The sequence below is a fragment of the Aythya fuligula genome, chromosome Z (genome assembly GCF_009819795.1).
Source record: "Aythya fuligula isolate bAytFul2 chromosome Z, bAytFul2.pri, whole genome shotgun sequence".
NCBI lineage: Eukaryota > Metazoa > Chordata > Aves > Anseriformes > Anatidae > Aythya > Aythya fuligula.
In genome coordinates, this window is record NC_045593.1 from 73061222 (window position 1) to 73205400 (window position 144179).

General features: G+C 40.4%; 1 protein-coding gene across 17 annotated transcripts; it reads left to right on the forward strand.

The window, feature by feature from the left end:
- Positions 1-16355: 16355 nt before the first annotated feature.
- ELAVL2 (ELAV like RNA binding protein 2) lies at positions 16356-108481 on the forward strand. 17 transcript variants are annotated; one of them, XM_032205350.1, is made up of 10 exons: positions 16356-16367; positions 18286-18345; positions 24141-24246; positions 57010-57100; positions 59555-59795; positions 79291-79394; positions 98711-98864; positions 101514-101739; positions 105272-105310; positions 105773-108481. In XM_032205350.1, exons 4-10 carry the CDS (start codon positions 57029-57031, stop codon positions 106101-106103), a joined length of 1167 nt encoding a protein of 388 aa, XP_032061241.1. In that variant the 5' UTR covers positions 16356-16367; positions 18286-18345; positions 24141-24246; positions 57010-57028; the 3' UTR covers positions 106104-108481. The 17 variants fall into 17 exon arrangements, with proteins under 17 accessions (XP_032061241.1, XP_032061248.1, XP_032061243.1 ...); XM_032205349.1 differs by lacking the exon at positions 16356-16367 and adding an exon at positions 17928-17952; XM_032205352.1 differs by lacking the exon at positions 18286-18345 and having other exon boundaries at positions 16358-16367.
- The last annotated feature ends 35698 nt before the right edge of the window (positions 108482-144179 follow it).

The following is a 144179-nucleotide window of genomic DNA, read 5'->3' on the forward strand; positions in this document are numbered from 1 at the left end:
AAATAGAGTGCCAGAGGCCAGAGATGGCAGAAGATACTGGGGGCTCTGAAGAGTGGCTGGAACCACTTCTGGAGGACAAAATATAAAATAGGTTGACAGCAGTGTTACAAGGCATGTGCTTGTCTGGCCTCTCTGCAAGAAACAAGAAATCAGTGAGTGCAGACACATGACAGGAGGAAAGAGGTTAGAGCTGACACGTGGGCAGAGACTAAAGACAATAAATAGGCATATGGTATATATTTTGTTCATGGATTCACTCCTCATATCTGTCAGGCCTAGTTTAGAATGAGCTGGAATAACCAGAAGGTTTTTCCAGAATTTGTTTCAGTCATAAGTTTCAGTTTAATTCCATTTTAACAACATTAACAGGGAAATTTTGCAGTGAATATAAGTGTCAGAGAGAAACAGTCCCTGAGAGTTGCACAAAATGTTGCTATAACTAGCAATTTATGATCACTGACATAAGCAGCAGTAACAGGGAACAGGGGTTTCCCGACACCTAGAAATATGCTACCAGTTATCTAGTTCATCTAATTAGTATAAAAAGTCACATGTTCACATTTCTGCAGGTCTTCTAATGTTTTCCTTACCTTACAAATGTAAATAGTTTTATTTCTACCTGTCCTCTGAAGTAAGGCTCTTGTAGTTTACTGGAAGAAGTCTGACCATATGTGTTGCCATTTGTCTTCCATTGCTTGCTTTACACTGGCAATCAGTGTAGTGTTTTAGCATAAATCACAGCTTACGACTCAAGGGGACTTGTAAAAAAAAAAAAAAAAAAAAAAAAGTACCATCAACAGTTTCTTCTTCAAAGACAGACTGCAGCAGCTGTCTGAAAAGCTGGTTCTTTCATCAAAGAATGCAAGAGTCTTTCACAGCTTCAGTCTCCTGCATGTTGTGTTTATGCCAAGTAGATGACCAGGAAAACAGAACAAAACAAAACAAAACAGCAATAAAAAGTAGCAATTCACAAAGAGATTAGGGTGGATTTCTGTTTCTTAAATTTAAATACCTAGATAAGAGCAGAGGTTAAACTTGGCCAACCATCAGAAGCCCCTCCATCAATCATAGAAGTAAAACTGTCAACTCATGCCTTCCTAGCTTATATAGAATGTCACCAAATTTTAACCTTTGCTCTGCAAACAGAGAAGAAAATTGCAGGGCCTACAGACTGGAGGAAAAATAAAATTAATTAATTAATTAAAAAGTCTGCTTCAAACAGAGAGGATGGAACAGAGACATCCACCAGCTGCAGTTCTGTGGGTGCAGCCTGGGGAATTGGGCACTCTCCTGCAGACCTCTTAGGCCCCATAGTCACCAGTAGTAGGCTCAGCAGAGAGGAAGACCAAGAAAGAAATCCCAGAGCAAAGGCAGCATCAGGAACACACCTTGCTCAGTTCCAAGGAGCACTTCCTGCTCAGTTTTGGCTCAAGCTAGCATGTACTAAGCTATTTGGTTCCCCGCCACACTCCCCCCCCACCCTCCCCAGGCCAAGAGGAAGGGTCTTGGTCTCTGTCACGAGGTTTTGCATCAGGTTTTGCAGTAGCCATATGGCTGCATGGTAGCAGGAGTGCTTTTCCTTTTGAAAACTAACTCTGTTATGATGGGAACATCATTTGCTTCCTCCAAAGGCCTGATACTGCATCCACCTTCTTCATTTCCCTCATTTCAAGAAACATTCCTCACTTTGCCTGCAACACGCTGCACTTTCCTCCCTCCTGAGCCCCACCAAGGTAGAAGTGACTCGGCAGCACCCTTCTGGTCACGGACAATGGAACCGCTTGCTGAAAAAAGAATTGCAGTGCTGAGATCAGCCTAATCTGTAGGGAGAGTAAAGAATAGGTGGCTGATGATAAGAGCAGCTAATGTACTAGTTTGTCAGAGCTATCGCCTCCTTTTCATTCATTTCAAGGAAAGATTGATCGTGTCCCTTCTGCTGGAAAAATCAGAGCTCTACCTAGAGCAACAGGGGTCAGGAAATCCTGAGATGTGACTCCTGTCTCGAAGTCTTATTTCACTTTTCTTTGCTTTCCATCCTCTCTCATCTGATATGAATTTGTACTAAATCAACTTCTAAGTGTATTTAGGACTCATTTTTTTCCATTTCTGGGAATGCAAATTTGTATCTGGAAAATATCATACACTTAACAAGGAAGGCAACAGGAGGTGGCTTTAGGAAAGAAGGCAATAGAAAGAGATTTGTTTTATTATTAATTCTTTTTATAAACAGTTTATTAAACAAACTGCTATATTTTGTTCTAAGCATATTATCTTTCTCAGGCAGCTTAGTTGCATATCTGCTGCCTAAACTATTCAAGATGTGTTTCTGCACTGTTGAGTTTATGGCATAATAATGTGCATTCTGCCATATCACTTTTAAATCAAAGTCTTTGTAGACCCTGCATTTCCACACTGGCAAATGGTGCTTTATAGTCCTCATTGCAAACTAGCCATGCTATACACCTTTAGCCACAAAGTATTTGTGAATTCTACAGCTGAAGAAGTATTCATGCATCTTCTGTAATCACTTGCTTACGTTACGTTCTTGTTACATTACCATTCAGAATAAACATCTTAAGCCAAATTAGTGTGGAAGGTATACAAGACATGAGCAAAATTACTATTAAAAGAAAACTGTGCAAAAGTAGAAAGTCTAGTAATGAATTGCAAAACATAATTTACTATATTAGGAGTACTTCATTAAAATGGAAAACAAATATAGTTTTGGCTTCCTTTTTATTAGTCTACAGGTTTTTTTTTATTATTTATGTTAGATACCTGACCTTAACTCTACATTTTTTGCATCCTTGTGATTGCCTTGTTTAATTTAGAACTGCAATTTGGAGGGTTAGAAAATATTCTTATAGAACTAGTAAACACTAATAAATTAACCATTTTTACATAATACATAAAAATGTTATAAAAATGAGGAATATAATGTTTCAGTGCTTACAATTATGCATGTAAACTGATGTGATATGTTGTAGAGAAGGGATGCTTTAGAAAACACGGTATCTCTATTCTCGAGTATTTTTTTTCAAAGTTGTAAATTTACAAAAAAAAAAAGAAAACAAAAACATGTAAAATGCAAATCTAGTATAAATAATGGTAATAAAACCATTGCAAGAAAAAACAAAAGGCTTAACTGAAAAATACCAGAACAATAGGAATTAAGCAATATAAGACTAAGAAAGATTTTTCTTTACTCTAAAAGCTAGAGTAAGAAAAGTAAGAACAAAAAGAGATGTTTCATGGTACAAAATTTCAGAATAATTTATTAAAATGTCTGTTGCTACTCAAATAATTCCAAAAAAGTCTTTATTACAATTTACATTAAGGCATTTGACTTATGATTACTAAAAGAGGTCCTACAAAAAACAGTAATATATTATTTCTCATATTTCATATTGAAACTGCAAAATGAAGGAGCTGGAGTTTTTGGTGTACATTGCTATTCCATTTGAGAACAGCTCCTACATAGAGTAAAAAAAATCATTTCCTGCAAAATGATATATGCATAGACTTAAATGATACAAGTTCTTGGCAGTTAAAGAGATGAGAAGTGTTCTGCACTTTTGACTTAGCACGCTGTAAATATTTCCATTGATCTCCATGAGATTACCTTAACAAGGAGAGTTAAATATGTGCTGATGTTTCAGCAGTGCAATGGCTCTACAACAGTGCAATGGCTCTCCTAAACATTATCCAAATAGAAATGACAAAAGTCTTTTTCCACAGCAACAGTGCAAAACTTAGAAGTAAGCAATAAATAAAACATTCCATCCCTGGTACTATGCAAAGATTTTCTGGATTTGTATGTTTATTATTAAGGATAAATAGAAAATAATAAAATCATGAAGTTCTCTCATTTGTGTTCAAGGTATTTTGTCTACTCAAGATAATACTTGGATATGGTTGAATCAGCACTTTACATTGTGGAGTCGGGGGTGGAATAGATGTGAGGGAAAGTCAAGAGAATGATGTAAAGACTAACTTAGGTTGTGTTATTAAAATAAACAAACAAACAAAAATCTCTTTCTCTCCATATTGTCAAGAACCAGGAATGACATAACCCTGTGGATTGATTAGAGATGTTAGAATACATCTCCAAAGAGTAGAGCTTCATCAACTATTCTCATGTGCTCTGGAAATGGAAGAAATGCTGACCTTCCTCTCGCTCTTGATTAGCCTGAGGATGACGTTCCCAGGAAAAAAAATGGTTCTGAGGAATGAAAAAGATCTGAATTCAGCTTACACTTCTCCACCTCTCCAATGTAAATCTCTCCCACCCCAGGCTTAATTAGGTAACAACTCTTTTATTTTTATTTTTATTTTTTAAATTTGTTATTTTCCTCCTTACATTCTCAGACAGTCTCTAGTCCTTGCTGATTTCTCTCTCAGGTGAAGTCTCTCTCAACTGAAATAACTTCAGGCTAAAATGCCTTCTTCACACATTGCTAATAAACCTGCTTCATCCAAATATGCCTTTAAATATTGATCTACTTAAGATGCACACTCTATTGAAGCTCTGGTGATTCTACACAAGTACAAGCTAAAAATAGTTCACCTCTCTTTGTTAGTCTTCCATGTCAGACATGGAAAACCCAATTATTACAAATAGAAAATGATGCAGAACAAGTGACTGTGGAACATCACATTACACAATGCATTTGCGTGACATAAAATGCTCATTTGCATAGCTGTTGCATAGTAGGCTTTTCAGATCTAAGCCACCAAGTCAAAATAGGAGAATCCAGCAAAGTATTATCCTGTTTGAACATGCTAAAGTAAAAGAGGAATTTGAATACATAGAAGAAATACTGGGAGAACTAACAAGATCCCATCTGAAGGCAAATAGGTAGCACACATCTGTGTGATTAAAAGTCAGAGAATGGATATAACTTTCACAATTAATTATTATACTCTTGTTCTGAATGCTCCATGACAGGAATAGGGATATTATACAAGGATTAAGGAGGAAGTTTAGCCAAGAAATATTAAATAATTACTTACAGAGTAACCTAGTATTTATCTTTTGTCTTTCTGCAGCAGCTCAGAGCACTGATGAGGTGCCAGCTGGAATAAATACATCTAGTATAGATTTTGTCAATTTTGAGATTTGTGATGTAGGATAAAAAGAGGAAAAGGGCTGTGAATGGAAATATTAAATAAGCTTTTTTACATGATTTTTAGTAATTGTGTCTTAGGTATGTTTCTTGCTTTCATCTTCTTTCACAAACATGGATCTCATCTCATGTCTTGGGGAACATGCTTTCAGAATTTAAAAGGCACTATCCAGTTATCCAAAAAGGTTAATTCTATCTGTTTATTCACTGTCAACACAGCCATTATAGTTAATGGTAACTTAAGGCAGGCAGGTCTTAGGGGTGGAACACAGATTTGTGTATCAAGAAAGATATTTTACATCTACTTGAAACGTGATGTGAATTCACTTTCTGATTTGTGTTAAATATCACATGACTTACATCAGTTTTAGGTCTCATAATGTATCTCATATTTCATGTGAAGGATGTAGCAAATGACTCATCCATGGCTGTGGAAATATTTGGAAAGAAAACTGAGCAGAGGTTCCGCACTATGAAGACAGTTCTGCAGAAAACCCATTTCCATCATTAGGACCTATTTCTAGACCATTAGAATTGAATCTGTGCCATCTAAAATGCAATTTTTTTCCCTCTCATAGAGACTGAATTGCATAGGCATGTACATTTATGCTACTGATCCAGTAGTTTCAGCTCTAAGTTTTCATTAGTAAGTTAATATGTCACAACTTCTAAGTGCCAAATGGGAATTATGAAAAAGTGCATGACATTTCAGAATGCAGATAGTCTGCAGCTAGTAGGCATGTCTCAAGTTTGGACCAAGAAATCATTAAAAATCAACAGTTGAATACTGTAAGGCACTTCGAAGATAGAAGTGCAGGAGATCAAAAAACACAATGAGTCTTTGAATTCATCTAGACGAAATGTTAGAATGCAAATAGCTTTTTTCATTGGACTTGTATTTGTTTAGTTTCAGTGCTTGACAAAGAGGATAATTGTGTAGAGAATTTGTTTAGTACTTTACAGCTTTTCTATTTTTTTCCTATTAAGAAAGAAAAAAAAATAAAAGTGTCATTTATAAACCCAGTAATTTTGGTGGTGGGGAACAGTGTAGACCCCTAAGGAGCTTCAGGAGCTTCTGTCCTAGCTCTCTGAGGAACTTTGAACCTCAGCAACATACAGAAGCAACATGGTCCAGCACTTAACTGCCCTTACAAAATGTTTCCCAGTTGTTAATCTGAAGTTTATGTGTTGTGGATTAAGCCATTTCCTTCTTTTTTTTTTTTTTTTTTTTTCAAATCGTGTTGTAAAGAAAGACTCTTTGAACATTACCTGCCAATTGTGAAACTCCCCAAAACAATTTCATATATGCTATGCCATTATTTCTATCTGTAAAAAAAAATTGCTCCTAAAATGTCTGCATAGGTTATGTTTTCTGAAATCTTTACTTTTAAACACCATTTTGAAGTCTCTCTACAACTTTCTTAAACATGGGTTGGTTTGGTTTTGGGCTCTTCAATGCCCAAGAGGAAATGTATTCATGTATGTCTTCTCAGTTCACACTCTCCTTCATACATCTCAGTATGGGTTTTTTTATTTTTTGTTTTTTTTTCCAGCAGCATATTCCTTTGACTCTTTCAGTGTGGTAGGGTAGTATCATGCGTCCTCTTCTTCAGTACTGATGTTATTCTTTATTTATTTATTTATTTTCATATTGCTTATATTTCCTAAAAATCACAGTGACTTGCTTATCTTTATCTTGCTGCTAAATCTCTCAGTTTTGAAAACAGCATTTTATACTCAGCACTTACCTGCCAAATGTTTATAACCCTTCTGTCTCCTGCAGTCCACCATTTTCATATGCAAGCAATGTGTTTCATCTTCCAAAACATGGACAGAAGTACTAGCTTTGCCTTAAAAAGACACACTCCGGTAAAACTTATTTGATATGTCCGTTCATTTTGTCAATGAACTACAATTAAAAATCTTCCAGATATACTTCTGTATACTTCTTTTTATTGTAGTTTAACTAGCACTCTTTCCTCATTATCCCATGAGAATGTAGTGGAGATTGGCAACACAATATTTTTACAAATCAACATATACTACTTCTCTGCCTTATGCAATATGCCATGCATGTAGGAGCAAATAGGTTTTGCCTGACAATTTGTTCCTGGCAGATCTGTGTTGACTCTTCCTTATTGCTATAATTTTAGGGGCTTCTTTTGAATTAATAAGCAGTGTGTTTTGGCATGTTGACATACATCTGAATGGTGTACTTTTTCTGAATCTGCATTTAGGAAAGGAAACAGTACCTTTGAATCCATTCTGAGGTGTGTGTATATATATATATTAGCTAATGAACAGATATACAGAAAAATTTTCAGCAATGAGTAAATATCCATGTTATCATCAGAATAATTGGCTGTAATTTTATCACATATTTTATTCCAATAAATCATATTACAGCTCTGTACGTTACTGTTAGTTGGAATAACCTTTTAGATATTTGCAGCTACATGATCATTTACGATCTGGTTTCTGCTGATGACTCATCTCCAGCAGAATCAAAGTATCAGAGAGCTGTGCATAGTACTTCTGATGCGAGAAACAGAGTTGTATAAGCAGAAGAAACAAAACCTCCAGCATTTTAAGAAAAGAAAACTAGGCCAGCACCAGTGAAAAAAAATTAAGTCATCCACAAGTGAGTAACTCTGACATTAAAGAGAAGAAATAATGGTTATTTAGATTATTTTCAGCCTGATCCTTAGAAGTAAAATCTTGATAATCAGTGTAAGTAAGATAAGGGAAATGCTTTTTGGAAGTGAGATTGTATCTTCATAGTTAATATTTGCAATGAGTAATCAGCAAAGCCTAATTCTACTGCCTTTGAATATTCAGCCACTGTCTGATAAACTAAACTGATCATTATATATATATATATATAATATATATAAAATATATATATAATTTATATGTATATATTATATAAAACTGAAGTGTAATGAACTGGGTGAAATTATGTTACAGGCAGGAAGAAGTATATTTGGAAAAGAAGACCTTTAACATAATGCTGAGAAAAAGCATTTTTAATATCCCTTCTCCAGTATGTGTAGCTACTCATCCACTCCTCACCACTCAGCCATTAGAGTAGGTGTGTGTTAAAAAAAGATGAACTCTGTTTGAAGGAGGAGAAAAATATGTTACTTTCATACACCTTCAAAACCTTTACCCATACATGTTAGAACAGAACACTGTGTGCAGCTCGGATGAAATATAATTGGCAGCTGTTTTCTTATTATCTTAACTAAAAATAATAATAATAATAATAATAATAAAAAAAAGTCAAGCTGATATTTTAAATTATGTGGAATATATTTAAGGATTGCTCTACAAGGCAAAAAACAAACAAACAAAAAACTATCTTCTGTGCATGCAATCAAGTTATGATTGATTGATCAAGAACATGATCTGATGACATACTGTCCCCATTTATGGGGACTTTTTCAATAAAATAATGGCAGCAACAGCCTCTACTTTACTCCACTACGCTGTCAACAGGAAATATGGTGGCAGACTAAAAAAGCTATATTTGTGTAATATATGCTCTTCCCTTGAGAAATGAAAACAAATACATGCTTCTGAAAAAGTAAAATCTATCTTTTAAGCCAATATTCCTGTAACTTTAATACCATGACAGGACATACTAATTATAGCAACTTTATAACTGTACATCTCTTTGCTGGAGAAACTTGTTGTTATGGTGGAAGTCTAATCTAACTGAATTAACAGCATTTCAGATGATTCACTGGAGAACTTAAAAAAAAAAAAACAAAAAACAAAAAAAAAATAATTTTTTTTAATAACAAACAACTTTGAAAATATTGATTACATTTTTGCTTTTGATTGTCTCATTTACATGAGGTTTATTTCTCCTTGTGTCTACACAGCGCGTCACAGACAGGGATGGTTTCAGGCCCTGGATACATGACCCCAAATATTAGCAGCAGCAAGGATAAATTGTAGAGTTCTCTCTCTGAATTGTCACTTTCGTTAAAGCACTTACCTACTTGTGAAGTACTGAAATGCATCTGAAGAACTATAAAAAAAATAAAAATGTTTTTAGCTTTCACAACAGAAACTAATAGTCATATATTAAAACTGCAGAGTCCACTGTATGAGTTTGACCTTGCCCATACCTGCCTTCTGCTCTCTCTCAGTCATCTTGAAGTTTTGATCTCTGCTACACTGTTAGAAAGGCCCCTGAATTTTAGGGACAGGCGAAGAAGTGTTACCAGCAAACTGCAAGTGTCAAAGATGCCTTTCTTCCCACCCTGACTGGGTTCTGCCTTTCCCCTTGACTCTGGGAAAGCTTTCGATCTTAAAACATGAAAGACATGAGTCATCTCCTGGGTCTTTATTACTCCTCTTCCTCTTCTTCCTTGATAGCTCCCTGTGTCAGACATGTTTAATTGACAGGCTAAGGCCAAATGTATGTGGTTAGATTATCAGGAGGATAGAGCTGGTCTCACCTCTTTGCCCTCCATTTAACAAGTCTGAGTGATGAGCCTTAATGTCTCTGTTGAGGTTTCAAGTTCCTCTTGGCATAAGTATCCAGCAACTTGTCTTTTGTTAAGAAATAAAGCTTACCTTGTCTTATATTATTACCCAAAGAAGATGGATAGTTAGCTCTAATGGCCAAAATTAGATAACATAATGGCTTATAAACCCATATGGTTACTCTGGCTCTTTAGGAATCAGTCACAAGGAGTAAAGTGAATGTAGCTATCCTTCCTTTACAAAACAGTGCTGGCTGACCTCGGGCTACATGCTCCATCTATGTTCCTTTAAATTGCATTTTCCACAAAGCTTTCTTCAGAAAAACAGATCAAAGGTAAACTAAACTCAGTCTAAAATAAGTATTTCTGCTGAATCAAGGCGGAGCTACACTATTCTAATTTGCTGCCGTTAGTCAATCAAAACACACAGTTTGAAACCAGATTTTCTGCTCCTATAAAATATCTCAGCATGCACTTTGGCTTACGTTTTGTCAAGCAAATAAGTCTAAAGGTCATTATGTATCCTTTTTACATCAGCAATGAGTTTCTGTGGTTATTTATCTGTGCGCAAAAACACATGTTTTTATTGCCTTTTACAGAACTGAGCTTATGTGCTTTATTGCGAGCTTGACTGTTTATTAAAAATCACAGTGCAGTTCCTTCTCCTGCAGAGGAAATGGAGAGTTGAAAATAACTACTCCAGCTTCAGCATGGAAGTTTTTTTCCTCTGGACAGTTTGTTCTGTGAGTCACAGATGTGTCACAACTGTGAAACAGATGATGATCCCACCCCAGCTCAGGTACTGCTAGGACAGTGATTAGGGATGGGGGTGTTAAGGTGTTTTTATTAAAGCAGCACCCAGTAAGAGAAACCTATTTCTCTTTGCTGAAAACATCCTAATGACAGTTTACTTCAGTGGATTATCAGCAGCATGCTGGCTGTGCCACCTGAATTTCAATTTCTTAATTTACAGCACAGATAAAATAGAATGGAGCTGGATCTCTGCTGCTCTCTACACTGGGCTGGTCTTATCAAGCGTGAAGTTTGGCGCATTGCAAACCTATTCAAGTGATTATCTGCTGAGGACCTCTTGAGCCATCTCCATCTCTGCAGTGTGCTGATAAGACAGCTGTTTCTGTAGCTGCAGTGTCTCTCTGGGCCTCGGTCGTCTTTCAGTGCAAACTACAGCTTTGTCACTGTGCCATGATGCTGTCACTTTCTCTGTTGTGCAAGCGTTTGATCCAAGCACAAAAGAGGTCGATGGAAGCGATTGACTGGCAGTCGACACAGTCTTATTATTTTACAATTAAATGTGCATTACACATCACTGAAAATACAAATCCTCAAAAAAAAAAAAAAAAAAAAAAAAAAAGTGTCTAAGCTGTGGTGCAGCAGAAACCTACCTCTTGCCTAGTCACAGTAGGAAACAAGCAACAATACAGTAATTTTGTTAAAAAAAAAAAAAAAAAAAAAAAAAAAACACCTTCTTTTGGGTATTATACTTGTCTGAATCAAGGTTCCACAATTGCCTGTAGAAATCCCTGTAGGTGTGATTACTTTGTGTGCAACTGAGTTTTAGGGTACCTTTTAAGTTTTGATCTAAAAAAGTTATGCATTCCCCCCCCCCCCCCCCCCCCCCCGCATCCTTGCATATGAATGCTAGGTTCCTTTTGAAAAATAGGCTTTATTAATATTCAGACATTGCTGCATAGCAGGGAAGGATAAAGCAGTGCCAGTTGCAGAGTTCACCCAGTGGCCCTATCATATCTTTTGGCCAGAGATAGGATTGGGGAAAAGAGAAAGAAAAGAAAAAGAAAGAGAAAATGAAAGAAAAAGAGAGAAGCAGAGAAGAAGAAGAAGCAGAAGAAGAAGAAGAAGCAGAAGAAGAAGCAGAAGAAAGAAGAAGAAGAAGGAGAAGAAGAAGAAGAAGAAGAAGAAGAAGAAGAAGAAGAAGAAGAAGAAGAAGAAGAAGAAGAAGAAGAAGAAGAAGAAGAAGAAGAAGACAAAGAAGAAAAAGAAAAAGAATATAGAAAAAAAAAAAAACAACTGATGGGGGGGGGGGGAATTCCCAAACCTCCACGGAAGCACAGTCTCCAGGCGACCATTTGGTCTTTACAGAGGGACCAAGCCCACAGCAGCAGTACCTTTCCGGGGGGGCGAGGCACACATGGGGACTGTCGGGGGCAGGATGCTCGGGGGGGGCCACCCGGGGCCAAGCCGGGCCGGGCCGCACCGTCGGGGCGCGCCGCTGTCCGTGGTGCTGATGGGGCCGCGGTGCTGACCCCTCCCGGCTGCCTTCTTCTCTTTCCTTATCCTCTTTGTTTTCCTTCCTCTTTTTTTTTTTTTCCTTTTTTTTTTTTTTTTCTTCTCTCTCTCTTCCCCCCCCCCCCCCCCCCCCCCCCCTTTATTTATTTATTTTTCCCTGCCTGCCGCTTCCCGCAGCGCGCTGCAGCTGCCGCTCTCCTCACCTCCCAGCCCCGGCCCGGGGGGGCTCAACACACCCGAGCAAACAGCACGGGAGATGTGAATGTGCAGCTCTCCCGTGTGCGAGGAGCGTTTCATAAGCAGCACGCGTCCTAGCTTCGGGCGATGCCCAGTCAGCCAGCTAACGTGGGTCGTAAGCATTTCTTTCCAAGGCGTGTTAAGCAAGGGGCAACTTACTCTGAAACAATAAATAAATAAATAAATAAAAATGTGTCCCCTGGGAGAGGCGAGAGTTTCGCTTTCCTTCTGCTGCCGCTGCCGACATCAAAGGACTCTGAAAAGGCATGAAGGAGGGGAATGGCCAGTGACAAGGGAATTCACTCTTTTCTAACTAATTTCGCCTTAGCACTCTATACCCACAAACGTGAGTGCGTTGTCGGTACAGGTATTATGCCTCGAAAGAAAATGCAGATTTTTTTTTTTGCATTTGCACTAAAAGCTGGTCACTAATTACAGACGGAGAATTGTTCCCTTTCTGGGGAGGAGTGAGAGATGCAGTCGGATCCTTGAGAACCAGACCCGACAGCGAAGCTGCTGAGAGTGGAGTCCTTTAATTTCCTGAAAGTTCAGAACAAAACCCCCACACTTCTGGCTTCGCTTTTGGCTTACTCATTGAACCAAGTTTCTTTAGTTCTGAGAACGGCTGCTTGTTTCTATGATTATTTATTTATTTATTGGGAAAAGGGGAGGGGGGGGGGGGGGGGGGGGGGGGAGGAGGAGGAGGGAAGAGGATGGAGGACGAGGGGGTGGCAATCAGTGAACTACTTAGAAATTCCAGAGGGTCTTTTTTCTTCTTTTTTTTTCCCCTTTTCCTTTTTCTTTTCTTTTCTTTTTTTTTCCCCTTTTTCCTTCTTTTCTTTTCTTTTCTTTTCTTTTCTTTTCTTTTCTTTTCTTTTCTTTTCTTTTCTTTTCTTTTCTTTTCTTTTCTTTTCCCTTTATTTCCTTTCTTTTTCTCCTTCTTTCCTTCTCTCCTTCTTTCTTTCTTTCTTTCTTTCTTTCTTTCTTTCTTTCTTTCTTTCTTTCTTTCTTTCTTTCTTTCTTTCTTTCTTTCTTTCTCTCTCTCTCTCTCTCTCTCTCTCTCTCTCTTTCTCTCTTTCTCTCTTTCTCTCTTTCTCTCTCTCTTTCTCTCTTTCTCTCTTTCTTTCTCTCTTTCCCTCTCTTCTCAAACAATGCTGACTTTCTGCTAAGGCACTCAGCCATTTGCTTAGACCCGCTCAGCACTGGACTGAACCAGGTGGGAAAGCATCCGGTACTTAAAGCCAGTAACGACAGCTCAGTGCACTAGTGTTACAGATGTTTTCCCCCTGGTCTCTAACCCATGCCTCAAAATTCGGCCTAGAAGAGACAAATGCGACAAATGCTTTTTTTTTTTTTTTTTTTTTTTTGGAAGATGTGCACAAGATCTGTGACATACGCACCCCCAGCATAAAGCACAGGGGCGAGCCCGTCGCTAATCGCGGTTATCACTGCATCAAAGGGTAAGCGCCGCCATAATTAGAAACAAATCAGCGCCAGGCACAAACCACCTACACCCGGGGGCACCTTCCCGAGCCCCGACACGGGCTGCTGGGGGCGCATCTCACGGTGCGTGGGGAGGGAAAAGGAGGGGACGGGACCCCCCGGACCCTCCCCAGCAGGGGAGATCCCCCCTTTTCCTCCGCCCCAAGGCCGGTCGGTTCTGCAGGAGGAAAATAGGAGCGGGCCCGGTGTAACATTCAGCTGCTGTCACAGGGGTGGTGTGCGAGGGTTGCGGGGGGCACAAGATACGCGAACATTTTTCCTTTTCCCTTTCGGTGTGTAAATCACTCATAACCACTCAAGGACGCTCCCAAGGAGCACCACTTGATGGCTCGGTTTGGAGTCGCATGCTCCTGTCTGCTGCACGGGGATGCCAGAACCTTCTGAATGTGCACCTCGCCTTTTCTGTCCCGGGAAAAAGCAACCCACGTCCAGGAAACCTTACGGGTCCTGGAGAGGAATGACGAGCAAGTGCAGTGAAGGGCGCGGGGTGTGAGGGATGGAGGGCAGGTGCCCGAGCGCCACGCGGAGCTGTTTCCTTCCGTGCAGCAGGGATCTCTCTGCGAGCACAACTTCTGTGCGGGAGCCGTAGGAAGCACGTAACGAGCAAAAGGCAGATTTTTTTTTTTTTTTTCTCCTTCCTTCCTGTCTCCTTTCCTTCCTCTTTCCTTTTTCCTCTCGTTCTTCCCTTCCCTTCTTTCCCTTCCCTGCCCCCATCCCTCCCTCCATCCTTTCCACCCTAAAGGTTTGTTTCCACAAATCGCCCTCCATGCCAAGCCCCGGGCGGGCAAATCTCAGCAGCAGCCCCGGGGCCGCGACGGAAACTTCGCGGGCGGGCAGGAGGGACGGCACCGGGGGAAGGGGGCCGGGACGGGGACACGGACAGGGGCAGGGACAGGGGCAGGGATATAGGGGCAGGGGCAGGGGTGGGGATGGGGATGGAGATAGGGATGGAGGTAGGGACGGGGATAGGGACGGGGATAGGGATAGGGATAGGGATAGGGATAGGGATAGGGATAGGGATAGGGATAGGGATAGGGATAGGGATAGGGACGGGGATAGGGATAGGGACGGGGATAGGGGTAGGGATAGGGATAGGGATAGGGATAGGGATAGGGATAGGGATAGGGATAGGGATAGGGATAGGGATAGGGATAGGGACGGGGATAGGGATAGGGACGGGGATAGGGATAGGGACGGGGATAGGGGTAGGGGAAGGTGAAAAAGGAAAAGGGAAAAGGAAAGGACAATGAATAGGGATAGTGATTGGGATAAGGGAAGGGATAGAGAAAAGGATAAGCAAAGGGGAAAGGGTGAGGAAAGGGGAAAGGGAAAAGGGGGAGGGGAAAGGGGAAAGGGATAGGGATATGGATTGGGATAGGGATAGGGATAGGGATAGGGATAGGGATAGGGATAGGGATAGGGATAGGGATAGGGATAGGGATAGGGATAGGGATAGGGATGGGGATGGGGATGGGGATGGGGATAGGAACAGGGATAGGGGAAAGGGGAAAGGGGAACAGGGAAAAGGGGAAAGAGAAAAGGGAAAAGGGAAAGGGAACGGGAAAGGAAAAGTGATAGAGATGTGGATACAGACAGAGCTGTGGGTAGCGATACGGACACGGATGGCTGTATGGATACGGACAGGGACAGGGACAGGGACAGGGACAGGGACAGGGACAGGGACAGGGACAGGGACATCTCCCCCCCCCCCACCGCGCCCCCTCCCCTCCCCTCCCCTCCCTAACGCAGCCCAACGCCCCCCCCCACACTCCCTCCTCCCAGCGGAGTGGCGTGCCGCGCGGCCAATCGCGCTCCTCCCCTTCCCCGGGGGGCGGGCCCAGCCGGCGGGGCCAATGGCATCGCGCCGTGCGCCGGCACGCGCGGCTTGTGGGACCGGGGGGGGCGGCGGCGGCGGTGGGAGAAGAAGCGGGAGCGCGCGCGCGCGCGCGCGCGGGTGCCCCCCCCCCCCCACCACCACCTCTCGGTGCGCGCCGCCGTGCGCGGGCACGCGAACCGCACGCAGCCCCGTGTCGGCGGCGGGCAGGGAGCCGGGCGGCGGGGCTGCTATAAAGCCGCGGGGCGGGCACGGCTCGGCTCGGCACGGCACGGCACGGCTCGGCTCGGCCCCCCGCCGCCCCGCCATGCAGCAGCGGAGCCCGGCCGGCAGCCGCTAGGAAGGGGAGCGGCGGGCAGGGAGGGGGGAAGGAAGGAAGGAAGGAAGGAAGGAAGGAAGGAAAAGAAGGAAGGAGCCCGGCTCCGCCGAGCGCCCTCGGCTCTTTGTTCCCGCAGCTCTCCATCCCTCCATCCCTCCCTCCCTCCCTCCATTCCCTCCCCCTTCTCCTTTTTTTTTTTTTTTTTTTTCTTTTTTTTTTTTTTTTTTTTGTGTGTGTTGTTCCGTCGGGTCGCGGAAGGAGGATCGTCCTGTCACTCGCGCTCCGTTTCAGTTCTCTCTCCCCTCTCCTTTTTTTTTTTTTTTTATTTTTTTTTTTATTTTTAATTTTTACATTTTTTTTTTCCCCAGTGTCGGACTGTTGGGGGAGGGAGGGAGAGGATTGTTTTGATTTTTTTTTTTATTCTTTTTTTTTTTTTTTTCCTGCATCCTTTCAGAACTACCCGCAATTTATCTCTTGCGTGTTGTTCTCCAGAGAACCGCCTCTTTACCGGGAGAACCGCACCGTTACTTTTTTTTTTTTTTTCCCTATTCTTTTTTTTTTTTTTTTTTAAAGCAGAGAACAGGAAGGTAAGTTGTGGCTCCATTCTTTCCGTCACCCCGTGCGTGCCGCGGGCACCCCCGAGGTGCGCTGCGCGCACCCCCCCTCTCCTCCCTCCCCCCCCCCCAACCCTTGCACGCCTCCCGCTCGCGATTCCGAGCACACGCGGGACGGGGCCGCGCGGGGAGGTGTGCGCGCACCCCGACGGCTCCAAAACTTACCCCCCCCCCCCCCCTCCCTCCTCCTCCCCGTACCCCCTGTCGGGCTCCGCGCCGGGAGCATCCGAAGGGACGGACCCACGCGGCGCGGGCGCCGGGAGGCGGATCGCTTTGAGGAGATAAACCTGCTTTTGGGGATTAGCCGGGATAAGACCCCCCCCCCCCCCCCCCCACACACACACACACACACACTCACACATAATCACACACACACCCTCCGCCTAATTGCATTAACCGCGGACCCGGAGCGCGCAGCGCCCGCGGGTGCGCAGAGAAAGCGGCGAGCCCTCGGAGGGGAGATATCGCCGACCGTCGGGGGACAGAGGGAGGGAGGGAGGGAGGGATGGATGGACGGGGGGAGAGGGGGGTACGGTGCCCCCCCCAGCCGGTGGTGAGCCCGCTGCGGGCGGGGGGCGCGCCCCTTTGTTCGGCGGCGCTGCGCGCAGGCTGCAGGCGGGGCTGTGCGCGCACTTTGCGCGCCGGCGGAGCCCCCCCGCTCCCGTCCTTCGCCCTCCCGGGGCGGCGGGGATCCCTCTCCGCTGAGCTCGGGGAAGTTTGCAGCCGCCGGAGCCCCCCGGACGGGGCGTCCCGGCCTCGGGATCCCCCCCACCACCACCTCTCGCCCTCCGCTCCCCCGACGGCGCGGTGCGGGCAGGGGGAGGCGGCGGCGGGCAGGCGCTGTCCCCGCGGCTCCCGTGCGCTCCCGGTGGGGACCAGACCCGATCGCTGCCATTGTTGCTTAATTTATGCCCGGCACGTCGCTCCGTGCCCACCTATTTCCCATATGAAAAGAATTAATAGGGGAGCTGCGCAGCCGGGGCACGCGGATCGCGGGACGTGCTCGCCCGGCGTTCCCGAGGACCGGTTGGCGGAACCGGGCTCCGCGGCTAATTAACAAATTCTTGTTAATTTCGGGGAAGGGATTTCCACGACGAAGCAGCCGGGGAGGGAGTGGAGGGGGACACGGGGACGCAGCCGGGGCCGGGGCTTTCCCCGAGGGGGCGGCCGGCGGCGCTCGGTGGGCACCTTTCCCCGGGGGGGCACCGTGCCCTGCCGTCGGACCCCGGCTGCGAACGGGCACGGCCGCTGCCCCCCGGTGCCCCCCGCAGCCTCGCTGTGCCCGCAGGTGCCCGGGGTCCGCCCCCTCCGGAGCGAGGGGGGAACGTGCCCGGGGCTGGGCGGGGGTCTCCGGCCGGTGCCGGGGGCGCGGCCCCGTGGTCGCGGGGCTCCTTGAGTGGCCGCCGGCGGTGTCACTCAGGCGGGGGCGGGCGGTGGGAGCCTTTATCAGCCCGGCACCGCCCGGCTCGCTCTCCTTTCGGCGGGGTGGTTCTGGCCGGGAGGGTGGGAGGGAGGGTGGGGGCGGCGGCACCGGCACCGGCACCTCCAAAGCCAGCGGGTGAGGGGGGCGCCGCGCAGACACTCACCCCCCCCCTCCTCCCCCCCCCAAAAAAAAGCCCCCTCGGGGGGTCGTCGTCGGCAGCATCCGCGCCCTGCGGGACCGGCCGTCGGGGAATTGGGGGTGGGGTGGGGGGGAGGCGATAGGAATGGGGAGGAGGCCGTCGGGGAATTGGGGGGGGGGGGGGGGGGGAATATCGGTTTTGGGGAGGGAGGAGGGGCCGAAAGGGGGGGGGGGGGCTCGAGGGGGCGGGTGGTCGCAGCGGGTGTTGTTGGAGGGGAGGGTAAAAGCGAGGAGCGTGCGGAGGCTTTTCATCCTGCCCTGTCGTCGTAGGTAACCTGTGGCTTTTCGGCAGTGTTGGAGCGCTGCACTTGGCAACTTGCAAACTCCAAGGTATTTTGCAGCGTGGCGTCGACAGCGGCGGACCGCTGCGGGCGGTGTCCGTCTGTCCGTCCGTCTCTCCCTCGTTCACCCCCCCACCCCTCCCCGCCTCCTCCTAGACGGGCTCCGTCGGGTTTTGTGAGACCATGCTGATTTTTTTTTTTTTTATTTCATTATTTTATTTTATTATTTTTTTTTTTTTTGAATGCCTTCTCTTCTCTCCCCCTCCTCCCCCCGCCTCCCACGTGGTGCTAATTGGCCGGGTTTGGCACCTGCTCTCCTGGCAGGGCATTGTGGAGCAACCCCCTTTGTCTCGCCCGCAGCGTCTCCCGGTGACTTTTCTCCCACCCTCGGCACTGAGCGCCGCTCCCATGCAGCCCGTGCCGGGCAGGGAAGCACCCTTGGGTGCTGGGGAGGGGGCTCTGTGGGTCGCCCTGCCCTTCCTTGGGTGCTGCAGCATGCCCGTGTCGCCCCCAAGAGCCCCTCGACGGGTGCCACCCGCGTTGGTGCACGGCGGGTTTGGTGCGGGTGTAGCACGTTTGGGCGAGGGATGGAAATTTGATCTTATTTCTCTTGGTGTGGGGGGAAAAGTGGTGGTCGTAGCTGGGTGTGATTGAGTCCAGAGTGCAAAAAATGTGTTAAAATGTTCGTGGGGCTTTGGGAGACAACTTTGGTGCAGCGATTTAGCAGCTGTATAGGACTTGAGTGTCTGCTTATCTTAACAAGTGACATTTGCTGAAGTAGCAGTACCACATGAATTGAGTGGTTTGCAGCGTGTATGTGCTTCTCTTAAAGGTAAGGGGTTCCAGGCTTTTATACTGAAAAGCAGCCAGTTTGATGCCCTTTGACTTTGTCTATCTCTGCCTGGATGGTGAATGTTAAATTACGCTGGCAGAGTTGATAAAATACCCCAGTAAATGGGAGTGTGTTCCGCTGGGCAGCGGACAGCGGGCTGTTACCTAGGGCTTCAGTTCTGCGTTCTTCCTTTCAACGCTGTGCATTCTGCATCTAGAAGTGGTATTTGTTCGGTTCTAGTCCTGCCTTCCTTCCCTCACCTTTTGGAAAAGCTGTGCTGGGGGTGATGGCTGAAGCATGGACTTTGAATCTGCCTTATTGTGCTCATAAGTCATTTTCTTTGCAAATGCAGAATTGGTAGTTGTGCGTACTGCTTTAAGAAGGGATGAGATTTAATTGGAAAAGAAGGGATGAGATGTAATAGGAAATGTAGATGTTTGGAGTCTTCACAGTGAAATAGTGAGAGCATTTGTAACTGTAGGCACACACAAATGACCTTGAAACCGCTGAGGAATTTTACTGTACTTCCTAAGATTTGGCAAAGCGTAGCGTTAGTGCCACTTCGAAATGCCGTATGGCTCTACCTGAACTAATGTTTTTTCTCAGAAATAGAGGTATTAATTTTGTGTGTTTTTATTCTGGTGGAGTGGTTTATCCTTTCTGTATGCAGTGGAGACTAATTGCTTTAGTCTTAGCATCTGAAGCCTCTTCAATACAGTCATATTTGCATAAATCTCTTCTTTTTTATTGGCTTAGTTATGCTAATACGAGATTTCTGCGTGTAAATTTATTTTAACTTTCCCATAGTAAGGTGAACATAAATTGTCATTCGTTTCCCTGGCTTGTTTTAAATGCTGTTCTGCTGTGAAAGGTGTTGGTCCTTTCATTAGTGTTTTTTTTTTTTGTTGTTATTCATATATTTTTTGCCTCTTTATGAATCTTGCACTGCTGCTCTTGAGCTGAGGTATCCAGGTGTAGTGAGTTTAAATTGTTCTGAGCAGCTGTTAACTTGATTTGGAGTATATGCTCTTAAAAAAGAGGGCAAAAATCTTTTGCATTATTTCACAGGTTTCTGGGTGGCTGCGTACTGACTACACTAAAGCCCCAGACTCAATCCAATTAAACCCTTTGTAAAGCTAAGCTAGATTTTTGGGAGGGACAGAGCTAAGCTATCTTTATTTAGGGACTAAGTAGGAAATAGATGACATATGATCTAGCATTGTCTTTTTTAAAAAGCGCAACGAATACTTCAGCTTTTTGTGTTCCTTAAAATAAGTCAATGCCATTGGAGAGGTGGACTTTGCAGGTAAAAATAGTACAAGGATGCAAGCATAAGCTCCTTCCCAGTAGCAGCAATGTTGAAATGCTGCTTTGATAGGTAAAACCCTTGCAGTCCTGCAGCGTAATGACTTCTGATTATATTTGTTGCCACTGAGGTTCTTCATAGCAATAAAACAGAATGCTACCTAATGGATAAATTCAATTTGTGATGAATATACATTTCAATCCTGCTTTAAAGCCATCTTTGCTTTTGCTCTAATGCTTTTCTAATAGATGCTGGTATCAACAGAGGGCAGTGAATGCTACCAGCTACTGCTAGGAGTTTAAAAGTGAGAGAACATTGCCTTTGTGCACAGAGCTTTCTTGTCCTGACAGCCCCCAAATCAATTGAAAAAATCACAATGCTATCCAGCAGGATTAGCTGACGGTGCTTTGGGTTTTGACGTCTGTAGTTCCAATTCTGAAGGAAGCAACTGCATGCTTTTTGATCTCTTGTCTGTGTAAATCTACCTAATTTCACTTACTCAGGAGGATTAGTCTGGAGAAGCTGCTATAACAGCGCTAGAATTCATAGCTTTTAGCTACTACAACCTGTGGGCCAGATCAAGATGTTTTGTTGTCTAATCCTTGTTGAAATTTAAAAGCCATCCTAAGTTTCTGATGGCAAAATAACGTGGAGAGGCAGGCTTCTTTACTGATTACTGCTGAAGATCGAGAAAGTAACAACGCGGAGCGAGCTGCTTTTGCCCGTTATGTATTGCTGTTGATTTGTAGGGACACCTGGCATCTAATATTTTGCCACTGAGCAACTAGCTATTGTGCTAAACTTGACAGAGACTTCAGTTAGAAAACACCTAATTGCTGGTTTTCTCTGCATTTGGGAGTTCTTGCTGTTCAGCCCAGACTTCTTGACACACAGCTTTGCAAAAAGTGTATGTTGGAAAGGTGACCTCGGTGAAACACTTGGCTTTAGTAGCCTGTGTTCTGTAGAGAGTGGCTCTTCAGTTCTGAAATTGTGAAATAGTTACTAAATGCTAATTAAAGAAATCTTAAGAAATGCATGTTTTTTTGAACTTACTTTGAAATTCTAAAAGTGCATCAAGTTTTCAAGTAGCTTGTATTCCAAATCTGATTTTGCTGGCAAAACATCTGGAGTTGTAGCAGCTGTAACTATATAAAAGCAGGAATTGTGATGGGAACATCTTTCTTCAGTACAATTGAAAACACAATTGGGAACGAGAGTAAGCTCTCCAGATGGAGTTTACAATGTGCTGCACTGTTTTCTGTTCTGTTTGAGCCACTGTGCTTTGTGGTACTCCAGCAGTTAAGCAACAGGGGTTTTCACTTGCTCTGATAGTCATAGTAAGCCTGGACATATGGGCGTTTGGAAAAAGCTGTAACTTCCTATTAGGAAGTCTGGAAGAGTACAAGGAGTTTGAGTGGCTCTGCAATGCTTTGCAGTTGTGAGTGCACCGGCCTGGGATCGGTGAGAATCGTTCTAGATCGTTCTGGGCTTCGCTTTGTGGAGTGTTTTCTGACACCAATTCTTCATTCCCTTGTTCAGCCCTGATACTGCTGGTCAGCAGAAACTGCACAAACAGATGTGTATACCAGATGAACTGTTCAGATGTTGCAATAAGGACTGAGCATATTGGTTTGCTGTTTTTAGAGGAAAAACAAAAAAAACTAGGTACTATACTACAGTTGCAGTAGTTGACCAAATGACTCGAGCTAGAAAATAATACAGTGGGCTCTCAAAGGGCTCTAGGAGCTTTCTCTGATCTTCATCTGAGCGTGGAGTAGATCTAGATGAGTTTATGCACTGGACAGTTACTCAATTGCTGGAACATAAAATACATCAGTGCAATTTCTTAACTACTTAATACCTGAGTACTGGTGAAATAGGGCAACTTAAATGTTTGAATGCTTTACAAAGCACTCGAAATAAAGGTAGGAAAGGCTGTTCAATGTATTCATTGATGCATTTACCGAGCAGCCTTTCTGTAGGTCCATGCTAGGTACATTTGCTTTCAGACTACTCAGGATGAGTTTGTTTAACCAAATACTACTACAGATTGATCTAAAGAAGATTTATGTATAGGTATGGAATGGAGCTGCCTTTTTGTGATCAGGCTACTTGTGCTCTTCCGTAGTTTTAATCTTAATGACAGCAATTAAATTAGCAGGATTTATTTTACAGTATGGATGAACAAAGTTAACATTTACTTGAATTTCATGGAAATTTGTAGGTAAATGCCTCATTCTAACTTACAAGGGGTGAGAGGAGGAGATCCAGCTATGGAAAGGGAAAAGTAATGCAGATATGACTTTTCTGCTGGTAGCAGTTTTTCACGTCTCTCATAATATTTTCAGTAGTAGTATTGCATATTTTTTTTCAAAAGTAGAATTGTGGTCAGGTGGAACACTTGGAGTCTACTTTCCTGTGTGTTCTCTTCAGTTTCTTGTGTTGAGTTATGTCGATTCACTGAAGATTTTTGCTATATGAGGAGGAGGCAGGACAGAGGTAAGCTGTAACCTCTCTGTGATTTCCAGTGGGCTGAATTGCCAGGATGAGATAGTGGTACCAGTGAGTTTTGCAGATATTCAAGCTGTACCTGCATGCTACTGTGCTTTAAAGTGTGAAAGAGGCCTCCTGCCTTGTCCTTATCTTCAAGGAGAGCAGTGGATATAGTCTAACATTAATATTTGTGGGATCTAAATTAAGTTTGCTAGGAAGAAAAAAGTGGTTTTGTGAGTCTTGAAGCAAAAGCTGTCATTTTGAGATTTAGTCAGTCAACACAAAATGCACACAAGTTACAGAGGGCTGTGGGGTTTTGTTCCTATGTAACAACATGAGAAGCTCAGTAGTGCCTTAATGTAGATAAAAATCAGTTGTGGATTTCATGGTGATGTCTGACATTGCTTTTTGTTAATATTGGAGCTATGAAGTGCCTTCATGAAATAATTCTGTTTTAGGCTTGCTCAAGCAAAAATGTAAAGTGAGAAATGAAATACAGGCAGCCAGAAAAAGGACAAGGATTTGTCCGTGTTTAAACTGGGCCTCGTGAATTTGGCATCTTTTGTTCTGTGCTTGTGTCGTGCCTCTCCACTTTCAGTACTGACGCAGAACACTCACTCCTTCACTTATCTGTGCTTAACCTCGATATTTTGAGGGTATCTGAGAATGGTTTCTTGCGCTTAGTCTTCTCCCGTATGTGCTGCAGAAACATCTACGCCTGGTCTAAAGCAGTGCAGAAGGCTGGATGTCTAAACAGCTTTTAACTGCTCATGAAAACAGTGGGGCAGGAACAGAGGCACTCGTTCAGCTACAAGAAGTGTTTCCTGCAGCACTGCTCCAGGTGACTCAGAGGTGCATGTAAGGGGGGGAAGGACGAGAAGGTCCCCTGGAAATCTGGTCTAGAAGGGGGGGTTCTCTGGTGGGGAACCTGTGTCTGTGAGGGGGAGTAGGTATTGTGGCTGTCGCGGCAGAAGAAAAAACTATTAACAGGTATTTGTGCTTCTGAATGACTGCTTTTTGCATATATGTGCATAGCAATTGCACTTAAATAGGGAATAAATGGGTAATGCACTGCTAGTGGCAAGTACACCTTCACGATATTCTTCTGTTTTTGTAATGGAGTCCTCGTTTCTGTGCCGTCCATTTTGTTTGTCCTCTTCAAATGGCAAAAAACTAATGCTGGGACCTCTTTTTTTTTTTATTCATCCATTAGCATTAAATTTCATACGTACCTATCAGATTTCAACGCAGAGCAAGATTTTGGGGTTTGCTTTCTCCTTCTGTCTACTACTCATCTCCAACCAGCAAACCTTTACAAGGTAAAGGTAAGAAGTAAATGCTATTCCTTGCACATCACAGTTGATTTAGGAAAGGTGTTTAAATATTTTCCATATTAACATCCAAATACCTGCTGTAATTATAATTAAGGATATTATTTTTATTTCTAGTAGCATGCTCAGAAATCTTGTCAGACTTCCTACTGTGATTCTATCTACCCAATATGCATTAGAAGCTGTTTTCTGTCTGTTTTCAAAAGAGGGACAACTAAAGTCATAACTCTAAAACACCATATGCTTTTCATAACAAACTATGCATATACTGCAAGCACTCAGTAGTAAAGAAGTGAGTTTATTAATAAATTCAACTTCTGTTTTGATGTGTTTTGGGTTTAGTTATATTCCAAAATTGAGTTCCTGACAAAACTACTATTCCTAATCTGGCCAGAGCACCCATTCCAAAAGGGACTGGAAAATTGCTGACAAAGTGAACTGCATGAAGTGAGGAAGACTTTAGAAGCTGCTTTTGCATTCAGATAGTTAAACTGTGAAACTTGGCATAGCAATAGCACTTGCCTTGGACTGCGTCCATGGTTGAGAAGTTGGTAGGCAAGATGAGAATTGCAGCCTCATTAACCAACTCAGTAGCTGATTTTTTTCTGTAACAGTTGAGCAAACTGAAAGAAAATTAAATGGAGTCATGCTTGTCTTTTGATAAAGGCTATTTTTGACAGGAAAGTGCTTCTTTTAGTGAAAATTCCTCTGAACCAGTGCAATTTAATGATATAAAACTAGTCATCCTGGTAGAGACGAGGCTTTTTTGGATGCAGCTGTGATGGCCAAGGTTATCTTCTATGCTGATTTATAACTGAGTTTAGGGTTGCCTTTTTTTTTCCACATGGAAGGTTTCTTGCACAGTTAAATGTGTATGAAACAGTTGACTGCTTCCATGTTAAGAGGTATAACACAGACTATGCATACAAAGTCTCTCTGAAGGTTTATTTTTTTTGTTTAAGATGAGTAACAGGAGAAATGTAGATTCTGTTACTAATTGTTGGGCTTGATAACTTTAGAACTAAATGTTAAAGAGTAGATAGTGCAGGCAAAGTTTCTGTAGCAAAAGTACAAATTGTTTTTCCTCTTCTGTAAATGATATTTTTTTTGCCTTTACAAATAGCACATGTAACCAGGTGCAGTAAGGGTTACGTGTATTGAACCATGTTTGTGTGTAGGGAAACAAGGGATGTCAATGTTCCTGAAGAAATGCTAAGTTGCATCGCCAGTCTTTGGTGTGTATTGCACGGAATGAGCAAATGCACCAAACTTCCTGTTGAAAGTAACATATGAGAATGAAGTGAGATGAGTTACATAGGAACCTTTTCCTTTTTCTTGACTCGAATCTGAAACTTCACAGTTGATTTAACTTGCATTTCTACATATCAGTCTTGCATAACCATGATATATTCTGCCAGAGGGCCCAAAATTAGGGACTTAATTTAATTGGCTATTTCTAGTGGCTGCTCAAATGTTGTATAGATTCTTTAGAAAGGGCAGGCTGGGGGGGAGGCAGGGAGGTGTTGTTACCAGCTTTGTCAATGACCAGCTGGAGCGCATATGGCCCTAACAGGGGACGGATGAGGAGCTGACAGCTTATAGGTTAGGCTTAAAGAGGGAACAGGGTTAGATGACATTATAGTGGGGGGGCTGCTACAGGTCTTCTGACTAGGGGAGTAGAAGAGAGTAGAAGAGGTCCTCCACAGATGGATGGGAGGAGCCTCATGTTTGCAGCCTTATGGGGGATTTCAGCTACCTGGATATCTGTTAGGACAACACAGCAGGGCATAAGCAGTTCCTGGAATGTGTTGATGATAACATCCTTCTCCAAGCAATAGAGAAGCCAGTGCAGAGACTCACTCTACTGGACCTCAGTCTTACCAACAAGGAAGGGTTTGATTGGGAATGTGAAGGTCAAAGGCAGTCTTGGCTGTAGTGACCATGAAATGGATGAGTTCAAGATCCTTAGGGAAGCAGAGATGGTGATAAACAAGCTCATGGCCCTGGGCTTCAGGGAGGTAGGCTTTGGCCTTTTTGGTATCTGCTTAGTAGCATGCTGTAGGATAAGGTCCTGGAGGGAAGAGAAGCTAACATTCTTCAGTATTCAAGGATTACCTACTCCAACCTCAGGAGCAGAGCATCCCAGCAAAGAGGAAGTCCACCAAAAACTCCAGAAGGCCTGCATGGATATACAAAAAGTTCCTGGCCAAACTCAAACATAAAAGGAAACCCAAAGTGGGTGGAAGCAAAGGCAGGTAACCTGGGAGGAATACAGACACAATGGCAGAGCATCCAGGGATGACATTAGGAAAGCTAAATTGGAAATGGAATTGAATCTGCCCGGGGATGTCAAAGACAACAACATAGTCGCAAAGTCTTTGATGTACTCATCAATGACAGAGGAAGACTAGGGAAAATGTGAGCTCATTACAGAATGAAACAGAGGACTTGGTTACACAGGATAGTGAAAAGGCAGAAGTACTGAATCCCTTCTTTGCCTCAGCGTTACAAGCAAGAACAGCCCTATGGAACTGCAGGTCTCAGAAACCAGGGGAAGATTGGAGCAAGGAAAATGCAGCCATGGTGAGAGCATAAAGTCAGGGAATACTAAGCAAACTGAGCATAAATAAGTCCATAGGCTCTGATAAGGTGCCCTTTTGAATGCTGAGGGAGCTGATAGTCATCATTTTAAGGGCACTTGCAGTAATCTTTCTTTGGTCATGGCAGCTAGAAGAAGTGCTTGAAGACTGGAGAAATGTAAATATCTCTTTCTTAAAGATGGGCAAGGAGCAGAACCTAGGGAACAACAGGCTGGTCAGCCTCATCTCAGTCCCTGGGAATGTCATGGGACAGCTAATCCTAGAAAACATTTTCTAAGCAGGTGAAGGGCAAGAAGATCATCAACAGTAGCCAGTGTGGATTCACCAAGGGGAAGTCAAATTTGGCCATCTTGCTTTTACAATGAAATGACCAGCGTGGTGGATGAGGAAAGAGCAATGGATATTGCCTTCCTTGTCTTCCTTGCCTTCAGTAACTGGAGTACCTTTGCTGTGAGGAAAGGCTGAGAGCTGCTTGTGCCCTTTCTGGGGTTTGGACCAGGTGATCTACAGAAGTGTCTTCCAATTTAACCATACTGTGACTCCACAATACCTCTTCATATCTTTGTTACCAGAAAAGGCTGGGTTGCTTTCATTTGTGTACATCTGAAAAATCTGGCTGTTAGACTGTTAGGAAGAGCTGTAGTCATGTAATTTCAATCACATTTTTAGTCCAAATTAAGATAAGCGAGTAAATTTCCATCAAACTGCAGTATAGGTATGCAGGTCTTGTCTTTGAGCTACCTAAATGCACATAAACTGCATGATGTAGATATCTAACACTACAGGGAAAGCTTTGAACACTTAAAATGTAGGTGTACATGCTTGTAACATGTGCATGGATGAAAGGGTTTCTTCATCCTAAATGGAAAAACACGTTGTTTAACAGGATTAAATGGGAATAGGAGCTTGAAATCATTGAAAAAAATAAGTGTTTGAAGTATTATAAATACAGGAAAGAGGTAAAGAGGCCTTTCATTTTGAAATGCAAGATGAGTAGCTTGAGCTATGTCTGTAACTGAGGTTTTTAAAGTCCTGTAAAGCTGATCTTGAGATACCTGTTAAGGCATGTCTGATTCCGTCTACTTTGCAATACTGTTGAAAACTACAGAGACAGTGAGTCCTTGGCTTCATGGTGTGCCCTTCCTTCTGCTTTTTCTTTCCTGACTTCAGGAAGATCACATTACTCACCTAGTTAAAACTTTGGTCGGAATCAGTGACAGTCTACAAATGTCATCCTTGGTAGTATCGTTATGCTCAAATTAAGCCTTTAAAACATTTGCTTTGAGGGCTGTAGCACTTGATGTTCTACTCATACAGAGATTCTTCATTGCTTTGGCTTGAAGATGGATTGGCGAACATTGAAGATTTTTTCTTAAACCCTCATGGTAGTTTTTTATAGATCTTAAGTTAAATTTCCTGGCCAAACTTATTTTCTACACCATGAACCAAAAAAGTACCAGGCCTCTGTGTATTGAGTTTAAAAAAAAAAAAAAAAAACGTTCCTTGAGGAGCCATTTCCCATAGGTGGCTTCTCTGTGCCAAGCTACCCTAGCTGGTGGTATTGAGCCTTTCTTGCTGTTACCAGCTGTAACCTCAAAAATGAATGCTTTATGTCTGGACCAATGGGAGAGAACTAAACATAGAGAATGCTATTCTGAAAGCAGAGGGACCTCTGTATTAAGCATGCTATATAAATTTGAGTATGAAGGGGACAGATTACTTCCTTAATCTTCTACAGGGATTTCTTTTTTTAAAAAAAAAAAAAAAGTTTTTTCTTCCCTCCTGAAGCAAAACAAGCCCCCATACTGCTTCAGCTGAAGCACGACAGGTGAATTTTCTTTAGGTGAAGTGGGGTGCTGCTTCCCTTTTGATCACCTGGTGTCAGCTCCCATGGAGACGAGGGAAGCTGCTGTCTTGCAAAGAGCTCAGGACCATGTACCTGCCATGGTCAATGGTAGATGCTGTTGGTAGAGGTTCCAGTCAGGCCAGTCTGTGCAGCCTGCCTGATGCCCTGGGGCTTCAGGAGGCAGGGAGGGGAAAACCCCATGCTGGGGGCTGTGAATCTCATTTCCCCTGAGAGAATGAAAGCAAATCAGCCTGTTTTGGTCACAGTGTTACGGATTTCAGGGAAGGAACCGAAGTAGCCTGAGAAAGAGCTTTGTGCAGACTAAAGCTGTGTGTCAGTGGAGGGCTTATTGTGGTGGTAGGCATTAGGTGGGGTGCATCACCCCAGGGAACTGCTTTTGTAGCTCTGTTTCGGTTGAGCAGCTTTGTCTAAAGCCTGACGCTTCTATCTGTTGCTGTAGTCCTGCTGGACTCCCTGGATTTTGTAAGAATTGCGGTGAACAAGAAAACTTGAAATAAGACTTTGAGGAGGGTTACTTCCTTTTCTTCCACCTAGGAGCTTATAGTTTGGGTAATGCTAATCTGTGTCTGGATTTTGGACGTGAGCTGTCTGCCTTTCTTCACTGTGGCAACACAGCGTTGGCTCCTGATGGCAGACTTTGTGCAACTGGGCCACAGGCTGAACAGTGGGGGAGGAGGTTGGGGTTGCCCTGTGGTGGACACAGCTGCTTCCAGCCAGATCCATAGTGGCCTCAACACAGGACACAGCTGGGCCCATCAGGCTGGTTGTGGTGCTTCTGAAAACATTTGAGAGGCAAAATGATGTGCTGGTGGAGAGGAATGAGGAGAAAAGTGAGAGAAATAGCTCTGAGTACAGAGGTTGGAGTAGGAGGAGCTGCTCAGGGCCTGGAGCAGACGTTTTCTGGGGAAACCACAGTGAAGCAGGCATTTCCTTGAGGTCCATGAAGAAGACTGTGGTGGAGCAGATATCCATGCGGTATCTGATGGAGGACCATGCTGGAACAGATGGACGTGCTATAGCCTGTGGAGGACCTCATGCTTGAGCTGGTGGATGTTTCCTGAAAGAGTTGCAGAACATGGAGAGCTTATGCTGGAGCACAAGAAACGTGTAATGGAGAAGCGACTGTAATTACCATCCTACTTGTCCCATGGTGGGGGAAATTAGGAACAGAGTGAAGTTGAACCTGGAAGATGTGGGTAGGGTGAGAGGGAGATACTGTTTTGTTTTTTATTTTTGTTGTTGTGGTGGTGGTTTAGCTTAACCGGCAGATAAGTACCACACAGCCGCTTGCTCATATTCCTTCCTCCCTCTCTGGGATGAGGGATGAGGATTAGAAAGAAATGAAAACCTGTGGGTTGAGATAAAGACAGTTTATTAGGACAGAAAAGAAAGGAAAATAATGATAATAGTATTACTACTGTGTACAAACAAGTGATGTACAATGCAGTTGCTCACCACCTGCTGACTGATGCCCAACTTATCCCCAGACAGCCAGTACACCCTACACTAGCCAGCTCCCCCGTATTAATTGCTCAGTGTGATGTCAGATGGTATGAAATACCCCTTTGGCCAGTTTGGGTCAGCTGTCCTGTTTCTGTCCCCTCCCAATTCCTGCTGCACCTGCAGCTTGCATGCTAGCAGGACAGTGTGAGAAGCTGAAAAGCCCTTGGCTTGGTGTAAGTACTGCTCTGCAACAATTTAAAACACCAGTGTGTTACCACCATTATTCATCCTAAATCCCAAACGCAGCAGCATACTAGCTACTAGGAGGAAAACTAACTCCATCCTAGTGGAAACAAGGACATTTTTTACTAAATCTATTTTAATTGGCAGTAGATGAATGTTCCTCAATTCAAGGAACTTAGCTTCCATATTCAGTTCTGTTTGCCTGTGAGGTGTGGCTTCTCCAAACTGTCTCCTAGTTAACAAGGAATAACCAGGCTTTAAAGTGACCCATGGATGTGCATCTAGTGATTTACTAGGGATTTACTGTACTTTAGCTTATGCTTGCAGGAAGGGATATTTGCTGTGTAAGTATTGTAGGTCCCTGGGCAGGATATCTGCTTGATGCTGTGTGAGTACCTGACCTGATAACAAATTTGTCTTCATTCATACTGGCACCTGAAGCTTGTAAATGTCAGTAGAACAGATTCCTGACAGCCACAGATCCTGTCCTTCTCAAGAGGGAGTAAGAGGTTGGAGACTTTCTACGTTTTGGAAGGGAATAGTTCCAAGGCATATGACTGGCTACATTCTTTTATTTGTTAAACAAAGAAATCAGCTGTCAAAGTTGGTTCTGTTAACAAGTTGCCTAGACCACAGACAATTACTGTGGCTTGTGTTCACTACCACGATTAAAGATCTGCAGTCATCCGTCCCCGAAAGTGACAGACCTTTAAATGGTCTCTCTCTGGTAGGTCTTTGTCCCTTCTTTCGAGCATGTGAAAGGTGTGAGAGATTGTTGTGGGGGTTAGGGTGGTGCACTCAGCTGCGTATTAATTGCAACTTCATTTTGCAGGTCAGAGAGGAGAGGCTGCTGTATAATATTTGACAGATCAGGGAGGGCTCCTTGTGACTGAAGCAAAGCAAGTCTTGCTTTTCTTAAAAGACTGCAGTAAGGATGACCTGGGGAGTCTCACTCTAGTCCCTGAGTAAATCATCCTGTAAGTTGTTGAAGTAATTTCTGTGCGAATTAAGGAGAAGGTGATTGAAGTAGCCAAGATTGATTTACCAAGGGTAAGTTGTAGTGGAATGCTTCTTGGAAAGAAAGTTTGTGGATGAAGAGAGGTGTTATCTACCTTAAGTCTAACACGACTGCGGTCTCCTGCAGGATTTTTATGATAGCTTCAGGATGTGGAGCTCTAGAGGGAGGGCCAGGTAGATAGGAAAATTGGTGGGACTTCAGAGCTTGAAAGTTAGTGGTTAATACTTCATGATACTTAATGATTTTTCTAGAGGTTTGTTACAAGTCCTGTGGAGTCGGTGGCATCTATTGTATTTAGTGTTCTCGTCATTGACCTAGAGGAGGGGAGAAAACTTGCCCTTAACAGGTTTGCAGACAACACCAACTGAGGGATGTGGTTGATACTCTCAGGGGGCATGGCTAAAGTCCAGAGAACCTGGGACTGGTGAGAGGAAGGGACTAAGGAAGACCCTGTGCAATTTAGGCAGGTTCAAAGTGTACCCCTGCCCAGGGCAAGCAGAGCCCCAGTGCAGTGCTGCTGGGGCTGGGGACAGCTCTGGAGCAATGGCCTTGCGCAGCAAATGAGCAAGGCCAGAGAGACTGGAGAGAAGGGAAAGCTTTTACCCTGCAAGGATGGTAGGGCTTTATCTGACAGAGACAGTGTCATCTACCTCCATGGAGAGTCTCTGTAATCACAGAAATTAGGATATCCTGAGCCAGAAGGGATCTGTGAGAATTGAGACTTAAACCATGTAAAACCTGAAAATTCTGCTAATCTGAAAGACTGATCTATCTGCCTGTGCCTGTTAAATGTGTTTACTAGAGGTATGAACTAAGGTATGGCAGAGTCCTTTGGTTTACTTCCAATAAAGCAATTCTGTTTCAAAACAAAACAACAAAAAAAAAACCACCACATGCTTTCTTAGCACAGTTGAAAGATCTTTGGGGTAAGTTAATGATTTGCTGTATCTGATTAAAAAAAAAAAAAAAAAAACAAAAACTAGAAGAGAGGCTGTGGTAGGTAGGTACCACAGTCAGATTCTGCTTTGTCATCTGTGCTCTTTAAGATATCACTGTTTTGGAAGACGTTCTGTAGCTTTTGGTCTCAGTTGACATAAGCTTAGTGTAGAGGATCTGACAACGCCAAGCTAAAATATTTTAAAAACCAAAGATGCCAGCACAATGCGAGCCTATTGTCTGTTCTTATATGAAGTGCCTTTCAAAGTGAAATTCAGTCCCTGATGCTGTTTAACAGTAGTATTACTACTTTAACAGGTTCCCTGTGTTCTCTCCTTCAGGCTACAGGTATTGAGGATACCAATTAGCAAGTATTGTTGTGTACTGTGTGGGCAGCAGTCTTTCTGAATCCACTTTACACTTGACCTATATTGTTGAGCTTTACTGCAAGCTTTTTCCACAAATAGTAATAGAGTCAAATATTTTCTGAGGGACTGGATGGTGTAGTTGGTTTGAGAGGAGAATTTAGTTCTCTTCCTTGACCTAATCAAAAAGTAAATACTGTGATCTGTCTGAACTTGTTTTCATGGTGGGGATCAGCTTAGAGGCAAACAGGCTCCGTATTTAGAATTAGTCTTCAGAGCCCTGTTAAAGCTAAAATGTGATGCACCTCCGCATGAACTGCTCTTGAGAGCAATAGCTGGCAGAAACCTTTTGTTTTTTCTGGAAATCCCTGTGGGTGGTTTGGGGCCAAGGGTTAGGAGTGTGTTGGTGCTGCTTTCTGGGTAAGAAGTGGAAAAGGTACTGGCCAACACTGACCCTGTTTGTGCCAACTGGAAGCTGTTCGGAGCTGTTACTTGTGTATCGGTTTTAGTGTCCTTTGGCGTTTTTTCCTGGGAATGTTAATACTGGTTCAGATGGCAAATGAGGCTTGGGGCGTACTTTGGGGAAAATGTTTGAGCTCTGGCTAGCTTCAGGCTCTTTCAGAGGTGGGCTGTAGTGTCCTGTGGACCAGGGTATATGGACAATATCCATCTTTGTGTTTAGAGCTCGCTTCAGTGCACTAAGAGTAAGTGGTGTGGTCAGTTGGGTTGGAGGACTGAAGGTGGCTGTAGTGATCAGGCTAAACCTGTTCATGTGACAACTCAGTGTAAGTCTGGTTTGTTTTGTGTTATATCAAACTTAAATATCCCAGTTCTTCCACAGGCAACTTCTGCTTCATTTCCTGCGTTGTAGTGCTCCCTGACTTCTAATTCAACAAGTGGAGCTCATTTTGGTATTGTAAAGTTAAGTGGTAACTTAAACAGGGGAGGCAAACAGCTAGCTGCTCTTTTATGCTTTCATGCAATAGAGAGACTTCTGTGTAGAAAACAATAATTAAAGAAAAAAGCTGTCTATAGCCATTTACAGTAACACTGCTGGCATATTCTGCTTCCAGTTACAAACTGGTGATGCTGTGGAAGAGGCATAACGCTTATAATTTAACAGTATGTGGCCAAACTCTTCACAGCATGTATGTATATCAGTGCTATCCTGCTCTCTGTTTTTCTGTTATATAATACTGGGTGATCTCAGGAGGATTAGGATGCAGAGGTGTAGTGAAAAACTCTTGGCATGAAAGGCACTGGTGGGAGCAGGGGGAGGGATAGTAAGTATCTGAGCCAGAGACAATACCTCAAATATTTTAACGAAATAGTTGTCCTTGGTCCATGTTTATTGCACTTTGCTGCAAAAAGAAATCCGTAACTTGCGATGTGATGTGGACAATTTATAGCCAGAGGGACTTGGAGGTAATGTTGATGGTTGGTCATGATGACCCTGAAGGTCTTTTCTAGCCTACATGATTCAGTGGTTCCTAACTTTTTTAGGATTTGGAGGTAGGAAGTAGTGAAATGCATGTTTAAGCAACTTTTCCCATTTTCTTCTACGGGATAAGCAAAGGTAGTCATGAAAACTACTCTTGGGAACTACCCATTGTGGTGTTGAAGTGTCATTTCTTGTCATGAGCTTGAGCGTAACTAGAATGTATAGAACTAGAACATCAGTTTTACTTGATGCCGTCTAAGATGAGGGGGTTAGTGATTGTCTCATTGTCTCTGCCTACCTGATTCACACTTTTCCCAGAAGAAGCCATGTACTTGCTCAGAACTTCAATCCTGAGAGAAGTTTCAACCTGCTGGAGTTGAGTGAGGTAGACAGAAGAGGCGGTGTGGGGCTAGGAAGGGTCAGGTCCAGCCATGCAGCCCAAATGTTGGAGTAACAATGTGGGGAGCCGTGTTCTGTCAAGCTGCTGAATCTCATCATCTGAACTGGTATGGAGGAAATTTGAGAAGCCTGGAAAGAGACTGGTAAAATAGAGAGGGGAAAAAATCTCCAGCTGTAATAGTTGGATGGAACTTTTGGCCATCCTTGGTTAATACTTGTTCTATGAGTAGACATTCACAGGTTGTTCTGGCACAGTACATTCTCTGTAGTACCTAGGCAAGACCTGCAAACTCATACTTCCCAAGTGATGTCAAGAAGGAATCATATAAAAGGAACGCTTGATCACCTCCTTCTAAAGATGTCTGCCTGGATTTTATACCTTTTCAGACCAGGAGTTGTAGCAATCATTCAATTTATGAATAAAAAACAGCCTCTCTTCAAGGTCAGGTTCTGGAGTGAACCGAGGTGGTGTCATTGGTTTACTTACAGGAGTGGCATTTGGAATACATCTCTTATGGGTGAGCAATCTGCATGGCTCTCCCTCTAAGAGCACACTTCACAATAGATATCTGCAGTGTGTTTCCCTTGAACTGCTTTGCTCTTCCTTGATCAGGAAGTACTTATGACTTATTGTGCTGTGTGGGTGTATCCAGAGCATAGCTTCTTGCTGGCTAATCAACATTTTTCTGCTTTTTTTTTTTTTTTTTTTTTTTTGCATCACAAAACTAATCTTGCTCAAGCTAAATTTAACCACCCTTAAAACCTACAGCATAACTACTGCGTATCAGTAAAACACCCCAGGAGATGGTGTATGAACTCAGACCTGTGCTTGTTTTGTTACCTCCTTGATCCTTTACGCCATTAATATTTGGATAGGGGAGAGATTCTGTAATGTACAAACTGTAAGTGACATGGCTTCAAGCATCTTCCACTTCATTTTGCAAAAAGTAATACATAACCTTCCATGAAGTTGTGTATCTTTCATGTAACAGTGTCTGATTTAGAGAAGGTGAGTGGACACTGAGAGGACTTCAGGGCAGCCATGTTCATTGTGGGGCTTACTGCCAATGAGCGAACAACTCAGATTGCAGTTTTTTTATTTTCAGTCCATTAAAAACAAGATACTGTCTCTCATGCCTATGTTATCTTAGAAGATAGCTGTTTGACACTTAATTTCATGTCAATCTTACGCTAAATTATGTAAGACAAGTCAAGAAGTAAAATGTGCACTGGTGCTGGAGTTCCTGCTTGCCTGATGCTCTGTGCAGAGTTCCTAGAAGCAGGAGTGCCCACCTGTGAATAATTGTGGCTGGTTCTGGCAGATGTCTCTAATGGCAGCTTTCTCCCTCAGCACTTGCAAAGACACTGATAAGAAAAAGGGCCACTGGTTATGCAGTACCAGGATTGTTAATGAGTTTAATGTTTCTGCTCAGCTTTTAATTGGTCCTTGTGCATTGTGAGTATGGCATTTGAAAACCCTATTCTACATGAGAGGGGGAGAAGATAATCAGAGTTTAGAACCTGGCACCTTATCTGTGGTAAAGTAGAGGTGCTGCTTTTGTTCTTGGGTGTCTAACTTCCTTCTCCATTGCCTCTTCTTTCAGCCTAGCTTGTGCAGAACAGTCGTGTTTGTCTTGGTGAAATTCAGTTGTTTCTAGTTACAGTTTATTAAGGCAGGCTCTTAGGGGTTGGAGGAAGCATTTGTTGAAAGGTTGACTGTAGATGCTAAGGTGGAGGTGATTCGATGGCTACCTTTAGTGTGACTGAACTGTTGCTGAGTCACTTTGTCCTCCAGCATTTTGAAATTGCGTTGAAGTTTCTCATTGTGGCACCCCTGGATGTCAGGACGGAGGGTGATGAGAGGAAAGCAAAAACCGCTATCACCAGTGAACTGAAGTTGGAGGTGCTTGGTTGCTGCAGCGCTGCAAGGGATGCTGTGCCAGAAGAACAGCAGAAGAACCTGAGTGTGCTCAGTCTTGCAAGTGCTCTGAGTTATTTCACAGAACCACAGAATGGTTTGGGTTGGAAGGAGCCTTCCTTAGAGCTCATCTCGTTACAAACCCCCTGCCATGGGCTGGGACACCTTCCACCAGACCAGTTTGCTCAAAGCCCCATCCACCTTGGCCTTGTATTTCAGTATGACACAGCTGTAAAATTTAGTTCTTTCAGGAGATGGCATCTGAGAATGGGTGGTAAAGAATTTTGTAGGCGATATTTGATTGTTTAGAGGAATAAAAAAAAAATCACTGATAACCAGAACAGTGAACTTGTACAATGGATCAAGCAACAGTTGCTGTTCAAGGCAATTTCCTTCTGCTTCAATTCATTCCCAAGTGTGTGTTTTCCTTTTTACAGCTTGTGTACAACTGTTCCTTAACATTGAAGAATTCTTTTCTGAAGCCTCTGTAAAGGCATGACACATTTTGTCTGTCTCTATTTAATAAGGAAGCTGTCACAAACAGCCTCGAGGAGGTAGATAGTGCATTAGAAATGTCGGAGCAGAATTTTGGAGATGAAGCTTCTGATATATCAAATTGGCGTATCTTTTTTTTCAAAATTTTGAAGGATAAGGCTTTTTTTCAAACTTCCTTGCTAAGAAAGTTTGTTAATCTGTTAACTTGTTGAACAAAGTGGCTTCCCTAGAAGGTATGGGTAGTATTATCAGGACTACTGAAAGAAACATTGTTTTGATGTGGGTTTTTTATTTCTGTATGTATGCTGGAAACAGTGGCAGAACTCTAAACTAAGAAAGTGGTGCTTACTGGACAAAACGGACTGTCCTCCTGAGCTGAGTTTGGATGCTTCAATGTAAAAAACAAAACCCAAAAACTTTCTGGAGTCTCATGTGAATTATTTCACCATTTATGACTGCTAACTGAGCAAAAAAATATTTCTTTTGCTTTACTATTGGTACCATCTGTAAGGGACAATGTAAAGGTGTTATCATAGGACGTGTGGCTGCCATATTCTTCCCCAACATTTGTGTGTATTATAACACAGTCCAACCCCAGCTTTAAGCAGGGTCATCTGTCCAGGACCAAGTCCAGGTTGCGTTTTTGAATTTTTCTTGCTCTGCCTACAAAAACGCTCTGTGATCTGTCAGTGCTTGGTGATGTTCGCTGTGGCGGAAAGGTTTTATGTTTAAAGAGAGCTTCCTGTATTTAAGTTTGCCTGTTACCTCTTTTTCTGCCACTGAAGGGTCTGGCTCAGTCTTCACTCTTTCTCTGCATCTGGTATTTGTACTGGTCTTACTGGTAAAGACCAAGATGAAGAAGACAGTTGAGTACCTCACCCTTTTCCATCTCTGTTGTCAGCAAGTTCCATGCCCCATGGAGCAGCAGGCCCATGCTTTCTACAGTCTTCCTCCTTTGTCTTTCCAAATCTGTCTTAAGTTGGCCCAAGTCTTCAGCAATTTTTTCTGAGTTGAATTGCCTTCTGCAGTTTTTAAAGTATGTGCTGTGTAATAGGCCTACTTGTTGGCACCTTAAAAAAAAAAAAAAAAAAAAAAGACCCAAAAGTTCAATGTTTTTTTCTTTTCTCTTTATTAGGATATAAGTGCTTAATTGTTAAGAGCTTCTCTTTACTGGTTACTTCCAACTCTGCTTTACGCTTACTGACATCAACAGAGTTGAGAAGTAGAGATGTCCAAACCAAGTTGTTTTGACTGACTTACTGAGAAGTTACTGTGCTTCCCATCTTTCCTAAGAGCGATTAATAATCCTGTGTTTAAAGATACTTCCAAACTACTGTCCCAAATTGTATCTTGAGACTGTGTGCCTGAAAATACCCATGATGTAACTCTCAGTGCTGGTTTATCTTTTGTTTTCTCTGCAGAATTTGAGGCTATAATTGGAGACTGGCCATGCTATAGCGTGCATGATTGTTTTTTGAAATTAATACTTTATTCATAATTACTTTCCATACAGTGAGTTGCATAAGAGGAAAGAATTACTTACTGGAGATCTGGTTTTCAGTAGGTCCTATATGTATGTTAATCAGCCAAGTCCTTGTTTCGAGGTTTCACCTCAAAGAATGACTCTGGTAAAAGGTCTAGATGATATTTTAACGTTGTCAAAACCCCAGTAGAGTAGCAGTCTAATACAGGTCTTGAGTTTACTTCCCTTTCTTAATATTTGTGGGAGGAACCTTCCACTCTATAAGCAATAGTTTATGCTGATGTTGCCTGAAAAATACCTCTGGTTTTGCAAGAGAGGGGTAAAGTACAGTATTGAACATGCATATCTAATAAGCTGGTGATTGAAAACAACTGATGGCTGAGTAAATTTGTACAAAGCTTGTCAACTTTGAGTCTGTAGAAACTATTGCTGTATCTCACAATGGACTCTTGTTGCAGCTATCTCTGAACTCCTTCTGCAAACTGAGTGTGGATTGGGGGTAGGAGATCTTTCATTTGCACAGCACTTCACAAACTCCTTAGAGGAAGCCCTGTGTCCTATGTGGTTGGGCTTTACTGCTAACACGTAATCCTCAAACTTTTATCTCCACATGGGACTTCTGGGATTCTAGCACAACCTGAAATTGCAGTAGTCACCTCTTAGAATAGCTAAAAGGCTGTGTTTTTTTTGGTAAGCTTGTGTTTTTGTTGAGAACTATGGAATAAATCTTCATTTATAATGTTACAATGGTCCTTGGAAAGTAATTGTTTAGTGGCATTTACCTTTTCTGGTTTTTGCTATTGTTTTTGGTTTGCATCCAGGCTACTACATTCTAGTTTTCCATGCCCATGAACTGAGTTATGAACAAAACCCATAGATTTTAAAGGCAAGGATCACTTGCTTGTTAGAAAAATAATCCTAGTTTTCTGTCCAAATCTCTTAACATTAATCACGCTCTCAAGTATTGCCTCGTCCTAATTTCAATGCTGATTCCTAACGGAGGAAAAGTAATGGCATTATTACTATATAGTAACTATATTACTATATAGTTACACAAGTAATGGCACTGGAATTAAAGCATTATAGCTTGGTAAATTTCTGAGCTTAGCAAGAAGGTTTTGCAGTACTTTTCAATGTCATGACTGTAGAGGAGCTCTCCTTTTGCTCCGATAAGCATTGACAAGATCTGGGGGATAGAATGGTACAGCGTGCCGAAGACACGATGGTTGGAGTTAATCACTTTAGCTCTGCAGAGACTTAGTAGGGAATGACATAGATCCTGGACAGCTCTTTTGTATGAGAAAAATCCCAGGAGTTTAAAAAACAAAACAAATGCATGGCTTCAATGCTCCTAGTGGACCAAAGCTTCTGAAGTGGAGTTGCTGTTTGTAAAGTTTAAGCACGAGTGAAGTAACTTGGACAGCAGGTCTTGGCCTCTTTTGGCCTGAGGGGTGGTTTGTGACACAAAGCCCCCATGCTTTTACTTTGACTCAGGTAGCTTCTTTTAACCAGACAAAACAGCAGGTGCTAGAAGATGGGCTGAACCTGTCTATAGAGGTATTTCTGAATAAGTCTACAGACTTACAGCTTCAGGATGGTAACCACAGTCGTCAGGTTCATTAATTTCTCTAATTCATCAGAAAAGCAGGCCTAGTGAGCACATCCAGACTTGCACGAATCTTTCTCTTAAGTCTTGAGCTCACAGGAGAACCAGCCATCTGTTTTAGGTTGTGTATAGCTGTCAGTGTTTAAATAACTTCGTTCTGTGCCAAAACTTTGCGTCTTGTGTACCAGTTGGGCTGAGCTTGGTGCAAAGAATAGAAAATGGATTTAAAAGCACTTTGGCAATCTGTACGAACATGAAGTGTTATGAGCTGAGGAAAAGTTACTATTTTGCACCTCATGTCCATTAACACTTCTAATAAGCTCAAGAATCATTCATTATGTGAGATTTCCTGGTTGTGAGACAGTGCTACCCCTGTATGACAGATTGTGCTGAGGAGGAAGGTAAGGGTTTAACTCAGTGAGTTAATGTATTGAAAGAGATTCAGCATAAACAAATGTAAATGGCAGTGGGGGCACTCTAAAAACTGATTTGGTAAAAGGGCTTGGGTGGGGTGGTATTTTAGGAAAAGCGAGGCCTGGTGAAATATGCTGGTACAGCCTGGCACACTTTCATTTCTGCTTTGACATAAAGTTTCTATTCAGAAGCCAGTTAACCAGCACATGGCGTGCTGGTTAAGTCAAAACTTGTTGTTGAGTTCATGAAATTCAGGAAGAAGCAGGTAATCTTAAAACACTTACCTTAAAAGTCAGAATAAAGGTAGGGTCTGAGCTTGGTTATTTATAAATGTCAGTCATCTAATGAAAGCAAGTGTTTTTTAAAGTGTGATTTTCCTGAAAGCATGCTCAAGGAAGCTTTTAGAAGGGTCTTACCTGATCATTTCCCTACTAGAGTTGGGTGGCGTAGTTGGTACTGGTACATAAAGATTAAGAGAAGACTGCTTTAAAAAACAGCCCCCTGTTGCACAGGTTTATAGGGGCAGTGCCAGGATGCAAGTGGTTTGCCTTGAACACTAATTAGATTTGAGACAAACCAATGACTGTCGTAATTGTCAGTAACTTCTGATACCCCAGAATGGCTGCTGTTTATCACTGTCAGACTTGGGACTTCTCGTTTCTGTGCAAATACTGTATGGCCTGGGCTTCTGTTACACAACTTCAGGTGTGAAGAAAGCTGCCTTTGGGGTGGGGTTAGAAGCGCAGGTGTAACTTGTTTTCTCAAACCAACAATTGCTGAAGAGGGAACTGTAGGGTTGTTGGGTGCTCCATCTGATTGTGCTCTGAGCACTAGTTAACCATAGAGTTGTTTTGTTTTTTTCATTGTTTGTCTTTGTTTACTGCTCATAAAGATGTTAGGGGTTGTTGCGAAGCTGTGAGATTTAGCACAGTGCCCTCAGGTACAAATGGATCCTTTGTGTGGTATCAGTGATGAAGCACTATTACAGCTTTTCAGAGGTGGAATGAAATAAGAGGTTGAGTGAGGGTCTTTACAAATTCAAACATGATCTCGTGGGTAATAGTATTTAGGGCTTGCATCAGCTGAAATCAGCTATCTCTGTATTCTGATCATCTTTTAAGGGAATAATTTGTAAGTATATCATTGGCAATGTCATTTACTTTCTCTTGATTTAGGTCTTTCAGAGTTTTGGTTCTTCGTGAGTGCATTGGAACAGAAAATAGTCCAGCTCTTAGAGCAGGTACTATAAGAATAGTGTATATAGTACTTTACAGAACTGAACTTCAACTTCAGAAAACCTTTAGGAAACAAGAGATGTTATTGCTGGAGCAGTTGCAGAAGTTGAAACATGGTGGTTGGTGTTGACAAAACAAGGCTTGCAGGTCTTCTTTGGTCTTCAGTTTTCCCTTAGAGGATTTTGTTTGGAGCCTTATTGTGAACCCTTCTCTAATTATTCAAATTCAATTAATGCATTTGGTTTGGTTGTTTAATTCTGCTTTTTGCAGGTGACTATACGTTTGATGGACATTGGAATTAAGCATTCTCAATGCTTAATATTAGTAACAGGATAAAGTTATTACTATGGTAAGTTTGGGAAGTCCCACAAAGCCCTCTAACTGGAGGAGTAGTGTTGTCTAAAATTGGTGTAGAATTTTGTGACTGGATGGAAGCATGCTTTATCTGGGAGCAGTGATACGATGGTCCTCCCAGGACTGCCAGTAGTACTATTGTATTTCTAAAAGCCATTTCCTAGAAGCTGTTCAGACTCATCTCAGGAGGCTGTAAAGATCGATAACTGATTTAAAAAAAAAAAAAAAAAAAGTAAATGAAATATTCAAATACACAAATCCTGGAAGTAGAAGATTGTAATTGAGGGCTCTCATAGTCCTTGAGCTCACTGGCGGCATTTTGACATTATCCTGTAAAAAGCTAAACCAAATTAGTACGTCAGTTTTGACTTGGAATATCTTCCTATTTTCCCTTGGAAGCTTCTACTTGTAAATGTGATGAATACAGGGCAGAGTATGGAGTTTCCAGTATAGTTTAGAAAAATGAGGGGCACCTGGTTTTTAGTTAGGAAAACGTGTTTTCATACAAGATATAACTGAATAAATTGTATATTCTGGTGGTGGTGGGTTTTTTTTGAGCCTCAGCACACTTTGCTCATGTGGCAGAATAACCTGCTCTTATTCTACCTTTCTGCATTGGCAGGAAACTCTATTTGTATATCCACCAGCACTTGGGTGGCAAATTTAGGAAACACCTGTGCAAGTGCTGAATTAATTCTCCCTGGGAACTTGACCCATGCTCTGTTACTGCTCTACAGTCTTGCAGAGCACCAGTGTTAGGGATTGCAGCTTTGTGGGGTGAAGGAGTTCGTCTTATGGAGGTGGTAGGCAAAGAGCATTTTATTCCATAATATGCTGCTGGGATCATGTGCTGCTGAATCACTTGCAAAGGCTTAATTGAAAACCAGAAGAAGCAAGGATTCCCAGGAGCAGATCAGCCAGGGGTGAGCAGAATCCGCCAGGTCAGTTTACATGGTTGCAATGTGTTCTGGGTCAAGCAATGCCATTGTAATACACTTGCGAAAGAGTTGATGCCACTTTTTCCCACTTGCTTGTCGAGTGGGCTCTCTCAGCCAGCTGAATCACTTCTGCTGCTTACTCCTTTCTGAGGTCTGTTGAAAGATTCATGCTGCTTCTTCTCTGCCACCTGTCTTCAGTAACTGCAGAACTCCACCCCCAGAGTCATACCTCTTCTCAGTGCTTCAGAGAAGAGTCTTCCTAATAATGTTAGTCTCTGTAGCTAATCCTTTTACCATAGTGGATTCAGTAGAAAAATATTACAATTTGTACTTTGCATAAGCAAATTAGAATGTAACAGACTGGTGTGACAGCTGGGAGACTGCACCACTTACTGTTTTTTTTTTTTTTTTTTTTTTAAATATTGGAACTAAGGGTGGCTTTTTCCCCTCTATCATTTTATAGTAGTTTCTGCATTGCTGTTCAAGGATGGTTTCTCAGACAGCAATGTTTTTGATGGCTCTGGGAACCTGGGACCTATGTGTGTGTGGAAATGCTCTTTGCTGTAGGGTAGCTATGAGAAGACATTCCACCAAACAGGCCATGATAGCATTGTAGAATATCCTGAGTTGGAAGGGATCATTGAGTCCAACCCCTGTTTCCACACACGATAACACAGGAATCTGACCCAGATGTATGACAGTGCTGTCCAGATGATTCTCGATCTCTGGCAGCTTGGTGCCGTGACCACTGCCCTGGGCAGCCTGTCCCAGCGCCCAACCCCCTCTGGGTGCAGACCCTTTCCCTAACCCCCAGCCTGACCCTCCCCTGTCCCAGCTCCATGCCGTCCCCTCGGGTCCTGTCGCTGTCCCCAGAGAGCAGAGCTCAGCGCCTGCCCCTCCGCTCCCCTCGTGAGGGAGCTGGAGGCCAGCCATGAGGCCTTCCCTCAGCCTGCTCTGCTCTGGGCTGAGCAAACCAAGGGACCTCAGCTGCTCCTCATAAGTCTTGCCCTCAAGACTTTTCAGCATCTTAGTTGACCTCCTATGAATGCTCACTAATGGTTTTACATCCTTCTTGTACTGTGCCCAAAACTGCCCACAGAACTCAGATTTTTGGTGATATTTTTGATGTTCTTGTTGAATAGAACATAGATGTTTTCTTTTTTCTTTTCTTTTCTTTTCTTTTCTTTTTTTTTTTTTTTTTTTGCTTTGTGGAAATCAAAAGGGAATGGAAGTTAAAGAGAACAATGTTAGGGGAAATAGTCTTTCTAATTTTAGGCTGTAGTGCTTTGGTTAGTCAGCCTGCTTCTGAAGTACATTGTTGTCTCTTCAGCTGAAGGACTGAAGGTGCTGCTGCTGATGTGTTACAGCTTGGTGTGGTTGATCTACCTCATCTTCGGCTTACTTGACTTTCTTCTGAAGGGTTTACTTAAGGATACTGACTTCATCAGTGAAAGGAAGTATGCAATTAAGTGAAAAGCTTGAAGCATTCTATAGCACAAACAACAAGGGGTTTGTTGTTAGGCTTCCTGGAACAAAATGCTTTTTTCGCCTCCCCCCTTCTTTTCATGTCTCCTCAGAGTGGATCTGTGAATTGTTCCATGCCTTAAATGCTACTGCAAAACAGGGAATGCAGATGTCAAGAATAAATCATCTTAGTCTACAATCCAAGCTTAGTCTTGAGCTTAGTCACAGATTTAGAGTGTACCGTACACTCAGGTTCTTTCAAGTCTTGTACACAGTTCTGTGTGGGAATCCCTAATTGATTTTCCTGTAGATTACTGGGTTCTTAACCAGCACTTCTCAAAGTTGCATCAAGACTGTTACTTTCAGATTGCCCATGATCTCCTGTTGGAAAGATAATCATGATAGTCCTGCAGGCAGCTTCACCAGATTCCAGTGTGGCTGATCACAAATCCCTGTGTTGAAGTCTCTGTATAAGTTACCCTCATGGGACAGAGGACTGCTGTTTTTCATTGCATAAAGCAGGTGAGTACTTGAGGGACCGAGAGATAGATATGCTCTGCAGCAGCAGTGAACATACCAGGCAGTGTACCCCATCTGATACTCCTGTGGTGATGTATACAAGAGATAATCAAGCATGGCAGTGTTGTCTTGCTGCTCTTGCATGCTTAGCTACTCTTCAGAGATGGTTCAGTACCTGATGCTGAGGACAGCCAGCTGGTAACTGGAAAATGTTCAGCTCATGATCTCTGGGCTGTGTTGCCTGCATTGTAGTGGTAAGCTTTTTGTGGTTCATTAGGTACAACTGCAGTAAATTAGAACCAGCCTAAATACGACTCAGCTGATCTGCTTTGGATGCTCCAAGTATTCTTGTCAAAAAGTACAGGCTTACATTTTCCTTTGAGTTGGGTACTTGCAGGGAAGCCTTGCAAGCTATGGAAGCTGAGTGTACTTTGAAGGAGAAGTACAGTTTTTGAATCTGAGCTCTGTTAGTTCTAAAAATGATCCCAACTTGCCTTTCCTTTATGCAAAGGATAAAAATCAGCTGAGGAGCTGGTAGTTTGGAGACACCCATGTGATTTCTCTAACCTCTGATACTTAACAGGCTAAAAATAGCTACCATATGGAATGTCTTTTTTGTGAGGACAGTCTCTGCTACTTGAGAAACTTTGTGTTTGAGCACTTTCTGTACCTAAACATTTTTAGCTATTTCATCAGCTAGATAAAATCCTCATACAGATTTGAGAGCTGCTGTCATTGTCTGCAGATCTAGGAGGAAAGGAAGTTTCCTTGGAACTTAGTAAGGGGCTGATATGGTGGCATTCTGTTTTTGATCTTCTTTTCTGCTGCTCTAGATTTCAGTTAAAAAACAAAAATTCAAAAAAAAAAAAAAAAAAAAGACCCTTTTCTTAAGCCAGTGAAAAATGTAAAGTTTTAATCTTAATTCTTGACTTGTGTTTGTTCCAAGCTTCTGTTACAGTTGTTTAAGCTTTTAGCAACTTACTGAGAACTTACTTCTGAATAATTGTCACTGAAACAATATTCCTGACAGACTATACTAAATTTAGTTGTTTTTGCTGCTTTAGGAACTTGCCACTTCACAAACTGCAGAAAGAAGTAAGAGAATTTGATAATTACATATGCTGAGTCCATTCTCCAGTAAACTGTTTGTATGCAAACAGTATAATCTTTAAAGAGCAGTTGCATGCTTCTTTGGACTGTGAAGAAGGCAAAATCTAAGCTTACTACATCTTGTGTCATGCAAGTTTGTACTAGTACGTGTAACTTAGTTGGTATTTTTCTGTTGGCAGCTTGTGGTATGTGTGGGACAGCAGGAGACAACAGTTACTGGTCTACTTTTTGCAAGTTAGAAATCATTTTTGTACTGCAAGCTTTTTTGGTCATCAGTCAAGTGATGCTTGATGAAAGGTCTTCAGTGCCAGGGTGCTGTTTTTCATGTTCTGCTTGCGCGGTGTCCTGTTTTCGTCTTCCTTTTGTGTGTGTATGTCTCGATGGCATGGATTTTCTCTAAAGTGACTTTGTTAGCACTTCTTTCGTGGTTTGTGCCTTTAACTTTTCCAGCCTTACCCTGCATTGGTTTTCTTAAGTCTTTGCAATAACAGGCTCTATAGCATTAGTATGGTTAAATGACCTGCTGTCATGACTCTCAAACCACTGTCCTGTTAATATTTTTTCTCAGTAAATTGACTACCTTACAGCTGCAGATGGAGCTACTGCTAACCCTAGGCACTCTTGTCCTCGCTTGGGTGTGCTCTCTCCTTGGAGTAAAACAGGTGTAAAACTTTTGCATTAACACTATACATCTGCAGGTCTTTGAGCCCAGGTGCTGTCTTGCAGAGCTGACTTAAAGGTAACTTGTAGTACCTGCATGTGTTATACAGTATTTAAATAGGATTTGCAATAAAAGAGCTTTAAATTCCCTTTTCCTTATTGCTGTTGCTAGTAAGCACAGTTGATCTTTTTCTACTGTTTTTTTTCACCCCAAAATGTCACAAAGCAAAGAGTAAACTTTGTAAGGCTGAAGGTTCAGTGTTGACTGAAAGGTGTAATACAGAATTGTGTGACATTCCTGCAGAGTGAAAGAAAGAAATGACCTTTCTGTTTGACTTCAGAATTAGCTTAAAAATAACTTAATCCTGCTGCTGTTCTTTAATGTTCTGCCTACTTAATGGGACAGTGACATACAGTTTTGATCTTTCAGACAGATGTGTGGGTTACTGATATTGGGGCTTCGGGATCTAGAGATGCTGGTCTGTATGTTATGAAATAGGTGCAAGATAGTTCCAGTAAATTTTGACTCTTTGATACTGAATGATACTACTTCAAAGAAAAATGCTTTCCTAGAAGTAGCTACTTATATTCAGTGTGAAAATGAAAAATCCTGGCTTTCTGGCAGTGAGACAATACAACACTTTGTGTTGGCTGACTCCTTTCAGATTTTGTCCATCCTGACCTCAGAGTATTTAAGTTCACTTCCAAATGTGAATGCTAATATTTTGTCTGTTTTTTGTTTTGTTTTGTCTGTGCTGGTTATGCTATCCTTCTAAAAACTCACATTTAAAACATAGCAGATCTTAAAGTGTGGAATAGAAGGGTTTTCTTCCAGACATGCCTTCTTTTTGAGCTACACCATGCTGATACCTAATGAAACAGCCTTTTTCAACTTGGAGCTGCTACTTATTTATTGAAGAATCTGTTCTAACACAGTCTGGATGGCACTGTTTTGAAACTGGGATCTGTGTTTTCCCCTGTAGCGTAAATGCCTTTTTAAGCTGTTTTGAGACTCCTGTGTCATGGAAGGTGTGATCATACAGGACAGTATGAGGACCCACATCTGATATCTGCAAGACCTTTAATACTGACAATATCTTATGTTAAGACTCTTCCATGGCACTGTCTCATTTGGTCTGCTGTGAGCAAGTCTCCAGTGCTTAGTTCCCATGTTTTTTTTTTTCCTGCTGTAGTAAAACACATTCTTGACTTAGTGATGGTGAGGTGTATCTGTAGGCACCACCAGATTCAGTATAAACCAGTGACATCTTTTTGCAAGGTATAAGTGCTAGGAGGGAAGACACATGCTATTTCAAAACAGTCATTACTAGTAACTTACTGATGCCCTTGCTTTTCAAGGTGTTCAGTTCCTCCGGCCCCATACCTTCCCTGAGGTATAATCACCCTGTGGAAGTGGACTTGATGCTACTTTGAAAGTACTTCATTATGAAACAGAGCAAAGCTTCCAAATTCAGGTTCCTGTCTCTATGTCAGAAGAATGTAACACCATAAGTCCACCGTGGGATTTGAGGTACTCAGCACTTGAGAAAACTCAGTCTTTGGGTGCTGTTGCAAATAATGTGGTTTGAAAGGTCTGCAATCAAAGGTGGTAGAGATGAACAAGGTCTTAACTCCCTCATTTCAAACATGGGTGCCGGGTGAAAGCAGCTGCTCACCCTTGCCTCAGAGTCAGTGCATGGCTTCAGTGAAATACCAAGTAAAAACATGTAGGTTATCCCTTGCAAGAAACAAGGTCAGATCGTGTTAGCATTATATCTTCCACCTGTGGATGTTCCTAAAGTAAGTCTGTTTTCTGTTTTATGTCTCATTTCTCTGGCCAGGCTCATTTTTATCCTGTAGAATGTGTTGTTAACAGAGGGGTTTTTGATGGGGCATAGAGAACTTCATAGCACTTGATGTGCATTCACAAAGGCAGTAAAGTATAGGAATTCAGGGCTGTGCACTATTAGATTGACCTTGCTCTTGCTTTCATGTTGTCCTGTACTTCTTACCAACTTTTTGATCAATTCTTTTGCTTTTCCTTCAATATTAAAGTTTGAAGATGTGCGCAGGAGAATTACATGCATTGGGAAGGATACATTTAAGCATACTTGGGAGATCAGCAGTGTTGCATGTCCACGATGGCTGTTTCTTTAGTTACTGATTTAGGTGTATAATTAATGTTACTATGAAATGGGGTATTGCTTCTGGCTTTTGACACAGAGAAACTTCCTAATACAGCTAAGTCAGCCTTTCAAAACTCATTAGAAAATGAACGAACCTAGAATTTGCAGTTATGTGTAGATTTCATAATTTGTATATAGAATTTTTAGTGGGTTGGACATAGATAAGAGAAATGTCTATTGCATAACTATATCAGATGGAAGTTCTAATAAGCTTGAATATAACATCTAAGGGACTGCATGAAATCATACAGCATAAGAATAAAAAAGCAACGTGCAGGTTAGCCTGTAAGGAGCAAGGGCATCTTCAGTCAGTTTTGTACCATTTAGTTTCATGGAAATTGAAGTACTGGAAAACACTAGAGATGGAAGATAAATTAGATATGACTCAATGAGCAAAAGGTTAAGAGAAAGAGCTGAAGTGCGTGGAAGCCACATGGCCCCAGAAATGTAATATTTTCTGGTCAGAATAAGATAATATCTGTATTAACGATGATTTATCTAATTCTTAGACTTAACAAAGGGTTCTGGCATCTTGACTGCGCTTCTGTTTTTGAATTTCTGTTTGCATAGCAATTCACATCCTTGGAGGTCAAATCTGCAGACTTGAGTCAGCACAGAAATCATACTCTAAGTGCAAGATTATTTTAAAATAGGAAAATTACTATCTCTGCATTTAGTGTTGGATTATACAAATAAAAAAAAAGTGCATAAGTCATCACAGTGCAGCATATGGATCTGTCATGTTATATCTGTGTTGCATTATTCATTACTTGATATATCTGGATTAAGAAATGAAGTTTTCTTCATCTGCTACTGTGGAAGTGCTGCATTCATGGGACTGCAGTGATTCCCTACTCCTGGTGGAGCAGGCAGGGTGGAGTGGGTGTCACAGCTGTGTTTAAGCTTGTTGTTCTTAAAGTTTTTCTTAAAAGTTTTGGTTTGAGCAGTGTCCCTTTTGCTTTGATTCTGCCCCCATGCCCATTTGGAGGGGGTGTGGAGAGTAGAATTCCCCCCCAAACACACACACACACACACACGATCTGGGGGAATTGTGCAGCTCTAGTCAAATTGTGCCATATCTCTATTTTTAGGTCTTCTACCACTGAGGAATACCAGGGATTTAATATAAAAAAAAATTGCAGCAGCTAAAAGAAATGCATTGAAGTGGTCAGCCCTTGTGTAGGGGTGTAGCAGCAAAGCACAAAGCAAGGCTGGTTTTCTTTTCCTTTCACCTTTAGGGTGAATTTTAAAGGAGAAAACCTGGCATTTTTAGCTTTCAGGTTTAGATAGGACAGTCTTTATTCCTTAACTTGCTTCTCCCATGTTACGGTTCTGAAGGAGGAAATGTTTTTTGTTCAGCCTCTTGAAATTTTCAGTATAGGAGTCAGAAGTCAGCAAAGCTACACCTCCTGCAGCTTCACCTTTTAGTTTCAATTTAAGCCATTATCCTAGCCCTAGCCATCCTGAGGTTTTTGTGGACAAAAGCAACTTGCTTCTGTGTGTGTGTAAAGGTGCGTGCTGCATTTTGGTGTGAATGCCTCTCCACACTGCACACACGTGCTCGGTACCAGTTTCAGAGCCGAGAGGTGGGGGCAGTATCATGGCTCTGTCAAGTCCCTGCTAATCAAAGCCAGCAAAAGCATCCTACTGCTCATGCTTTCTGCTGCTGGCCCAGCCTGCTGTTGTGAAAAAGTGAAAGGGTGCTGGAGTTTCCCTAATGCTTTCTGGCCCTCTTGCACTGCTGGAGATGGGAAGGGTGAGGGACAAAACCTTCTGCCACGATCTCCTTCAGGGAGGGGAACGGGAGGTTACTTGAGGGCCATCTGCCACTCTATATAGATGCATGACTTCCTTGTCAGAAAAGAAGCTCTTCCCCAGGTTTTTAACTTTTTTTTCAATTCGACTGTTTCCTGAGCCACCGTTGCTTTTTCCTGGCTATTGGTAAAACTAAGTAGCTTTTTTGGGTGAAACCTCAGCTATTGGAATTGCCAGTGAGGCATGAACTTTAAACTGAAGTGAGTGAGTTTCATAGCCCAAACCAAAGGGTAAAGTAAATGCTCAGAAACTGTATTTGGGCATCTCAGCCAGTTCAGGTGGAGCAGTAACTGTTTGTCTAAAACCAGATGATGACTTTGAAAACCCTTCAGGATATCAGGGTGATGTTATCTATGTCCTTGAAGAGCCCAGGTTGTCTTATTTGGCCCCACTGAGTCTTGGGTTTCTCTTTTTGTACTCACAGCAGGCTCAAGAGGACTGCAGCTGTTTGTGTAAGGCTGAAGGGACATGTCTGCAGTAAGAGACTGCTCAAGTTTTAACTTACTTAAACTTACTTAGTTTAACTTGATCTTACTTAGAATGCATGTGCATGTGACAGGGTTGCTTTGCCTCAGTGCTTTGCTACAGGCTGGGAGCAGCACATTAGACTGAGAAAGCATGGGCCAATGGCTAAATGAGCAAGAGCAAAATCACCTCTGTAGTTAGCACGGTATTGTGGGTGGTGGTGTACAGTTGAAAGGTCTGAGTGTATCCTCTGCTTAAGTAAGTATTATTTAAAGCATTGATCAAGCCTGATACTCTGCCCAGCTTGTTGGAGATTTCTGGTCTGTTCCAGGACTGAATGTCCGTCCTGTGTAATCTGTTGATAATTTTGGTGGAACTCAGGCTCACATCCACAATATTGGTTTTGCTCAGACAAAACCAACTTGACATTTAGCTAAGGTTCTGAATCTAATAAATGTAACTGTTTGTCCTCGGTTGGCCTGAACTTTCTTTAAAGGAAAGAGCAGTGAAAAGTACAGTTATATGTTGGTCTCTTTCATCCTGCATGTCAGCTAATGTTGAGGCTTTCTTGCTTTGGGAATAAATAGTTCTGTTGTTAGAAATGGCTGTGTCTCTAGATTGACCTGAATAATTCGGAATGTATAGTTTTACTTCCTTAGTCTCGCTTGAACTGATCACTAAACAGAGTGCAGGTGTTAGAGAAAAGTGTTAGTGCTGATATTTCTAGTGTGACTTCTTAGGTATTTCTGTGCTGCACACCTCTTCAACAGCAGTTAATCAATAACTGCAGTCAGACAGAGCTCTTGCGTGGTCTCCAGATCAGCCTCTCCTCAAGCAGTGTGTTCACCTTCTTGTACTTGTGCTGCTTTTTTAGAGCTGCTTACAAATCTGTTGTTCTGGCTTCTTTCTTCGTGCAGTAGCTGCATTAACGTGGTGACATTGTTTAGAGCAGCTGGTAGGTTCTTGGGGTTATACAGATTACTGACTTTCCGAAAGTATTGCTTCACATGTGGAGACACTCCTCGAGTTCAGGTATACGTTTTTAGCGATCCCCATAATCTTTGACCTTCCATGGATGACTTGACCTTTCTTTTTATGTTGTTTTAGTGCTGTTACCAGAGCTGCCACCCTGTTTCCTGGTAGCAGACCTTGTGCCTGTGTTGATGGCAGTGTCTTGTTCAACCATCCAGAATTGTTCACTTGCTTTCTCATTGCCTACCTGCAACGGGCAAACCTATCCAGCTGCTTCTTTGTTGCTGCCAAAAGCTTCTGCAGATGAGTTTCGTCAGCACCAGTCAGAAAGATGAATTAAAATCCTCTTGCTTATGTATCATATGCCTTTTTTATATCCATCCTGGACCTTTGATCACCTTCTCACCTTGCACTTGCTCAGGCCAAGGTGTAGAAGTGTTGAGTAGCACTACTTTTTCAGCTGTGTGTACCAGAGCCAATGTGGAAAGGTTTCTCTTCAAATCCAGTCATCGTAGAGAGGGTACATGGTTATTTTTTTATTGTTATGTAGTGACTACTCTCCTTTCTGGTCTTACAGTTGCCCGTGTTTACATTAATAACTTAAATTACTTTGAAAACTTTGAGAGTGCCTTATTATCAGAAGCTAATTCCAAGTTTTCTTTGAGCTTCTGGGGGCTTTGATTAATATTGTATCAAAAGTTCTTGGTAACATGCATAAATCAGAAGGTTCTCTACTGGCTGTTTTCTCTTGTGCTGAGTGAGTATTCTGTTGGAGTAGTTCACTGATCTTGTTTGTGCTACAAATTTTTTAATAGTATAATGGAAGAAATAACACAGAAGTAAACAGACGTGTGAGTGGGAAGGGTTGCTAATGGAGAAATGCTGGTCTGTGGTGTTTTAAAATAAGTTAAACCGCAGACAAAGTTAGGATTGTTTAGCCTGCCTGTGCAGACTCGCCAAGCACAATCTGTGCTGTTACTTCTGGACATCAGAGAAATTATCAAGCTCTCCTTGATAACTACCCTTCCTGCTGGGAAACTTGAAAGCGTTGGTGGTGTCTTGTTCTGAAAAGCAAGGTTGTTGCCTGAAGAGCTGCCCTCTGGCCTGCATGTGCCTTCATCCATAAAGTTTGGGGTGTTCTAGCAGCCTATGCGATAGCTCTTGGCATATGCTGAATTCAGCAGCCTGCATTGTCTCTCTTTATACAGCTTTTGTGAGTGTCCGTGAATGAATGATGAGTCTTCATGCAGCCTCATAAAGGATATTTGAATACTCAAAAAAAAAAAAAAAAAAAAAGCTTGTCAAATTAATACTCCAGTAAAGATTAAAAAAAAAAAAAAAAAAAAAAAAAAAAAAAAGCAGTTAAGATGAAGCACTCATAATTTCAGTTCTTCATTGTACAAATAACAGTGCAATTAAATATTTTTGGAAGCACGTTTTTGAGTTCTGTTTTTAAAGTAAAATTCAGCTTGTCTGATATGTCAGGGCTTATTGACTTTCACTAAGCCCTCAAATAATGATTTTTTTTCCTTTTTGTTGAAGTTTTTGAGCAATATTCCTTGCAGACAAACCACTTAGGCTTGCTAAATAACTGTCATTACTGTTGTGCGTTGAAGTAGGAGGAGTAAAACCTTTGTAAAGGAGACCAAAGATTTTTTAAAAAGACAATTTTATTACAAGCTGAGACTAAAATTCTGGTGTAGACTTTCAGACCTTTGTATTTGGAAGGCATAAAGGACATTGTTCTCATCTATGGGCTTTGCTCATTCTGCCACTTGGCATTATGAACGCAAAATCCTTTTAAGTATTATGTATTATGACATCTGCTTATCTGTAATCACCTTTATGTAGTAATATGATTTAGAAGTATACAGCTTAATCAGCGGAGGCATCTGTGCAGTGATTTTGATGTGTCTATAAGCGGAATTAACTTCTGTATGTAAAATGCATGTGAAATGTTTTTCCCCCTCAGTGAGAGGAGGTGAAAAGATCTGAATACAAGCAGGTAGGAGAGGGTCTCAGCCAAAAGCCCTAAATGCTTCTCTCTCCAGTGTATCTGGAGTGATAACAGGAGTCTGAATGCTTTGGTTTTGTCACCTCATCAGCTGTTCAAATGCTCATGCCCAGCAGGAAATGGTAGCTGAGGCTGAATCCTGGAAATACTGAAACGATGCTGCATACCAAAATACCTATTTTTCAGGGAAAATGAGTAGCAGCCCACTAAATATTATATTGCTGGTCTTTGTCTTGCTAGCTTTGCTTTATTTTCTAAAGCACTCCCGTTGACATAATTGTAACTGTTCTATGGGAAGCAGGACTAATCACTTTGAAGCATATGGCTTTTTAATTCCTGATGTTTGGAATTAAAAAAAAAAAAAAAAAAAAAAAAAAAAAAAAAAAAAAAAAAAAAAAAACACCTTTGCCATGCAAACTGTTTTCATGACTCACTTGAACTGGAGCTAATTAGAAACCAGGATTCTGTTAATACCACAGACAGCTTTTAAGGCTGCTTAGATTTAAAATTGTAACTGGCTTCATAAATTAAAAGCAGATTTATTCAAAGATAGATGGCTTCAATATGCTGTATGTTAACAAAGGGAACCAGTTACTGTTTTCCAAACTCAGCAATGTTGGTTCCTCTTCTGGGGACCACAGACATAGCAAAATTCCCGTTCCAACTTCACTGCAAGGTGATCTTGGATTTTTTCAACAAAGTCTTGTTTCCTGAGGTTACAGGCTTTGTCAGGTTTAAATGCAGTGATTGCTGAGCTATTGCAGTAATCTGAAGAGCATTCTCTCTACAAGCCTAACACTGTCAAACTGTTTTGGTCTTTCCACAATACCAATGATTTTCCAGTAGGTCAATGTTTTAGCTTTCTTGGGAATTATTCACAGTTCAGATTTTGTCAGAATGCTACAACTTTAATCGTAAAGTGCAGTGCTAGGTTGGAAATAGCTTTTTTTAAAGTCTTGTTTTTTGGCATAACTAGCTATATCACATAATTTTCATGTCAAGTGGAAGTATAAAGTAAAGGGTAAGAACTCTTTTTCCATATTAGGTATAAAAAAAAATGTAATTTAAAAAGTAACAAAAACGGTGAAAGGATTGGTGGAATGGGACTTGTTTTTTGAGATGTGATGGTGGTAGTTAGAGGGGTACATTGCTGTGTCCTGTGGAGCACTTCAGTGAAGGCAGGAGTGTTATGGAAACGAAGCGCTTCAAACGAGAGGGGTTTTTTGGGGAAGTGCTGGGATGTGGTGTGAGCTCACTGCAGTCTCTGGTGAGTGCAGTGTAAGTTCACCCAGGTAAGCTCTCCTGGAGGAGCTTTCTGTCTGCAGCCCATGGCTTGCAGGGTGAAAATACTCTGCCAGGTCATGCAGGCTTGCTGGGAGGCACGGAGACACAAGCATCTTACACACATCTCTACAGTCTGTAGGAAAGCAGTCTCTGATATTAAAATATCAGACTGATATTTTAATGCAGCTTCCATAATAAAACTTGTCTGGACTTAGCAGAAGTCACTTGAGATTTTTTTTCCAATAGTAAGAGCTGTGTCAAGCATGGTTGCCTGTGTACAGTGAAGTGCTTCAGAAGTTGTTGGAATTGTTTTTGGTTTCAGACCATAGAGAATGTCTTGCAGCCCATACCAAAGCCTCAGTGTTTTGCATGAGAAGATGAGATTGAAGGTCTTGATATCAACCTAAATCAGGAATGGAGTCCTGATGTCAAGCCATTTAACCTAAAGACAGGCTTTGGTAGCAAGCTGCGATGAAGACAAACTTACACTGTTCGAAATGGCAGCGGTTGTTTTGAGAAATGTGTTTATAAACCCTGGCTGCAGCAATCTTCCAAAATCTGAGTTTTTTAATCAAGTTAAATTTACTGTTTAGATTTCTCATCTGCTAACCAGAGGCAAGAAGTCTCTTGGATTTATACCAGTCTCAAACTGTGGCAACAGTCTTCCTGTTCTTGCCAGTGTTGTGGTTATATTTAACATCTGGACTAGTTGTAATCAGCTGCAAATGGCCCATTAGCAGCTTTTTTGTTATCCTCTTAGCACTGTTCAGTTCAAATCTAACTGGGTTTGCAACAATCCTTCATTTTAAAAAAAAAAAAAAAGGCGAAGTACAACAATGTGCTTGGACATGAAAATGCCATTATGAAGAACTACCTCACTGATATGTTTCCCCCCTTCTCCTTGAGATATCCTTGACTCCGCTGCCACTTGCACGTCCACTGGTACTCTTAAATAGGGCTGTTGCAGGGAAACTTTCTGAAGGCCTTCTCTGCAAAATTTTAACTTACTAAATTTTTAATCTAGGATTTTAGTAATGGACTTAATCGTTGCAAAGTAGTTTCTTCTGTTTGTGGGCTGGGAAAAGCATTTAAGGTGAGCTATTTTTCAGTGGTGCATGGTCATCTTACATGCTAATGGAAAATTGATTTACTGCATTTCCTCTTTCCTCTTCTTTCCATCTTGAGGATTTAAAAAAATAAAAATGCTGCGGTGTAGTCCTTTTAGATATGGTGTGGTTCTTGTGGTAGTTCTCAGGGTAGATGCAGAGGTAATAGATTTTGCTATCTTTTAAATTATCTCTTAAAAATAAACATCCTAATTCACGTAAGAAAAATAATTTTGGAACTAAATTTGGAAAGATTAGATTGGAATTGCCTCAAATTCAATTAAGCCCCACTGCGTGGATGTGCTGGGAATATAAATGCAATTACTGTAAATTTGTACAAACTGATTTGTTGCGTTATCTTGCTAATCTAACATACAGTACTTTTTGTGTCCATATTGCAGACGGCAACTCCAAACTAACATGGCAGTCAGACTGTGTGATGTGGCTTCTCTGCTTAGAAGTGGTTCGTGGGCAGCAGAGCCTTGGACTGGGGTCTGTGGGATTTTTATTAAATTATGTAGGCTACTTTTTTTTACATGTTAATAGTGCTGAGGCCATACCAAACTCTAATCTCCCATTTGGAACACTAACTCTCTTCTGTTTCGTTACAGGCTGCAGGTTGTTTCCCTACTCTGTCAGGGCCTAGAGCACACTAGTGTACCATGACAGCTTTTCTATTATATGGTGATCTCCTGTAGAAATTATACTGCAGAGCTTGCCTTTCTTCCAATGTCAATTAGATTTTAGTGATAATTCAAAATACCCAGTGGATAACTGAAGAGTAGTATTGCACTAAAATTGTTTTGGTATGGTCTGAATACTAAATTGCAGTAACTTTAAAAAAAACCTGTATACTGTGTATTTGATTACTATTTTTTTAAAGTATATTTATAAGTCTTATTCTAAGAAATTGTTTTTAAACTGTAAATTTATCTCAAACTATCTTTCAGGGTAGAAAATATTTAGTAACTGCTGAAGACGTGGCATGTGTTTTATGAACAGTTGTATTCAACCTATCAATGGAGTATGCATTATTTGTAAAACATATTAGTATCGCTTTATCCAGAGCAGATGGTTCTATAGCTGGGAAATGCTGTAATTTCAGCACACACAGGCTACTGCAGCTGTTCACTTGAATGTTGGCTTAAGATAGGATTCTTGCCACCTGAACATGAAAATAAATGTGCAATTAAGTGAGGATTGTCTGTCCTTGCTAAATCCTTCTAATTTTGGTCAATGCAGACTTAAAATTTGATAAAGGGGGGAAAAAAAATCAATTGTACAGAGCTTCAGTCAGAGCACAGCTTTTGTGGCTACCAGCTCTGCCAGATATGCTGGTATTCTAAAGAGTAATTTATCTTAATTGGTATCATCTATTTTCCCATCTTTTCAGCAGACTTGTTTCCTCACAGTGCCAGGAGCAGGTTGCCCCCTTGAAGTTTGTCACAAGGGAGTGAAAATGTTGGTGACCCAGTGGTGGCTCCTCTGACAAAAAAACAGATCACATTTTTGTATAAGACACTTAATATATACATCTTCCTTTTCTTGCTTTGTGCTGAAGTAACCTCTTGGAAAATACTTCTGTATACAAAACATGGAAGTGTCTTCCCAGGAATGTCTGAACTCGTTTCAGATGCTGTAACCTCCCTTTCATGTGTTTAGGAAATTCAGATTTGAACTCACTGAGTACAGTTGGCCGAATCACTTGTTCATGTATGTAGTGATTGGATATGCTGCTTTGAACAGGGGAGTAAGGACAGATAACCCCCAGGGGTCTTTTCCAGCCTGATGATTCCTGTGGTTTTGTAGCAGGTTTTCTTGCTTGAGATCTCCTTCTAGAAATCAGATCTCGTTCTAGAAATCTTAGTATGAGGTTGGATTTCAGTGATTACTGGATTTTTATTTAAACTTCTTGATGAGTCTTGCTTCTGGAGTAAATGATCTGTTAGTGGCTAACATACGTAGAATTTTCTGGTGAGGTTTGTTCTATACAGCTGGTCTCCTACAGCATAGGCTACCCAAGCCTTGCATGTTAGACTGCCATTAAAAAAAGACTGTTTAACAGCTGTTAGCATTCATTGGCTGCCAGTGATGGCAGAGAGCCTTTGAACATCTGGGTAGCGTGTGGGCAAGTACTGACTCTTCTCCACAGATGATTGCTGCTACGTTTGCAAATCATACAGTCAGTTACTTTTGGGTGAAACACGTTTCTGGAGTAGTGATCGCTCACTTCTTTTGTCTAACAGAGTGAGTTAAAGAATCAAATTTAACAGTTTTCAGGGTGCAGAGGAAGGAGGAGGTGATTAACAGAAATTGGCAGTTTAATCAAATAAAAAACATTTAGAAACTGATTGCCAGCCTGTGGTAGCAGAAGGTTGACCTAGAGGTTATCAAGGAAGAGTTTGTTTCCCATTCCAGCACATCCATTTACATCTCTAAACATCTCTTTTTAAATTACTATTCTTGCTTTCCAGTACTATCAGAGACAGGGTCAAGATACAATTAACACCCACCTGTCTTGAAAATAACCAAAAAAGGCAAATACTTGAAAAACTGCACTTCACATTTCAGTTGTCACTTAAGTTAATAGTACTGATTACCATTGCAACAGTCCAATTGTGCTTGGTAATTTCTGTACTAGAAAGGCTGTGATGCCCTGAGTGAAGGGGATGTGGGGGAGGATAGAAACTGAGTTATGGCTCTTGATTTCACTGAAATAAGCCATAGAAGATTTTAGTGATGACTTGATTTGCCTGTAGGTTCTTAAAATGTTTCCTTGATTAACAGTTAAAAATCACTCAGTATTGTTTTTGCATGTAGAAGCACTATCTGGCCCTGGCAAATACCACTTGTGCATAGTGACAATTCTTTTAGATTCTAATCTGGACTCTCCATAACAGAGGGTGAATTACGAATTTTGATGTTTCTTGCTTTCTATATTTTTAGCAGGTAATCGCTGCCATGGAAACACAGCTGTCTAATGGACCAACTTGCAATAACACAGCCCATGGTTCAACCACCATAAACAATTGCTCATCACCAGTTGATTCTGGACACACAGAAGACAGCAAGACCAATTTAATAGTCAACTACCTTCCACAGAACATGACGCAAGAGGAGCTGAAGAGTCTGTTTGGCAGTATTGGTGAGATTGAGTCCTGCAAGCTTGTCAGGGACAAAATAACAGGTATGTGCATTTGGGGATTTTCTGCATCTTTTCACTTTCCTGGCATCTGAGCTGTCACACGGTGGTTTTTTAGTTCTCTTAAACTCTGGAATAAACTCAGAAGAAACCACTGCAGATGTTGCTAGTCAGAAGGAACTTTTGTCAATCATTGTCTAGATTCCACACCAAAAAGTTGTATACTTACATTTCATCCAGTTCTGTGTATGGGTACTGTAAATGTGGTCAGGATGCTTAATTCTTCTGAGCTTTTGAGTCTTTGAAAAGATTTAGATACAGAAAAGCAGATAACTATACAAGGCTTACTTAAGATTTTATTGAACTCCAGTGGAGCTGTGACTTTGTTAGCCTGGCTAATACAAAACTTCGTGTTTTTTTTTTTTTTTTTTTTATAGGATTCAGGGAGTTAATCTGGTACCTTGTGAAGAAGGGTGGACTAATTTTATTTAGCTTTGTGGGTAAAGCAGATTTTGCATTGCAGCACTTCTGCATTTCTTTAGGATGCACACTTGAATTGATTTGTGCTGTCAGAGTGGAAGTATGAGCCTGCAGAGTGATGTTTTCTGTTAGCACTCTATTTTAGCAACAGCTGGTGCATAGAGCGCATGTATTTAGACCAGTTGTTTAACTTTGAAAGAGCTACCAGATGGATGCCTGCACTCTAAAAGCCAAATGAAAGGATGATTGGCAAGGTTCAGTTTGTCTCATTTCCATTTGTCAACTCTGAGCTCTGTCAGACTAAAAAACATGGTACAGTTTATGTTGACATTTCATTATTTTTATTCAGAAATATTGACTTGGAACTCTATTGCCTGCCTTCTTTTTTTTTTTTTTTTTTTTAAGTTGCCAAATACCTAGCTTTAGAGAGCATATCATAAGCTCTCGGCTGCAGCTGTTGAATGTACTGGTTAGCTTGTGTTTCAAACTACTCTTGGAGGCTACATATTCTTCATGGCTTAAGGGATGGAAGCCAATACTTTACCACTGAAAAGTAGTGCAGAACATGGTCATTTTAATAAATAAACTTTCTTATGACTGTGTTCCTAGGGCTGCAATAGTTGGACATGAGAAGAGACAAGCTTTAGCCTGATACAGGTTGTATGGGAGGCTTCAGCCTTTTCTACACATATTGATGTTGATGCCTTGGATGTGTTGGAGAGATGTTCCCCAGAGGCATACATGAATAGTGGAGGCTGAGGCCTAAAAACCTTCAGGCAGTTCTGGCACCAACATCAAACTTCTCTGGCATGCAGTACATGCTTTTTTCTCTTGTCCTGATAACGTATTTTCTGTACTAGCATGGCAAAAAAGTTCTAACAGCTTTTCCTATGTTGGTGCAGGTGGGAAGGGTGATGTTTAAGCAGGAATCCAGCAACAAAAAACTGAGGGGAGTTTTTCCAGTGGTTTTTTTTTTTTTTTTTTTTTTCAACTGCATCTGCCAAGGGTGAGCAGATTGGGCTGCATTAGGGTTTTCTCTTAAATTTGTCTAGCCTGATAAAGAGGCAGCAGTGAGACTGACTTTAGCCACAGGCATCACCTTTGAATATCTCAAAATACTTTTATTGCCAGTGCTCATTCCAAAGGTCTGCTGCTAGCATGCAATAAGTAGAAAATATTGATATGACACTTGTGTTACTTCTGAATAGTTCCGTTTGCTTTTTGAGAATGTTTTTTTGTAATCATTCTCTGCACTCTATAGGCAGTGCTTGTGGCAGTGAGTTTTACTTGTGTGTGGTGTGAGGGTGACTGATTACACCTAAGGGGATGTTCTTGGCATTGGTTACTCATGGTTGTAGGTTTTGGCTCCTGTTCTTACCCATAGACAGTTTAGCTAAATACAATTCTGTGCCACAACGTGGATTCTCAAGCCTTACTTTCTTGAGCCTCTTGCAGTTCAGCTCTGTATAGTATCAGTTAGCTCTATGGCTTGCTTTAGTTTCTACTTCATAAGATACCTAAAGAGAAGGAGAAATAAATAGGCTCAGGCCTAGAGACATAATGCTGTATTTCTGATTCTGAGACTATACTACATACAGTTTATATTTGTTAATTTGAAAGCAAATCTCCCCCAAACTAGGTAATCCTTCCTGAAAAGGATGACTTTTAAAAGACTGCCAGAGTGGATCCATCTGTCTTGGTGAATTCACTAGGCTGTACTTTTCTGACTATTCATTTCAGATAACATTTGTTGACAATTTACTCTTTCCATAGGGACCATGCAGTGGCACAAAATAGGTCAAGCTAAGAGGTTGCTCAAAGCCCAACACTGCTTCTTTCTTACTGAGTAGCCTGCTTTTTGTGCCTTTGCGTTAAGGTTGTTTTACCTCTCGGTGGATCATAGTGACCAGCACTCCAGATGTCTTGCTCTGAGACATTAGGTAGTAAAAGGGTTAAATCTGAGATTCCATGCTCCAGCATAGTGTTCGGTAGCTTTGGCTACTGAAACCACTGCTTTTAGACCTTTTGGGTTGACTTTGCTACCAAACCTTACAGTGATCTGTTCCCGTAACTGTGAGGAACACCAGAAGTGCTTGGGGATGCCAAAGAAATTAGGCTGGGCTGATGCCATGCATTGCAGCCTTCATCTGAAGGCTGGTTGATGCAGAAAACAAGCCTATCTTTTCTGTAGGTCATGACTTCAGTGCTTTAAAATAAAGCCCCTTTACTTAACTGTTTCCTGGCATTCTGTTCCAGGAGTTGAAAGATGAAACTGTTACTTCATCTATTTGTAGGATGGCTATTCAGGCTGTTTACCTGTCTTGTAGACCTGAGTTCTCTTATTTAGCATCCCCTCCTAAAGATGTTTAGGATTATATTCTTGTCCCAGTTAAAAGTCTGCTGCAAGCACACAGAAGTGAGCCTCAAGGTCTTACTGATGGATGTGCAAATTACCCATATCCTTACGTGATGGTTCTGATGTTTTATATGCTGGAAGTTCATGTTGCTGCTACTTAGTGTCAGATAGACTCTTTGCCTGGGAATAGAATGGAGGAAAACTTAATTGCAGACCTTGTCTGAAGGTCTGATGCCTCCTGTTTAGCACAGAGTGGTGCCTGAGAAGGATCCTGAATTTAAATTACACTCTTTAGTTGGTGACAGCTCCAGGTTTGGAACTCTTTGGAGAAAGAGATGGTGTTTGCATTTATCATAGCAGCTCCTCAGCTTTGAAGCATTTGTTTGGCTACTAGCAAAAGCATTGCCTTAGTCTTGTTCCGTAAGGTTTTAGTATAAATGAGAAATGAGTTATCTGATGTTATAACTGCACTGGGAGCCATATGTCTGATTTAAGCAGCCTGGAGCAAGATTACCTTGTATTAGTGGATGCAGGGTTGAGAACACCCTGGTTTCATGCCTGTTCTCATTTATCTTCAGGTTTTATATGGAGTGTTTGGAGAACAAATTTTCCTTTTTCTACAGTTTAGATCAGAGACGAAGAGGAAACTTGAGATAAGTTTCAGAATTACCTTGTTAATTCTTGTGCCAAATACTCTTTAATTGAAGAGGAGTTTTTGAGAGCATAGAACTTGAAATAAATTTTCACACAGACCAAACTGCAAGTGAGAATTCATATGGGGCAAAGCTTTGGTCTGTCACTGACTGTCTAACATCAGAATCAGATGAATCTTCTGGCCACTCTGGAAGTGAAAATTCACATATGAAATGCTTGGAACTAAGAGCTGTTCGCCAAGCCTGTAAGACAGCTCCATTACAGGACTGCTAAGAGATCTTGCTCTGTCTACACAGATGAATGATACTAAACATGGAGATGAAATGTTTCACAGCAATGAAACGTTTTTTGATGAAGGAAGCAAGGAATTCTAATCAATCTGTACATATTGGCAGGCAGTGTCAGTACTCCTTTTCATCTAAGGGTTTGGCTGTGAGGAGAAAGCTGAAGTGGCACAACTTGCTGTTTAGGCATCTTTCATATCAGTTGTGAAATGTACTTCTGTAGTAGGAAAAAGCAGTGTTCTGAGCAAGAATTGAAATACCTGACTGCTGTTCTGTCATTGTACTGAAGGCAGGAATATTAAACCCTCCTATTAATGAAGATTTTAAAAGGAGCTGAAAACTAGTCCCTTCATATAGAGAATTCCATCAACAAGAAAATCATCTGAGAAGTAAGGTATGACTGTCGCTTGCTAACCAAGGAATTTATCCAGAATGAGTTACTGTGCCCAAATGTTGTGGGGTCTCTGGCACCTAGATGCTTTTGGCTAATGTAGATTTATGTACATACATGCTGCTGAACCAACACGTGAAATGTTTGTAGTTGTACAGTGGATGGGAGACCCTGGTCTCAACAAAAGCTACGTAACTGAATTCTTAGCATCTGTTCTTGGATGGCTAAGTGCTTCTACATATTTAAAATTGGAAGATAACTTTAATATAATGTTAAGTATGTGTATTTAAAAAAAAAAAAACAAAAACTAAAAAATAGGGGAAAAAGGTAAAATGCGATGAAGTCTAATTATCAAACTGCCCTTCTTCAAGTATTAGAAGCACAGTCTGTTCCCTCAGGACAGGTTGATTCAGCAGCAGTTGAGGGGAAATGCAAGGGAGAGTAGTAACTGTCACTTAAAAATCAGCACTTAAGTTAGAAAAATGCAGTTTGCTACACTATACTCACTTCTCTGAACTTCAGTATAGGTTAAAAATGACAATGTGTGGTATGTATCCCCATGAAAAAGACTGCAATTCATTTTAATGCCCACTTGTCTTTACAAGAGTATAAATTTGGTTGTCTGGAATATTCTTTTCACGTCATAAAAGACTCTTTGTGATTTCAGGCTTTCTCTTCTACTAATTTACTGAAGAATAGTTACCTACATTATAACTTTGGAATTGAGTCTCATGTTGTGAGAGCAGCTGATAACAAATCCCATAAATTTGAGAGAATTTCACAGTTTACAGGAGGTTTGAATCCAAGAAGTGTTCTTCTATTGTAATAATCATGCACTTATGAAATTCAGATGTTTTTCTCTAAAAATGACTTTGACAAGTCAGTTTTTCATGTCTCTTTGGACAGAACACATTTGAACTAGTAATAAAGCATATATGTAGACCTTTCTGCCCTTGTGTCAACCTGATGACAAAGTTTATTTCAGGTCATTCTAAGTGATCACTATTACATGGGCCTGTTTTTCAGATTTGATCCAGCTGCCTACTGTGAATTTTACAGGTTGGTTGAAAACCTGGTACTCCTGCCAACCCTCTTCCAAAAATCTGTGTTCTCAATTGTCTCATTGCCAGTAAATATCTGCAGTGTTGTGGCAAGGTTTCTTTGTTCTGTGTTAACTCTCAGAGTAAAATTATTTGGGTTTTATGTGATCCTCAATACTTTTACACGATCTAGAAATAGTACAGTGTAATGGACAGATACAAAGAAGGGAGTCACGCTTACTTCTGTTTCCGTAAGGCTGAAGTTGACAGAACAGTCATATCTATCTTGTTTTGTGTAATTCTGCATATTTTATCTTGCCCTCTGCAGATGTTCCTTTGCCGGGTACTTGAAGTGTTTCATTACAGTTTTGTTGCAGATAGCACAGATACAAAAGGCAGCACAGGATGCAGCAGGTGCCTAGGACAGAAAGTTGAATGTTTCTGGAAAACTGTTGATGCAGCTGTAGTCAGTATGTTTGGATTTCATGTTTGTTTGGAAATAGTTTGTAATAGTTAAGTCTCGTGCCTTCTCTCTCTTTTTGTTGAAGAGCCATGGTAATAAATGCAAAGGGTTCTGGGTTGGTCACAACTGAAAATGGAAATGTTTGTTGTGACTGTTTCTGCAGTCTTTTGGTAATCAAGGCAGAGATCCTTTGAGGCATTAGAAAGTGCCTTGTCTAATTGGCTGCTTGACTTTAATTGCTGAACATATGAACATTGCTAGCCTGTAGTTCTCTTTTATGAAATCAGTGCAAAAACTCTAGCCCACATTGGTGTCTGGCAGAGAACAGAGCTCTTGGAAGACAAATCTCTTCTCTGTGCTGCTGAAAAACTCTAGAGTTTCCCCATATGTGAACTCCAAGTTTCAGAGTGATCTCTTGGTTCAGCTGAAACTAGGCTGACAGTTTCTTCGAGTCTCATCACAATCGCTTTGAACAGTGTTAGCTTACGCTCCAACCTAAAATCTTTCTTGCCTTAATGCTAGACTAATTTTAGGGCGTCTAAACTAACCCTATGGGGGAATGAAGAAAGTATACTTACACCTTCAATCTGGGACTCTCGACATGTTGCCTTCTTGAAGCTCTCTGTGGTGATGAGGTGAGAGACAAACCAAGTTCTTTTCTTCTCTGTGTCTTAAAGGGAAGCAAGAAGAAAAACTGTATGGCTTAACAGTGGGGTGGCTTAGTCTGGAAAGTGGCTGCATGCTCGACTTATACAGAGGATAGAAAATCTTAGTTATTGTCACAAAAATGGAAATCGCTGTGGGGGAAAAAATTGAGGATGGTAAGGCAGTAAATAGCTGGACTTCCAGGAGCTTGCTTTATGGCACAAGTGCCTGTTCCAGGGAGGAAAACACGAGTAGGCAATTACTTCTTTGCAGCTTCTGAGAGGAGGATTGCTATTGTTGTGAAACCCCACACCTCTTTTCTCATCATTTGTTCCACATACACATGGTATTCGCAGCCTTTATCCCACTCCAACCAGTCAAATATTTCTGCAGCGTTTTGAGCCCGCTTGAGGTGGGAGAGTAGTTTGGCAGGTAGAGGAGGAGCCAGCTGAAGGTGGCTGCTCTTCTGTGGTGTGCTGAGTCAAAGGTGGTGGCTCTTGATAGCTGCTGCTTCATGGTGTTCTGACATAAGGAGAGGATTCTGGCAGCCTGACAGTTCCTGATTCAGCAGGGATATGGACAAAAGGTCTTTCCTGTCAAACTGTCTTGCCAGCAGGATGCTTTGAGCATCCTTCCTAACTACCGTGAAAATGAAGAGAAAGCAATTGGGATTGAACTGATTTAGGATGATTTCTTTCTGGAGCAACTTGCGTAGAACCTTTTAAGATAGATTTTTAACAGAGCTGGAGAGGTGGATGGGAAAAGAAGGCTTTTCTTGTTACCATCTTTTTAATTTTTAAGGTAGTCTATATTTTGAACCCCACAGCTATTAGAATGCAGTCTGTGTTGTGGCCTGAGGACCCAGTGTTATAGCACAAGAGCAGTGGTTGTTTTAAAAACTGTGCTTTTGCTACAGGTACAGAAAGCCTTGGCCTATGTAGCTGGTGGTTGGAGTGCTGTCCTATTGTCTGGACTGCAGGAATCATCCTGAAGGAATTGCATTTTCAAACAGGCCGTCTGTGGCTTCAGAGCAGTATTAATGGAGACTTGTATTAAGCCTGTTAATACCGTATGTTATAGTGTCTTTTCTGATTCTGTATACTTGTTTATTGTTATGGAAAGGACTTATTGGCAATTACTGAGCATTTTCATATTAAACTACATGATTTACTGCATGTCGCATGTCTCCTGGAAGTGACTCATGCGAGCATGTGGAAATGAAGTAACTTGCTTGACGTTACATTACTCAAAATAGCATTTGATTCTTTGAACCTTGACTTCACTCTTTGCGCCTTTGCAGGCATGACACTGTTTTTGACTGTTAAGAAGCTTTTTTACACCTTGTGTTTTGAAATAGGGTAATAAAAAGTTTGACTTAACCTGCATAGCTTGTTATAGGGATCCAGTTAAGTTGCCTAGTTAGTTCTTACTACTGACGCTGTCGAAACAAACTACTTTTTAAAAAGTTTAGATGGTTTATTCATCCATGCATGTTAAATTCTAGCCATGGATTGATCTCAACATAGAGCATAAGCAAGGACTTGATGTTTTAAAACTGGAACTGTTCTTTTAAGGCTAAATATGATTAGGGACCTTTCTGGCTGTAGTGAATCAGAGCATCACCTTCATTAAATCATTCTGCTGTTCTGCAAATGATGTCTTTTTTTTTTTATTGAGATTAATGCAGTATGTACTTTTCTTTTTTTAAAAAATAATATAAATAAATAAAAGAAAACTTGTTTCTGTCAGATTACAGGGATTTACGAGATGCCCATGAGAATATTGGGTCTTGCAAATTGTCAGCACTCCTTTAGTGACATGGGATGTTCTTGTGTGCTTCTGGCAGAAGTAATGCTCTTTGCTTCCACCACAGGAGTACCCAGGGTGCCCATTTCATCACCATGATTGTTCACCCTTTCTTTAGGTGCTTGTAGGTATGTGTTTCTGTTACAACCTAGTGATTCTAGGCCAACTGTTTGAATAAATGATAGTTCTAGGGCAAACCAGTGTTTACTACGAGGCCTTAAATAATGGGGAATTTCTGTAGGCCGGCACTGCTTCTCAGGGTAGCTGCTGTGAGATTAGTGACAAGTATTTGTAATAACAGAGGTACGTTTCTGTGAAGTCCAGCTCAATTGGGCAGCATTAGGCAACATTACTGATCTGCACACCCTGAAACCCATTCACTCCAAGGATGTTGTGTGGCTTATGGAGCTGTATATTTTTAAAGTAATTGCCTGCTGCCACCACAAGCAGTGCAGTAAGTGAGAAGTCTTTCACTAGCTGTTTCTCCACATTCATGGTGGCTCCATTACGTACTGAAGCAGCTGATATATTGTGCTACTGCAAAAAAAGTGGTAACAAAGTGAAGCCACTTTTGAAAAAGTAGTTGGTTTACCAAAGTACATGGTACAGTTTCACCTTAACATAGTAAGGAGCTTCTACTTGTAACATGACAGACTAATTTTAAGAAAACATGCTTCATAGGTAAGTCACTGTTATTTCAAGCAGTTCCTAATTGTCACTGGTTATTTCAACACAAGAGTGGCTGTAACAGGCAAAACAATTGTTTGTTCAGCCTCCTGTACTGTCCATAACATAACACTCTGCTTCCATACAAGCTAAAATAATGTACATCCCCACGTACAGTCCCTGATTCAAACTGTTTCAGGGTGAGATTTCCTGTTTGGATATAGTGTATCCCTTGGTGAGGTTCACCTAAATCATGTCATCCACAGTATCTCCTACCTTTGATTTTCTCTGCCTGCTGTGGGAAGAACCAGAGGTGCACCCTCATGTTTGAATCTGATAGCAACAAAGTCTCTAGGAAGAGTTAATTGCTTGTGTTGGAGTAGCAGCTAGCTGATGGTGTTCTTCCCATATGGAAAAAACATGCGAGATCTAAGGCAATAGAATGACACCAAGTTAATAGAATGGGGGAGTTGAACCTGGCTGTGATGAAATTTCTACTTTCAGAATAGCTTAAAGCCATTGTTTTAGCTGTTTAATTACAGACATAAATGTCTTACTTGACAGTTTATTCTGCCATACATTATGTTGATCAATATTTGATTATTTTCATTCAGCCTGACTGGGTTTGGGAGAAAGAGGCAGCGTAGTATAAAATATAGTAATCTGTGAGTGATCATGATTTACAGGTGTTTTCTTCATAGTTGCCATTTTCTTTATAGTTGCCTAGCGTGCTAGCTCAGTGGTATGACTTATGAGTGTTCAGTAAATAGAGTCCATCTTCTGGATCTACAAGCACAAATTGCCATTAAATTGGGAATTGTTTAGTGGCTCATGCGTTTTGCTCACGTTGCTGAAGCTGCTTTTAAAATGCAGTTCAAGGCACAACGCAAACTTAAAAAGGATTGTGATACTTGAGCAGTAATCATGTTAAAGGTAAATGGTGAGGAAGCAATACTGATGGTATTCTGTACTTCTTTAGTCCTTCTCATTAGAGAGATGGCTGTGTAGGTACAGTTTTAGTTGCAGTTACACAGTTGAGTGAATAGCAAGTGTGTGTGTATTCCTAGCCTTATTCAGTGTCAAAACAACACTCTGCTAATTGCAGTGGCTTAAACCAGACTCAGTTGATGGTGCTAATTTCTGAAGATGTAATATGTTTAAAAAAGACCTGGTACCAGCTGGCAGTAATGCCCTTGTTGTGGAACAGAAGTGCTCTGTGGGCTTGCCACTAGGTAGGATTATGCTACCGTGTTGTGAAGCATTCTGATGTCTTCCACTGTGAATTCCAGCAATTAAGTCGGACTACTTCATACTCCTTTACCTGGAACTCCTCATCAGACTTTTCGTGCTCATGAAGTTGGACTTCAGGCTATAAGTATTGCTCACTGATCTTTCCAGTGCCGCCCCCGGTTTGCCCTCAGGACTCTGTAGGCTGTGACTAATTGCGGTTTTTACGTTAGTCTTCACACAGCACCATCTTCCATGCAATGCCACTTGTGCTTTGATATGTCAATCAGGTAACACAGCACCTCTGTTCTGTTCAACTCCTGAAAAACTTTAAAAAAAATAAAATAAAAAATTACAGGTCCAAGGGGTGAATTGAAATGAGAGCTTTTGTATACAGACTTGTAATGTTGTCATACATGTTTCTTAACAGCATTCTTACACCAGTGTGTGTAACTTCAGGCTTCCTTCGGCCTTTCATCACTTTTATTGTCAAGCTTCTGTCAACTTGACTTGGTATTGTTTACAAAGAAAGGATATCGGCTTGTTCTTTAGTGCTTTAGGAGATCTTTGCTAATTAATTTCATGTGCAGACAAAGAAACCTCTGGCTTTAAACTAAGTTATTCTTAGTTTACTGAAAGTAGTGTTTGATGTAAAATGAACACTTGAATGACTGTTGGCAGAAAAATAAATTCACTGGAAAAGACCATCCATTTGCAGTCAGGGTTTGGCTGACATCTTGAAGAGTAAAATATTGAAGGTAACATGCATAGCTGATGTTCAGTTATAAGAATTCTGACTGGGTACTTTGTTTTTTTTGTATAGTTTCAGCTTCTAGAACAAGCTTAGCTTCAGCAGTACCGTCTTCCCTGTCAAGTATTGATGAAAAGACTATATAAATGTTTTTGGATGATAGGTTTTAGCATCTCGTGATACTGTTTCTTAATGGTTGTGTTCCTTTAATACATTATTTCAAAATAGATTTTTTTTTTTTGCAGGATTTGAAATAGCCCAAGGTGCCTGAAAAGTCATCATACTGAAATCATTGATCCTAGTTTAAGTGCTGCCTTATTTTTTTTATTGTTCCCTGTGGAAGGTAGATGCATGAATTTGCTATCACTTTAAGATTCTAACTTTTCTAGAATATGGTTATTGTGTTTCATAAATTTTTATATTATAACGTGAAACAAGTTCTTTTAGCTCAGTGGTATGTATTGATTGCGTTATTAACGAAATGCGAGTACTCTGCTCTATTTTTATTCAAAACACAAAGCAATTTTCATCTTCAAAATTTCTGAAACTGAGTGATAATTTTGGGTTCTTTGAGTTATTGATGTTGACTCCTAGAACTAGTGGTGTGATTTCTTTAATGTTACTTTATCTGTTAAGGAACAAGTGAAATGGAGGACAGATGGAACTTATAATTGTACATATGCTTTCACCATTAAATACACTGGTTTGTGTTACTGAATTATTTCTACGAAACCATGTAAGATTATGGCAAGCCCGTAGTGAGAAGGTTTTGAGAGCTCAGGTGCTTCCAGTATTTATATGTTATTACAAACTTTAAACTGATAATTTTCTTTGTGGAAAAGGAGATTACCTGAAATTCTCAATTGTCTTATCTTGTTTGGTCTGCAGACCCTACAGGAATGCTTAAAAACTACGTAGAGGGGGCATGATGAGCTGGATTCTGTGGTAATATCACCCAGCAGTTAGGGAAGGTAGCTTGTTCAGCCCTTGTGTTAGGTCTTGCAGTCCTATGAAACAAAGCAGCCAAGGACTCCCTCGTGTGGTGGGTGTGCCAACCTTTCAGACTTCTCTCTGTGTTTCTCTTACAAGTCCTTTGGTTCATGCAAGTGGGGAGTGCAGGTTGAAATAAAGCAAGTGATTGACCACAGGAAAAAATGTAGGAATAGAAACTTTTCTAGTTTTGATGCTGCTGTTTTTTTTCTGCACCTCTTAGTCACCTGGAAAAATTGCCAGTGTATATACTAGTGGAGCAGGGCTGAAAAAAACACCATGTGCTCAAGCAAAAAATACAAAGTTCTACAGGAGTAGTTTTGGATTTTGTCTGGGATGTGTGTTGGAAAATCATCTTCAACATTAGCTCTTGAAATAGAAGAATCATGAAGACATAGACTAAGCAGACAACTGGACAGGTAGGCTTGATATTGGCAGAAATTCCTGGGGACAAAATGGTTCTGCCTCCCCCCCCCCCCCCCCCCCCCCCCCCCAAAAAAAAAAAAAATACAGGGGAGCCTTGTAATTTCCCAAGATGCTTTAATCAGTCACGAAATAAAACTTCCATGCTAATCAACTGCTCTCTAACCATGCTGTCAGACAGAACAACATGCATCGTTTTTCAAGAGATAAAATGCTCCAGGACAACTGAAAACGCAGCACTTGAGTTGACTGCGCATTTGTGGCCTCTCAGGGACTTCACCTCCGTGTGATACAGCCTTAGCTGTGTTTTAGAAGTAGCTTTCAAAAGGGCTCGCTTAACATCTGTTAAGTTAAAGCTCATACTTGCCTACATTTCAAGCCTTTCTCTTAAGGTGTAGCAGATTGTAAATGACACTTGAGCACTTTCAGGCAAAGCCTCGTTAACAGGACTGCACAGTTCAGATGGCTGAACTCCCTCTTACTGCGCATCCAGCCCAGCAGCATTGAGTAAAGAGCTGTTGAAGATGCTGCTTTGGGCGCTTGTCTGAATTAGTATTTCTTCTTGGTTCTGAGCTGCCTACAGGCTTTACAAGTACATTCCTCCTGAAACCAAGTGGTAGCTCTTGGGTTGAAAATGTAACAGAAGCATTACAGCCATCTTCCACTCCAAGGTCTGTTACAAAACACTTGTCATCCTTTGTCCACTGCAGAAAGAAGGCGCTTCACAGACAACTGTCTCCTTACAGAAGTTTTCTTTTGGTGCACACTTTAGTCATACCTTTTTTTAGTTACTTCTGTTTTACAGGTACAGTAGTCAAAGGGAGAGGGTCTCCTTAACCTGTCCTTCAAGAAAGCTGTCTGATCTGAAGACTCTTGCCCTTCCTGTCCTTTTGTGGAAATGCAGCAAGAAGGAATTTAGCTGTTACGTGACAGTTCTAATGGCATTTTTAAAGAAAAGCCATTACCTGTGGGTGCTGCAGCTGTTCCTAGAAGGAAAAAGGAAGGAAATGACGGTTGGCAAGAATGTTTTTTCTTAAAAGAATATTTGTCAGGCAAGCCACTAACCCTAGAAAGTTGAGAGGAGTGGCTGTAAAACAGGATATTAATTCCTAGTTGGGAATTCCCATGGTTGGACTGAATGGCCTGGCTCAGGTGTTTGCATAATACTCTTAATGTAAGAGAACCTTAACGCATGAACGCATGTTTCTTTTAATGCATGTTTCTTTGAAAGAAGAAACCAGGGTTGGTATGGGTAAATAACTTAGTTTAGTGTGTCTCTTTCAGTCTTCCAGTTTTTCCTTATGTTCCAGCGTACTCAAAACTCACTGTTCAGAAATAAGTTCTGTATATCCCCCAAAACAGGCTGCTTAGATAAAACAGTAAAAAGAGACAAACCTACTACAAACTACTAGGATGTTTTAATTATGTATAGAGTATCTAGGAAGATTAAAGACTGTTGTCCTTGTCTTTTATTACTTTCTTCTGGTTGTAGGTGCTGCCCTTACTGCAGTGGAGATATAAATTGCTGGCTTGGACAGGTGATTACCATTTGCTGTTCAGCCCATAAAAACTGCCTGTTAATAGATAAATAATAGCAAGGAGACACCACCAGTTTTGCGTTCATGCATGAAATACTTAGCTACATGAAACTTCTCCAGTAGAGGACTTCTTTAGTTAGTAAGTGATGTTTGGCCAGCACCAGTACGTTTTTCTTTCATATCACTAGTCCTCTTTACCTTCTTGCTTATGACTTCTTCGTGAACTATTTGGATAGTAACAAGGTAATAAAGCATGAAATAAATAAATCTTCTGTCTAGATCTCCTATTCCTTCCCAAGCTTATGTGAAAGAACTACAGAAGTAAATAATGATGGCCAAGCAAAATAGCTTGTAATGGATTTTGAGCATTCTGTGACTAAGTAGTAACCTCTTCTAAACAATATAAATAGCTGTGCTTCATGGAAATGTATGGTGTAATTTCATGCTATATTTTTCTTTAACTCCACAAATCCTTGAGTTACCAAAGGAAGAATAAGATTTGATGTGGATTTTTTGAACAACCAGTTAAGCAACCAATTAAGTTTCTCAATCTTGTAATTCCTTCACTCCACCGCCACTACAGTAGCCCAGCCGAAGTGTCCACGTGATCTTTGCTTCTAAAATTCAGTTCTTGTGAATAGGACTCTGCTGTAATCAGTCTACTTAGAAATCTTGAGGCAGTTGCCGAAAATAACCAACAAAATCCTTTAGCAGATCTTAATTAACAGGGTATAGAGTGTGATTATTTCCATTCAGAAACGTGAACGTTTTTTGTCCACAGAAGTAGGAAAATGTTTTACCAGTTATATTAAAAGGGCTTTATTCTGCTTTAAGGAATATTGCTTCTACATAAAAAAGCAAATCATTAAGAATGGACAACAGACATTGCTTGTCTTACATATACTCTGTAGGACAAATTTCTCTGTGGGTAGCATCCTATTGAGACTTTCAGTGTTGTGCAGCAGAGGATTTTCTTTGTGCTTTTGCAGCTGTGCACAATGTTTTAATAGGCTTCCTTTTTAGTAGTCAGTTGTGAAACAGCCTGAGCAGAATGGAACTAGCTCACTTATGATTTTTCCTCTTACAACTTCTGTGAATTAGAGCTTGTGTGTTTTTAAAGCAAAAAAAAACACGATGTGACACTTTGCAAGGCACAGTGGTAAATTCAAAGGCACTACCCATGGCTATACCTTCCAACCCGTTTCTTTCCTTCTGTCTACTCGAAACTTAGTTGGTCTTTGCCTTAACAGTGTCTTTAAAGTCTACCATCTTTCCTAAGTAACGAAGCACTATGTTCTTCAGATGCTTCTTCCTTAATGATATAATACTCAGTCTACATTTGTCTAGAGTGCACATGGATCTCCACTAAGCCTCTTTTCAGAGACCTAGAACTAAAACGTTTGAAATGTTACTTCCTATCCCCTGTTGTGTTAGAATTCATTCTGGCTTTGACTGCAGTGCCAAAAAGTGACTTGGCATTCTATAAAATATTACCTCTTCATTTTACAACATCGTCATATGTGGTGGTCGCATGAAATTTATGAAGTTTAAAACTCGTAGAAAACTTGAAACATAAATGGAATAACTTCCCATAAAGTGAATATTCCTCATGTATACTCATAGTACTCATGATGGTGGACGCTTCCCAGTTAGTGATGAATATAACACCTCTAGGTTCAAAAAGACCTGTCTGTTTACAAAAAAAAAAAAAAAAAAAAAGCCTTTTATGGCACTCAGGCTCAAATGTGATTTTGTTACAAGTGCCAGTAACACATGAAATGTCATTAATATGAATTTTCAGACTAACCTTTGCTTTAAATAACCTTTGCTTTAAGTTCTTTTTGTTTTACAGGATTGTGAGAGGCAGTTTTGCTGCTGTGTGTGGTCTCTTACCAAAGTTTCTTGAAAGAAAAGTCAAACTGTTTTTCCTCGTGGTGTAACAGTAAAAGATTAGTTTCTGTTCCTATTGATAGTCTTACTATGAGGCGATGATGGTGTGATCATATGGTTACAGGTTTTAGTAGCTTGTGGGAGAGGCCACCTCTTAAGTGAAAAGGTATAAGGTTCAGGAGAGTCAGTTCCACATCTGTCCTGTTTTCCTTGAGGTGGAGAGGAAGTAATGCTCTATTGAGCTTCCCTGTCCAGCTCTGTGTTTTTGCTTTTTGCCTTACTGGTGATGATACCTGGTTAAGAGGCCCTGTTTTTAGGAATGTTCTATTTGCTCTAATACAGATTTTTTCCTTCCAGGTAATCTTGTTACTTTGTCTTGTCTTACTTCAATTGATTTCTTCTCTTACCCAGTACTCGGTGCTTCTTTAACCTACACCACACTGTTTAATATTCATAGTGTCCTTGTGTCCCAAGCATAAAATCCTGTAGAAAGTATACAGAAACAGCTTTAAAAAGTGCTGTGAAGTAACCACAAGAAGCATTGAGGCAAGTGTGCTTAAGTGTGTTACTGGACTTGAAAACAGGTGTGATTTGCAGACGATTTCTACCTTGGTGTGTGTGGAATTAGCTGTTACGAAAGAGTCACAGATGAAAAAGTCCAGAGCAATTTTCTGTCAGTGTTTGGCTTAATCTTTAGCTTCAGGCAACACAAATTAGTGATTATGATTGTTAAATAATGATGTTTGTCTTCTGTATAGTGGATGATTTGGTTTAAGTGCATCTAGTTTCTGTGCAGTTAGTTTAGAAAGCAAGGGGTGTACATATTGAGGAGAAGACTCCTCTGCACTGAATGAGAACCTGTCCAGAACCTGTCCAGCTACCTTCAATTTCAAGCAATGAGTGAAATGTGTGTGCAACAAATAGGCTGCTTTTCGCTCTTCCCCCATCTGAACCTAGTCAGGTGGCACTTCCCCTGGGTGTTTTAGGTACACATTGGTGTTAGCACAGGTTAGTACTGAAGTCTTGTGAGACATTGAAAAACTTGAGGAGAACTTGGTTTTTAAGTCCTCTTAACTTACTTTGTTTCCCCCAAAAGTGTGTGTGTGTTTGGGGGTTGGAGAGGTGGGGGATACCACTAGCTGTCAGGGACACTTTGCAATAATTGGGATACCTGATGGGTTGTTTGAGTTAGATGCTTCTAGTGCTTTGTCAGGAATGTTTGTCTGGATTTTCTAGAACTCAGCCATCTGTATGTGAACTGGCAAACCTCTTAATCATCTTCCCTGGACTAAAGAGCTAAGAGCAGCCCTTCAAGCGTCTATCCGATCGGAGTAAATCAGATTCAATTTCCAACTATTTGTATTGCTTGTTGAGAGCCAAGTTTCATCTTCTCATGGGCATCTGTGAACAAAGTGATTTATTTTTTACTTTTAACGGTTGATATCATGCAACTAAACCACTGATTGTCAGACAAAATTTCACTTGTCGCTATTTAGAAAATCTTACCTCTTAACCATCTTCAGAGTTATAAGAAGGGCTTTGGAATGTCGGACTTAAATACCTTTGAATTTTTATGATAACTTATTTCGGTTTTATTTTGGGATAAAGAATCACAAAGGATGGCACAGAGTCATAAAGGGTAGAAGGGAGCTCTGGAGATCTGGTGTTTGACCATGCTCCAGTGTTTGATCGCCATTACAGTGAAAGCATTTTTTAATTGTAAAGTAACAGAATAAGCCTACAGAAATTAGTTCAAGCTTCTCTTGAGGAAATTGCTAGATTTTTGTATAACTTGATGAATCTACTAATGTTAACAAAGCTTAACTAAGTCGTTGTCTGGAAGAACTGGGAATGAATAGTATCCTTTGTAATGGTTGGATACTGTTTGCCTGCAGTGGGCTGGTTGTTTTTGTGTGAAAAATAAAATCACAAAAAGAAGAGTGAAAGTCTCTGCACATCTTTTTCTATACTCTGGAAATAGTAGCTTGTTGGGAACATCTTACATGAAATAGCTTTGTCTTAGATTTTGTTTTTCTAAGGTTGTGGTTTAAATAAGTTTTTTTTCCTAGAGCAAAACTAATAACACCAAACATCAGAATTCTGCCTTAGGAAATAAGACAAAAATAAAAGCTGTGCACAAAAAAGACATTTGTTTAAGTTGCTCTTTTTTGAGACACTGCAGGGAAGAGTTTCTGCAGACAGTGGGAGTGATGGAGGTGACAGGTATAGAAATTGCTCTGCTGTAATCAAACTAATAAGGGAAAAATCACTTCTAGGATAGAGAACTTAGCTATATCTAGGTAAGCCATAAATGAACACAAAAATGCTTCTGCATGTTTCTATATTGTTACAAAACTGAGATTGAAGGCTGGAATCTGCAGATCATGAAGTACAACCCCCTGCTCAGAGTAGGGATGTCTAGAGCAGGCTACTCCAGGCTTTGCCTTGTTTTTGATGTTTTTTTTTTATTGATGTTTTGCTGTTAATAACGTTGTATATGTTAACTTGTTTAAAGCTGCTTCTAGACAGTTTATTTTTTGTTTATTGCCTCTCCAGAATAATGCACAGTGAAGAATGAGTGTAGCCTGGGAGAGGGGGTTGTCTTCTGAACTTTCAGTGCTGTGGTAGGCTAACTCGTACAAAATGCCAGCAGTGGTGGGGCTTTGTCTGTCCTAAATAGTTGCAAACGTTGCATCTTTTTTGCTTTGCATATTTAATATGTGCTATTTAGGTACATGAGAATTAGATACAGCATGGATGCTTCTTGATCTTTCCTGGCAATTAATTAATTTGCCACTTGTGCATTATGTAATAGTGTTTATCCTCTCTACAAACTGTGCCTCCAAATAATCTCTTAAACTAACTTCTTGTGATTGGGCTATGTTGGATGCTTCCCATTGCTTTGTCTTTTGACTCTGTTTTTTGGACCTAATTTTTCATTTTGTTAAAAAATAATAGTCGAGAATTATAGGATTTTAAACATTTTAAAAGGTCTGTGCTAATGAAGGATCCATCTGTTCAGTAGTATCCTCTCACTGCGTTAAATTTTGGTACCTGTTTCTGTTCTTGTGCATTAAAAAACTTCTCAATGTAGTATGCTGCTGAAGGCAGATATGTTCCAGGCTTTGAAGTTTGAGATGTCTACAGCTAAAGTCTCAAGGGTTTAAGTGCTCATACACAATAGTGTTAGAAATGGGCTGTGGTTCTGATTAAGAGCTATTTACAATGCTTTATAGTCATATGTGATGTGAATTGTGTAATTCAGATATGTAAAAATTCAGATATGTAAAGAACCTGATAATGTTGCATTTTTATTCTAATTGTATTTGACTGATATCCAGTTATTTGTGGCAGTTGGCTTGAATATAGAACAAAATTACCTTTTAAACCCCTTGTTACTGTGAGGCTCCACTTAGTGTGTAACATCTGTAGAAATGTTCTGCTCCAAAGATCTCTTGTCTCAAATTCTGATACTAAGTATGTTTGAAATGCACTTATTTTCATATATCATTACAGACTTTTGCTATATTTTCCATATTCAACTAAAAATTTGAGGAGCGAATAGTGGATTTCTGATATTTTAATGGTGAATTTCTGATATTTTAACTTGGAAGGTCCTGCGCTTCCTCTTATCTCTAATGGTTCATAGCAAAATCCTGAACGTATTTCACATAGCTATTTAAGTCCTTCATTAAAATGACTGTAGCCTTTTCTGCGTTGAACTTAGGGCAGCCAATGGGAGCAGAGGAAGCTAAAGCCCCCAGGCTTATTGGAAAAATAAGATGTAAGCCTTTGAAACTTCATTGAGGCAGATAATTTTTCTTCAATATAAGCAATTTTTTGCTCAATGTGCCCATAGAAGTTCTTAACACCTTTAGTTATCTGTTGTGTAGCATAGCAGTACTAACATTCATTCTTCTTCCTCTGTTTTATCAGGACAGAGCTTGGGTTATGGTTTTGTGAACTACGTTGATCCCAAGGATGCCGAAAAAGCTATCAACACTCTGAATGGATTGAGACTTCAAACTAAAACAATAAAAGTATGTAGTGTGCTTTATGGTTTAAAGAAACAGAAGTGTTTTGACTTCTTGTTAAGATGCATGATGCATTTTTCCTTTCCAAGTACAACGTAAGCATTCTGCTAATGTTAATAAAATTGCCTAGGACTTCACCATGGAGCAGATGATTAGTCCTCTAGTCCACCTAGAGATTATAATTGAATATACAAAATTGGTATGTATGATAATGGTTAATATTTTATATTTGAGCTTAAATTAGGTGATATCTCAATTAGGTGACATCAGATCATATGCTTTGCATGCTTAAGTAATAAATTCAGTATTGCATATAGTCTGAAGATTGCACTGTGTGCTTCCTACTTTTCTTTTTTTTTGCAAAGAAGACAGTATAATTTGCTTATTAAACAAGACAGTTGCAGCCTAAAGGAGTATTCTCTCACATCCTTAAAATGAAATGCTGAGATAACTGGTTTGTTTATAAAGGTCTGTGAATTACTGGATTTCAAGGTTGTTCCATATTTATATGCCTTGTTTTTCTCCAATGTTAGGGTTTCCTGCTTTTTCAGTTTATGTTGTAACAACTGCACCTCTTGTTAACTAAATTCAATTCCCTCAATTTCTAGAGAAAGGAATCTTGAGACTTCTTACCAACTGTTTTTTTCTTCACTCCAACCACATTTAATCACGTTTTATTCTTTCTTATAAAATGGCTTTAAATGTCTCCAAAGGTGGGGTTGTGGTGATGGGGAAATGACTGTAATTAGCACATGTTATTCATGTGTCCTACAGTTTCACATTAATACCTTGGAAATGTAGCATTAAGCAATTACTCCATTATCAGAAGAGTGAGGATATCGATTTGAGCAATTGTTTGGACTCTGAAATCTTAGGAAAGGAGATGAAATAAAATTGTCAGGGAATGGGGGCCTTTGAATGTGTTTCACAGGTGTTCGTGCCTGGAGGCAGCACTGGGGCCAGTCAGCCTATTCTTTCTCATTAAACAGCAGGGTTTGCTAGCTGATCACTTGGACAGTGACTGCCCTCTAACTAGGGTCATATTTGAGCTGTAAGATAAAGCTCACCTTGTAAAGGCTTTGGAGTTAAAAAGCAATGCTGAGCAACTTAAAAAATAGCAGGCAAATATAAGATAGCATGAATTCAGGTAGATTGCCCAAACTGTTCTGGATTCATGAGGTTTATTAAATGCATGATGCTATTTGTAACTTATATATGCTGCAGTGAATAAACATTGAGTCGTGGAAAGACTTGGATAGATGCTTTGCAGAAAGTTACCTACTTGCTTTTAGTAGGCTTGCCTGAAGGCAGCCTCTGCCATGTTCTACTTGGTGAGGGAATATGGAAGAAAGCCATTTAGTACGCCCAAAGCTTGTGCAGCTTATAAAGCAGTCTTCTGGGAGAAAGGGGCATGGATTAGCTCTCCAGTAATGTTACAGGTATGTTGTATCTTAGGTATATCTTAGACTGCAAAAATAAGAAATGCATCTGCTTGGGATGACAAGTTCTGTGGACTATGTAAATATTCAAAGGAAAAGGATGGTGTATACAGAGAATCAATCCAGGCTTCCCAAATCAAATAGATTCCTTACAGGGGGTTCTGGTGACTTGAATTTATGTTTCCAGCATATGACTTCTTGGTCATCTTTCAGTTTACAGAATAACAGGTTGTTAGGGATTGAAAGGGACCTTGAAAGATCTAGTCCAGTCCCCTGGCTGGAGTAGGAACACCTAGATCAGGTCACACAGGAATGCATCCAGGCGGGTTTTGAATGTCTCCAGAGAAGGAGACAACACCCCTGGGCAGCCTGTTCCAGTTTCACCATGAAAAAGTTGTCTTACATTTAAGCAGAACCTCCAGTGTTCCAGCTTGCACCCATTGCCCCTGAGTGATTAATGTAAACATCACCAAATTTCTGCAAATAGAAATGTATTGTTTAAAAAAAAAAAAAAAAAGTCTGGGGGGGAAAAAAGTGAAAATAGATGGAGGTTTGGGATGACACTGCTTTTCCTTTCTTGCCTTCTTCAAGTGCTAAGGTAAAGCAAACAAAATAGTTGTAATCTCTTTATTTAGAAGAAAGTATCTCTGAATGTGGCTTTTTCTCATGTTACATGGCAAATAATGACTCTAGCTACCCATGTTTAGTTCTGGTCAATTTCAGCAGCATCTTTCAATGTTAGTGTACATCACCCGGGGAAAGGCTGCTTTATTTATTCCCTTATCCCTTCTTGGGGGTAAGCCATATTTCAGGCTAACTTTTTATGACTGGATTCTCCCTATGTACTGTTTAAAGAGGCTGTCTTTACCTCCTTCCACACTGCAGGAGAAGAAGAGGCTAGAAGGATTCCTAATGTGTTTCAAGACTTGAGGTGTTATTTCTGAGCTCTCAAGACCAGGACCAGCCTTCATAATGGTTCAGGGACCACAGTGTTCCTATTTGTCTGTAGCTGATACCTCCATGTAGAGGCTGAAGTGGGAGCGTTCCTGCTCAGAGGGAACTGTCCTGATCCCAGTCTGTGGTGTTCTGTATTGGGTGCGTGACATTTACATCTGACCCGCTGCTTCTTTTCCACAGTCACTGGTTACATTCCTCCATCCCTAAAAGGGCTGCCACCTACTGTTCTTTTGAAGTAAAATGTACTGAAACCACAAATTTGCAGATTGCTGGCTTACGTTTTTTCTGTGTGGGTAGCAACATTGAAACCAATTACGTGCTACCTTTTTAGAGGGAGGGCTGTCCTTTGGAAAGCTTTATGAAATACTTTTAAGTTGGTGTATTTATGTTGCAGGTAGCCTGTGAATTTTGGGCTTCACTGAATTATGCAACTTCAGTGTGAAAGCAAGCTGTATCAGAGAGGTGAAAGACTTGCTATGGCTTTTTTTTTTTCAGAAGAAACTGCTGCTGGAAAGTACTTTTTCATTGGCTCTTAAATAGAACAGAAAACATGGATTTCTGTGCCTTGAGCGATCTTTCTGCTTACCGATTCGCTTGTTCATTGATTTGGTTTTTGTTTTTTTCATTTGTTTTGTTACAAAAAGATCTCTTCTTCCCAAGTCTGAAAAACTCTGAGGAGCAAACAGCATGCAAGTGTCATCATTCCTTTTGCAAAGGAATAAGAAAATTCAGTGCACATTTTGTTATTTGGTTTCTGCTTGGAAGGAGGGGAGATCATCAGTGACTTTTCCTGCCCTCATTCCTGGGAAAGCTCCATCAAAAAGACTCAGATGAATTTATTGCGAGGTTATCTGTGTGGCCATACCTTTTGGTGTGTTGTAAATGCCTTCAGTGCTAATAAGTCTAAAAAGGAATGGAAAGGGCAAACAAATATCCTGTCCTTGAACTGGTACAGAGCTGTGTAAGATCCTGAATAAGAGGCAGGTTTTAATGTCAATTGGGGCTACCAGGAGGACACAGGGAAACCTCAGCCTGGCTGTTGTCTGTGGATGCTGGGGTGTATGAGTGATGGATGTGGTCTTTGGTGGATCAGAGCTCCCAAGGGACACAGCAATAGAGTAACATCGTGTTTGTTTCCCCCTCACGAGGTGAAGTAGGGCCGAGGAACTTCTCTCTGTCTGCCCTGCAGCTCTCCAGCATGAGAGGGCCTGAAGCAGCAGAGCCTCTCTGTACAGGAGCTGGCAGATAGCTGTCTTAGTTCTCAATGCTGGTGACACGTGTATAGGCATGTATGGAAATCTGCAGTGTAGAGGGGAAAAATGGTTTGGCCTAGCTACAGGCCTAGCTGTTATCCTTCTTTATAAGATAGCATTGATTATCTGTCTTCTACCTAGCTAGTGCTTCTTAAAAATCAAATTTAGTAGGGCTTCTTCCTCTTTCAAGTTCTTTTTTTTTATTTTCTTGACTATTAGAGTGTTTACATGGGTAATTATCACCTGTCAGGGGAATACAGATTTAAGAAATATTTTATCTAAAATATTAAATCTGTAGGTTTTCCTCCCACTCCTTCATAGCTTTGCATATGTTTAAAAAAAAAAAAAAAACAGCCTTCACATGTAATATAATTACAACAGGAAGCTGTAAGAAAGCTTGACAAATTATTTGGCTACATGCACAAGTCCTGCTTTGTCATCGTTATCACCTAGTTAACTGCCCTACTGTAGAAAGCTGTGTAATTAAAAACAGCTAGTTATGAATTTAACAGAAGAGTGAATACTGAGCTATTTGCTTTACACATGCCCAAAAAAGTGCAGTTCAGCAAGGGGATACTTGAAGCATGTCATGCCACAATTTTGATAATGTCCTCTGAGTCAGCATGTCCTTAAAACTTGGCTTTATGATGTGCAATTTCACTTGGTGCCGTGAACCATTACTTAGATTTACAGTAATTTTAAGGAAATTGTCCTCAATCGTAGCAGCTTAAGGTCTCCACCCTTGTGAACTTGTACCTCTGATAGTATTCTTGAAAACACTTCACAGGATATAATAAAATGCAGAATAAAGAAGCATACTGGTTCGATTTCTATATTGGTGCAGCAGAAAAAGATTGTCTTCTCTAACATTGATATTTTTAGAAGAAAACTTTGGTAGCGTCATTTTCAATATTAATTTTTTCATTGATCTCCCTGGAGAACGATGAAATATATATGAATTGAGTAAAAAGTCCATTAAAATACCGGGGGGCAAGAGCTGTGAAGGTGAGAGAAACCCTCTTTACCTCCTTGATTTTGTTCTTACAGCACTAAAGGACATTGATCTAGTGAGTGGCAAAAGGGGATCCTGTTTGAAGGTTTAATTAAAGCTAGTGATTTTTATTGATGCTATCAATCAGCAGAGATTCAGAGAAGGGGCATGGTGCCAGACCATTTAGTGGTCTTGACAGGGTAATTAAATACCTCAGGACTGTATTCTCAAGGTAAAATTGAAGTGCTCTAGCAGATCTGTAGCAGCAGAACAGTGTTTCTTGGAACAAAGGTAAAGGTGTTTTTTTACCTTAAGTTTCTGCAGGAGTTATATAAATGATAATTATACAACCGTTTAGCTATGTTACGGTTAAAGCTTTGACAGCATTTCCTTCTTAAACCCCCCTCCCCACCCCACACATGCCTTTTCACCCCCAGGTAAAATTTGTTCTTCACTGAAATTCAAATCCCTTCAGACTTTGGATGTTACTTAACTGGCTTATGTGTGGTGCTTATTTTGCATGTTGCTGAGTAACGTTGAGAGGAGCATTCACTTGTGAATGCGTGTTGCTGTCTCTTCTTGTAAACCATGCTCAGGACACACGGTTCTTCATTAATACCTAACTACTCCAAGCAAAATAGCTCAGCATGTCAGATTGAACTTCAAAATGTGCTCATCTCTCCTGCAATTGCATAGCTTGTTTCCTGTTTGGTCCCCAGATGGGCTCTGTCACACCCGATCAGTTCTTGCAGGAGTCTGCTGCTGTTGTGCCAGTGAGAGGGTCCCTCAGACCAGTGCAGCTCACACAAAGACTGCTGAGCAGGTTTGCAGCTGGTCGTGCAGTGGTTCCTTTCTGAGCCTGTGTTGGTGGTGTGATGTCTGGCATGAAAATGGATGTGTTAGAAGGGGCAGGAAGTACTCCATGGGGCTGAAGGAAGACTGAAAATTGGTCAAGAGCTGAGCTCCAAGCAGTAAGAAAAATCAACTAAAATTAAACTGTTTGTTAATACTGGGACACCAATACCACATCTGTCTTCTACCTTCCCAGTGCTATGGAAAGTCCTTTAAGTAGAATACAACTTTTCTGCATGTGTCCAATGTGTTAAAATTTCCAAATATGGAGATCTGTCTGTGCTTTTTAAAAAATCAAAATACTTGATTTCTCCATAAGAGTGCTGCCGTTATTGTAAAATACAGATGTACTTCAGAAATTGTGGAAGCCTTGTGAAAAATTGATTGACCTCTAGTAATAAGCTAGTGACTTTTGACATTAAATACCAACTCTAGATATCTTACCCATGCAGTTAGTTTTTTTTCCTGAAAGGTTTTGTAGATTCAGATCTTCCATAAAAGCAGTAACAATGTCAATGGATATGTGGTTGTTTGCATTTCTGCAAGGTGTTTGTGAAATGAGTAATGCAGATGTTCTGGCCAGTGTTTGTCCTCAGCAGTTCACTGAACACAAATACGGAGAACTTGAAGTTCACATTTTTCCTTCCGAGAGCAAAAGTTGTGAACAGATTCACTTCAGTTTCAGGAACAGAAGAATTTGGGTCCCACCTTTTTTTTTTAGATTTTGTTAGTGATTCTGATCACCCACGTGCCTGGTGACAGGATGTGGGGGAACGGGCTAAAGTTGTGCCAGGGTGTTTTAGGTTGGATATTAGGAAGAACTTCATTACTGAGAGGGTTGTGAGGCATTGGAACAGGCTGCCCAGGGAAGTGGTTGAGTCACCATCCCTGGAGGTCTTTAAAAGACATTTAGATGTTGAACTTAGCGATATGGTTTAGTGGAGGGCTTGTTAGTGTTAGGTCAGAGGTTGGACTTGATGGTCTAGAGGTCTCTTCCAACCTAGACAATTCTGTTTGTGAAGAATACTCCCTCTCAACTCTCCCACAACCATTGTGTAACAGCATTAGAAATGTGAGTTACGTTCTGTAAAAGCCATGCTGTTCCATACTTCATATGACAAGACTACCCAGGATAATATCCAGCCCTCCACAAGAACATAGTCATAGAATGGTATGGGTTGGAAGGGACCTCAAGGATCACCCAGTTCCAACCCCCCCAATGCCATGGGCTGGGATGCCACCCAATAGATCGGGTTGTTCAGGGCCTCATCTAACCTGGCCTTGAACACCTCCAGGGATGGGGCATCCACAGCTTCTCTGGGCAGCCTGTGCCAGTTCCTCACCACCCCCTGAGTCAAGAAAGAACATAGGAAGAACAAAGCAAAGTATGTAGGGAGGTCTTTGAGGACTAACAGAAAGTTGGAAAAGTGTGAAAATGTCTTTTCTCCAAATGTGAAGAGCAGAGTTTGGAGTCTAAGTCTCCTCTTATTTGTTGTCTTTTCTTTGTACTTATATTCAAAGTTTTAAGTGATTCCTCTCTTTAAAGATACTGATATAATTATGACTACAGGTTTTAAATCTTCCGCACTACAGTCCCTCTAAAGGCAAAGCTGTCAGCAGAATTGTGGTTCTGTGATTATAGTGCATAATTCTCATCTTATTGTTGAAAGACATCAGTGAATTTAATTACCTTCTCGTACAGTAGTATGATAAACTTCTCGTAGTACAGCATTTTACCTGCATTACCTTAAGCACTTCTGAGAAAACCTCCGATTCTGTTTTTGTCCTTAACAGGATTTCAGTTTTTAATTGCTAATTTACATATGCTATTGCATGTGTCATTTGGTGAACAGAAGCAATTTGGATCTCCTGTAGCCACTTCAGACCAAGTCTTCTGAAAGCCTGTTCCTGGTGCTCCTTCGTGGTAGGCATAGAAGCACTTTACTAGGTCTTTAAAAGTATGTTGTACTTAACCAGTTAAATCCTAAGGAGTACTCCTGGTCCTCGTCCTCTCTATAAAGACTGGTGTTAAGTAAAAACAGCACAGCACAGGAGCTGAGGCTGCCAATTGGAGACAAGGTGTGGTGTCAGGTTGAAGCTGACTTTGTTCATGTATTGAACTCTGAATTTTAACACTGTTCCCCATCCACTCTAAAACAAATGTATTTGGAATTGCATGTGGATTACAAAATGAAAATTGTAGTAGAATGAGTTTAAGGGCTGTCATACCCAAGGTATCATACCTGTCCTTTCTGATCTTAACATTTAAAGCAAACACCTTTTGTCTTCATCAGTGATTACAGAAGGAATCTAAAAAGCAAAACCACTTTACCCTTTGCAAGGTCAGCCTTTGTGGGCAGTTAATGTAAAATGCTTTGAGCCATCCTCGCAGAACATGGTAACCATTGTTCAGAGGTTTGCTTTGGCTTGTTTTTTCATCCTTTCTCTCACACTGCCTCTCCAAGAGCACAAATGCAGCTTTTGCTTAAGCTGACCGTATTCTGAATAGTGTGCTACATTCATGTACCAAGCTCCTTCTCTAAACAAGGTCAAAGACTACTTCTGACTGCTTTTTTCTGTAATGTTTGAAAGTCCCCATCTGGTCCTGTGGTATACTACTAGGAGTGTGTGATCCTAGCCAGGATCTGGAGGAAAAAAAATAGGTCATGAAAAATCTCTGGAGTTTTTGTTGGGACTTTCAATGCATATTCCTAATTTGTTGTTGACGTTTCCAAGGATTATTTTTTTTTTCAGAGAGCTGGTATAACCATAGAAGAATATAAGATACCAGAACAGTGCAACGCTTAAATGCAACATCAGCTTGATGTGCCCTTGCTTGCTGAGTCATGTATTTATCACTCTTGCATGAAGCAAATTTCAGATACCTTTGAAATCACTGTTTGCAGAAAATTCTTTTATAAATTGGAAGACTTTTTCTACAAGCCATGTTCCTCCTGAGAATTGTGGAACAGAAAATTATTTTTTTTGGTAGCTACTGAAAGTCAGAATAGGCCTCCTGATCTAACTGAAGCATTTCTACTACTCAAAGAAACCTTGTGTTGCTTGTAAATGGCTGTAATAGTCGCAGTGAACTGTAGTTGCCAGTTTTTTTCTGGTGATGTAAGAGAACAAAGTATAAATCATTTTGGAGCAGGCTTATTTGTTTATTTACACAGAGAAGGACCCATGAAATCTCATAAGGACACTGTGCTGCTCTTTCAAATGAAATTTGGTTCTCTTGGATAAGTGTTACCCCAAGGCTGTGAGACTGAGCAATGAACAAGAATGAAGGCATCTTGAATGAAAAAGAGCTGGGAGGTCTGAATTAGTGTTAGGTGGGATGGAGCCCCTTAGAGCTCCTCTTGAAACAGTAGCTCTTACAGGCATGTTGTTGCTCTGTGTATTGAATTTGATACAATTATTGATTAGTAGGGGTGAAAAGAAGGCAGGCTGCGTTCTATTCAAAGACTCCGTGCTTAATGTCTGGTTTTCTGGTGACAGAAAAGAGTTGGTGACTCACCTGACATAAGACCGAGGGCTGGTCTTAACCATGTCAACATGATGGCTCAGATGCTGTACACGGTCTCTTCACCATATGAAAAATGATCTTGTTTTCACAAGGAGGTGTTTCTGTACTTCAATTCAAGATACTCTTGGGAATAGTACTGGGAAGAAGTGCTTCCTAGACTAGAGAATCACATCCAAGATGCTTCACAAGGGATTGATTCTGGTTTCTGATTGATTCTGATTCCTCAGTCTGGTTGTCTTTGTCTCATTGCTTGCTGTCTTAAGCCTTCACAGTCTTCTCATCCGAGTGGCACCTGCTCATGGTCTTGAGTTCCTTGTAAAACTTGATTCTCTGTGCTGAACTTGCTGTTGCATCTGCTTTAATAATTAAATTATGCTTCATTTTGAAGAAATCAAAAAGGAGGAAAAGTGCATTAAAATGTCCAGCTGGGATTTAGAGCCAGAATTGAAACCCGATTTTTCCTTAGATCTCATGCTGATCCAAAATTTCATGCTGATCCAAATAATCTCTGTTGCTAGCCTTGTTTTGCAGTGGTGCTCTGACAGGTCTGCTTGGGCAGCAGGGTGAAGCAGGGTCTGCTGAGCGTGGGCTGTGCTGCAGGAGAGCAGTGCAAGGAGCTGCGGTGGTTTTGCTGACTGACAGGAATCAAACACAGAATCTCATGATATGGTCAAAGAGGAATTAGAGTACAAAACCCGTGTTTCCCGTGAGCACCAGTGATCACTATAACATCAGTGGCATTCCTCTTTTTGGTAAGAAATTTGAAAACTGATGTAGCCTCAGATGCTGGGGACCTCATATCTAGTGTTCATACACTGCGTTAACATACCCAGGAGCGAAGATCATAAATACATAAAGGTGGAAGATTTCCAGTGAGAAGTTACTTACAAATTGCTGCAAGAGACTCCATCCCCCCACCTAGAACCAAGTTGAGTTTGCATTTGTGAGTCTTAAGTTCAGTGTGGTTTTGGTTCAGACTTCAGAAAGTGTTGTCTTGATAAAATAATTCCAATTTGAAAGAAGAAATTTATAAAAATAAAGGTGGGACTTTGTTGGCTTTGTCATACTTGTGCAAACTACTCTGCCTGTCAGTAACCACTGTGAACAGCTTATTAGGCCTGCTTGGGAAGAAAATGGAGCTGCAGCACTGTTCTGGCTGGACTGTTAATTCAGATGTGCAAAGATGTATAGTGGCTGGTATGATCACTGTGCTGTGATATCCTGAGAGAATCACTAACTTTGCAGTTCAGTGTTTATGATGTGCCAGATGACTGTGAAGCGTAGCTCCCTCCAACCATGATCCCTCAGCAGTTACCTCTTTGTGGCTGGTTGTGGTTCCAGTTTGTCTTGTTTTCTGGAGGAGCAGACCATTGCTTGGTCCATTTGTACTCTCTGCTGAGCTGGCAGGGAATGGATATGAATGTCTATAGCTGGACAGTCTTCATGAGGTGTGGACTAAAATCTCAACTTCTTCTGATTGTAGTACTGAAAGGCTGTTACTTCTGTGCCTGTTTTTTTTTCAAAGACATCCATTACAGGGCAGGCTGTAAAAGCACAGCTAGTATTAGATATGATCCTTTTTATTAATTTACACAGGTGAATTTGAATTTAGAAGTATGTTCTCATACTTCCTGAGAGTTGTCTAAGTGGCCTAAGTCTACTGTCTCCACTTTGCTTTGCTCACACAAATGCTGGTGCAAGCTTGCACTAGTGACTTAAATTCAGTGTTTAAGTAGGCAGTCCTGTGTATATTGGGAAAACTGGCCTTCAACTTCTGTTTGGAATGGAACTGTTTTTCATTTGAGCAGAGACAAAGTAAACTTGAATATATAGCAATGTGCTCTCCCGTTTCAGACAACCTTTTACTGGCTAGTGACAGCTGAGACGAGGCTCAGCCTCTGCTTTGTGCTTCAGCATTTTATTGGGAATCAAGAAGAAGAGTTTTTGAGTCGTGATATCTCATACTAATTTAAGTGAAGGTTAAGAACACAATGGTCTGAGAATGCTGTTGTAACAGAAATAGTTCCTTGTCTTTATTGCACTTGCCAAGAGGGCTTATATTTGTAATGTATTCCTTTTCCCAATATACATCTGTCTGGTTTGCAGGAGTGGTTAACCTATGTTTGTCTGCACAAACTTTGTGTAGTCTTTCTGGATTTTTTTCTTCTGAAACAAGCTGTCCTGGTTTCAGTTAGGACAGAGTTAATTTTCTTCCTAGTAGCTGGTAGGGTGCTATGTTTTGGCTTAGGGTGAGAAGAGTGCTGATAACACCCCGATGTTTTAATTGTTGCAGAGCAGTGCTTACACCAAGCCAAGGACGTCTCAGCTTCTTGCTCTGTCCTGCCAACGGGCAGGCTGGGGGTGCAGTAAGAGCTGGGAGGGGACAGACCCAGGACAGCTGACCCAAACTGGCTAAAGTGGTATTCCATCCCATCTGATGTCATGCTGAACAATATATAGGGGTGGCTAGCCGGGGTGAGGGGGCCAGACTGCTCGGGGTTAAGCTGGGCATCAGTCAGCGGGTGGTGAGCAATTGCATTGTGCATCACTTGTTTTGTACACATTATTAGTAGTGGTACTACTATCATCATTATTGGTATTACTGTTATTGCCATTATTATTGCCATTATTATTTTCCTGTCTTAATAAACTGTCTTCATCTCAACTCACAGGCTTCACTTTCCCATTTCTCTTCCCCATCCCAGAGAGGGCAGAGGGGGAGAGTGAGCAAACAGCTGTGTGATGTTTAGCTGCCAGCTGGGTTAAACCACAACACAAGGTTTTTAAAAGAAATGGATACCATCTATAAGACAGTGTTGATAGTTTACACTGGAAGCTGTTGAATGTAAACACCTACAGAAGTATTTTGATATTTAAAGATATCAGATATAAAAACTATAAAAAGAATACCTTAAGCAGAGTGTTTTAGAATATAATATCAGTTTTTCCTAAAGTTCTTGCAGGCAATAAAAACAAACCCTTGCTTGTTCTCTATACTATTTAAGAGGCTATATATTAGAAGTAGAGTAAGGTGTCTAACAGTAGCAGCAGATGGTAAGAAACGGATTTCATTTTTAGGGACTGAGTCTTTCTTCTCTTTGGCAACTAATTTAACCTGCTAGCTTTCATGGCTTTAAGTTGAAAATCAATTCGTCTTGATACTGAAAGATGAAATATTAAAACAGTGAAAATACCTCAAATTTTTAATGTAATGTTTACATTTCTATAAATAAGTCTTTCCTACTAGCAGTAATGGAAAATTCCAGTAAAACTCTTTTTAAGTGGTTGTCTACAGAGCAGCTATGTTCACTGTTACGCAGTGTGTGTCGTCATTAAATATTTAAAGTCAGGCTTTCCGGCTGCTTCTTGACTCACATTGTGTTCAATAGTTCTGACACTGCATAACCTTCGTGTTTATTAATTAAGTATTCACCTGTTGAAGTAGCTGTGGAAGTAATATCTAAGCACAGCTGTTAATTTAGTGCGTATGTATATTGCATGACAAGAATGAAAATAGAATGATCAGCAAGTAACTACTGAGCTAGCTAGCAAACTGCCAGGTAGTGAGATGAATCTGGAGACTCTCTGCTTGAAATCTTACGAGTGAAATAGTTGGACTTTGATATCAATAATGAGTAGAAACATATCTCATGCTCCATGTAAGTTTCTTTTTCATGGGAGTTAATTTTCTTATGTTTTGTGGCATCCTTGTTTTTCTCTAATGATGCTGGCTTGCAGTAATCTCAGATCACTGGTAATGGTTTGCCAGAGTTAAATTTCGTTTACACTGGGTTTTTGAAGTTGTTTCTTTCAGTTTCCTACCTGGTCAGAACTTGAGGTGCCTAGCAAGACATCTAGAGGTGGTGTTTGGATCTTAACCCTGATGTATTAATTTCTGTTTGTGTGTTACTGCTGTAACTGATCTGCACAGATGCCAGCAAGCATCAGTCAGAAGACAGGAGTACTCTCTGAGATACTTTCCACAGAGAGAAATCTGTGATTGTTGTATGTTCTTAGAAGTGGAATACCTGTAGTACTATTTACTGGTTAGAGTTTACTGCTTTCATTTGCTTGCTTTCTTCAAGTGTTCAGTACAGGCCTTGACTGCTACGTCTGACTGTTCAGGTAGCATTTACCAGCAAGGACATGGGCAATAGACATCAATGGATCACAAGTCACCATGAAGGAGTGCATATTTACGAGATGAAAGGAAAAGTGATAGGTGCTTTGCAGATACTGTTTTATATTTTGACATACACTGGCTCTGTAGTGTAAGGTAAACTTGCAATAAGCTGGGAAATGTTTTCCTGTGGATTTTTCCTTTCTGGGGGCGTGCAGGGGGGTGTCAGTAAGTTTATCCTTGATGTGACAGCATGTGCCCAGCAGTCTGAATTTCCTTTTTGAAGACAGTGTCTCTATTTTGAATTCCTCTAGGTAGGAATAGGAGAAAAATGTCTACATCACTGAGTTTATACAAAAAAAAAACACACTGTTACAGATTTGTAATTTTCACTTGATTCAAACTGCTTCCAGCCTCTGGGTTGAAGTCCATTTAAGACTTATTTTAAAGTTTATGTATTGTTGCAGAATCACAGAATGGCTGAGGTTGGAGGTACCTCTGAAGATCACTAATCAGCCTCGTGCTCAGAGCAGAGTCACCTCAAGTAGGTTACCCAGGACTGTGAGTCTCCATCCCTGGGGATGTTCATAACCCAACTGGACAACCAGCATCTTCTGATGCTTGAACACCTTGACCATAAAAACATTTTCTTACAGAATGAAATCTATATGGTCTTTCCAAGTAGTTTGCTGTATCAGTATTTGTGTCCATTGCTTCTTTTCGTGTCATTTGATACCGCAGGGAAGAGTCTGGCTCCATCTTTACTACCCTCATTAGGAATTTAGGGATAAGATCCTACTGAGCTGCCTTCTCTCCAGACTGAGCAATCCCAGCTCTCTCAGCCTCCCCTTGCATCAGAGATGTACTGGTCCTTTAATCACCTTTGTGGCCCTTTGTTGGGCTCACCAGTATGTAAATATCTCTTGTGGTACAGTCTGCCGCTCTGGACTCCTGCACCAGAGTTATGTCAGCCCTACGTTGAGGAGAAGGGTCGCATCCCTTGAAGTGCTGATAATAATGGTTCTCCTAACACAGCCCTGGATGCTGTTGGCCATCTTTGTCACAAGGGTGCATTTTGTTGACTTGTGGTCAGAATGCTATCCACCAGGACTGTAGAGCCCTCTGCAGAGCTGCTTTTCAGCCAGTTGGCTTCTGGTATGTACTAGAGCATGGGGTATTCCTGCCCAGGGGGAGGACTTGACTTTTCCCATTTTTCAACTTCAGGATGTTCTCAAGTCTGGTTGAGGTCGCTCCGGGTGGCAGCACAACCCTCTGGCATATCAGCCACTCATCCCATTTTGTGTCATCTGCTGAACTGCTGAAGGTACACTCTGCCTGGTCACCTGGGTTACTAATGAAGATCCTTCCCACATTGATGGAGTCCAATGACTATCCTACAGCTGAATTTCATGACAGTGATCACAACCTACAGAACCTGGCAATTTAGCCAGTTTTTAGCCTCCCTCACTGTCTACTTGTTTTGTTTTCTAGTACATGTTTAAGTGTTATTAATGTGTGTTTTGCCTATAAGTATGATAGGGGAGAGTGTCAAAGGTCTTACTAAAGTTGGGATGAATGTTGGTCATCTCCCCTTTTCCACCATGGCAATAATGTCATTTGTCTAACCAACTGAGTAGCCTTGTCATGATTGCCCCTCTATAAATCCACGCTGACTATTTCCAGTCACCTCTTTTTGTTCAGGTATCTGGAATAGATTTCCATGATTAGTTACTCCATTGCCTTCAAGGAACTGAGGTGAGGCTTACTGGCCTGTAGTTTGCCAGAGAGCAAGAGTTCCTTGCTCTTGAAGGTGGGTGATGAATCCGTTCTCCTAGTCCTTGGAATTGGAAACCTTCCATGTTCCCCGTGACCTTTCAAGGATAACCAAGTTGTGCTGCAGTGACATCCACCAGCTCCTTCAGCATTTGTGGGTGCAAACTCTCAGGCTCCCTGGACTTACCTGTCTGGTGTAAATCTTCTTCAGTGTTATGTTTTGCTGAGGATAAGTCTTCATTGTTCCAGACTCTCCACTGGGCGTGCTTTGCCTGAAGACCTGTTTTGCTATTAAAGACTGAGGTGAGGCAGGCATTGAGCGCTCTGTCCTCTATGTCTCCGGTCAGCAATTCTCATTTCTGCTTACCTTGTTTTATTCTATTTAATGTGTTGTATCAAAATGTCTTTGGCTGTTAGCGGTAGGCAGCTGGATGGAAAGTCCACCTACTGCTTCAGGTTGCTTAGAAAATGGAGCTGTTTAATCTATCAACAGCTGTAGAACTGAGCCTAGGTAGTCTGGTTTGAGTCTGGGAAAACAGCAGCACCCTAAAGTATGTCCTAGGGGGGTTCAGTAGGCCTTTCAGTGTCTTCTATTCATACTTCTGTCCTGTCTGAAAGCAGCTTACAAGGCTTATGTTCTGCAACCTCCGTTCTGCAAGCTTAAAAGCATGCATACTTAGAAAACTGACTGGTGATTGCACAGTTTTCTTCTTAAATGTAACGATAAGTCACTTCTACTTCTTTCTCTAGTTGATGCTCACTCCCAGGAGTTCCAACTTCTCCCCAGAGTGCTTGAACAAATGCATACAAAAAGGAAAACTTGTCTGGCAGCTTAAGTCAGACTAGATAGAACAGTTTTTTTGGCATATCTCAGCTGCAGAGAGAATGAAAAACTGGCAGATAAAGCTGTTCCAGTGATTCATGCAGCTATGTATTTTTTTTCTCATGTAGTTTATTTAAAACTAGAACTAGTCCTTCCCTACTTCCATTGGCATCAAATTCTATATTGTTAACAGTTCTTTGTGTTCAGTTACCAAACAGACTTTGTTGCAAGGTACTCCTATCATGTCAGATAGTGCTAAATTTTGGGGGGTAGAAGGGTTGATTTTGTAAACTGACATGAACTCAGCTGGTCAGAACTACTTGTTTATGTTAAGTGGGGATTTTATTGTGTCTAGGCCTGTACCCTGTCTGTCTCCATTCTCTGGCCTTGGGTCTCCTTAAGATATTCCCACCAAGTGTGGCATGGGGCTTTTTCTTACAGAAGCTCGTAGCCAGCATCAGCAATCCTTCATTCCTTAGTTGCTGTATTTTTCTGCCTCTTGAGTAGCCAGCATGCTGTGTTCCCTCCTTCGTCTGAATGCAGGAAAGCTTCATTCTGTCAGTTTTCCTGCCTTCAGTTTACCTTACTGACTGTGTACCAGGAAATATCATAAGCATACACTTCTGCTTGCAGAAAAGTAGGAAAAACTCAAGATCTAAAACCTGTTTCTTAAATACAGCTGTATGAAGCGTGAAGGCTGAATATACAGAGTAAAAAAGAAGAATTCAGTGTTAAACACAATTACTGGGCAAGTACTGGGCTTTGGCTGCACAGCCATATGAAGGTAGCAGATTTACCACTTCAAAAAGAAAATTTTTTTACCAAATTCGTGTTTATATACTTTTGCACAGAACTGGCAGTTGGGCATCTCACCCAGCTGTCAGAAAATCTGCCATACAGCTGGTTAGTGAAGTCTTATTCCTATTCTGTTTCTCTGCATTGCAATACCTTGCTTTACTCTCATCTTAATTTTTGTAGTTCCACCCGTTGTACTTGACTTTTCAAATACTCATCAGAAGAAAGTGTGTGGTTGATTATGCGAAAACAGCACAAGGAAATAACAGTAGGATGTCCCCACTTCTTTTCATGAAAGAACTAATGTTGCTGATGAGACCTGAACTGGATTATTGAATCTGCTCTAGCAAGGTTTAGCAAATCAATTGTTTGCCTCCCTGGAAGGGCCTGTTAAGGAAGGTCGTGTTAAACCTCTCACTGGTCTTATGAAAAACACTTCTGCCACACAGTAATGTGATTCACACAGGAATGTGGTTACTCTCTTCTTAATATTTGTCTGACCTCTCATCCAAGTTATGAGATTGCATCATTGCTGTAATTTACAGGGAAGTGCTGCATGCTATGTGGATAAAGAGCTTGTGTGATGCATAATCAGCTTTTTCTACAATCGTGATAATTAGAGGTCTATGGCAGGTTACCAGCACTTTTGTCTTGAACACTTCTGTTTATCTGACTCTACGTAGTAGTTCATATTATGTTCCAGGAATATTCCTATACTGACTTTTAGCAGAATATTTACCACTTAAGTTTTTAGATGGCAAAACCTGAGTCAAAATCAGAAACTTTAATCTATCAGTTTCTAGCTAGCCTACAAAAGGAACTATTACTTTTTCTTTATAGTGTACCTGAAAAAAAAAAGAAAGATACTTTTTGAAGGAAAAGCTGACTAGAAAATAACCGTTGTCAGTGCGTATTAGAGGATGATAGAGGAGCTTTGTGTGATGTGGAAAGCTGAGTCAAAGATTAGTCCAAAGTGACACAGCAGCTTCTTGCTATGACCAGATGTCAGGAATCTTTTGACAGTATTTGGTAGTGTTTTTATTGTTTAACACTTTGCATCAGGGACACTGAATCTGTTTTTGCTGAAGAAGGGACTGTGGCTTGCTATCTGACATCTTGATGGTGGTAATTTTTATCAGCTCTTCTGTGGACAGTTTCCTGGTACGTGTTCCTAAAAATAGTTATTTAAAAAAATTAAAAACAAAAGAGGGGACAGCATATAGAGGAAAGAGGACTTCACTTGAGTGGACTCGGAGCCAGTGGAGAATTTTTTGTTATAATTAAACTTGCACACTCCATAAAATAAATACATAAAGCAAATTAGGAGAAAGGACTGTGTTTATTTCCAGCTGCCTGTGTTGACACAAGTGTTTAATTCTTACGTGTCTCATGTTAAAGAGCAAGGTGCTGCTGCTCACGGGGTCTTGTCTTGAGTGTCTTAAGTTGGACGGCTACGAGTGTCCAAGGTGAGCCCCATGCAGCCAGCTTACCTTGCCCAAAGCGTCTGTGTAGAAGGCTGAATGATAAAAGCAACGTTCAGAGTATTGCTTGTTTAGTCACTGAGATGCTCTATCTCAGTTGCTGTTTGTTTTGCTTTCATGGGAGTCTTACAGTTCACTGGTAAGTACTGAACTGAGACAGAGGGAGGATTTGAAAACAAATGCCAAGGGATTAGGCAGAAGGTAGGTTTACAGAGTTGAGTTCTGGCTGACTAGAAGCAGCTGATCCTATGCTGTAGAGGGGAAAGAGGTTAAATCTGACTACTACTCGAGTCTCAAATCTGACTTCTCCTAGAGTCTCCTTTGACTGTACTTTTGTGCTGTGAAAACACCAAATAAAGTACTTGGGTCCATCCTGTTCCACAAGCATGGATGTCCAATTCCAGTCTTTTCTGTAACAAAGATAAGTCTTGTGCAGACTTCAGTGAGGGGTACCGAACTCCTCAACTCTGTGGCATGTATTTAAGGATTAAATAATCTAATAGATAATCTTATAAAGTACTTGACTGGCGCTTTGAGGCAGCAGGCAAAAATTCCAGCCCAAAAGGACCTGGGAGCTTCACTGGCACTTGGCATCACTTCTCTGTTGCTGAAGTTGGTGATCTGCTGAATAGTCCAAGCATGTAGAATAACCTGAGTTGGAAAGGACACGCACAGGGATCGTTGAGTCCAACTGCTTGCTCCACACAGCCAAATTAAACCGTATGTCTGAGTTGTAGCTCTGCGCCCAAGCCTTCTGCCACACATTCTTAGGGCTATAAATAAAGTAGTGGAGTTTCTCTTGTTCTTGTGAGTGACTGTCGTTTGACAGCGAGCTCAATACATTTACAGTGGGCACAGTTAGCACTTAAATACCTTCAAACCTCTGAAAGTGCTTTGGACTGCCTTTATGACCTAGGTATCAAAACAATCTACATACTGTGTATTTTTTGTTTTAATGGTAATTAAAAGGAAAACTTTTTGTTAAATCTTAAATCTTTCTGTAATCTTAAAATAAATGAAAAAGAACACTTCTCCACCAAGACTTGTATATACCTAGCTTTTCTACCTTATTTATAAATAGTGCTTGAAGTTCAGATTTATATCTGAGTTCAAGTAGTCAAATTCTATGTGATCAGTATTGCATTCCTTTGGTAGTGTTACAGCAGTCATCACCAAAAGCCACTTAACTCTTACTGCAAGGTAACTTTTGGCTGACCTTAACAAATCACACTGTCCTGATATACTGTAGTGTTCTATCTCAAGTGTTTTAGAACTGTTTCAATTTCTAGCTGCTTTATGTTCTTTCAAGGTTTCCTATGCGCGACCAAGTTCAGCTTCTATCAGAGATGCAAATTTGTATGTCAGTGGACTTCCCAAAACAATGACCCAGAAGGAACTGGAGCAGCTCTTTTCCCAATACGGACGCATTATTACTTCACGTATTCTAGTTGACCAAGTCACTGGTAAGTATGCAGCTTTGTGTTTGTGCTCGTGCTCTTGTTCTTGGACTGGCAGTTTGAAAAATATACTGCCTTTTAGTACAATAGTCTTGTCTCTAGAATATATGAAAGGTGTACGTGGGCCAGAAAATGCAGTTTTCTGCTAGAATTGTTCATAAATATGCATGGACAAAAATAGATTGGAGTGAACTGAGCCACCTTGAGTCATTTCCACCCTGAAGGTGCAGGTTTGAAGCCTGTTTCATGGCTTGTAATAAATTTACAGCTGCTATAATCTTCCTTTCCAAGCTGCTGTGTGAAAATAGTCCCCATGCTCTTTAAGAAATGCTATTAAGCACTTCTATAAAAAAAAAAAAAAAAAAAAAAAAGAAATGCGCAGCTGGTTCTCTGCTAGGATTACAAAAGACCTGGACTAGTAATTGCTGTTAAGACTGTTTTCAAGGTTGCCTCATTAACTTTAGGTACACTGAAGAAAACGAACTTTGAGTTCTTCAGAAGCAGATGAATTCTGTCCTTAGCAGTGTCTTAAAGAATCATAGAATCATTCAGGTTGGAAAAGACCTTTAAGATCATCAAATCCAACCAGCAGCCTAACACTACCAAGTCCACCATTAAATCATGTCCCTTAAGCTCTGCATACACATCTCCTAAATACCTTTGGGGATGACAACTCTACCACTTCTCAGGGCAGCCTGTACCAGTGCCTAACCAGAAGTAAGATCTAGTAAGTTAGTTGTATTTTTACAGTATGTTTAAATTAGTATAAACTAGTAAATTGGTGTCAATGACACTCTGGGGTTGCTCTTCAGACCAAACGTGTTTTTGCAGTGCATTCATCCTGGCTCAAATGGCTGATGTTGAGGATCTTTAGCTCTGCCTCACCTGCTTCCAGTGGGTTTGTTTCAAAAATAAGCAATAAAATTAAGTGCCTAGGATATCACATAAGTATTGAGTTATTTAGTGTACTAAGCAGAACACGGAGGAGGGTTCTCAGAATTCACATCTCAGAAAAAAACACAAACACACCAACAAACTTGCTGGGGGAGGAAGGGGACAATTCCTTAACTCATAATTATTCTCTGAATAAGTTAGTTTAGATGTCTTTTTATAGTTGCACCTTTTCAAAGTATGTCGTTGCGGTTGACAAACAGCTTTCAGCCACAGGAAGTCATAAAGTTTTCAAATGACCTTATTTTGTATGTGTTACACATATACATATATCATCTGACACTTGGCTGAACTGCAGTTGACTGCACATGCACTTCTTTGCAATTGTGTTTTAACAGAAATCTCAATATTGACATGGTGTGTGTGGAGAGGCAGGGACAGAAAAGTTAAATGCCAAATAGTGATTTGCAGAAGAAGCATATTTGCTGGACAAATTTTCACTCTTCGTTTGACAAATATTTACAGTATGCTTTTGATATTAATGCACAGAAAGGGTGGGATTTTACATGGTCCAAATAAGTAAATTTAAACTTATAAAAGTGTGTACTGTAGTTCTAAGCATTCAAATCCTAATATCAGCACAGTAGTTCTTTAGCATAGATTGTTGTTCAGGTTTAAGCTTTTCTCCAAGTTGCTAAGAAGGTGGAAGAAAGACTCAAAAGGGTATGAATAATAAGGTTGTGACAAAAACTGACAGATGAAAAATGCAAAGTTGAGGCTGTGACACTTGTCTCTAAAGCTTTCTTACACTTGCTCATTGTCACTTTGATTTAAATTGTCATTGTTTATGAACAGAGTATATTTCTTGTCATTAATGTCTTTCTAAAGTGAGGATAAGCTTCTCACTTTGCTGATTATGAAGGGAAATGTTAGAGGCCTCTGAATGGATTCAGGAATGTTATAATAAAGCATACAACTAATTAGTGTTAGCCCTAGAACCTTTACTGGTAATTGGTGTAAGTATTAACACCCCAGTATGTTCATATTCAAGCCACGGTATACAGCTTTGAGTTGTAACATTCCTAAGACCTTCCATAAATACTTGATGATCTCCTTGCATGTTGTCTTTGACTTGCCTGTATGTAGGAAGAATCTATGACCCAAAAAAACGGTTTCCTTCAGAAACATCCCCTACAAAAGTACGTGGTGATATACTGAAACTGAATCTTCACTTACAGAAATAAACATGGCCTATTAAAACCAGGCTGTAACCTACATTACTGCAACCTAAAACCCACATAGGTCTTAGTGTTACAGTATATATGTTCCAAAGTGAACTTTTACGGGGTGCTGCAGCAGAGCATAAACATTCCTTGCTGCTAGGGAGAAGACTAAGCCATTTACAAAACCTCTGTAAATATAGCTACTGTGGAGTAGCATTAACTAAACGGAGATTACCGTGCAGGTTGTTCTGGGTTCACCTCCTCCATACATCCAAAATCAGTTTTGGGATATCTCTTTGGCTCCTGATGTTTAAGTTGCCATGTCATTGTTTTTCACTCAACCTTCCAACCAGCGTATCTTACATAACTTCAAAAAATAAATTAAAATCCCCAAAAACTTAGCGAAGTCTTCTGTCAGCAGAAGATCAGTTCTAGTAAGCTCACATTTTAGCATTTGTAGCAGCTGGTGAAAGAATCGAATATTAAAGTCAAATGTGCCATAACACCTGGATTTATTATATGCTTCCTTCAACCTATGCAGGGGTGTCAAGGGGTGTGGGATTTATCCGGTTTGACAAGCGAATTGAAGCAGAAGAAGCTATCAAAGGCTTGAATGGCCAGAAACCTCCAGGTGCCACCGAGCCCATCACTGTAAAGTTTGCTAACAATCCAAGCCAAAAAAATAACCAGGCCATCCTTTCTCAGCTGTACCATTCTCCAAACAGAAGGTATCCGGCACCTCTAGCTCAGCAGGCTCAACGTTTTCGGTAAGTCAAATTCTTGTATGTAACAGAGGTGCTGGCAGCCACATATTTCCATGGGTCTGTCTATTGGTTTCCTGCACTCTTTTCCTTCTGTGCTCTATGAAGGAAACCCATGAAAATGTTAAATTTCTGTAGCTATGTTCCAAAAACACAGCTAAAAGTGAAAATGCATTCCAACCTATTGAGAACTGAAAAACACCTAAAAAGCACCTAATAAACTTGCTTAAATCAAGATGACACTTTTTATTCTATATAGTCACTAAAAAAAATAAATCACTTTTAAAGGTTATTTTTATTTTTTTTATTGATTAACATGGAAGTTGACTCAGCTAGTGTTGACCGAGGCAATTCAATTTATCCCTTAGCAATATGTCATGCTACTGCAATCCTCTTCTTCACCCTCTGGTGTGTTTCTTCCCCGTTCTGGCTTTCAGGTTTTGTCCTAGTTTAAATCATGCATACTACTGACCTTATTCCCAGCTTCTGTAATGACTGTTACTCAGAGATCTTCTGCATGTGTATATTTGTGAATGTATGTTCTCCTCATGCTGAAACTACAGACGTGCAGTTTCCAGTTCCTACAGTTCCAGTATCAAAAAGAACAGTTGGTGAGAACAGAGTGAAACAAATACTGTATTATTTATATTTGTGAGTGACCCTTTTTTTTCCTGCTATTTTCATATAACCTCTACACCTGGTTTATGTGATTAGAATTTGCTAAGTATTACTCAAACACTTGCTTTTTTATTTTTCAAGAACCAAATCAGCTTGCAGTTTAAGAGAATGCATCAAGCTTCAGAAGCTCTGCTTTGGCCACCCTTCTTTTAGGTAAAATGTTCAGAGTTCATAGATAGCATTTCTGGCAGGATTTGTGAATTCTTTCCTTCAACTTTTCAGCCTTATGTACTGCAAGTGTCTAACACAAGTGAAGGTCAGCACTAGAGAAGGCTTTCTGCCCTCAAGGAAGGGATACCCAATTTTATTCAGTATTCATTGAATTTGTGTACTGCTCCTTAGGGAATAAAAGGGTTAGTTGAAACAGCCTGCTATATATTGAACAAAAGTAGGCTTGTCCTTGCTCCACAAGCAGAGCACATGAGCAGAAGTTAGACTTCAAGGATGGACTGTGGTGCGTTGAAATAAGATCGTGAGGGAGCTGTTGTACAACAGCAATGTTGTTACAACATCCGACGTTCTGGCAAGCCTGGCCTGCTAACTCCATGAGTTCTTCTGAGTGCATTTGTTCCCAGGCACAAAGCTGTGTTCAGTATTACTGATACCAGTTTCTCTAGCACCCGTATTTAAATGATACTCTGGGTATACCCATTATGACTTGTAAAATTTAAACAAATGTTTTTTCCTGTGGATAGGACCTGAAGTTCTTTGCAGTTTTGTAATTTCTGTAGAATACCCATGTCCTGCAACATGAGACATAAAAAAAAAAAAAAAGTTTCAATTGTGATTTTTCTTTATTAGAAAGTGCATTTTTATAAATGTCAGTTTAAATTTCACTGGAAAGTTCTCGGTGAGATATTAAGTGTAAAGCGGTACCTGAAAGCCATAAAGAGATGTGATCTTGTTCCACTTAAAAGTATAATGGTAACAGAAAGTATCAAGTCTGCAGTGAATAGGTGGGTGAGTAAAATCTCTCACTTGAGTTGATGGGGAAGGTAGGAAAGGCTGAGTTGGCTGACTGGTCAAAAGGGTAAACTGATGTAGCAGACACTTGAATTTTTTTTTGAAAGACCATCAGGCTTCTGTTCATTAGAAGACAGCTTTGCCAAGTTCTACAGTTTCATAACTGTAAGTGGAAATCTGCCTGTATTTTAGGGTTTTGCTTAGGTGTTGTTGTTGCAGTATTTCAGCTCAGCTGCTGACAATCCAGCTCAGATTGCTGGGATGCTTTAGGTCTTTAATGTCTTTCACATGCCAAAAAAAAAAAATCCCAACTGTTGAAATTTCAGATGTTAACAGGATTGATTATTTTCCATGGTTGCTCTGTGTCAGTTAACAGTTGGTGGAGGCCTGAAAACACAGAGGTGGCATAAACCTAATAATGAAGAACAATTGGATCACTCTAATGATTTTTTTTACTAACAAAAATCTTGAACTGAACCTTCAAAAGCAGCTGTCTATAACTGTTCTGTATCTGTAGGTCATGTAACTTAAAGCATCCTTAAAAATTAATTGCCTAGTGAACACCTCTGTCCTTCTTGAATCTTTTAAGTCATCCAGGTAAATGATGAAAACTCATATGTTGACCCCATTATTATATGAAGTCCTCAGCCTGTTCTACTGTAAAGAATTTGTATTTGGTGTTTTTTCTGGAATTCTTCACCTCCCTCTCACACCCCACATCGTCAGAGTAGAGCTCTGTAATCTAATCACACTAAGTCTATTGATAGTAGGCAGACATTTTTTTCATTTCCTCCTTTCTGCTCTTTAAGGTGTTCAGTGGCTTGCTGTCCTGTTAAAATCCTGTTCACTGCAAAGTCAAAATTCTATATAGTTTATGACCTTTACTTAGCTGCAGGCAAGACCAAATCTTTTTTTTTTTGTGCCCAAGCGCTGTTACACTATTAGAGCAGTTAAATTTGGATTCTGTATACTAGTAATGGTTATTAAATCCTATAGCTCGTTACTGAAGAAAAATGACAACCAAGTACGAATCTGTAAGGTAGCTGTAAGCTAAAAACTGAATCCTTTAAATCTTTATTCCCTAAGCTCATATTTTGTGAAATCATGAAGATAACCTTTAAGCATGAGACTTCCTCTTCATATGTCCGAGCTTTACTAGGAAGACACCAGAACTGCTTTAGGGAAGAAATTTTCTTGGAGAAGCACTTTCAACTTATTACTGAAGTTGCTTAATAGGATTGGTAGGCATTATATGTTCTTAGGTATTGGCTAAGTAACTCCAAGAGCATTTAGAGGTGGGACTGCATACTACAGATCAGCAGCCTGGGAGAAAGGGAAGGAAGAAATACATGGAGAAAACTTATAACATGAAATGTATCAATATTCTAAAAAAAAGAGTAATTCTCTTTTTCTTATTCTTATTCTTTCAAAAAAGAGTAAGAAAATGTAGGGGAAAAAATGGCAATACCTGTTTTAATATTTTTTTTTACTGCTCGAAAACTCTGTGTTGGTCTGGGTGTTCATGTCAGCATACTGTGAAGTAAAGTCTCAGTAAAGCCTTCGTCTAACAAGTTTATAATTTCAAAGATTTCACTCAAGTGGTCACTGACTACAACTTGATGCTGACAGTATTGTTTGACTTAGTGCACCACTACCACAAGTTTAGCCTTTCTGAACTTAACTACTTGTGGTTGTGGGTACTACACAGGAACATCTGTTTAGTGTTACATTGGCTGTTTCATGTGTAACAAGGTCTTCCAGCTCTTGTAGTTCAGGTACTCAAGCTTTGCATAAGGTTCTCTAGAATACAGTTTAAGGGGCTGGTGGAAACCAAGTGTTCTTAAGATAAAAGACTAGAAAAGTCTGAAGACTGAACACTTTGCTAAATGTTTTGCAGGCTGGACAATCTGCTCAACATGGCTTATGGTGTAAAGAGGTAAAGAACCATTCAGTTCACAGTAACCAGATTATTAAGAGAAAATATTTTGGCTACCATTACATTGTCAGTAAGACATTTTCACATGTTGAGACTTCAGCTGAAGTTGCTCATTTCAGTGCATTGTGCATGAAAGACAAACTCAGTAGCAGTTTCATGGAATTCCCATTTCAAACGACTTAATCCTCACTGGCTTTCTAGCATGCTTTTCTTACGTTCTTCTGTTTATTATTTCATTTCAGTCAGATTTAACTCTGTTCCCACAATTGTGCCTTGTACTGCATATAGAATTTCTGCAGCTGAAAAAAAAAACACTTTGCAGTATTACCTTATTCATCTGGCTGAAATGTCCATGCCCACTGTCAAAAGCCCTCTATCGCTTTCTCTGTTTGAAACTTCTTTGCTGGGATTCTCTGAACAGCTGCTTTATGCTTGTTTCTTTTGTTTTCCACCATTATTCAGTAGGTTTCCTCCCATGACCATTGATGGAATGACCAGTTTGGCTGGAATTAATATCCCTGGACACGCAGGAACTGGATGGTGCATTTTTGTGTACAATTTGGCCCCTGATGCTGATGAGAGTATCCTCTGGCAAATGTTTGGACCCTTTGGAGCAGTAACCAATGTGAAGGTCATTCGTGACTTTAACACAAACAAGTGCAAAGGGTTTGGATTTGTGACTATGACAAACTATGATGAGGCAGCTATGGCAATAGCCAGCCTGAATGGATACCGCCTTGGGGACAGAGTATTGCAGGTCTCCTTTAAAACAAACAAAACGCACAAAGCCTAACAAGTTATTCTCAGTGCATTAATATACGAAATCTATACAACAAAGGCAATTTACAAGAAGCTTTATGCATTAGTAAATGCCTTTGTTGTATGCCAGTGTGGAAATGGGGATAAAATGACTACTTAGCATCCTAAGAATATGTGAGATTTTTTATTGCTAATATTTGAATTAGAACTTCTTAAATACCTTTTGTGTTTGAATATTGACAAGAGGTACAGGGTTTTTACCTGTCACAATGCATTCTATTGCCTTCTTTGAAGAAGGTGGACCTTTTAAAATGTTTCAGCTAAGGGAAGAAGTTTTTTCTTTACATGACTGCCTTTAACCTATGAGTAAATATTGAGGCTTTGTGTTATACTACTTAAGTTTCTTTTTATAATTTCTTGATTTGCCTTGTGTTTAGTTTACATTTTAATGCATTGCTGTTCTGTTGTTCAAGAAAAGTATTTGAAGTTTACACTTTATTTATAAAGTTATAAGCAGTATTTATTTTATAATTATCATTTGGGTTGGGGAAGGGGAACACGTTATAAAAGCTTATTGTAAGAATACTGGAGAACTTTTCGTAAAGCAGTACCTTGCCAAAGAGATAAGAGCCTCTTTGATGTGGGTTTAAAAAAAAAAAAAGCATCTATTTTTATAAAAAAAATAAAAAAAAATTTGGAGAAACTTTTTACTGGTCCTGGAACAAATATTTTGACTTGAATACTTTGAGAAATCTCTTCATAAGACACCTAGTGAGCTTTTAAAACTTACCAGGAAATTTGCAGTTGTTGGGGAAAAATTTAGAAAGATTTATGATGTAGAAATACTTTTGAGACCTTTCTATTAAGAAGTAGAGTTGATGGGATGCACTGTTGATTTCATTTTTGTAATCATCAGTGGAGTCTTTGATCATCCTGGTTATTAAGTGATAGATGGCTCACATTAATTTGTGATTTTGAAACAAAAGAAAATTTAAAAAAGCTATATAAGAGCAAGCAGGAAACTTAAAAATACTGAGACGGGGGAAAAAAAAATCTGTTCTTCCTAAAGAATTCCCTTCAGATAGAGCTCATGGTGTTTAGTGATGTACTTGCTATTGTTTGAAGAATTGTTTTGTCTTAAGAAAAAGACATTGTGCATGGTTTGCACAGCAGAAGTGGCCTGAGTTGGGTATATTTGGAGGTATTTTGAAAGTTATGTTCAAGGCTAACACCTGAGCTTTGTGTAATGTAAATAAGACCTTGAATTATGAACCTTTCAGCTAATTTTGGTTTTAGTTTATTTTTTAACTTACATGCCAAGTGATGGTCAACTTTGAATGTTTTTGTATGAGTTTTTTCTTTGTAAATGGCATTAACATTGTTACTTGAGGTCTGCTTATTCATTTTTGTTGTCCTGAGGACTTGAATTTACAGTGCATCAGATCTGTTGCTATTTTTGTCTGTAGATAGTCTAGCTTCAGCTGTTTATGGTGATGCTACATTTTGGTTTATAAATATGTTTGTGGTAAAAACAAGTATAATCATAGGTTTTGGACAAATTTCCTTACATTTTTCATACAAAACCCATGAATACCTGTATGCTACTGAAATTTAACTTCGTATAATGCTTAAATCACTATTTGGGGACATAGAAAAGTCTTTACCATGTATTGAAGAAATTTAAGAAAAATACAGAATATTTTCTGATTAGCATCTAGCTTATAATTGAATTTTTGGAAAAAAAGCTGAGGGTTTTCATGCCTTCACCAGGATGCACTGACAACTATATAGTTACGTCCTGCTTTTTGTATAAACTGAGATGCTCATATGCTTCCCCTTAGAAAAAGCAATGTTCTATGCATAAACATAGTTGTACACTATCTTTGCAGTTGCTTTTGGTTCTTATTCCTTTAAATTGTAGTTATAAAATTTTCAGTATAGTACAGTTACATATACTGTGAAGCGCGTGCTAAAGTGAATAAGCGAGTTTTCATGCTGACCCACTCAATGCTATTCAAAAATCAATTGGCTTCCTGAGCACTTCCTCATTCTTAGGTGCATTTAGATTGTTAAAGCTCCTCTGCATTAAAAATTGTATATACTATAGAAAACACAAACTTTCCAATGTGGGGGAAAACAGCTACATGCTTCTTTCCTTATACTACTGTAGCAAACAACGGCATTGATGAGAAGGCATGTAAATTGGGCTTCACTTTACAGTGTTTATCAGAGCACTTAGTAAAATGTAAGGTTGGTATTTATTTGAAGTTGTATAGTATGACTTAATTCACATCTGTTGGAATAGAAAAATATATTCTGTTGAGTATTTAAGAGGTTGTACATGTTTTATTTTGTGTTTGGATCCTTTGTACTTTTTCATGTTCAGTACATCAATAAACAAAGTTGAAGGGATAACAGTGTCTTGAGCAGGTTTTCTTTACTGTGTTGTCCACTTTAATGACTAAGCAATCTCGAGGGGAGGAGGGAAAAATTTCTGCAAAGCTCATTTTGGCTTAGGACACTAGTTACCAACAAGTAGGCACTGGAGCCAAGCACTAGTTCTGTAGAGTTGGTGTCAAATCTCTTCAGTTTGGTTTTATACGAACCACTCAATATTTAAGCTGGTACAATAAATGAGGATCATTAAACACATTCAGTAAAAATGAATTTGTCTGTTCAGCCACCTGCTCTTCAGCGTAGCTAAGTTAATGCCCTGTTGTGTTAAGAAAAAATAGAGAGGAGGGAGAATAATTTATTCTTTATTGCAATATCCTCTTGCTGTTTGATTACTGTATTTTTGTTTCATTATTTGACACCATTACTCATGGATATCCAATTAACCTTGTTCTTCCCCCTTCTCAACACTTGAAGAATGCTTAAACTTGACATAAATTCTTTTGCCCTTTTAAAGTACGTATGCTCCAAAATTTGTAGGCTTTCTCAATTGAATGAGAATGAATTTTTGCCATAGAAGGATCATACGCAATATGGCATACATTTTTAACTGTTTCTTTTCACCCTGCTTTTTACGTTTTTAATGTGAGATTTTTTGAATCGTAACCATATAATATGTGGCATGGAGCATCTCCCAACAATATGGCACAGTGGTGTCAAACTTTCTTGGAAGACTAAGGCCTAAGTCTAATGTCTGTTAGTCATAACCTGTGTTAACAATTGGAATTTTATATTTACATATAGAAATAGTGTGTGCTGATGGCTTTTCATACAGTTATGTTCTTTGGCTGGAGTACTGAAAAAGATACAAATTACAGGGGCTGGCAGCAAATGAGGAGCTATATTTGGAGTTCATATTCCAGCAGGGATATCTGTGTATTCAGCTTGCACTCCTTCATGGAAGAGTAGTTCTAGTTCTCAGCTTAAACCAGTCTGAGTCGCTATCTGTGGTTAAATCATAATACAGAAATACAGACAAAATGTGTTTATATAATTACCTTCAGTTTAAAATCAAAACTGCTTATACTTTTGAGGGTTAGCTGTACATGAACAGGCAGTCAATGAGCAACACTGAAAATTATAAATGCAGTTGCCTGGAAGAATGCTAAGTGCTGGAAAATACAATTTTGATTGCATGTTAGCTGGGCACCTTGGGGTAGTCATCAGAGCTCATGAGTGAAGGAACCTGATGGGAATTTTTAAAAATGGGGACACTTTTTAAAGTGGGGACACTTTTCTCACTGTATAAATCTTAAAGCAAAGGAAGAAAATCAAATCCCTTCATGGGGATGTAGTGGTAGAGGAACGGTTACTTTTCAAGTGTTATATCTATCTGCTAAGAGTTCCAGAAACATCTGCAAAACTTTGGGGACTAACAGTGGCAGGTGAGCCAAGCTGGAAACATGACCCTAGCAGGGGGTCAGCTGTAACCACAAGACATGAATGTTAGTAGGGAGACTTGTTTCTGCAGTAACATACCCTTGCACATGCTCGAGGCTTGTGTGGCCTCTTCTGTAAAAGATGCTTGCAATGAAATCAGCTGTGTCTGGTAAACTCGTGCATCTAGAAGATCCTTCCCATACTCAGAGCCCATTTTCACACTGTAAAGAGGAAAGGTACTTTTTTTAAATGGACCATTTGCTGTCCATTTGCATAGTTCATGGTGTATATTTGTTGTATTACACCCTGTTATCATCAAGTAAGTCTAGGGTACTCTAGGAGTACTGCAGGCAGCACTGGGCAGGTCTGACTGTTGTTAAAGTTTGTAATTCACTGCATTGTCACTTGAAACATGCTGCCGGTAGTTAATTAAATGTGTAGAAATGGTGACTTAAGCTATAGAAGTATTTAAAAAAAAAAAAAAAAAAAAAAAGAGAGAAAAAGCAACACCATTTGGTAACTTTCTCACAAAATGTCTGTAGCTTTTTTTTTTTTTTTAATGAGTAGAGAATATTTCAGGTTTTTTAGTACACCAGCTTGAAAACTGAAAACATCCTGAGATGCTCTGTCATGGTTAAAATAGCTGGGAATTGGGATATTGGGAATTCCTGTCAGCATTTTTGATCCAACTGTGTTTCTTTTATGTTGGGCTCGTTCTGCCCAGCTGTGGCATTTGGGATTTGAAATTTCAGTGTGTGGATCTCAAAAGCAAGAAGAATGATCCTATTTTTACAGTGAAACTTTACTAATTAAAATTTGCTGTAGATTGCACCTGTCTAAGAAACCACTGCGATGACTAATGCTTTGGGCCAGCAGGTATTAGAACATCAAAGGTCATCTGGGCAAAGCAGCTTGAAACAAAGCTGGGGGTGGTTTGGGGCCTTTCGGTGGGAGGAGGTGGAACCGGGTACACTGTGATAACACTAAAAAGAGTCTGCTCTTGGGGGAAGAGCAGACTGAATCTGAAAAACTTGTCTTTTGTTGCCCACACATACCGGAGGAAAAAAAAAAAAAAGAAAAGAGCAAGCAGTGTAAACTAGGTACCTTCAAAGCAGCATGAGTAATTTCAAAGGTTTAAGAGGCTGCCTAACTTTACGTTATTAAGCCTGGAATATTGCTGTATCATCTCGTAGGTGCTGTTTTTGACAGATGTTCTGAGACATCAATGGGAACATAGAAAATTTAAAGTTTGTTCTTGTAAGGCCATTCTTTAAAAACCAAGAAGTGCTGCAGAAAGTTAATACACCAGTACACCATATCTGAATTTTTATTTTCAAGTAGTATGTGTGCCTACATGAGTTTGTCAACATGTTTATTGTGCCCCTGTAAGGAAAGTTGAAGGAAGTGTTCCCAGAACAGATTACAAACAATGCATGTTTTACAAAACCATCAGATAAGCCACATTTCAATTTGAAGCAACCTTTCTCATTAAATTATCCTCATTTAGATATTAGGCCCTTACAGTACATGTGTTCATGTTGCTTGGAGCCCATAGATGATCTGAGTCTCAAGTACTTGCTTGAATGCTCTAGGAGCTTCTGCAGGTCAATCACCTGCTGATTCAACAGGGCTATTTCTCAATACTTATGAAAGACACAATTTACAAATAAAACTAAATAGCCCTGAAAATTAGTCTGCTTCTCGATGTCCAACTGTGTGAAAAGATTGGTACTAATTTTTTGAAATGCAACATTCCCTAGCAGCATGTTTTGTAATGAAGGGGATACATTATGGTGCAATCTCTTTTCCCACTACTCTAAGTGCTTTGTGCCATGATAAATTTTATAACATGCAAAAGGGTAGTGGTAGACTGTTTATTTTTCTCTTCTTGATTATTGTTGGCACTACTATGAACAATCCAGAACAGTACAGCTATATCCTCCAAGCTGCCTGTCTTCAATGTAGAGTAGAGTAGTTGGTGTCTTCTGAGAAGCTGACTCCAGAGACTTTCACATTCAGTCCGTTTCTTTCATGAACTGGCATGTTGCATATTCATTGCAAACAGCTGCTGTATCCACTTTTATTGCCAGAAATTGATGTGCTAGATCTGAATATTGATTTACTGTTTTGAGAATAACAACAGACAGAAGAATACTCACACATGAAATGGTAGTTTATTGCAAGCATTACAGTTATTTTTAGATACTGATGGTGGGCTTTTTTTTTCCTTGTATAGGCAAAATATTCCCTAAAGTGATTAACATTTGTTGTGCTAATATTCAATAGATTAAGCCAGATTACACTATCTTTAAGCTCTGAGACCATGTCCCAACTGATGCACTTGAAATAATTGTGTTGCCAGATACTGTGTTAGCTGTCTTATTTGTAATCATTACTTTGATTACAAATAAACTGAAATACAATTTTATCCTGTCATCTTTCTGACATGACTCGTTCTTTGCCCTGTTGTTTCTCCTGGGTCTTGTGATTACATATGCTCAATTTTTCTCACTTAAAGGTCTCTCCTTACTCACTTTTTTAAAACTAATGTTTCTCTTATTTCATACAAGATCTAAAAAAATATTAATTTTTCTGTTGTACTTTGTCTTCCCAAACATGCTTCATAGCAAACTAACAATGAAAGATCAGAACAGGCTCCCCAGGGAAGTAGTCACTGCACCAAGCCTGATGGAGTTTAAGAAGTGATTGGACTGTGCACTTAGTCACATGGTCTGAATTTTTGGGTAGACCTGTGTGGTGCCAGAAGTTGGACTCGATGATCCTTATGGGTCCCTTCCAACTTGGGATATTCTGTGATTCTATGATCGAATAGAGACTGAAAACAGAAGAAAACATCCTGAAAACAAACTGAAAACATCCTACCTCTTTGAGCTCTCATTTATTAACTCATCCATTGTAAATGCAAGCAATCCAACTAGATTTCTTGAAGTAACAGAGGAAAAACTTAAGCACTAGAACTTAGGCTGTGTTTTACAGACTTCAGTGAAGACCAGCAAAGGCCAAGTTAATCTTTAGTTTCATTAGATTCCCCAGACAGAATTTACATAAATTGATCCATAGCTGAGTAATAACCTACTTCCAAATGAGAACTCAGATGCTATTGGTTACTCTACTGATTGAACTCTCCTGACTGAAAAATCTTCCATCTTCTAGATAGCTTTAACAATATTCCTTAACAATTGTTATATACCTGGAAGCTGATGCATTAGCAATTTATTTGGCAGTTCCGCAGAACAATTGACAGAAGTGGAGGGTTGAACCCATGACAGGTTATGGTCACTGAAAAATAAAGATAACCAAGTCATTTAAACATGTTGTTTGAAGCTAATCAATGCTTCTCTTGTTTAAAGGATTCTTTTTAGTTCTTTGGCTCTTTCTTGCTCTCTAGGAAAATGAGTATTTCAGTTGCTGCTACCAAGGTAGCTTCTCCAGAAGAGCAGAGGCAGAGCGAGAAGATACAAAAAATATAGAAGCAAGGGCAGTAGATGCCTGAAACATTTTCAAATGCAGTAATACTGAATTTCAGTAGTGTGCTTCTTTGCTCTTCATGTTTTCCAAATATTTCAGAAAAAAAAAAGGAATTTCTAATTAAAGTTTCTAAAACTAAAAAAATAAAACTTTTTAAAAACTTTTTAAACTAATTTCTAAAAAAAATTAAAAATATAGTATAAAAGTGAATTTACTCTGGTTTACTGAATTGCCACCGGTGAAGAGTAGTATATTTCTTGGTGACTTCACCTGGTCATGGTAAATCTCTGTAGAGTTCCCCCACTTTAAGCAAATGTTCAGAATAAAATGCCTTAGCTATTACTCAGAAAAGGAAATGAGTTATGAGAAAGTGTTGACCAAATTTCCTTCCTCATGAATATAAAGTAATTATCAGATGTATTGTTATAATTTTATGTTCTCTTTTCCAGACAGACATTTTTTCTTAGCAGCAGCAGCTGTAGATGGGAATTTCTATCTGACAGTGATGGAATTCATCCTTACCTATCACTTAAAGGCAAGTTTAGTTTTCTTGAAAAAAGTTGGTATTTCTATGACCACGTAAGTTCCTGATGATGCTACCTTAAAGCCTTTCTCCTCTTCTCTTTCAGGACTGGCAGGTACTCTCTTCCATTGATGAAGATCCATTCTGTAAAATATTCCGGGATGGAATATTTTCTTTCAACTTCAGGGTACTAAGGCTGAGATCATCTTAAAGCATTGTCAAGTTCTTAGTCTTCTGTTGTTACTGATCTTTCCATGGTATGGCAGCACTATGACAGATGTCACAAAATACTTCTCAAATTTTGATTTTTAGCTTTTCCTAAATATCCTGTTTAGAAAACAACCCTGGAATCTGGAAAGTCTACTGTGTCAGGTATCCCATCAGTAGTAGGGGTTGGCTTTGAATAGATGTGTCAACTTGCAAATTCAAAACTATTTGGCAGAATTCCTCAATAATCGTGGCAATAGTTGCCAGCAGGTTTTGGAACTGGAAGCACATTTGGGATTTTGCGTGATTCAGTGAAAAGCAGCCTCTTCCAAGTCTCCATGCATTGGTGGCAAGCAGTATTCCTGCTGTAATCTAGTTTTACATAGCCACAAGGACAGGTGTCAAATTAAGATTTTTTAGATTCAGAAAGATGTTGTGAACTTGTTTTTCTAGGAATGCAGTGGAAATCACCAGAGTGCCAGTAACAAATCGGATGAAGCTGATCATCTCTGAGCTTGATTTTAGGAGAATAGGAGCCTATTTAACTGGAAGAGATGCATTTCAGGTTCTTAAACAGTTCAGCACGACTGTGGAGGAGAGGAGATGGAGTCTGTTGAAGGCATTCAATGTGAATCTTCCATCAGACTTGCTCTATTCTATAAATGACCCTGCATGTATGCTAGGGCTCAGGCACAATAGCTATATTTCTCTTCAACATCTTGGTACTGTCATCTCTACCATAAGTAACTCCTGGCTGCCCCAGAAATATCATCTGGGATCTACCTAGTTTAATTCTCACAGTCAGTTCTGCTTCAGGCTCCTTTGTCTATCAATTAGCAGATGTATCATCTTCACTTGAAATGGTACTTCACTTTAAAGATTTTGTTTCTCATTATGCTCCTTTAAATGTCTTCAAGTATTGGCAAATCTTATGGACTAATTCTAGTCAGCTGCTCACCAGCTGAGCTCTTTCGACCCTTTTAAGACCTATAAACCAGTAAACCTTCACCATTGTTTTGGGGAAGGTGTTTTTGTTTTACATTTCAGCCTTAGCAGGCTATGTATTGTCACTTCCAGCTTCAGCCTGATACCCTGTACATAATGCTTGATGGAAGGAACATTGCTTCATATTCAAATCTATTAATTTTAATGCATCAGTATCGCCGCTGTGATAGTTTTTAGGCTCTGGAGAAAAGAGGGGAGCGGAAAGATACAAGTGTCATAAATGTCATTTTATTTTGAAGGCTGGTATGTTTTTTGTCCTTTTGGCTACTAACATGAGCTTCCAAGCTAAACCATTTTTACAGAATCTGTGTACTTTTGTAATGTGTCAAGTGAAATGCAGCATTCATTATGAGTCTTAATGGCTTTTTGTCCTAAAATTACAACAGCCCCCTACTATATGTGTTAAGATGATCGTAAATTCCAGCTACCACTGATTAATCTATGGAAGAAATCAAGTGCTCTAGAATTACAATGACTTCATTAGATAAGCAAAATAAAAATGTCTCCCCAGATATGGGGGACTAATTGGTTGCAAGGGTATAGGAGGGAATAATAGTTACCTTGATGTGTAAATACTAACTTGTCTTTTTCTTTATTTTAGGCTGCATGTTCTTTTTCAATTTCTGCGAAATGCATGGGTGTAGTTGACAAGAGGCATCTATTCAAGGTGCTGGTAGAGAGAAAACTCGAAGAAAATCCTACCACTTTGACTGATAAGGGTGGAAAGACACTTAAACAATTGGAAGCTCATCTGGTCTTTACAGGTAAGAAAAGACTGTTATTTGTGACTTTAGCATAATCCCGCTTTCCTATGAATTCAAGCACAATCTTCATACTACTCCAGAGCTGAAAGAGGTTTGGGAAGAGTGTAGGACCAGGAAACCGAGTGGTTTTAAGTACCAAACATAGCACTGAATCTTTTGCATGTTTAGCTTTCAGAGGCAGAGCTGTCTTACAAGGTAGGCATATCCACCATTCAATTTTTGCATGCGCGAGACAGCATTTATATTCCCATATAAGCATGGCATTTTCATGCCGTTTTTCTACTACAGTATTTCTGGCATATGCGCTCTTGGAAATAACGTAGTGATTTTTTAACAAGAGTTGGTTCCAGACATGCTAAATTGTTCACAGCTGTAACAGCTCCCGGAAAGCACACATCAGGAAATGATAAACTGTCTCGCAGTGTGAAAGATATACAAGAATAGCTACATAGGAAGAATAAAATGGGTCTTGTCTTTTTTTGTGTGCAAGAGTTAATGTATAGCGTTGGTTTGGGTGTATCCTGTGCCAGGTCTGGCACACCTGATTATGCAACATGGCCATCCCTTTTACGTTCCTGTCCTGGGAGCTGAAGGAGGAGCGGAACAAGACATGACTTCAGATGTAGCATAGGAGCAAGGCAGTTCTGATTGTCTGGAGTTTGTTTGGTCTCTTCTGCAGAAGAATTGCATGTACAGTGTCAATCTGTACGTGTAGATTAACATGGTGTTGGCGAACACCGTGTTTCCTGGTATAGCTCATGTCTGTCCACAATGCTGTTACGGTTTGCGATCCAGTGCATACCTTGACAATGAGGCAGGCTTAGCCTTAAATGTTTATGCTACTCCTTCAGAAATCTTTTAAAGGTTTGATAAATATTAATACAACTTACTGGGATAGTGTTTTGTGTTTTTTTTTTTTTTTACTAACCTTTGGCCTAAAACTTCAGAAATTCACTGTAAAAAGTAGAAAATTATGCTATAATGATGAATTCAAAAGAGACTCATCAAGAGCTTTATTTCTTCTAGAACAAAAAATCCTAATAATCATTATTTTTCACTATGATCTTGTTAACCTTTTTTTATCTATAGCTATTTATACTACTCTCTGCATTTCAAATTGAGATCATAAACACATTAAAATTTTTGTAAGCTGCTAGGGAATTCTTTTTTTTCCTGAAAGTCATCCATGTTCAGTACAAGGACATCCATGTTCAGTACAAGGACATCCCCTCACTACAAGGACATCAAGTCCCTGAAGTATGTCCAGAGAAGGGCTATGAAGCTGGTGAAGGGCCTGGAGCACAAGTCCTGTGAGGAGCGGCTGAGGGAGCTGGGGGTGTTTAGTGTGGAGAAGAGGAGGCTCAGGGGAGACCTCATTGCTCCTACAGCTACCTGAAGGGAAGCTGTGGGGAGCTGGGGGTCAGCCTTTTCTCGCAGATAACTAGTGATAAGACTAGAAGAAATGGCCTCAAGTTGCACTGGGGGAGGATCAGTCTGGAAATGAGGAGACATTTCTTCTCAGAAAGAGCAGTCAGGCATTGGGATGGGTTGCTCAGGGAGGTGGTGGAGTCACCGTCCCTAGGGACGTTCAAGGAAAGGTTGGACCTGGTGTCTGGGGACAGGGTTGATATGGGTGGTAGGGGAATGGTTGGATCAGATGATCTTGGAGGTCTTTTCCAACCTTAACGACGAAATGCTTCAATGAAAATGCTTTCTCTCCCAAAGACCCTTCATCTACGGGAGTTGTTTAGTATGAGATATTTGGAAATTCTAATAATCCACTGTCCTTTGGTAGGAACAGTTATCAATTCTTCCATTACTTGGGTTAGAGATAAATGCATGCATTTTTTTCCAGCATAGTTAAGGGGAAAAAACATTTTGACCCTGTCTGTCGGAGGAAAATAGACTACCCAAAACCAACCCACCGTTTAGTTTGAGCTCTGTTATGTAAATTCCACTGTTAGTGATTTCCTTATTGTGCTTTGTCACTGTGGAGAGGAAAATCACACTTCACACTGATTTCCACTGTACCAGTGGCAGGTAAATCTATATGCAGCTTTATTGGAATTGCAAGATCAAAGACAAAATGAGCCTTCCTGTTCTATGCTGTCAAAACAGTGGTTTTGTGCATAGCAAGAGACACTACATGATCTGCAAGTAATCAGCTGAGACAATCAGATGCTGAGTTTGATATTCTGGGAACACTGCTTGCAAATACTCTATGCAAAATCAACAGGAAGGAGAAAAAATGTGAAGAAAATGGAATTTTTGTCCACGTATATGCTGTTCCAGATCTGGTCTTTCCAAGATTCACTGGAAAATAGAGCTGTTGCATATAACAGAGACAGATTTGTAAAAGTGATGTTAAGGTTTACCCAAGAGGGGAAACAATGCTTGAAAACAAACTAGTTCCCCATTTTTATGGAAAACTTTGTTTTTGAAAAGCCATCTGTCTCCTGTTCCTGATCAAGTCCAAAAGAACTTCCATGCTTCAAAGTGTAGCATTGGTCAGCTGTGATAATTCACATACTGTCGCAGCTTGGAACTCTCCCCAGTGACATCCCATGGTCATGAACACATGCCAAGTCTCCCTGCTTGTGAGAATGGCTTGCTGCTGCTGCTTTTTTATAAAGAGGCAATCATGAAGCCCTTGCCAATGTGCAGAACAGAAATGATCCCCTGACCTTCATGTGTATTAATGACTGGAGGATCTCATTACAACCATTATCTTTAGTACCTTTGACATATCATGACTGTGGCTAGGCTATGGCTTTTTATCATTGATGCAGCTATAACTTCTCCTGGTTTGAAAAGCCGCTTTGAAACAGTTCTTAAGTAAAAAGTGCCTGACTCAAGTTGAACTCAAGCAGTACCATAGTAAATATAGGTGAAAGGAAAAATGCTTTTGAAGAATTTCAGTTAGTAAGATTCATCATTAAAAGGCTCTAAATGTTAGAACTAACTCACCATAGTAGCATGAAAAAAATGTAGAAATGTTACTTTATACTAGCTTCAAATACTTTGTTCAGACTGAGTGAGGGTCTGACTACATAGAGTCCGTCTTTGCCTCACCACTAGGCTAGATCACCATATTCACTTACCTGAAAATGCACAATAATGCATGCGTTCTTGCGTGGAGCATGGGAAATAAACAAGATGAGCTCAAGATCTGTGCTTGGTTGCAGGGCCAAGATCTTGTTGCGATCACAGAGACATGGTGGGACAGCTCGCATGACTGGAGTGCTGCCATGGAGGGCTATGTCCTTTTTAGCAAAGACGGGCTGGGGAAGCAAGGGGGTGGGGTTGCCCTTTATGTGAGGGAGCAATTAGCGTGTACCCAGCTCCACCTGGAGGAGGGTGAAGGACAAGTGGAGAGCTTATGGGTGAGAATTAAGGGGTGGGCTGGTAAAGGGGACACTGCTGTGGGGGTGTACTACAGGTCACCAGATCAGGAGGAGGTCGATGAGGCCTTCTACAAGCAGCTGGTAGTAGCCTCACGATCATGGGCACTGGTTCTCATGGGGGACTTCAATTACCCAGACATCTGTTGGGTAAGCAACTCGGTCAGGCATGCGCAGTCCAAACAGTTCCTTCAATATGTTGAAGATAATTTTCTGATGCAGGTGGTGGAGGGGCCAATGAGGCGGGTGGTGCTCCTGGATCTTGTCCTTACCAACAGGGATGGGCTTGTTAGGGATGTGAAGGTTGGGGGCAGCTTGGGATGCAGCGACCATGAGATGGTGGAGTTCCAGATGGAACTTGGTGGAAGAAGTAAGGCTAAAAGCAGGAATGCTGCCTTGGACTTTTGGAGAGCCAACTTTGACCTCTTCTGCGGCCTGCTTGGGAGTATCTCATGGGCTAGGTTGCTAGAAGGCAAGGGTGCTTGTGAGAGCTGGGCTACATTTAAGCAGCACTTCTTCCAAGCTCAGGATCAGTGCATCCCCGAGAGTAGGAAATCAGGGAAGGGGGGCAGAAAACCTGCATGGATGAGCAAGGAGCTCATCAACAAGATCAAAAGGAAGAGGAAGGTCTATGAAATGTGGAAAAAGGGCCTGTCCTCTTGGGAGGAGTATAGAAGTGTTGTCAGGGCCTGCAGGGACACAGTGAGGAAGGCTAAAGCCCACCTAGAGATGAGGCTTGCAAAAGAGATAAAGGATAATAAGAAGATTTTGTTTTGTTTTGTTTTGTTTTGTTTTTGTTACGTATGTAAACAGTAAAAGGAAGACTAGGGATAATGTGGGTCCCTTGCTGAACAAGGGGGGTGTCCTGGTAATGGGAGATGCTGAGAAGGCGGAGATAATGAATGCTTTCTTTGCTTCAGTCTTTGCTACAAGGACTCTCCCCTGGGACTCCTCAACCCTGGAGGGAGGAGAAAGAGTCTGGGAAGTGGAGGGCTCCCCCCTGTTTGATGAGAGACTGGTTCGGTAGCATCTGAGTGGGCTCAACGCACACAAATTCATGGGTCCTGATGTGATGCATCCATGGGTGCTAAGGGAGTTGGCAGAGGTAATTGCCGAACTGCTCTCTATCATCTTTGAAAGGTCCTGGAGAACAGGAGAGGTGCCTGAAGACTGGAGGATAGCCAATGTCACTCTGGTCTTCAAGAAGGGCAAGAAGGAGGATCTGGGAAACTACAAGCCAGTCAGTCTCACCTCTGTCCCTGGAAAGGTGTTGGAACAGCTTGTTCTGGATGCCATCTCCAAGCAATTAGAAGAGAAGAATGTTATGAGGAGTAGTCAGCATGGATTCACTGAGGGGAAGTCATGCTCGACCAATCTTCTTGCCTTCTTTGATGGCAACACCAGCTGGGTAGATGAGGGGAGAGCAGTGGATGTCATCTACCTTGACTTTAGCAAGGCTTTCAATACCGTCTCCCATGACATCCTAACAGCAAAGCTGAGAAAGTGTGGGATAGAGGAGTTGATGGCAAGGTGGGTTGAGAACTGGCTGACTGGCCGAGCTCAGAGGGTGCTGATCAGTGGCACAGAGTCTGGCTGGAGACATGTGACTAGCAGTGCTCCCCAGGGGTCAGTGCTGGGTCCGGTCTTGTTCAACATTGTCATTGATGACCTTGATGAGGGAATAGTGTCTGCCCTCAGCAAGTACACCGATGACACAAAGCTGGGAGGAGTGGCTGACAGGCCAGAAGGCTGTGCTGTCATTCAGGGAGACCTGGACAGGCAGGAGAGATGGGCAGGAAGAAACCAAATGAGGTTTAACAAGAGCAAGTGTAGAGTCCTGCACCTGGGAAGAGCAAATGCATGTATCAGTACAGGCTGGGGGACGACCTGCTGGAGAGGAGCTCTGAGGAGAAGGACCTGGGGGTCCTGGTGGACGACAGGTTGACCATGAGCCAGCAGTGTGCCTTTGTGGCCAAGAGGGCCAATGGGATCCTGGCGTGCATTAAAAGGAGTGTGGCCAGCAGGTCAGGAGAGGTGATCCTTCCCCCTTACTCTGCCCTGCTCAGGCCTCACCTGGAGTGCTGTGTCCAGTTCTGGGCTCCCCGGTACAAAAAAAAGACAGGGATCTCCTTGAAAGAGTCCAGCAGAGGGCCACACAGATGATACAGGGCCTGGAGCATCTTCCTTATGAGGAAAGGCTGAGAGACCTGGCTCTGTTCAGCCTGGAGAAGAGAAGACTGAGAGGGGATCTCCTCAATGCGTATAAATACCTGAGGGGTGGGAGACAGAGGGATTTGGCCAACCTCTTTTCAGTGGTTTGTGGGGACAGGACAAGGGGCAATAGCCACAAGATGGAGCCCAGGAAGTTCCACACCAACACACAAAAGAAATTCTTCACAGTGAGGGTGATGGAGCACTGGAACAGGCTGCTCAGGGAGCTTGTGGAGTCTCCTTCTCTGGAGATATTCAAGGCTCGTCTGGACACCTCCCTGGGCAGCCTGCTCTGAGGAACCTGCTTTGGCAGGGGGGTTGGACCCAATGATCTTTCGAGGTCCCTTCCAACCCCTACAATTCTGTGATTCTGTGAAAATTGTGTGCTATTCTTTATGGCTTTTTCTGCTAGAATTGCAGGGAACATCTTTGCTAGTACCTTCGGACTTCAGTACCACTTGCTTGATGCTAGATCCTCCTGTTCTGAAATGCGTCATCAGTGACTCTTGCTATGCATAATCTACACCAAAGTATCACTAAAGAAACTGCATTCATCTGGGATGAGGCATGCCATGATGTCCTGGAAAATGTGCTATAAGCTCAGCGAAGAGACATTCCTAAGAAGTTAGTTATGAACAAATTTCTAAAAGAAACAAGAGAATGCAAAGTTTAGTCACGCTTAGGAAATACTGTAAAACATCTCTACAAACAGGTGGTGCTCTACAAGAGTTAATAGGATTAGGTAAGCAATGGTCCCTGAAACAGGAAAAACAATGCTATTTTCTCTACTGAATGATGACAAAAAATGTAACTGTCGAAGATTTCCTAAAATGTTTTCTAGACCGTGCTACCATTTTTGCTACCCTGAAAAATCAAGTAGAGGACCAGTGACTTACAAAAGGAGTCTTGCCTTTGAGAAAACTTTAACCAAGATGCAGGACAAACAGCAACTGCCTAAAAATGCATTAATATTTCACTGGCAGAGAGTCTTCCTCCTGTTGTGATTGTTTATTCTTTTTGTTGCTGGGAGTAATTAGCTAGAGCAGTCACTTGCAGCTGTTAGATACTCTGAGCTCCAGCAGAGATCATCAAGGCTTTGTGTGTGTTTAGGTTCAGCATGGAATCTAGTCAGGGTCTGGAGTCATTTACATCAGGGGATGCTCCTGGCAATCAGCGGGTCCACAAAGAGAAATGAGATCAGCTTGTGTCTTCATAGCTCTGCTTATTTCACTGTGCAGCCATGTGACTTTGCTCAGAGGACAGCTCTCCTCTGGACCAGGGTTGATTAACAGCAAGGCACTTGGCTGATTGCTCCATAACAGGTCACTATTTTCTACCACTTGTATGCTTTTAATTTTCAGCTGAACAACTGGGGTGTGCTATTGTGTAATTCAACTTGTCATGGGTATTAAAAAAAAAAAAAAAAAGAGATGTGTGAATATCGAAGGTTTTATTGTGTGCACATCTGGAGAGGATGTATGGTATTGACAGAAGAACCTCTAAGTGCCCAAAAGGCAAGGTAAACAGTTTCATCACAGATACTGCTCCTTTCCTTGTGTGTATAGAAAGACATTTGTATATAAAACAATTTTCCACAGTAATAGATGTGTCTGTCTGTCACCTGGAATGAGACAGACATGAGCATCACTTGGTGAATTTTTTTGCTCCCTGCAGCATTTGAAAATAGAGCTAATAGAAAAACGTGGTTTGCATTTAAATCTCCTGAGTTCTGGTATCAACATTCATGAATCTAATTCAGTAAACAAGTGGCTTTTTTTTTTTTTTTTTTTTTTTTTTACTGTTCATGACCTTATGCGTTACAGCAGCTAACTGCAGGAAGATACTGTGTAGAAAACCAAGTTCACATCAATAACTCACATTTTTTCATCATGAAGGTGTGTAGTTTGCTTCATATTGGGTCCTCTTTGAGGAAATATCAAACTGAGAAGTCTGTGTAAATCCACAGTTAATATTCCTTAGCTATTCAGATTTAGTCTGATTGTCAGCTCCTTTGAAAGAGTAGAAGAGCACTAAAGTTGAAGCCTCATGTGTTTCAAATGTTTGAAAAGAACTGGTGTCATTGTGCCTTTCATTCTTCTAGTTCTTTCATTTTCATACCTGTCTGGGAAAGGAATCTCAATACATCACTGCCAAACCAACAACATTTAAAAACTGTGGTGTGGTGTGTTGTTTTGTTTTTTTGTTTTTTTTTTTTTTTTTTAATGTGGCAGTTACAGTACCTTTCCTATCCTGACATCTGGCCAAAGAACCAAGTGTTTGTCTTGATGGAGAATGTATTAAATTTTATCAATATGCAAGCTCTTGAAAGCATGAAATTTTAAACTTTGAGAGATTGGTTTTCCTGGAAAAAAAAAGATATATGCTTGCAACCCTATTAACATCATACTTAAAAGAGAGAGAGAGAGAGAGACAATTGTATGTGGAATAATCTTCACAACAATAATAACTTTTGGGGGTTTGTGAATCAAGAACACTGAGGAAGTATAGAGTAGTTTGCAAAATGGTTAAATTTCCATGTCCTAGATTCAAACTGCATAACAATTTATATAGAAATAGGAAGGAAGGCAATGGGAGATTTCATTTTGTCTTTTCAAAAGTCTGCTTACAAAACAATGGCTTTGCTCAGTCATTGCATGCACAGCAGTGTGTTGTAATTCATCTCCTTTCTGCCTTGAAGTTGTGACAGTTGTAATAGCTAAATGTTTAAAAATTTAAAAGGTGTAGTTTTAATAAGCTCTGGAAATATTAATGTATACTTAAAAAAGGTCTGCAATCTCAGCAAGAAGTGGTTTGTCTTCATTAAAGAAACATTTGGAAGATGATGCGTAAAGAGCAGAAACTACCTGCTCAGTTTGTAATTGTTTATACGTGTCTGCTTGCTGTACATAGCAAAAATATGTACATAATACAATGTAAATGAAAGTAAAGATTATCTTTGAAAGTATCATTACCATATGTCAGTATATCGGGTTATTCTGTAAAATACAAAGTAAACTTTATTGTGCTGTAAAATAGCGCAGTTTATACATTTTCCAGTTTTCAGAAGGAACAACATTTTGGCATCAAGGTGAGAAAAACAATATCCCTTATTTGACATTTGTGCAAGCATTTCGCAGTATGCAAGAAAAAGGTGATACAAATAAATACTTCAAAATGTATCGCATTTTAATTTGGCATGCTGTGATATTTCCTTTCAAGGTACATACTGATGATAAGTAACACTGAGAGGGGCTGTGATTTGAGCTTGGATTTGCCTTCTGATGGCAGCAGTTTGTGTCCCCAGTTGCTTAACCATTGTGTGGGTGTATGAACTAATGAGCACAGGAGAATAAGTACAGCAGGTATGGCTACTGCTTGTTTCATGTACTCAGGTCACATCCTAGATAAGTGTTAGCTAGCAAGTAAACATCTGAGTTGTTTGAAATTAAAATTGTTCTCAAAATCAGATTTTTTTTTGGCAGAAGTCCAAGAAATTTCTTCATGGTTTTTGTTCAGTGAGTCTACTTTGGACAAGACACTGGTCCAAGCTAAGAATTTGTTCTATCAGTCTTTATTGGCTGGATGGCTGCAGCTCAGCCAGAGAATTGTAGACAACGGCTGTATGTCCAGGTAGAAGCCAGTGAGGAGTGGTGTCATTCAAGGGTCTGCCTTGAGACCAGTGCTGTTTAATAGCTTTATCAATGACATAGACAGTGGGATCGAGTGCACCCTCAGCAAATTTGCAGATAACACCAAGCTGAGTGGTGCAGTGACACAACAGAAGGAAGGGATGCCATCCAAAGGGACCTGGATAAGCTTGAGAAGTGTGCCCACATGAACTTAATGAGGTTCAACAAGTCCAAGTGCCAGGTGCTGCACCTGGGCCGGGGCAATGCCAGCCATGAGCACAGACTGGGAGAAGAGCTCCTTGAGAGCAGCCCTGCAGAGAAGGACTTGGGGGCTCTGGTGTATGAAAAGCTCAACATGAACCAGCAGTGGGTGCCTTCAGCCAGAAGGCTGACTGCGTCCTGGGCTGCATCAACGGAGGGCTGACCAGCTGGGGACGGAGGGGATTGTGCCCCTCTGCTCTGCCCTTATGAGGACCCACCTGGAGTGCTGCATCCCGCTCTGAGGCCCCCAGCACCAGAAGGGTGTGGAGCTGTTAGAGCAGGTCTAGAGGAGGGTCACAAAGTTGATCAGAGGGCTGGAGCACCTCTCCTGTGAAGACAGGCTGAGAGAGCTGGGGATGTTCAGCCTGGGGAAGAGAAGGCTCCAGGGTGACCTCATTTCTGTCTTCCAGCACTTAAAGGTGACTTACAAATAAGATGGAGAATGACTTTTTACATTGGAAGATAGTGATAAGACAAGGGATATCGATTTTAAACTAAAAGATAGAAGATTTAGATGTTAAGAAGAAATTCTTTGCTCAGAGGGTGGCACAGGCACAGGCTGCCCAGAGAAGCTGTGGATGCCCCATCGCTGGAGATGTTCAAGGCCAGGCTGGACAAGGCCCTGGGCAACCTGTTGAGGGTGGCATAGGCCCATGGCAGGGGCATTAGATTTAGATGATCTTTAAGGTCCCTTTCAATCCTAACCACTCCATATAATGCTATGATTCTACTGGTAAGTTAATTATTATATAAAGTTGTAAAATCTCACACTCTGTTGGGGTTTTCTGGGAACTGTCCCTGTCCTTGGATGCCTGTTCCTGCTCTTGCAAAATAGTATATGGACTTCTGTTGGGGATTGATATTTTTTCCTTATTTTGCATCTCTGATCCTCATTTCCTTTTCTTACATATAAATCTTAAGTGCTTCTGATATTCAAAACTTTTTTAAAAAGCATTAAATCTCCTCATGAAAAAAGATAGTTTCATTTTTCTCATACTTCCTCTTTGAGGCTTCTGAGGCCAAAATAATTGGAAGTTCACCAGTTCTGTATGCTTAATTGGAGTTCTCTACATATTTTTTGCAAATAATAAGCCACGTTTGTGCAGTGCTATTGCTAATTTAGCTCCATATGTTCTGCATTAGACAGCTTTAAAATAGAAATAATTAGTGACTATGAAATATTATTTTCTCTGAATGGTAAACAAAGGTACACATTTTTTTCAGTATCAGGTTTGTACATAGTGTGTTTGAAAATATTTGCAACAAGGCATGATTGAAAACTTAAGAGCTCTAAGCAATCACTATAATCTAAATGTAAATTAAATATAATCAGTATTAGACTGCTTTTCCCCTTTAAAGCTAAACATTTTCTTTAACCCTGGTAAACATGCTTATTACAAGACTAAACTCAGATGTGACCTGCTTATTTCAGTTTTATTTTTTAAGCTTTTATAACTGAGATACATTAAAATTTGTGTTCAAGCCTTCAAGATTCCTCATATCTGTGTAGCACTGCATCATTAACTTACCAGAAAAAAAAAAATGCCATTGCAGAGACTTTAGGAGGTGGGGAGAAACATAGGAAAGGAGACTGTGGGTGTTTTGTAGACCCTCTAATGAACACTTCACTGAAGTCAGCTATGATGGATATCAATAGTTGACTTACCTCTTATGTCCAAATGGTTTTCCCTGTTTTTTCTTTTTTTACCTCATGAGGTTCAATTTATCAGGAGTGTCACCTAACCTCTCTGCAACTGGTAGCTTCTTTTCTTGGATCATAGCAAAACTGACAATAAATTAGCTGTCAGAAGCACTCTAACACAGCTTGCAGCAATAGTCTCACCCCCCTACACACACACACGCCACTGCTGGTCACAATAGGGGTGAGGGAATGGGGCTTCTCAGAAGAATAGCCCTGAATCCAGCTCTGTAACAAAGCTGAGGTCTGTCCTTTTCCCTCTGCAGGAGCTTGTCTGTTACAGGATAGCACCAAATTCAGCTGTCATGTGTTGACCAATTCCTATTGCCAGCAGTGAGTGTGGATACCTGCAATGAGCAGGCAAGCAAGTCCGTGCTGTTTGCGAAGACAAGAAGTGATATGCGAGGAGATGGGGAGGTGTGACTGCAATTTGCACCTCTGCTTCATTTGCCCAAAGGATCTCTCTCTTTTTTTTTTTTTTTTTTGTTGGCTTTTCAGAAAAGTGACAAGGGGACACAAACCAACTGCAGTGCTAACAGATGTAGCAATTGCACTCAGAGTCAGACACTGAGCCTATCATTCATGCTTAAAGCTTTCTTCTTAAACAGATGCATCGCAGGGGGGCCTCTACCAGCAGAAAGTACTTGCTAATTGTCAGCCGAACACAGAGTTGTTTCATTTGCTGTAGCACGTCCTTTAAATCAGAGCTTCTGTGCTGTGGAGGGAAGAGTTATTTGTCTTCAGCAGACTTCTGTCAGAAATCCTGGATACCAGAGTGCTCACTTCTAGCACAAATAGTGTGATACCATCAGCCTTTGCTGAACAGCAGATCTAATTTAGCTAATGAATCTTTCTCATTAATACATCAGTCAGCTTTTGTTCAACTGACATCATAGGCTCTCATGGAGGCAGAGGCTACGTTTAATAGAGATATTTAAGTAGGAGCCTATTAATGGCATTGTCATTATTCATCACAGTAACTGTCAGTTTTGCTGAGATAAAGACAATTGCAACTTAAACACAGAAAATGAGCTGTGGCTGAAGTGAGGGACAGATCTGTGGCCTGAGTTAGCTTTATTTGGCTGTGACAAAACAAATGCAGAGGAGGATATTCTGGCTGGCAGCGTTCTTAAATGAGAGACATTACTAGAGTGCCTGAGTGCTTTGGCACTTAAATACTTTACAAACATCTAAGCCCATACAGATTTTTGTCTCTGGCTTGCCAGCTGGGCTCAAACTGGGGTAGCTCCTATGTTTTTTTGTGCCTACCTGGTGACTGACATGTGGGGGAAACAGCACCCAAATGGTATCTCGCTGTCCCTGGCTTCCCAGAGTTGTTAGGCTGGGAGCCTGAGTGGTTCAGGACTGCTTCATGGATAGCTTGGTTTGAGCAGTGAGGTTTCCATTTTATTACTTAGAAGGAATCTCTGATCTCTTACATAATTCAAAGTTACTCTGATGTGTATTGCTTAGATTTTTCCAGCTATTCCCATACAGCAGCAGCAAAGAAGTCCTGATGGAAAGTGGTAACCCAGTAGTACGTTACTCCCTTTTAACAAGTATTCCAGAAGACGTAGCTGCTTATCTCCCCAGTGGCCTGTATGCAGATTAGCGTGCCCATAAGCCGTGCAAAGTGCTGTTTTCCACACACTTATCTAGCTGTGCAAAGGATGTAAATTTTTCAGACTACTGAAGTGGAAAAAGAAACCTGTTTCTTAATACAGCCAATGTACCACGCACATGCTGTTGCAGAAATCATGCTAACCAAAGCAGTTTTTTATAGCTGGTGGTTATCTGTGTTATCTGTGTGTGATTTTTCATGTCACCGTGTTTTGATGTTGCACTGAACTGCATAGCTAAGAAGCCAAGTGATATATCTGAAAAGTGAGAGCATCCCTTGCATTTCTCAGATGAGAAGCTATTCCAAAAGCCAGTCAACTCAGTCATGTCCATTGCTATGCAATATGTCCTTTTGCCAATTGTGTATCCCTTGGTCGGTTGGTTTTGTGTGATCACTAAAGAGATTTTTTGTAATTGCATTGAATGCATCTTTAATTCTGTAACAGCAAAGATTCTCTTATGTACAAGTGAAACTTATTGTGCAAAACTTTTGCAGTAAACATTGAGAAGTATAATTAAGTGAACATCTGACTGATGCAAGTGTATGGTACAGTCTACCTGTACAGCTTTCCTCTGAAATGCCAGCCTTTTTCATGTTGGTATCTGAGAAAATGATCAAATCTAGAGCATCTATTTATCACCTAAATAGCTATGATGTGTATGTTCGGTTGAGGGTGGAGACTGAGAGGAGGCATGCTGACTCTCATTGTTACAATTTACTGCTCCAATTTACATGTATAAGAAACACATGCTTAAACCAAAGTTCATAAATACACAAATGTTTTACTGTTCAGAATAATACTGAAGGGAGTACTGTGTACTTATGAACGCACTTCTGCATCCTGTTGTAGGTGTAATGAGTAGGTTCTCCAAATCTTTTTGATCACCTTTAATAAATTTTTAGGTATGTGTATGGTGGCCAAAGCATCATTTGAAACTGTTGAAATGCTTCAGATAATCTTAGTGAAGAATAAGAATGACCAAAATTATTATTATTTTTTTTTTTTAACAACATTAGGTTCATTCAGTGTTGGTATTGTTGGAGACAAAAGGCTTGACTTCAGTAAGGTTTATCCTGTGCCTGCCGTTGTGCTAATAAGAGTATTTGTCTTGGCCTTTCAGTTCTTTTGTTGAAGGAATCTAGCTGACCAAAAGCTCATCATGAATGAGTTTCAGTGTTTAATACAGAAGACTTCTGGCTTTTCTGCTAATTGTTTAATCTTACCAATAAAAAAAATATTTGGGAATATGAGAAACCAAGCAGGCTGTCCACAGAGACCTCAAAGTATGTGCCTGCAAGCAATATTAATTCTTAGGAAAAATTGCTCAGTGGACTGGTACAAATAAGCAAGCCCTGGCATTTCCCAGTTTGAGAAGACTTAGTCATCATTTCATTAATCAGGGCACTGTAATGTTGTAAATCCTCTGGCTTACTTAGTCAGAAAACAGTCATTCTTTGAGCACTTCCTGCATTTTTTGTGATTATCTGTGCAGATCAGAGTATCTTTGCCAACTTTCAAAACGTAGATTTATAGAAATATTTCCAAGCATGAAATTCTGCTTTATATCAATATTTGAAGATAAATGATTAAAAAGATGTAAAGTAAAAGCTTGTTTTAGTTCAGGAAACAGTTGGGGGTATTTTAGGAAAAGAACAAATCTGGTGCTTTTGTCCTAAATTAAAAACCTTTCTTTTTGAAACCTTTCTTTTTTTTTTTTTTTTTTTTTATCTAAGAGAGCAATTTATATACCTTTAAAATAAATTAACTAAACATATAACATTTGTCTAGAAGCAAATCAGTTTTTGCAGATGATGCTGAAAGAAAGAAGATATGGTGTTGTCATCATGCCATAGTACGTAATACTGTTTGAAGCTTTGGTTTGTTTCAGCCAGTAGTTGTCTTGAAATGGAATATAAATGAATGTATATATGTCAGAAATATAGAAATGTATTTATGTGATCTACTTCTTGAAGACCTCCAGATACAAGGTTTTTGGGAAGTCATGAGATACAGGCTAGTTCTAGTTTTCTTGCTGCAACATTTACTAAACTATTGCAGTTCTCTTGCCAGGGGCTTTCTTTTCACTTGTGCAATCAAAACAAAAAGTCTTGCTAGCTCTTGTTAAAGGCTTACCTGCAAAAAGTGAGTGACAGAGGGGGAAAAAAGTGTATAAATTAACGTCTTAGACAGTAGGGACTATGAACTTGGCTGATTTTTTTTTTTTCTCTGCAGAAAGTTGATTTTAATCTAGCAGTATCTCTGAAGTGCATTGACTTTAAAAGGTGGTCAGAGGCCAGCTACAAAGCTTCAGATATTTGAATTGGTCAGGTTCTGTCTTAAAAAGCAGAAAAAAACAAAAGTAATACCAAAAAATGGAATCTGACTCTTTAGTTATTGTAATTTCTACCTCAGTTGTTGGAACCCCAGAGGCACAGCCCATTACCCAGTTTAGGGGTTTGTAACCATGGTTATGATTTGAGGCTCTTCTGACATCCATCTGCATCAGTGGTTTTTGCTGTTTCTCAGATTTTTCTTTGCAAATAAAACTTGTGTTGGTAAAGCAAGTGTTGTAGGTTTCTATTACAGGAATTTCTCTACTCTGGAAACTGACATTGCCTGATTTCTACCCCTTCCCTGGAAAGGCTCTTTGGGAAACCAGAAAATGTCCTGTTATTAATGGCACATTTATTTTCTAAGTTGTCAACTAGAAAAACATTTTCATGGTGCTCCATAATGAGCACTTGAAGACACTTCTAAGGGTCTTGGATGGTTGTGGTAGGACCTGTGAGGAGTTTGTGGTGAGCCACCCATGCGGAAATGTTGTCAGTATGGGGGCTTCTCACACCTACTCTTAACACTTACTCTAATCGCCAAAATACTCTGTAGGGGAGAAAGAAGTACTGTTGGTTGTGAACAGTTGCTGATTTTTGTGAATTAAACCATTGCAGCAACTTATTTTACACATTAGTGAAACAAGGCTTTCTAAATGTTTTCAAATTAGTCAAGAACCTTGAGCTGTATTGTCCTGCTACATCCCATGCCTTACCACCTTGCTACATCCAGGCCTTGCAGAGAGATCTGGACAGATTGGAGAGCTGGGAGATCACCAACCACATGAAGTTTAACAAAGGCAAGTGCTGAGTCCTGCACCTGGGATGGGGCAACCCTGGTTTTACGTACAGACTGGGTGATGAGACGCTGGAGAGCAGCCCTGCAGAGACATCAGGAAGAGGTTCTTCTCCAAGAGGGTGGTCGCACACTGGAACAGGCTCCCCAGGGACGTAGTCACTGCACCAAGCTTCTCTGAATTTAAGAAGCGATTGGACTGTGCACTTAGTCACATGGTCTAAACTTTTGGGTAGACCTGTGCAGTGCCAGGAGTTGGACTTGATGGTCCTTATGAGTCATTTCCAACTCGGGATATTCTATGATTCATTTGCATCTGTGTTCCCCCATTGTAAGCAATGCAGCCTTTACAGAGAATGAAATAATGAAATTATAGCTTTTCCATTATAACCCCACACAACCTGCGGTCAGCAGAGGGACAGAAATAAGTTGAAAGGTTCCTGACAGAATGTATACATGCTATATTGCTAGAAACTTATTGTGTCCTTGTATTTTAGTAGAAGTCAATTAGAGCTGAGCTAAACTTGTTTACAGAATTTAAAGCTCTTGAAATACAAATTTTTACTAGAAACAATTCACTGAAATATTATACATGGTGTGTACATAAAATAAAGTTTGAGCAGTGTTGGAACTCTACATGGTGTTTATGATTTTAAAGTATTTCAGACTAAGTACAAAATCACATGTGATGAAATTAGTCATGTTAATGCTCATTTTGCATTGCTAGACAATATAGCATATATTCAGGAGATTGGAGAAGCTATTTTAGAAAAAATTGCATATGCAGTTAATTGATGCTAATTCAGCAGTAGGTGGTGTAGTTAGTGTATGGAGGACCTAACTACTGTACTCTTCTATACTTACATTTTTAATCCTGGGGATTTCTGAGGAGGAAATCAACATTCCTGATGGAACAGGCTTAGTATGCAAGTAAGAAATGTTCTTGCCTAAGAATATTTTCAAGTTGCTCCATCTATGGACAAAGTGAGCCAAGTAGGTCATTTACCTCATTAATCATTAAAGGTGAAAGGAACTACACTAAGAAAAGGGACAGACCAGAATATATGAGTTACATCACTTCCATTCCAGAAACAATTTCCATTCATTGTCTCAGCTCAGCTCATGTAACTTTTATTTGTTCTGTGTGTGGCAGGGAACTGAGGCACAGATAGGGTGAAAACAGTTGTTCAAGGTCTTGCAGTGAAACAACCCATCTGAAATTATTCATCTTCCAATACTTTAGCCATTGGAATGTCTGAGAACTGTCCAAGAAGACAAATTGCACTGAAAGTGGAAATTTAAAACCATTTATTTCTACACCATTGCTCTGCTTTACAGAGTAATTTATTTCCTTCACTGTAAGAATGTAAATTGGGAAGAAATCTGCAGATGAAAATTTCTTCATTTCAATTGCCTTCTTAGTGTGATGCTGTTCATCCTTATAATTTAACCAGTAAATGTTCACTGCAAATGAAATACATGAGGTAAAGTGTTAAATTAGCAGTGTGTGGTATTTTTTCTTTTAATCTCAAAGAAAGTGGTTGTGTTTGTGCTATTGCTGCAGTATCTTTCCTTAAATGCTTACCAAGTCTGTTGCTGCTTTCTTTTTATAAAAGAAGCTGCAGTAGAACATTTCCATGCAGATGATGGATGGTTTTATGTCTGGGTTCACAGGCTGATGAAGAGAAGATACCATAAGTAGAGACCAGGGAGTGAGTAATGCCTTTCTTTAATGATGGTGTAGGATTAGATGCAAGAACTTTGTAAAGTTTTGTTTTGTCTGCTAATGGACTGTAAACTCTTAGGGGCCTTTGAGTATCAGGGTCAGAACTGTCCTTAATTGTGTATGTCAGAAGGTGAAGGCACTCCCCTCCTAAATCTTTTTACTGTTTTCTGAATCATATGTCAACTTTTTGATTTTTTTTCCCCTTTCTCCTGTCAATTGTGCTTCTTATGGTCCATGGAAAGGATATTTCTACTATCTTGCACTAATTTTGCAGATGTAAAAGCACATATGCAATTCAGACTTTGTTCTTTATATCAGCCGGACTGTAAGAAGCTGATATATCCTAGTGAATACTGTAAAGCAAATTGTTTATTCATAAATCTAGAACCCCACAGTTTCCATTACTTCTCATACTGTGCTTTTTAATAGCAGTTACAGACAGTTCTATTGTTAGCCATAACAATAATTGTTTATATGCAAAGATATTTAATTCTCTTTTTCCACTACTTAAAGAAAAAAATAATATTCTCCTTTAAAAAGGATGTGTATAGATGCTCTTTACTCCAAAATAAGAAAATAAACTTCCAATTTATTTTTTTCTTCTGGATTGCTTTTACCCAGCATGAAAGGAATAGCAGGATATTGAGACTTAGTCTCTGCACCTAAGATAAATCTATTCTATATTTGGACTGCATATACTGAGGAGAGTATTGGCTAAAAGACCATGAGAGTTCAAGTGTAGGTGATTTTGATTTCCTTTTGAATAAGAGGAGAGAATTGATTAAATTAGGAGCAGCAGAATGGTAGCTGAATCTTCATGAGCTGGAAGATCACATTGTAGAAAAGGGTTGCTGGCTTAGCAGAATTGAAATCTGTTGCTCTCTCTTCATATATTGAAAATATTCCCTGGTAGTTAGCTTTTTTAAGAGTATATACTGACATAATATCAATTTGTGAACTATGGTGTGAAAAAACTCAAGTTGGTACGTAAAAGCTTGACCCAAGATTTTCTTCTATTGTTACAAAGATAATGTTAGCTTAAAGCATGAATTATTCATTTGAAGGCTATCCAGTTGAAAATTCTCACTGCATATCTTGTTGTAGTTTAACATTTAGTCATCATATCATTTTCTGTTGCTGACATTCATGTAGTCAGCCCTGTCCTCTCTGAGCTCTTTTGAGATGATTAGTACCATGTTCTTGAGAAGAATACAGGATGGCATTTTGCATTGGGTGAGGTATTTAAGTCATCTATCTCCAACTGCTGTTCGAATAGTAGGAGATGAAAAAGGCAGCAGTCGTAGTATAAAGCTGTAAATACTCAAAGCTGTCCAGCTGCAATTTGAAAATGAAGGTAGGTTGGGTTAGTGGATCTTGTCTTCTGCAGTTGAGTATTTTGGTAATCCACAAGGATCTACAAAATCTCTGCTTGGGGCAGAGACAAAAAAGACTTTCCTTTGCATGAGAATTGAGAAATACTACAAACATCAAGAGCATTGTCACTGTCCTATGAATTCCTGTAATTGCAATAATTTTATAAAACATCCTGAAAGTTGTGTTTAGGTGGATTTAAAGGAGCATTGTGGGAAGAGTAGCATGCAAGAAACTGGCAAAAGGAGGGCAGTCTCAGATCTGAAGCTTACAACAGAATTTGTTTAAATATGCATCTTAGCTGTTCAAAACACAAAGTATCTTATAAGATTGTACAGATTTCTTAGACAGTAGACATGTGTTGAATCCACTTGCATGGCATATATGTCTGTTGATAAAATTGTGGTGTCCATCTGTCTATAATCCATCAGGAAGATAATGTGCAAGTTAAATGTGAAGTTGCGTTCATATGTAATATATACTTATATTTTTCTACATTGTGCATTCTTAATTTTCAGCTTAAATGGAGTTAGGGTTTCTTGTCTGAGAATTAAGCTTGATGATTTGAAGAATCATTAGTAAATCTAGATGTTTACACATGAATCTGAAATAGAGATCCTCTCTCTTGAGCATTAAGTTCTTGTGATGATTAAAATATCATGCATGAACCTGTGAATGAATCATTTTCCTGGGAACCCTCCTCAAAGAATGAGGACTGCTTCACTGTTTAGAAAGAGACTCACTGATTTTGTGAAGCTAGGGAAGTTTTCCATAACCTGAGGCAAAGCAAGGGCTCCGTGGACAGAGCAGAGGTGTCCAGAGGACAACATGACTGGGGATGGTCACAAATGCGTAAGGGTAATGAAGAGAAGCTGGAAACAAGGAAGAGCTATGAAGAGAGTACCTGCTGCCTGAGTGTGGAGTGAAGAAGGAGAATGCTCAGTTGCAGCTGAAACTGGTGAGGCCGTGAAGGGCACAGAAGTTTATCTATACATACATCAACAGTGAAAGGAAAGGCCAAGGAAAATGTGTCCCCTCCACTCAGGAGGGGCAGGAAACCTCATGACAAAGGAGGTGGAAAGGGCAAAAGTGCTTGTCTTTTTTGGTTTTGTCATTTTCATCACTGATAAGGCCTGCACTGAGGTCCCCGAGTCTCCTAGCAGAGTTCAGAAGCAAGGAGGCAGCACATACAGGAGAGGAAGATGGGGTTTACGGAGCACTTCACCTACTGATATGCACATGGGATCTGATGTTACACCAAAGGGTGCTGAGAGCTGGCATTTTTCTTTGAAAGGTCGTGACAATTGGGGAAGTTTCTGCTGATGGGAAGATGGAAAATGTTGCACCTTTCTTCAAGAAGAATGGAGAAAGGATCCAGGCACCTACGGGCTGGTCATCTGCCACTTCCCTGGAACGTGTATGGATCCAAGTGCTCCTGAAAGGCATTTCCAGCTGTAGGAAAGAGAGGGTGACTGGAAGCTGCCAGCACAGGTTTACCAAGGGCAAGGCCTGCCCAGCCTACCCAGCTGCTTCTGTGATGAGGTGGCTGGCACCGTGCAGGCAGCACGTATTGTGGACTTCAACTTTAGCGAGGTCTTTGGCAGAGTTCTCCATAGCTTTCTTCTCACTAAATTGGTGAGATAAATGCACGTGAAAGGAGGTGAAAAGTTGGGTGGGACTGGTGGGTTTAGAGAGATGTGATCAGTGAATTTCTTTCTGATATACCCATCTTTAGAAATATTCAAACCTCAGTGGGGCAAGTTGCTGAGCATCCTGATAGAAATGAACCTGCTTTGAGCAGAGTATTGAACCAGGTAGTTTCCAGAGGTCGCTTCTGACCTGTATGTTATGTGCTTCCATGAAATAACAGTACAGTTCTCTCTTTTTTGAATTGCTTTCAAAGTCAGAGGTGTTTGTAACCTTCCAATGCTGATTGTTATCTGTGCAGATAAGCTGAGCACTTCACTGTCACAGTGTATGCGCAGTCATGGATAGTCTCTCATTGTACTTTCTTATACCAAAAGGAGCCATTTCGGTGTTTATAGTAGCTTCCACAACAATTGCAGCTAGAAAAGGCAGAGCAGTAGCAGGAATTTGAAAGGCTGTTGCTGTTGTCATTTGGTTTTGCATATTTTGTCCAAATGCAGCCTTTGCTACAATGAAACTCCCTCTGCTCCAGGAGTCTCTCCATCAGATACACAAGGCATACAGGATACAGGCTCAAAAATAACCAAATACAACCTATTTGCGTAACAGGGATACTACCCTTCCTTTTTCAAGGATACTTTTGCATGCTGCTGCACGCATACTGTCTTTTGCGTGCTTTTAATAAAATTAATATTTCCTTATAAGTAGTGCTTTGAGTTAGTACAATTGCAATGAATCAGCCAGGTGAGAGTCTATCAGCAGTGCCATCTCACTTGGTAGGTGCTCAGAAAGTGTCCATGGTGTACAGTACCTCTAAGTGTGGTATCAAAGCGTGGCTGGCCTTCATAGCCAGAAAGGGCACTGTGCTGCTCTATACCAAGTGTCATAGCATAAAGTCCTAGAAGTGTTGTGAGAAGTATAACTGTATGGAAATAGCTTGTCTTGCAGAAAACTGCTGATAATTTAATACAGATATCTAATCTTGCCATTAAAATATTGTGTGGAAAGTGCCAATTGTAAGTTCTTTTTTATTCACACAGGTCTGCATATCTGATGTTAAAGTGATTATATCCTTTTTAAAAATACATGTCAATTACTGAATTGTAATTTAAATAATATAAGTTAATTCTTTTTTTCAAGAGCAGCTAAAAAGCTTGTTTCAACAGTTTCATTTAATCATTTAAATCAATTTTACCCTAGTTATTTTGCTAATGCTGATCTAGGTTTTGACACACTTCGCACAGCAGCTCTGCTTCTGTTGGGAATGAGTTCCAGAAGGAGGTTTTCCTGCAGAAGTCTGCCCCGAACATACCTTCTGCCTTTCCACTCAGCAGCCCTTGTGGCATGCCTCCAAATCTCTTCTGCACAACTGATCCTTTCCTTGCTGTTGTCCATCTCCCAGATCCCCATTCAAGTTATGGGAGGGGTTGATGCATGGTCTGTAATGGAAAAATCATCTTACACTAGGGTTACAGTTTTTGACTTACTGTAGGAAAAATTAGCATGTTTCTTCCATTGTCTGGGATGAGGTGAGGGCAGATGGAAGGGGGGTAACAGGTATTTTATTTTGAAAGGGTATAAGGACTTGCTGGTATTTGGATTTTGAGCAATGAGCAGTCTGTTGAATGGTCTGGATTCAAATTAAGCCGTTAAATAACCTTCCTCTCTGAGTTTTGTAGAATCAGTAGATAATGGAGCTTGAGTGGAATTAATTTTGTTTACAAGTACAGCATTTCTTTTTAAATTGCTGGTGTTTTCCACTGTGGGTGTCTTTATTCTTCTTGTATTTGAATCAATAACAACAATATGTGAAATGGTTCCTTGTAGTTCTGGCAGGTTGAAAGGTTTCTAATGTGTGTCTGTGTGCTTTTTCGCTCGTCTTACTATGCTTTTGAAGAGAATGCCAGCCAGGTATGCTGGACAACTCACTGCTCTTCACAGGGTGCTCTTAGAATGGGTACATCACACCTGAAAGAAATGCTGAGCTTATCTGTTTTCAGCACAGCTGTGGGTATGTTTGTTTAATGTCTGGAAGCTGAGGAAACCAGTTCTCCCGTATGTAAGGCTGACAAGAGAAGAAGCCATTTTGAGTGGGTAGCAGATGAGAGGGATGGTTATGCTGGTGAACAGTGGGCAGCCAGATAACAGTGAATTCCCTCTTCTTTGTTGGTTTAAATATGTGTCATTCAGCTTGAATTTTATTTCTTTAAATGGTTATAGTTTTGCATGTTTTGGCTACTTACCTGCTTTTGTTTATATCCACATTAAAAAGAGATACAATTCTTGACCAATTCTGGAACATGCAAGTTGACACATCCTTAAATTCATAACAAATGTTCACATTTGAGTTGATTTTTGTTTCTGTGTTTTGCTAAGAAATCAAGTGTCTATAGTTCCTTTTGAAAGCAGTGCTTTATGATGCTGTATCTTTGGTAAGTAAAATCTGTGAGGTTTGTTTCATTAAGAAAGCTCACCCAGCTCTAATTGTGAGGTTTCCTTTATGCTGAAGCATTCTGATTTCAGATAGTAGAATATTTCAAACAACTGGAAAGAGCTGGGTGAGATTTAAAAAAAAAAAAAAAAAAAAAAAAAAAAATTTAAAAGCAACAAAAAATGTGACATTTAAATTATGCATTGTAAATGCAGCTGGAATTTAAGAAGTTAGATGCCACTGAATGACTAGATTACTTCATAATTCAGGTGTGTTTATACATGGCCACTGTCAAGCTTATTCTCATACTAAGCAAGTCTAACATTACTGTAACCAATTTGATCTCAGTGGAGAAACTGGTGTCTCAGAATGAAACTGCCCACATTAAGCAAAGGAAACTCACACTGTCAGATTGGGAGGATATTGTTAAGAGATGGCAGTAGCTACTTCTCGTAGAAGTTAAGTCAGCTCTGGTTATGGAAACTATCTGCTCCAACTTTTCACTGCCATCCTCTAGAAATATATAAGACGTCTCTGGAAGAAAGGTTTGGCTAGCCTTTATTATTTTTAAAGGATTTTGTTAACGAACATGGAGTAGGAAGGACCAGCACAGCTGAAAAAGTTAACAGCAGGCACAGAAGACAGCCTAGCCCTTAAAACAGTTGAATTTCTTTACTTATAACTACAATGCCTCATTTAAGGAGGGCTTCTAGCCTACAAGCTGTCTTTTGCTACATTCGAGGGAGTAAGATGTAGCACCTGCTTTGTACAGAGCTCTGTCAAAAGCAGTGTCTCCATTGGTTTCCCCCTCTAACAGGAGCAATCTGTTCCTGGTTTTGGCCGGCTTTTGTTCAAAGGGCTGGCAGAGCTGACAGGCATAAGGCTTCTTGCAGATAGGGGCTTTGTGACATGAGAGAGATTTGTATCCTAAAAGAGGAAAGCAGTGAGCTTCCCACAGCTACCTGAAAGCAGAGTTATGTAATGCAACTATTTATGATACGTGTTAAGTATAGACACACGACAGCAGTCGTGTAAAACAGCCTCCCAGACTAACAGAGGAACAGTGCTCAGAAGCTATGGCTCTTGATGTTGGGAGTTATCTCTAATTAAATTACATCACGGACAAATTCCGTGTTTGGAACTGGGGGCATTTTTTTAAGAACATGCTTTTCCAGCCACAGTATTTTAAAATTTTGAGGAAGAAAAATCTGTCTGGAATACAAAGTACAGCACTGTGCCCTTCATTCCTACCCCATGTCATTCCTCCATGGATTACCTTTTCTAAATTTCAAAGTTCCCAGGTTAAGTATTACTCTGTCCCAAACCTGTGTTGTGTGGACCTCAGATTTAGTTAGCTATTTCTGCTCTCTGTAAGATAAAAAGAGTAGAATTAAGGAAAGGAGTTAACATTTCTTGAAGAGATGTTAAAACCTGGAGATCACTATCTGTAGGAAATAAGTTCTTAAAAAAAAAAAAAAAAAAAAAAAAAAAAAAGGAGCAATTAACATTTCCTCTTGTTTGCATATAAACTTTTCAACCTTTAGAATGTTCCATAACTGCTTATGGTTTATAGTATTTATACTCCATTTTTTTTTTAACTGCTCTCTTGTAGCTGCATGCTAACAGTGAAAGATTTTCTGCCTTATGCATATTATCAAACAGTTTGTAAAGAGGAGACCTGCTTGTATATGATATATATTATGGTTATCTAAGAACCAATACTGCAGCTTTTGCATTAGGCTAGTCCAAATCTGAGCCACATCTAGAAAGGGATATGCTAGCTCCTGTCTACCACTAATTCTTCTTTGCTATCATGAGACTGTCTAGGTTAACAAAGATGTTTAAATTAAATTCATCCTCAAAACCACAACCGTACAAAGGGAAACAACAGAATATTCTGTGAAATTAATTCCCAGATAGCCTAATGCTTAATCTTGTAGACTCAGTGAAAAGTCATTATTTTAATAATTCTGAGAGAGAGAGTGAGAGGGGAAATATAGTTCTACAAATTCATTGTTTTGCTGCTATGGTGTGTTTTTAGATTATTTATGGTCTAGCCATGTATTTGGGCTGAGGTAATGGCTAAAGCAGGAATGATAAAGCAACCCTATTTAAGTAATGTGATCAAGGAATCTTGCTTGTAAAGACAGCTTTGTAAAATTATGTTTTTCAGTGAAATGCCAACAGCGTCAGCATTAATGATGTTTGTCTATAAGGATTCACAAATTTGATCTCTCTGTACCACTGACTATGCATCACAGCTTGATCAATTTTGTCATGAATATTTATTCTACAATATTCTGATTACCCATAAAATTTAACAATATGTTAGTTCCGTGACCTGATAACTCATCCTCCTTGCATGGTCAACGATGCATTTCAATTGATGTCAGTTAGAATTTATTGGAAATAATCCGTGGTTGCTCTGCGAAATAAATATTATCAGCTAAATATACTGTAATATGATGTGAAGCAGTGGATTACTCCAGCCAGTAGTTTTCAGTGTTTTGATAGCATACCAAGGACACTTTGAACCCTTCAGAAAGTTCGTACTTGTGGTTTTCTGTATAACACATGCAAACTCATTTTGCTAAATCATCTTTCATTCGACACTTTTAAGATGGATCATGAAACCTCTGGGATTCTGAAAAATATGAACAGAAACCCCACTCATATTAGTGAATTGTTTGCATGGATTTTTTTTTTTTCTGAAGTTTTGATGAGTTTACCACTAGCTGATTCTAGGGGATAAATATTTAGTTGTTTATCAACAGGTATTCAAAAGAATCACCCGGCTCTGTTATGAAGAGCACTGCATTTTTAAAGTGGTGTTTCAGCTGTCAAGGCACTGGCCTTTAGAGATAATTACCTTCTGCCCCTTTATTACACCTGGAAAATAGCATAACGGGCTTTTCATAGGGTGAGAAGGTTGTTATGAGCTAGCATTTTTCATGTTGAAAATAATACAGGAAACTTGCTTGCAGGAGCAAGAAAATTAATTTAGAATCATAGAAAGGCTGGAAAATTTCTTTGGAGGACTACATTTGAAGCATAGTTTCAATTATACATCATAAATAGGGCATTTTCTAGTGTTTCTGTATTGTACTGTATGTGTTATTAAGTCCAGATGAGCTACAAAATTTACTTTTAAAAATAACTAAGGGATCTATTCTTGCTTTGTTTGATCTGTATAATGTGTATAACTCAAATTTAAATTAAAAACTAAAAATTCCCTCTTGATCTTTCTCAGTGTGCTAGTGAAATTTCTGTGCAGCACACAAGACAGTGGCTTCTACTGACATTATTTTTTCTAAATATAAAAGGATAGTAACTTGCTAATATAGTAGTCCTTGTGGCCCTTTTATGGACTCCCTTTCATGCACTCTTCCCTCCCCCCCCCAAAAAAAAAGCAAAAAACAAAACAAACAAACAAACAAAAAAAAAACAACACATACAACAACAACCAAACGAACAAAACCAGCCCAACCCAAGAAGAAATTCTTAGGCTCTATTGACTACTAGTAATGGATCTGATGGATTCTACATTTTCTTCAACAACAGCATTTCTTTAATCAGCATAGGACCTTCATTAGACAGCAGCTTTTAATCTTGTTCCAATTGGCTATGTTTTCCTAAAAGATTAGAGGTTAAGATAGCTGTCTGGAGCAAAACCTCCCTTACTGGCACAGAAAAATGAAGGAGCACAAATGAAGGTTTGAAGTGGGAGAATAATGCCATTTTACACTTTTTTTGTGAAGGTGTCTGAAAGTCAGTGGGATTGCACACTTACATGTGCTTACTGATGTGGGTAAAACTGTCTGCAAAGCTAATTTGTGGGTAAGCAGGAGCATGCCCCTCACTCTCATAAGATCCCTTTCCTCCCATATAAAGTGCTTGGAGATCAAAGAGGAGTAGCTATTCAAGCACTGCCTTCCATGCTCTCCACTGGTCACAATAAAAAAAAAAAAAAAAAAAAAAAAAAAAAAAAAGGAAATATAACATTTATTTATCTAACATTTCTAATATTTATCTTATCGGGTGGTCTAAATTAAGTTGAAAGGGAAAAAGACTCCAATGGAAGACAATATAAACTGTCTTAACTGGAGCGATAAAAAATCCTTTCTAAGTGAGATTTCTATGATTTCTACAAATCTCAGCAACATGGAATCTTCAGCTAGTTGACTTGTTTTATGACTACTGTTTGGAGCTCTGTCACACCCCAGAATTAAATTTTGTTGGTTTATAAACTACATATATTTAATATTGCTATTGTGATACTGTTTATGTACTAGTGAGAAGGCTTGAGAGAGAACCTATTAAGGAGCAAGTTTTGCTGTTACAAAGCAGAATGTGAGTCTTTTCAAAAACAATCAACCTTCATACAGTATTCTTGAATCATAGAATCATTAAAGTTGGAAAAGCCCTCCAAGATCATCTGGTCCAAGCATCCCCCTACCTCCAATGTCACCCACTAAACCATGTCTCCGAGCACCATATCCAACCTTTCCTTAAACACCCCCAGGGACTGTGATGCCACCATGTCACCACCTCCCTGGGCAACCTGTTCCAATGCCTAACCACTCTTTCTGAGAAGAAATGTCTCCTCATTTTCAGCCTGAACCTTCCGTGGTGCAACTTGAGGCCATTCCCTCTAGTACTATCACTAGTTATCTGTGATAAGAGGTTGACCCCCAGCTGTGAGAAGAGGTTGACCCCCAGCTCCCCTTCAGGCAGTTGCAGAGAGACTTGCCACTCCTCACAGGACTTGTGTTCCAGGCCCTTCACCAGCTTCATAGCCCTGCTCTGGGCACCAGAGATTTAACATTTCTGTTAAAAGAATAGCAATATTCATGCTTCACTACGAAAGCATGGAAAATAAATTCAAGTGTAGAGAGAGGATCATCGCTAGAACTTTGCAGTATAACATAGGTTTGTTTCACACAGCGTTTGATTCTGTATATAAATTTCTAAATTATATTTACATTAAAAAAAAAAAAGAAAAAAAAAAAACTACTGTGTAAACTAGGTCTTTAAAACAGACTTCAAATAGCACCCAAGGTATGACTACATTCCACCTTGCACTATCATGTAAGTATGAGGTTATGAATAGAAAAATTGTGGCTGCATTAGCTCTACATTACACCCATGCTAATTGCCAGCTTCT

Excerpts from the sequence above, each read along its gene's own strand:
- ELAVL2 (XM_032205339.1), top strand. The coding sequence starts at position 23,698 with ATGAAAACAGTGGGGCAGGAACAGAGGCACTCGTTCAGCTACAAGAAG. Across the intron at positions 23,769-24,140 it reads TTCCTGCAGCACTGCTCCAG|CATTAAATTTCATACGTACC; the intron begins GTGACTCAGAGG and ends TTCATCCATTAG. Across the intron at positions 105,311-105,772 it reads ATGGCTTATGGTGTAAAGAG|TAGGTTTCCTCCCATGACCA; the intron begins GTAAAGAACCAT and ends ACCATTATTCAG.